We start from the raw sequence: 144,179 nt of genomic DNA, 5'->3' as shown, positions 1-144,179 counted from the left end.
ATTCCAAGAATGTCAACAGACTTGAACTTTTGAACTAACATTGCAACATATGTACTGGGCAGATGCCTTGCTCATTATCCGCAGATGACCCGCGGATATCCACGCTGGTCGCGATTTTATCCGCCAAGTAACAAATACGGCGGATATCCGCATCCGCGCAGACCTCTACCTATAAGCTTTACCAGCCTCCCCTTCCCATACCTGTTGAGGTGCAGGCCGTGCCTTGCAAAACCCGATCTATTGATTGACCCAACCCTGCACTAGGCTTCACAATGCTGGTGATTTGGTGCTCATTTCACAAAAATTACTTTCAACTGTTGGTTCACACCTCTACAGCAGAACCTTCTTCTTTCTGTTAGATTTTACAACTGACCTAGGCCTCCTAACTGCTGAGGACTGCTGCATGTTCCCTACATCTACAGCTACAAGAGGCTCCTCTCCACTCAACTTCGACAGTTGGTCAAATCTACTGGTTATACGCAAAGTACAACTGTCTGAATATCTCATCGTCCTAGCTCCTTTCACCAATTGCCAGTTTCCATCCCCCAGCACTCTTCATCCTCCTCAACCTATCTAGTTCCTCCTTTGTTTCGTTTAACTGCTCCTGAAGGGCACAGATATTATGCTTCTGCTCTTCTATCAACTTCTTTCTTATTTTACGAACATCAACTTTAATTTTCTTTAATCCGTTACGAAATGGGTCCACAAGGTTTTCTGTCGATACCCATTTTGTCAACATGAAGAGATGACTCGCATTACAAAAATTTCAGACGGTTGTTGTGAATGATGTTGCAAAAAGATGTGCCAAACTCATACAGGACTACAATAACATTCTTACAAAAGACAAAACTGAGTAGCAGTTTGTTTGAGAAACAATTGTAGTTGGATACCATAAAAATACCAAATTGTGACTAAATCTTCTTAGAAATAAATAATATTCAATATTCATTCAAATTATCTTTTGATTCTACTGAAATGAATGTTGTAAAATGATTACTGCTAAGTACAAAAGTTTCTCAAATAGTAAACTCGATATTCTTATTTATTTATTTATTTATTTATTTATTTTTTTTTTTTTTGCATTTCGCAAATGACCTTTTCAATAGTAAGTCAAAATGATTTTAAATAATTGCTGGGCTTGCTTGAATGTGTCCCATATACTAATCACACGAAAGATAAGTATTCATTGGTGATAAGGAAGTATATCGTGTTTTAACGGAAGTAGGTTTTGGGGATGCTATGTCCCAGCTTCAAGGTGCTTGAGTGTCACCTGGAATTTCTTGGATTGAGATGAAATTTTCCAATTTTTTAAAACTAAAGGGGGGGGGGGAGGACACAAAATTTGAACTTTCAAAAATTACATATAGCTACGGGCCCCCCTAGTGTCCTTAATAGTGCTCATTAAAGGTTTAAGCACACAACTGTAAAAGTATCTGACTCCCTCCCTGTCAGGTTCTGGACATTTTAAAAATAAATTGAAATCCTTGACAACTCTTCATGGGTGACAATGAGTATAGTATTTTTGAATGTGAGCTATAAAACAGGCAAAAGGACTGAAGGGAAATACTTGGAATCAGTCTGGTTCAGGTGGTCCATATGCTACCACTTACATTGTTGCATGTACTCATCACCTGCATATACATTTCCAAACTTTTAGCCCATGGAAAAAGTTGACTAAGCCAATTACTGTTGCGAGGTTAAGTTCCCACCTAGGTCAATGGCAGCCTTTTAATTCTGGTCACATTATGGTGGCTCAACTTGCTGTGGAGATCTTTTAAAATATTATCTAATTTGTAAATAAAAGTTACGTAATAGTTCAGTAACTCGGAAGCATAGTTGTGTTTGTTTTATTTGAAACTTCAAGAAAATTACAGTTACATACTGGATAAGTGCCACATACTGTGGTGCTATGGTTATCTTAATAAAACTGATGGGAAGAACTGTATATACTCCAAACAGCAGCTGTTTTTCTTGAAAGATGTTAGACCAGTCTTAGCATGTTTTACACAAGTGACTTAATCAGCTGCTCGTGGAAAATGCCTGCTGCAATGTTCATGGTATATTGATCCTGAACTGAAACTTATCATGATCGGTCATTTGTGTTTACATGTTGGTGCCAAAATTGTGTTCATTTTTCTGCATAGTTTGGAGCCTGAACAGTTGAAGTTAGGTTGTTATGGACCATTTGTTAGTTGAAATATAGTGACAGCATTAAGGAACTGACAGTGATATTTCTTAATGGTCAGATGAAAATTCATAGTGGATGTTCTTGAAAAAGTCATCATAAAGTCACACTGCTGAGGACTGAAATAACAGTAAAAGTGTTGTTAAAACACCCCAGATCATCAGTCTTTATTTGATAATGATAATGTATACAATTCTACATAAAAAATATTTAGAAGGAAATAAACAGTGCTTTTTATACTCTATCCATACAAGGGGAAGTCCCCAGGTATGGAATTGACTTCTCGAAATTGCCTGTACGGTATTGTAGGTGGAGGTCTCAGTATGGCCCAGCAACCATTCACCCGGGCAGTTTGTCATTTGCAAGTAATTGACAACAATCAATTTCTTGTGATCCTGTAGAACCTGAATACAGCAATGATTTTCATACTGACACCATAGTTTAATGTTTATATGACTGGAATGTTAAAGGTGGTAGGGTTAGTCCTGAATGTTGTCATTTTTTTACATATTTATCAAAACGCAATTATATTTACTCATTTAATCAGATAAAATATAATTTTTTATTCCTAATTCTTCACCTTGTCATTTGAATCAGATTAATTTAATTTACTCATTTTTTCTTCCCTTTATTTTGTTTTCATGATTTAAAAGATTTCATGAAAAGGTCAGCTTTTATAAAATAAAAATAGAAATTATAGCAAAATGCATGGTAGAAGTAATGATTGCAATAATGTGGATGAAAATGTAAAACAGTAAAAATTAATGGAAGTAAATGATTAAAGTCATGGACAAGGATTCGAAATGAAATAATGAGCAAATAAAACTGTTAACATGATCTATGAATGCATGGCCTCCCAGTAATATGAATTAATAAAATCTTCTCAGCCAGGTCAGGTCATTAAAATCCCATGAGCTTTTGACTGGGGTCTTCTGGGTCATTGTCAAGTGGTAAATGGCTGCTGTGTCACCATGGCCTCATTGTTATATAGCCACACTGCTGCTTGTGATGTCACTGGTGCTGTCTTCCTTGGCAAATGTGGTAGTATTTTTGCCCCATGTCTGTTGTGGCCACTTCAACCTCATGATGGCCGAGTCTCAGCTGTGCTGAGCTGCAAACCATTTTTCCTGTTGATGCTGTTTTCTGATATTCTTAATACTATAGCTCCTTTTGTAACACTGTCCCAAAACCCCTTCATCCTCATAATGACAGATGAACCGAGTGAGGTGGCGCAGTGGTTAGCACACTAGTCTCGCATTCGGGATGAACATGGTTCAATCCTCGTGCTGCCATCCAGATTTAGGTTTTCTGTGATTTCGCTAAATTGCTCCAGGAAAATGCCATGATGATTCCTTTGAAAAGACACAGCCAATTTCCTTCCCCACCTTCACACAATCTGAGCTTGTGCTCCATCCCTTATGACCTCAATGTTAATGAGATGTTAAACCCAATATTCCTTACTTCCTTTTCCAATGACAACTGTTTTGTTGAATAGAATTCAGTGTCAAGATAACAGCTGCTGTATAGGGAATATGATGGTGTCAATGTGTGCGTAAACAATCCCACAACTATACTATCAAATAACTGGAAGAGGAGATTGATGCAGACTGACAATACAGTTGTGGGGCTGTTAAAACCCACATTGACATCATAAATTTCCCTATTTCAACCAATTGGATGGCGTGGCAATGGAAAGTCCGTTAGTTCTGTCCATAGCCAACCTTTTTATAGACAAATTTGAAGACGTCGCCTTGGACACAGCTCCAGCTAACTCAAGTTGCTTATATCATTACGTCAACAACATTTTTATCAACTTGCCCCATGGATGTGAATAACAGGGAGAATTATTAGAACAGCATTTGCTACCATGTTAAGTTTACTGGAAAACCAATGAATACCTCAGCTACAGTGTCTGCAGGAAACATACACACACAGATCAATATCTGTATTCTCTCAGCCATCACCATCTGGCACAAGAACATGACATTCTGAACTCACTTGTCCATCTTGCTAAAGTTCTCTCAGATGCTGAAAATCTGCCGCTAGAAGAACTAAACCATATCCGAAAAGTCTTCCATATATCACACACGAAGCTCCACTAAACATTATAACTTTTTGTCTTGTTTGTTTATGTCTTTTTAGCTTTTGTTGGCATTGTGTCATGTTTATATGAACTGTTAGTCTCTGTGCCTTTTTTTTGGTAGTAACTTCCTGAACCAAAGCAGGCCCTCCCTGTTGAGTGGCATGTATTTCTGTAGTATACCATACAATACTTTCAAGTTTATGCAGCAGAACATCCCCAAACATTTGTTGAACTTTTCTCCATTATGAAGAACATGTAGTTCTGGGAGGTGGGAGTGTTGTATAATTTTTTCGAAATATACTGAATGAGTTCAAATCGAGTCTCTCTCTCTTTCTCTCTCTATCTCTCTCTCTCTCTCTCTCTCTCTCTCTCTCTCTCTCTGCCACTAAAGTTACCATAAATATGGCATGCAACAAATGCGACAATTTCTTCGTTGGATATGCAAATAATTACAGGTCGGCAGCTCTTCTGGAAAACCTGGACTTCATAGAGAATTACATTTTATTTCGAAAAATGAGCGAATTTCATAAAATCTCAGGTAATTCTGTTTTTTTTTGTTTTTAACTAGCATTGAAATTTAATTTTATTAAGTTTCATAAATCACAAATTTTAAAACACTTAATATTTCAAAGTGTGTCAATTATATGAATATTATTCCATGTAAATTATTGATGTTTAGAAACTACAGTTAAACTACTGCTTACGGCTGGTACAGCTCAGCTGACTGGATAGAAAAGTCATTATTGTGGTATGATACATCTCCCCCTCCTCTGCTCAACAGTAATTTATCAAGAGATTCTTGACTTCATCTTCCTCCTTACACCAGGGATTTTTCCCCCAATTTTGAATAATCACACTGAATTAGCATTTCAGTATAACAGCACAATATAGGTAAGAGTAATGCTGTTTTCATTTCTTTTCTGAGAACTTATTATGCCTTGTGTGTAAGGAGGAAATACGTTTTCAAGTATGTGCCTTAGTTTGGCAGTGATCGTGACCTGTCAAGACAGCAGTTTACCCTTCAGTGATTTTGCTGTTCAGATTGTTTGGTACTCCACAACACGTGAATATGGAATCAATGGATTCAGGTGGACCATGCAGGATCTCTGTACAGGTATCGACTGAGAGGACAGACAAGTAGCTTTTTCAACTATGCAGGATCATGCATCCAGATGCATCACATACCTTGTCAAGAAATGGGCTTGTCTGTTGCAAAACAAGAACCAGTATGGAGAGTGTGACATCTGGAGCCTTACGGACTGTCAGCAGAGTAACCGCTTTTACAGCTGATTGTAATGTGGCAGCAGAGAGAGGTGTGCTTAATGACAACACTGGGCACAGAAGTGAGGACAAATCTTTTCAGATGGGTCCTCATTCTGGCTGCAACATTACAGTGGACTTAGCTGTGTGTAGAGGCCCCAGGGAGAACAAACATTGCCAGACCGCATTTGTCATACTGGCTCAGCACCTATTGTGATGGTATGTGCTGCCATTGGGTACACAACACTATCACATTCATGTTTCATAACTGGTTATTAGGACAACAGCCACTACCTTTATGATGTGTTAATGTGCCTGTTCCCTCTCTTCAAGATTTCTGTGATGTCTTTCAACAAGGTAACTCAAAACTAAGTGTTGCCTGCGCTGTCCTGATCTACCTCAATGCAGAGGTTATTTGACTGTTGCCCTAGCCAGCATGTTGTCATACATTATAATTGTGTGGCCACGTGTTGCAAATAGAGTAGTACCCTATCACTCAACTCACCAATCACTGCAGCTGATCTGAGCCTCAGAGTTGAACCAGCATGAAATGACATTAAAATATCAGTCATCCAAGAACATTTACACTCCATGCCCAACCACATTAGAGCCTTCATTGCTGCTGGAGGTGGCAGCTCTGTGTACTAAATTTCACACCCTATGGGCGCTCAATTCACCAACAAATATAATACTGTATTCTTTGTACTGTACTTTATACAAACAATCAGTAAAATTACATTATTTGCTTCCTATTGCAACGACAGTCAGTTCATTTGAGATTTTATTGCCAGAGATTGCTGGTTTCACCTGTAACTACTACTGATAAAGTGAAAGAAGATTTTTGAGCCTACAGACTGAATGCCCTTGCAATTTGCTGACACTTAGTTAACATCCAAATATGTATGACTTTCCACCAATGTTTATAGAGACAAAACATCAAAATCCGTGACTTTGTAATCGATTGCCCCCCGCCCTGCCCCCCCCCCCCCCCCTCATCTTCCCATGAATCATAGACTTCACCATTGGTGGTGAGACTTGCATGCCTCAGCAGTATCATAGACGCAACAACAGTGGAGGAGTATCTATTGAGAGGCTAAATGTGCAGCTCCAAGAAGAGTGGCAGCAGCCTCCCTAGTAGCTGCAGGGCAACAGTTGGGATGATTGATAAGTCCTTGTAACATCAACCAAAACAGCCTTGCTGTGCCAGTCCTGTGAATTCTGAAAGCAAGGTGAAACTGCACCTGTAATTTTTCCTGATGGCATGCAGCTCTACTGTATGGTCCATCGATGGCATCCTCTTGGGTAAAATATTATGGAAGAAAATAGACCCTATTCAGATCTCTGGTCGGGGACTACTTAGGAGGATGTCATCATCAGGAGAAGCAAAACTGGTGTTCTATGGACTGGAGCCTGGAATATTACGATTCCTTAATTAGGCAGATGGTTAGAATAAAAAGAGAAATGGATAGGATAAAGTTACATATAGTTGGAATTAGTGGAGTTCAGTGGCAGGGGGAACAGGACTCTGGTCAGGTGAACACAGGCTTATAAATACAAAACCAAATAGAGGTAATGCAGGAGTAGATTTAATAATGAATAAGAACATAGGAATGTGGGTAAGCTACTATTCACAGCATTGGGAATGCGTTATCTTAGTCAAGATAGGCACGAAGCCCACAACTGCCAGAGTAATACAAGTTTATATTCCCTCTAGCTCCATAGACGATGAACAGATTGAAGACATGTACAATTACATAAAATAAATTATTCAGATAGTTAACAGACATGAAAGTTTAATAATTTTGGTGGGACTGGACTCTGACAGTAGGAGTGGGAAAGGAAGGAAATATAGTAGGTGAATATAGAGTGGGGAAAGGAATGAAAGAGGAAGTCACCCGGCAGAAATTTGCACAGAGCATAATTTAATCATCACTAACACTTGGTTTAAGAATCATGAAAAAAGGCTGCATACTTGGAAGAGACATACATGGAGACACCAGGTTTGAGATTGAGTATATAATGGTAAGGCAAAGATTTCAGAACCAGATTTTGTAAGACATTTCCAGGGCAGATGTGGACTGTGACCACAACTTATTGTTTACAGACTGTAAATTAAAAGTGAAGAATTTTTTTTAAAAAATGGAAGAAGTTAAGGAGATGGGACAGGATAAGTTGAAAAAGAAAAAGCCAGAGTTTCAGAGGGAGCATTAGGCAACAATTGACAAGAACAGGGGAAAGCAATACAGTAGAAGATGAATGGGAAGCCTTGAAAGAAGAAAGCACAGGCTCAATTAGGTAAAAAGACAAGGCCTAACAGAAATCCTTGGATAACACAGGAGATATTGAATTTAATTGATGAAAAGAGAAAATACAAAAATGCAGCAAATAAAGCAGATGAGAGGGAACACTAAAGCTAAAAATTGAGATTGACAGGAAGTGCACAATGGCTTAGCAGGAATGGCTAGAGGACAAATGTAAAGATTTAGAAGCATGTACCACTAGGGGAAAGATAGATACCAACTACAGGAAAATTAAAGAGACCTTTGGAGAAAAGAAAAGCAGCCTTGTGAATATCAACAGCTCAGATGAAAAACCTAGTTTTTTAATCCTGTCTGTTAATACGTCTTTTATAGTGTAGTCCCTTATAGTCGCTGTTTTAACCTTGTGCCTTGCGGTACATTCCTAAATTAGTCAGGGCGCTAATGACCATTGTAGTTGTGCGCCCTAAAACCACAAAAAATACGATGAAAAACATGTCCTAAGCAAAAAAGGGAAAGCTGAAAGGTGGAAGTAGCATATAGTGGGTGTATACAAGGGAGACGAACTTGAAAGCAATATTATAGAAATGGAAGAGGACATATATGAAGATGAGTTGGGAGATATGTTACTGTGAGTTGAATTTGACAGATCACCTGAAGACCTAAGTTGAAACAAGGCCTAGGATTAGATGATATTCTGACAGGAGAACTGATGGTCTTAGGGGAGCAAGCCATGCCAAAACTCTTCCATCTGGTGTGTAAGACATATGAGCCAGACAAATACCTTCAGACTTCAAGAAGAATACAATAATTCCAATTCCAAAGACAGCAGGCTCTGGCAAGTCAGAATATTACTGAACTATCTGTTTAGTAAGTCATAGCTGCAAAATAGTAACATGAATTCTTTACAGAAGAATGCAAAGACTGATAGAGGCTGACCTCAGGGAAGATCTATTTGGCTTCCGGAGAAATGTAGGAATGCACAAGGCAATACTGATGCTACCATTTCTCTTTCAAATTCTGAAGGTGGCAGGAGTAAAATACAGGGAGCGAAAGGCTATTTACAATTTGTACAGAAACCAGATGGCAATTATAAGAGTGGAGGGGCATGAAAGGGAATCATTGGTTGGGAAGGGAGTGAGACAGGGTTGTAGTCTCTCCCCGATGTTATTCAATCTGTATATTGAGCAAGCAGTGAAGGAAACAAAAGAAAAATTCGGAGTTGGTATTAAAATCCATGGAGAAGTAATAAAAACTTTGAAGTTCGCCGATGACATTGTAGTTCTGTCAGAGACAGCAAAGGACTTGGAAGAGCAGTTGAGTGGAATGGATAGTGTCTTGAAAGGAGGGTATAAGAAGAACATCAACAAAAGCAAAACGAGGATAATGGAATGTAATCGAATTAAGTTGGGTGATGCTGAGGGAATTAGATTAGGAAATGAGGCACTTAAAGTAGTAAAGGAATTTTGCTATTTGGGGAGCAAAATAAGATATGATGGTTGAAGTAGAGAGGATATAAAATGTAGACTGGCAATTGCAAGGAAAGTGTTTCTGAAGAAGAGAAATTTGTTAACATAGAGTATAGATTTAAGTGTCAGGAAGTATTTGTATGGAGTGTAGCCATGTATGGAAGTGAAACATGGGCGATAAATAGTTTGGACAAGAAGAGAATAGAAGCTTTTGAAATGTGGTGCTACAGAAGAATGCTGAAGATTAGATGGGTAGATCACATAACTAATGAGGAAGTATTGAGTAGGATTGGGGAGAAGAGAAGTTTGTGGCACATCTTGACTAGAAGAAGGGATCGGTTGGTATGACATGTGTTGAGGCATCAAGGGATCACCAATTTAGTATTGGAGGGCAGCGTGGAGGGTAAAAATTGTAGAGGGAGACCAAGAGATGAATACACTAAACAGATTCAGAATGATGTAGGTTGCAGTAGGTACTGGGAGATGAAGAAGCTTGCACATGATAGAGTAGCATGGAGAGCTGCATCAAACCAGTCTCAGGACTGAAGACCACAACAGCAACAACCACTTCTCATGGAAGATAGGTTAAGGAAAGGCAAACCTACATTTATAGCATATGTAGATGTATAGAAAAATTTTGACAATGTAGAGTGCAACAGTCTTTGAAATTCTGAAGGTAGCAAGGTAAAATACAGGGAGAGGAAGGCTATTTACAACTAGTAGGGACACAACATGGCAGTTATAAGAATGGGAGGGCATAAAACGGAAAGGAGGTTGAGAAGGGAGTGAGACAGTGTTGTAGCCTATCTGCGATGTTATTCAATCTATGCATTGAGCAAACGGTAAAAGAAACCAAAGAAAAATTTGGAATGGTAATTAAAATCCAGGGAGAAGATATAAAAACTTTTGAGGTTTGCTAATGACATTGTAATTCTTGCAGGAACAGCAAAGGGCTTAGAAGAGCAGTTGTATGTACTGGGCAGTGTCCTGAAAGGAGCATATAAGATGAACAAGGATAATGGAATATTGTTGAATTAAATCAGGTGATGCTGAAGGAATTAGATTAGGAAACAAGACACTAAAAGTAGTGCATGAGTTTGCTACTTGGGCAGCAAAATAACTGATGATGTCCAGAGTAGAGAGGATATAAAATGCAGACTGGCAATGGAAAGAAAAGCTTTTCCTTAGAAGGGAAATTTGTTAACGTTGAATATAGATTTAAGAATCAGAAAGTCTTTTCCGAAAGTATTTGTGTGGAGTGTAGCCATTTTTGGAAGTGAAACATTCATGATAAACAGTTTAGACAAGAAGAGAATACAAACTTTTGAAATGTGGTTCCATAGGAGAATGCTGAAGATTAGATGGATAGATCACATAAATAATGAGGAGGTACTGAATAGAAATGGGGAGTAGAGAAATTCGTGGGTAAACCTGATCAGAAGAAGTGGTCAGTTGATGAAACATATTCTGCAACATCAGGGGATCATCAGTTTAGTACTGGAGGGAAGTGTGGAGGGTAAAAATCATGGGGGGAGGGGGGGGGGGGGGGGACAAAGAGATGAGTGCAGTAGGCAGATTTAGAAAGGAGAAGGCTGCAGTAGATATCTGGGGATGAAGAGGCTTGCACATGATAGAATAGCATGGAGAGCTGTGTCAGACCAGCCTTTTGACTGAAGACCACAACAACAGCTGTGGTGCCTGACATGAAAGAATGGAGGAAGAAATGAAAGACATATTTTATTGTAAAAATACTGAATTAACTCCATAGTTTTGGTTTAGAAGCATCTGTGTTTTGGAAGGTCACTTAAATAGTCCTCAAAACTGTCTCTGATATTGTTTGGATTTGCTTATGCAGCATCACTGTGAGTTTTGTTGTGATGGCACATCCTGTCACCAAAGGAAATGGAGACATAACCTTTTGTAAACTGAACCATGGTGAGACATTGTTGTAAGTCACTTGTGGACCATGCTGTGTAAGAAACTGAAAGTTCTGAGTGTAATTGTAAAGTTTGTGTTCATTTTATATACACTCAGTGAAAATGTCAATCCAGATACCAGACTGGAAACAGGATGGGTACTACTAAATTGCTAATAATATTGCTGTTCTTTGTTTTCCTATTACTACAATAGTTTGTGGTTTTTGTCTATAAATATCATCAGTATTATATCGTCTTACATTATGAACTACTCTACGGTGAGTTGGCACTTAATTCTGAAATGCGTATTGTACTCATCCACTTAAAACTTAGCAGCTGTATTAAAAGATTAAAAACATGTAACTAACATTGCCTTGGACTTAGACGGTGTGTGACAAGAGACCACACTGGCCCCCCACCCATCCCATGAACCACGGATCTTACCAAGGTGGGTGGTTTTGTGTTTCTAAGATACATATACCTGAACTGTAAGTGCAGCCATCTAGGAAAGAGTCTCTGTGGAGAAGCTGAACAAACGTAAGGTTCCTGAAGGGGGCAGGCAGCCTTTTTCAGCTGCAGATGCACCACTCCAGATGACTGAGGTGACTGACTTGTCTGGCTTCGTGACATTAGCCAACATGGCCTTGCTGCGCTGGTACTGGGAATGGCTGAAAGTAAGGGCAAATTACAGCTGTAATATTTCCATGAGGACATACAGCTCTACTGTATGGATCTACGGCTTACTGATGATGGAAACCCGTTATCAGGAGAAGCAACACTGACATTTTATGGATCGGAGTGTGGAATGTTAGTTTAGAGAATAAAGAGAAATGGATAGACTTAAGTGAGATATTTTGGAAGTTAATGAACTATGGAGGCAGGGAAAATACAAACTAAAACAGGGGTCATGCAAGAACTGATCAACTGATGAATAAGAAAATGGAAATGCTGATAAGATAATGTGAAAAGCATAGTGAATGTATTATTGTAGCCAAGATAGACACAGACAAACACCCACTACAGTAGTACAAGTTTATATGCTGATTAACTCTGCAGATGATGAAGAGATTGTAAGACTATATGATGAGCTAAAGGAAATCATTAGATAGTTAAGGCAGATGAAAATTTAATTATGATCAAAGACGCAGTTTCAGTAATAGGCAAAGGAAGAGAAGGAAAATAGTAGAACATGGACAGGGGGAGAGAAATGAGAGGGGAAACTGGCTGATAGAATCTAGCACAAAGCTCAGTTTCATCATACCTACTACTTGGTCTGTGAAAGATTTTGCATGTGGAAGGGTCATGGAGACACAAGGTTTTGGATAGATTACATAACAGTAAGACAAGTTTTGAAACCACAATTTAAACTGAAACACATTTCCAGGAACAGATGTAGACTCTGAGCATAGTTTACTAATTATGACCACAGACTGGAATCAAAGAAATTGCAGAAAAAAAGAAATTAATGAGGTGAGACTTTGATAAACTAAAAGAATCACAGGTTATAGAGAGTTTCGAAGGGAGTGATAGGTGAAGACTTACTGTAACAGAGAAAGCAATACAGCAGAAAACAAATAGGTAGCTTTGAAAAATGAAATACTGAAGGCAGCTGAAGATCATATCAAATACGCGAAAGGACAAGAGTCATTAGAAATCTGTGGATAACATGTGAAATATTAAATTTAATTGATGAAAGGAGAAAATATAAAAATATGGAGGCAAAAGGGAATACAGTCGTCTAAAAAATGGGATTGATCAGAAGTGTAAAATGGCAAAGCGGGAATGAAGAGAAGTGCAAGGCTGTAGAAGCATGTATGCCTAGGGGAAAAAATAGATGTTACCTTCAGAAAAATTAAAGAAACCTGTGGAGAAAAAAAAAAACAAGATGTCACAGGTGTGAATATTACCAAACTGTTAGTTCAAAAAGTAACAGTTGTAAAATGGTGATGCAGATTATTTAGAGACTTATAGAAAAACCATTAGAAGCTGACCTCGGGGAAAATGAGTTTGGGTTCTGAAGAAATGCAGGGACAGGCAATGCTATACTGACCATATGAATTGTCTCAGAAGACAAACTGAAGAATTTATAGTATTTTTATTTAGAAAAGCTTTTGACAGTGTTGACTGGTATACACTATTTTAAATTCTGAAAGTAGCAATGATAAAATACAGGCAGCAAAAGGTTAACCACAACCTCTACAGAAACCAGAGTGCAGTTATAAGAGTCAAAGGACATAACAAAGCAGCAGTAATTGAAAAGGAAATCAGACTGAGTTGCAGCCTGCCCCCTGTGTTATTGAATCTGTACAGTGAGAAAGCTTCAAAGGAAACTAAGGACAAATTTGGGAAGGGAACTGAAGTTGAGGGAGAAGAATTAAACCTTCAAGGTTTGCTGTTGACATTGTTATTCTATCAGCAACAGCAAAGAACAGAATGTTTTGAAAAAAGGTTATAAGATGAACATCAACAAAAATAAAATATGGTTAATCAAAAACAGTCAAATTAAATCAGGCAATGTTAAGGAATTAGATCAGGAAAAAACAACTAAAAGTAATAAACGAGGTCTGCTATTTGGATAGCATAAAGTAAGTTGGGTGAAGTACAGAGGATATGAAATCTAGACTGGCAATGGGAGGAAAAATCACTTCTGAAGAAGATAAATTGTTAACATCAAATGTAGATTTAAGTGTTAGGAAGTCTTTTCTGAAGATAATTGAAGTTTAGCCTCATCAGAAGCGAAATGTGGTTGATAAGCAGTTCAGGGAAGAAATGTTACTGGAAAAATAAATTTTTTAACATTGAATATAACATAATGTTAAATGTTAGGGAGGCTATTCTGAAAAAAAAAAAAAAAAAAAAAAAAAAATCTCAAGTGTAGCCTAGTACAGGTGTGAAATGTGTATAATGAATAATTCAAACCAGAAGAGAACTGAGGCCTTTGAAATTTACTGCTGAAGATCATATGGGTAGGATGGATAACTAATGATGAGGTTCTGAATCAAGTTGGGGAAAAAAGAAATTTTTGACACAACTTGACTTAAGGAAGTGTAGTGTTGATATAAACATCGACCCAAAAATGAGGACTCTCTCTCTGCTCGCAAGTTCTTTGGATGGAAAGTTTTAGATGATTCAGCCTGTTTATGTGACTTGTTTTATATATACATGTAGATTGATTTTGGGTCAGTAACCCATCACATTCCCACAGTGGTGACCCCGTTATGAATTTCAAGTACATTTCCTGTCTCCCGTGCCAGTTCATTGTGGTACAAGTGATTGTCATCACCATGACTTCTCCACACAATGCTTTCCTCATGGACTTGTAAGCTCAAACCAACTCTCTAGATGTACTCATCATGTCTGCTTGGACTGGATTTTTTCTTGCTATTACAGTCCACGTACTGCACCCACGTCACATGAGATGTTCGTCTCGTCACAATGGCTGTTTGCTACACCTCCGGCCAGAACAATGGACTCAGGATTTCTATCACTGGATTGTGTTCATCACCATATGCAATGCAACTGAGATGGTATCCAGAACAGTGTTTCTTGTGATCATTATATGAATGTACAGGTTTGGTTGCCTCTGCAGCTGAACATTTATTCACAGCATGCTCTCGTTACCATTACTGCGGTGCCGTGTGCAATGCTGCCATTACCACAACATGCAACATGTTTGGATCATCCATCCTCCACACCTGTTATTACTCCCATTATTACTCCCATGAATACTAGCCAAGGACGTATCATGACTAATAATGCTCCACGGGGATTTCCCAGGACTTCTTTGCAAGTGGTTGACCATAATAGTGAGAGTTCAGTTTACAGGCCAGCACCTGCTGCTAGTGTTGTGCAACCAATGGACGCATACCCCCACCCCCGTCTGGTGACGTACATCACCACACAACAAACTTTTCTGCCGCCTCACAGAGGGTTCTGGTTCCTGCTGTAAACCGTCTCACTGTTTCCACAGCATTGGCTTGGCTGTGCCTGCCATGATGGCCCTCTGCATTTTCTCCAAAGCTGGACATTTCAATGTGAAGCCCCTGGCAGGTGTATCAGTTTTGGGGATCCCAGCTTGTGCCACCCTTCCATCTGTTCATTCCATGGTATCGACCATGCCTGTCGTGGTGGCCTTCCACGAAGCAACAGGTATACTCAGTGATCAGACACATGGCAATTGTGTCAAACATGTTTTTGGACCTAATCCCCCTCTGCCGTTGTGCCCATTTTCTCCGTGGGACCACCTGTGCCTGCTGCACCAGACTGCCGTGCTACCATTCCCTGGCTGGAAAGGGATTTAGTGGCTCACAAAGACAATTCGGTGTTCCTGGAGGTTCCTAATTCTCCTCCAACTCATCCCCCTGGATGCCTACTGAAGTTACCACTGCTGTCAAAAGATAACCCTGTGTTGTGGTCCACTTTGTTAGAGCATATTTTTGAGCTACACCACGTTTCTGATGACAACTCCAGGTTCCTGTGCTGCATGACACACCTTCATGACAACTCGGACCTGATATGTGACCTGCTCCTCTCTCCACAACTGACTCCAAACTGTAACTTTGCCAAGAAGACAATTATCAAGCGCCTAGCCTGTCCCTCCCAGGAGCTCATCCTAAAAATTTTATACAAAGAACACCTTGGGGACCAAACACCATTGCAAATCTGGCATCACCTAAGGTTGCTGGTCAAAGAGCAAACTATGCTGGGTATAATGCTCTGGGTGGTGTGATCTGCTAAGTTACCCACCGATCTCCAGATACACCTGCTACCACATTCCTTCATGTCAATAAGATCGAATGCTGAATATCAACGACTTCACCCACATGTTATCGAGTGCTTCCATCTTCAGTGTAATTGACGGTAAATGTGCCTACCACCAGATACCCATGGCACCGGAGGATATCCCCAAGACTGCAATTATCATGCTGCTAGGTTTGTTACAGTACCGTCACACACTGTTCTGCCTCGAAAATGCTGCCAAGATATGGCGATGATTTATTGATTCCATCCTACGAAAGCTTGAGTTTTGTTTTGTGTACCTGGATGACATCCTCGTATTCAGTAAGACAGGCAAGGAGCACGAGTGTCACTTATCCACAGTACTGAAGACCTTGGAGTCGAATGGTGTTAAAGTCAACAAAGATAAGTTATAATTATGGCAGACACCTGTAACCTCCTTCAGTTACACAGCATCTGTTGGTGGCATACAACATCCAAAAGCTCATATATAGGCCATCTCATCAATGTTACCCCCTTTGACTTACAAAGAACTGCACCAATTCCTCAGCACCATCAACTGCTACCACCATCACCTACCCTCATTGGCTACACTACAAGCTCCTCTCACAGATGAACTGTCAGGCAAGCAAACCTCAAGACTCTGACCTGTCCATTGGACCGACCCCATGCTCAAGGTCTTCGAGGCACTAAAGGTTTCCCTGGCCTGTGCTGTGACACTCGCCCACTCAGACTCCTTGGCCGAACTATTCATTACCTTGGACACTAGTGACACAGCAGATGGGGGCTGTCCTTCAACAATGCTCTGGTCACATCATCTCACCCATGCACTTCTCTAAAAAACTGTCTGCCACATAGGGAGGTCCTGGCCGTCTACGAGGCTGTTAAACATTTTCGCCCCAATGTCAAAGGACGCATGTTCTGTATCCTCACGGACCACAAACCACTCGCAGATGCCTTCTGAAACAAGCACCTGTCACAAAACAAATGGTGGAAATGTACACTGCATAGTATTTAAAATGTGAAACTGTGTCTACTAGAAACATAAATGTTCAAGAAATTTAAGATTTTAGACTAAAATGAACACTAAATAAAACTATAAGTCACTTTTTATTATTAGAAGCTCGTTGCAACTCACAAATGAAACGCTCTGCTCTGAAGTGCTTCTGTCTGGACCAGGTGTCTCCTATGGATTCTAATACCAAGGAATTCTCTTGAAAATGCATCTGCAGAAGGAATAATTCAGGTGAAACTGTTGAAGTCTCTATGCAAACTCCAATGGGAAGCACCACTTCAGACCCTGATGTAGATCCCATACTGGGAGAGCAATTTCTGAAAACTAGTTTGCCTCAGCCTGAATCAGTGCCATAAAATCTAAAGGAGAAGACCAAGGCAAAGCATACAATCAAGAATTCAGAAACCAAAGAAAATGGAGCATCAGATACAGAAACACTTGAAGGATGATGATTTGACCATGGACTTTGAAGCAGTTTCCCCTACAGGCAGAAGGGCAATGGGAAAATGTAAACCTTTCCAGATAAATGCCTCCTATATTTCACTGAAAGATGAACAGGTACAGAACACATGTAGAGGCTCTGAAACTGCTGGCACAGGGCAGACCCCTGTGTCTCTACATAGAGGAAACACATTTTAATGTTAGTGACATCACCGTGCTAAGAGAATACAGTCTCCATAGAAAAAATTACCTCAATGGAGATGGAGCATGAGGTGCTGTGTCTATCTTCATTATGAGCCTTATCACTCCACTACTACCCCTCTCAGAACAGCTACTCAGGCAGTTGCTGTCACAGTTCACATTCCGTTCAACATTTCAATTTATAATGTGTATTTGCCACCCAAAAAAATTCAGGAAAGAGCAGCTCTTTCTGACCTAATCTCACAACACCACCAACTTTCCTAATTGTAGGAGATTTTAATGAACATAATGTGTTATAGAGATCTACATCAACCTGCCCGAGGGTTCAACTTGTTGAAGCCTCACTGTATCAGAAGAATTAAGCCCCCTTAACTCTGGTGGTAGCAACATTTCAGCACTGCCATGGATTCATTCTTAACCATAGACCTTGCTTTCTGTTCTACCCTTGTAGAGAATGCAGACTGGAAAGTGGTCAAAGACTTGCATTCAACTAACCACTTCCCTACCTGGATCCACCTCTCAAATGGAGCTGCTCTTGAAAGGAAGTCACCATGGTGGAAGTTTATCAGAGCAAACTGGAGGCTATAAATCCTTACCAGGTGGGATTGACGGAGGACATCGAGAGGGTGCAAAGAAGGGCAGCTCGTTTTGTATTATCGCGTTATAGGGGAGAGAGTGTGGCAGATATGATACACGAGTTGGGATGGAAGTCATTACAGCATAGACGTTTTTCGTCGCGGCGAGACCTTTTTACGAAATTTCAGTCACCAACTTTCTCTTCCGAATGCGAAAATATTTTGTTGAGCCCAACCTACATAGGTAGGAATGATCATCAAAATAAAATAAGAGAAATCAGAGCTCGAACAGAGTCATGTAGATGTAGATAGCTGCTTTTTAACACAGAGATGTGTCCAGAACTGACTGATTGCTTTACTAGCTGATGCATCTATCCCAAAGTCCTCAGTTCAACTTCAGACATAATATGTCCCACGTGGACTGATGAGTGTCTCTCTGTGGTCAGGGAAAGATGCCTGGTCTTGTGACATTTCAAATGCCAACCATCTGCTATAAGCCTCACAGCCTTTTGGATCACGAGGGCAAAGACAGGAGGACAATCAAAGAGAATACGAAGAGGTCATGGCATGTATTCCTGGATTCAGTAAATCATTCCACTAACTCTTTGAAAGTATGGGAAACCATAAGGAGGATATATGGGAAATGTGTACTGAGACAGGGGAGCGTCCAATGTGTACCTGAGGACATTGCAAAGCCAATGGCAGAGTACTTCAGTTCATCACTGCCATTGAAAACTAGAATCGAGCTTTCCACCACCATCAGCATTAATGGAGAGAAGTGGTTGAAATTCCCATTCCACCAACACCAAGGACTACAAGTGCCTCTTTCTGTGTAGGAGCTTGAGTGTGCATTGTCTCAGGCCAACAAGATGCACCAGGCAAGGATTGAATCCTATACAGCACGTTGCAGTACTTCAAACAGGATGGGAAGGAAAATCTCCTATCCCTTTTTTAATGCAATTTGATCGACCAGAGACTTTCCCAACTCATGGCAGTAGGCGATTTTAGCACCTCTTCTGAAAGCAGAGAAGGAACACACATTGTCCAATAGTGCACAGTATGACCTCACTAGGAAAGATGCTAGAATGCATGGTCACCTGGCATCTGACTAGGATCCTAGAATTATTAGACCTACTTAGTCTGTCCCAGTGTGAGTTTCAGAGGTATTGTCCAACTCTCACATGCTGGAGCTGGGAATACAAGAACCTTTCTTAGACAGACTGCACCTCATAGATAGCTTTTTCAATCATGAGAGAGCCTATGACGCTGCTAGGAAGCATCACATCTTGTGACAGCTTCACAAAATGGGCTTCCAAGGGTGACTACCACTATTCATGCAGTATTTTCATCCCAGATGATATTTTTGAAATTGTGTTGGTGATGCTCTTTCAGAGCGATTCAAGCAAGAGAATGGTGTCCCTCAGGTATCTGTTTCAAGTGTGACTCTACTATTGTCATCAATGGTATTACAACCATGGTTGAGTCTCCTATCTGTTGTTCATCATTTGTGGACAACTTTGCTGGGTTCTGTTCTTCCTCCACCTTTGCAATGACCACTTGTCAGTTGTAACTAATGATATGATGTTCAGAGGAGTGAGCAAATAGTGCATATTTTAATTTCCCCAGAGAAATATATTTGCATTAATTTCAATTGTTTTTGTCACCCTTTAACGTTTGTATTCTTGGAATGAGAGATTCTGTTCTCAATTTTACAAGTTCAGTGGGCTTTTTGTGTATCACATTTAATGAGCAGCTGACATGGTTATCACATCTGAAGAATATTAAGGTCCAGGTTTAAGGGCATTGAGTACTTTAAAATATACACGGTTTGCAAAATTCTGATTCAATCTCTAAGGAAAAAGTCACTGATTGGATGTAAGCTGAGTGACAAAAGCTACATATTTTCTCTGTGTGTAATACGATGTTCCAGGATATCTGATGATGGCAATGTCTGAAACTTGTAATAAATGTAGCTTGCATCCAGTCAATGACTTTTTCCTCTGTAACCTGTTTGCCATGTTGCACACTGCACATATCTTTTTAATATAGTCACATATCTCCTTCATGACTTTATGTTACAGCTATGATACTTTAAAATCTCTCAGCCACAGGTCATGGGGGAGAAGATCAAACATGTCTGTTCCAGTTCCACAAGGCATCTGTGTGATCCTGCCTTGACTATGGATGTATGGTTTATAGCACAGATAGATCTTAAGATCATCTGTGCTGTTCGCCATCAGACGGATTCAGTTGGCAGCAGGAGCACATATGGTAAGCCCGATTCCCAGCCTCTGTGTTGATGCTGGTGAACTATTGCTTGTCATCCAGTGACAGACCTGCATCATGTATCAGTATCCAGCCTATTCTCCAACCCACAGTCCTCAGCATTCTATACCATTTGTTGCCCTCCAGTAAAGCAATTCAGGATTTGATTGTGGCAGGACTTAGTAGCTCTTAATGCAGACCATAATTCTGTGTTTCATAATGGTTGGAGCAATTCGCTCCCCTGGTTAATGAGGAGACCAAGAATTATTTTATATTTATCCATGTACAAAAAGAATTTTACTACAGGCTATGTTTTCAAATTGATGTCCTCAGAAGTTTATCTGAGCAATGTGACTGTATGATTGTTTACACTGATGGGTCAAAACAAGGTAAATCCATCAGTTGCCCTGTGTTATGAATATGATCTTAAGATTTGCTTACCTGGTACATTTTCAATAAATGATGCTGAATTATATGTGATCTTGGGGGTGCTGGAGTGGATGTGGTGTCTTGCTGTTGCCAAATTCCTCATCTGCATCGATTTCCTTCAAGCTATCCATCATATGTATACAGCAGAAAAGTATCTTCAGCTGATCCACAACACTCTTTTCCACTTACAGGAGTAGGGCAAAGAGGAGTCATTCTGCTGGGGCATTCAGGGTAATGAAGCAGCAGATGAAGGAGTTACGAATGCCTGCTTAAAAAATGCATTTTCTGAGTGTGCAGACTCAGTACATACATTTACCATGCTGTTAAGGCACAGGGTCAGGCATCTATGGGAGGAGTGGTTAGGCTTGAGAAACAATAAACTGCAGTAGATGAAGCCGATTACATAGCTGTGGTGTCCCTCCTTTTGGCTGCTACATTGAGAGGAAGTACTTTTAATATGCCATTAGATAGGACACTGCTCTCTGATGCACAGATTCCTTATCCCACAGGAGGAACCACAAACATGGAGTACTTGTGGTGTAGAGGTATCTGTGCACCACATTTTAGTAGAATGTGTTTTGTACCATGCCATTTGGGCTGCTTCCATTTTACCAGCTGACCTGCCTTCTATTTTAGGAGGCAATGGACTAAATGTGGTCCATGTTTTAAGACTATATGATGCCTGATCTTCTCAGCAGTATCTTAGGCAAAAGATTTTAATGTATTTCCAGGGTGATTGCTTCATCTATTATTATCCCACTTATCAATAATGCAGAGTTCCCTGGTCCACAATTTTAGATGCTGTGTGTAGTCTGTGTATTTCAGACACAAATTGTTTTGAACTATGTATTCTGTGTGTGTGTGTGTGTGTGTGTGTGTGTGTGTGTGTGTGTGTGTGTGTGTGAGAGAGAGAGAGAGAGAGAGAGAGAGACCCAACTTGACTGAGGATTACATTTTATACAGGGTGACACAGAATAACAGGAATATCTTAAATGAGTAGAGCAGCCATAGGCAGGTACCAGCACTGTGGGTTTGTGACAGTTAGTGAGTAAACAGTCCGCCACTTCAGTAATCATGGATCAGTGGAAAGGAAAACAGCGTGCGTTAGCCATAAAAATGTTTTATAAAAAGAATGATAGTTTGGTAGTGGCGCAGAGGGAGTTTTGACATTTTTATAATTTAGGATGTCATGATGCCGATCTGTTGAAACATGCAATAAAATGTTGGATTAATAACTTTGAAGAGATTGGATGTGCCCTCAAGAAGAAACCAACAGGATGACTAAGAAGTGTGTGTTCTCCAGTGAACATTGATGTTGTACTCATACCTGAGTACAACATTGAACAATTCATGGACATAGTTGACTCCATGGATCTGTTAATTGAGGATATGAAAAGTGAAAATAAGTGGAATCATGCAGGTTTTAACCAGCAGAAAGCTGATTACAGCTGCAGTAATAATAACCCAATATCAAATGGTAATGGGAACAGACAATAATACAGACAACCAAATCAGGGACCAAACAATAAACACTAATCAAAACAGAAAAAGGCATCATGACAGGTGCATGAGTAATGGTTACAATGGTAATGGTAATCTGCAGTGGCAGAATAACTGGAACCAGTGGTGCGGATGTAACTAACCACCAGCACAGTGGCAACAAAATGAAGTGCCACAGTGGAATTCAAATTCAGGTCCACAACAAACAAGGCTGGAGGCTATAACTGCCCACCACATAATCAGAACAATGCAACACATCAAACAGCACAATCAGGAGGAAGGACGGCCAATCCAACCATAGTACCAACAACCAAAATCATAGTGTGATGATAGTGGAGGTGACAGATAACTGTCAACCTAGTGTCTGTTACCCGCCAGACTAAAGACAGCTGCAATCCGCTCACCATTGTTGGCTGTGAGATGGTGTAGTGATGGCACATTCTATAATTACAATAACAATCTCTATATGCTGAGGTATAATGACGGGGTGAAAATAGAGGAGGAATTAGTAAGTGTACCTCAAAAAAGTAAACAAACAGATCAAGATGTTGTGCAAGTGGTATTACAAGCCGAAATATACAGTGCACCAATTCAAATAATAGTAGACACAGGTGTGTCAACTAACGTCCTGAGTTTAGAACTTTACAAGTACATAAGCCAAAACAATCATATACCTGTATTGCCTGTAAAAAATTGTCGAGTGACAGGTGCTATTCGTGCACAATCCCAAATAATAAAGCACCAGGTGCAAGCTGAATTTGTTACAGGAAATGGAGCAATAAGAAGCTCGTTCCTTCTTGTTAAAGGATTGATGGTCACTTGCATTCTGGGAATAGAATTTTACACCAGAGGGATGCAAAAATCAACCTCTTGTACAGTGGATTGGGCATTATGAACAAGGGTGAATGTGTGACATTACCAATGTTAAAAACACGAGAAATGCACGGAAAATATTGCCATATCTTTCAGGTTAGATTTGAGTGCGTACATGTTATGAACTTGTACTCATACTTGTGTGGAAGGAAAGAATATTATAATGAATCTATTATCGAAGACAGTGAAGAGAAAAGAAATCTGATAAACATGAAGGTCATGGAATCAGAATATTTGTAAGTGGCGCAACAGAATGAATTAACTCAGCTGCTCATACGTTATGAGAATGTGTTCTCAGAGAAACCAGTACTATAAAAGACTCTACACTCATAACATTGAGGTAGTGCCTCATGATACATTTTGCCATGCCAACTACACAGTCCCATGGTCCAAAAAGGAGACAGTGACTAAAGAGATAAGAAAGATGCTCAAATGGGAGATAATCGAACCATCTTTATCTCCTTATAGTAGTCCGCTAGTTGTAGTAGCAAAGGCGGATGGTAGTATGCATCTTGTACTCGGCGCACAGGATATCTATAAAATCAAAGATTTGCTGAATAGAGCAGTGTTAAAATTTGTAAATAGTAGATTAAGTTTGTAGTATATTTGTCATATTTAGATGTTGTATATTTAAATTTAGTATGTAAGAAAAGTTATGCACAAAGAGTTGTGTCATATGATTCATTTCTGTAGAGGTTAAAAATACCATTACCATGACAATAATTTCAGTTTTGAAGGAATAGTAAAAGTAGGTTAAAGAATGTTTTAAAATCGTATTCAAGGATATGCAACAACATACAAAGCTGAATGAATTTCTATTAGTGTGTATAAAATGTTTTAATTGTAATAGTAATGAGGCTTGTAGAAGCAAATATTGTGTATTGTGTTCTCAGTATGAGACACCAATTGATCCTAATTTGCTGCAGAACATGAGTGTAAGGTGTGTATAACACCAAGGATACCTCATATGTTGCGGGCAAAGAATGACTTATAATTAGTAAATGTGAGTAATGCTAGGCCCTGTTAAGGTGTAATTTTCATGCGAAGGCAGAGATATTTTCATGAGTTTATCGAGTAATTTCAATTCCTAATCAACTGACAGCCTAGGAACTTGCACACTAGGCCTAGGTTGCAAAATGAATAAATAATATTTCAGGCAAAGTTTTTGTAAACTCAAGCCTGGCTCTCCAAGGCAAGTAGGCACTCTATAAGCAGACATGACATGCGACTTACCTCAGATCAGACACAAGTACAATGTATGTAATTGATTTTCTAATTTATATTGACTATTCCTAGATAATACTTTCATTGTAGGGCAAAATCAGTAATTGTCTCATAAATTTGGGAACATTATATAAGTGTTTATTTGGCTCTATTCAAAAACATGTTAGCAAAGCTGGCTCTTAATTACATCCAAATTAATTGACAGTTTTGCTCAAAGTATTGGTGGCGTGCTTCTATTTGTTAATTTCATGATTTAAACAAATGATTCAGCTTAACCATTGTAATGGAAGAAACTGTTAAGAAGAACCAATTTTTCGATGTATTCAGTTAATTTAATGAGTTAAGTTTCAATTGTAATTTCTGTAAAATAAACTTTGAACAATGTATAGTTTCAGCACCTATTATTGTGAAGATATGTAAGGACCCAATCTTTGGTGACGAGACAGTTAGTCCACAGCTCAGTTTCAGACAAGAAACCTGTGTTGGTTAGAACAGTAACAATGCTTCAACTTAACTGTGAAGTAAGTGTTACACAATTAGGCCATGTATTTGTAGATGTTCAATAGTAAACTATTGCACCAATATGTGGAGGTTTGCCTGCAAATGATTAATCAGGCTTTTGAAAAGTTTAAACAATAGTGCACTGGCCATATACATATACCTGTGTATTACGGGGGGGGTTGTGGACAGTGAAAGTAAAAGACTGTGAAATGCAACTGTGCATCTGTTGGCTAAATCGATTTCAGTAGACTGTAGTTGCACTTCCACCCCCTATTTTTTCAGCTAGTACATTGAGACCAAGGACAATCAACAAGGAAATAAAAGAAAGCAGGGAACGCCATCACAAGTTCCATCAGGATACAAAGTTTCAACAATGCATGTTTTATGTGTGATCTGAAGGAGTAAAATATGGTCAAGTAAAGCCTGCAGATCAATCTTCACACATATTAATTGCTTTATTTCCAATCTTAAGTTGATGTTTTGTTCTTTAAAAAGAACCTCAATTGTACCCTCAATTTGTAGAGTTTGTGAGGTATTAAAAGAAGAGTACTCAACTAACAGGCAACCAAAATCTTTAACATGCCCTAGCACTTTTTCCTGACAATGTTCATGAGAAAATTAGAAGAGAAGTATTTTGAGGAAGCAGCACGCAGGACCCATTTGACAGATGTGAAGGATGTGCTGAAAGGCACTGAAAAATTGAAGCTTAAGGAGAGCTTAGCCAAAAAACACCATGCGGAACAAGCAGTAGCAAACAAGAGATATGGTTTTGCAACAAAATATGCAGCTCTTGTGTCCATTGGCATAGAACATTCCATTTCTGTTTGCAAATATTTGCAGAATGCTCACAGGTACAGCTTCATTTATATGGAAATGCTTAACATTGTTTGTTTCAACAGTTTTAGGAGTGAGTGACTGTAGAGCAGTGGACTTTGAATGGCGAATAAAAACTATTTTGACATCGATACACTTTTATATTGTTTGCAAAACTTAACTTTCACTAAAAATACGGGGAAAAAGCTCAATATTCACAGATGCTGGAAATATGTAATCCAGATGTTTCAGGCTCTCATTAAAAGTTAGTACCGTATTTAAATCTTGGGTAGTGTTCCTAAAAAATTTTGAAAAGCCATAAAAATAGCCAGCATTTTAAAAAATGGCAAGGTTTACATGGTACAATAATAACAAAGAATCATGTAGGAAATAAATAAAAAATCCTGAAATTGTTTTCAAGAAGGAAAATCGAACTCTACTAAAATTAAATGTAATGTTTACAATCTCTGAATAATCTGAACATTTCATCTGTGCCTGTCATAATGAAGATAATTAACATATTCTTCAACAGTATTATAAAAGCTTGTATGTGTGCTTTCTACTTCAAAAGAAGTCCCTTTGGATGAGAGCTAAAATGTATAGCAGTCTGTTTGTTGTGCCTGTCTGTGACTCATCTCCTCTATATGGTGAGTAGCAATCTAACCTTATAATAATATTGTTGTTATTTCATCCTGGACTTTCCACCGTTTAACATATTCTTCAACTTAACAGCTGTGACATGGAGTAACTCATTTAAAAGCAAAATCAGGTGTAGTCTCTGTAACTACTCAGTGGTTCATTCTTGCAAGGTGCTGGCTTTTGTTGCTGGTTATTACCAATTTATTTGTTCTTCTTAGTCATGACTAGAAATGATCCCAGAGGTATAGAAAAGTAAATCACCAGACTTTAATAATTGGTAAGTTACTGGTAAACTTCAGTTTGTCAACAAAAGAGACTGCTTACAAAACACCTATATTGCCCACACTGGAATACTGAACAAGTGGATAGGAACCATATAAGGTTGGATCAGCTCACATGTTTAGCATATCTGAAGTAGGATTGACACAAATGGTTCAAGGCTTGTTTTTTTAATGTACTTTACTATACTGACATTTTATATGTACACAATACTGCTTGCACCATATCGCATTAGCAGTACATCTGATCATTACACATTTTAACAACACATCATGGTAATGGGAAACTGTCTTTTTAATTTGTTTAGTCTCTTTTGTACAGTTAGTTGCTCACAAAAAAATGAAGATGTGAGTTAAACCACCTGGTGTTGAATGACATATACAATTTGGGGAGTCTTTGCTGCACATCTTGTGGAGTTGATTGGTTCTTTCTGTAATGAAAATGCATCGTTATCATCATCTGAGATATCATCTGTGTCATATCTGGTCTATAAACCAATATTTTCTGTGAAGGTGGAGGTTGCACATTATAGTTCTACCAGCCTTTCTGTTATAGCATTTGTTCTCACTCTGTGTTTCCCTGCATGCTATTCTCTTGCTCTAAGTTCAGGAGTGTGGCTGACTTAATTGAAATCAGTGATAAGCAAATGCTCGTTATGTATTTGCTGCTCTGTGAGTGCATTCAAGCACTTGTTTTAGTTGAACCTTTATATGATGGAATTCAGAGAAATGTAATAACATTCCATACTGCTGCAGCTCATCCACCTTCAGTATTACGTGGCTACGTAAATGCTGTTTTCCCCCGTGTATTGCCAAACTGTTGAGATTTTTATAAGTAAACTTAATGAATTTGTAGTTAATTTCTCAAAGTTAGTGATTTATTTCTACCTATCACATTAATACTCTCACAGAATATCACAACACATAGAATTGTACATGTTACAGAATATTTATGTACATTGTTACTGTGCTTGTCATCATGGTGTGATGCTCTACATGACACCTCCTCCCCTCCCCCAGTGCAATGGTATCAGTGGTACCCACTTCTCATGGGGGAAACTACACTCGATGTCACTTTGTTCGTTACAGCACCCACTGGTTGTATCTTGTCAGTGTCATGTTGGCCATGTGTAATTTCAGGTACTGCATCTCTATTTTAGATGGTCATAGGGCCAGCTATCTATGTTGCATGTTGTATGTTGTAGAAGGTAGGTTTCAATTTTTCAAATGCATACCTGTGATGCCTGTCTGTGTTGTTGCTTCTACGAAGCACTTTATATCACCCTTCATATGGCCGCTGCAGTGGCTTGCACACAATGTCATTCCATATGAATACATGGTTTCATGGTGAAAATTATCAAACTATCAGTTTAATAAGTCACAGCTGCAAAATACTAACATGAATTCTTTACAGATGAATGGAAAAACTGGTAGTAGGTGACCTCAGGGAGGATCAGTTTGGATTCCGTACAAATATTGGAACATGTGAGACAATACTGACACTAAGACTTATCTTAGAAGATAGATGAAGGAAAGACAAACCTACATTTCTAGCATTAGTAGGATTAGATAAAGCTTTTGACAATGTTGTCTGGAATACGCTCTTTCAAATTCTGAAGGTGGCAGGGGTAAAATACAGGGAGCGAAAGGCTATTTACAGTTTGTACAGAAACCAGATGGCAGTTATGAGAGTCAAGGGGTGTGAAAGGGAAGCAGTGGATGGGAAGGGAGTGGGACAGGGTTGTAGCCTATCCCTGATGTTATTCAATTTGTATATTGAGCAAGCAGTAAAGGAAACAAAAGAAAAATTCGGAGTAGGTATTAAAATCCACGGAGGAGAAATAAAAAACTTTAAGGTTCGCCGATGACATTATGATTCTGTCAGAGACAGCAAAGGACCTGGAAGAGCAGTTGAACGGAATGGACAGTGTCTTGAAAGGATGATATAAGATGAACATCAACAAAAGCAAAACAAGGATAATGGAATGTAATCGAATTAAGTCGGTGATGCTGAGGGAATTAGATTAGGAAATGAAACACGTAAAGTAGTAAATGAGTTTTGCTATTTGGGGAGCAAAATAAGATATGGTGGTTGAAGTAGAGAGGATATAAAATGTAGACTGGCAATGGCAAGGAAAGCGTTTCTGAAGTAGAGAAATTTGTTAACATCAACAGTAGGTTTAAGTATCAGGAAGTCATTTCTGAAAGTATTTTTATTGAGTGTTGCCATGTATGGAAGTGAAACATGGACGATAAATAGTTTGGACAAGAAGAGAATAGAAACTTTCAAAATGTGTTGCTACAGAAGAATGCTGAAGATTAGATGAGTAGATCACATAATTAATGAGGAAGTATTGAATAGGACTGGTGAGAAGAGAAGTTTGTGGCACAACTTGACTAGAAAAACAGATCGGTTGGTAGAACATGTTCTGAGGCATCAAGGGATCACCAATTTAGTATTGGAGGGCAGTGTGGAGTGTAAAAATTTTAGAGGGAGACCCAGAGATGAATACACTAAGCAGATTCAGAATGATGTAGGTTGCAGTAGGTACTGGGAGATGAAGAAGCTTGCACAGGATAGAGTAGCATGGAGAGCTGTGTCAAACCAGTCTCAGGACTGAAGACCACAACAACAACAACAACAACAACAACAACATGGTTGTAGCTGGAGAGGTCTTTGGATATGAGTAGGTGTCATCCACATTGCTCTCTAGGTGTCAATGGCCAAAGTTGTTGGATGTGTGATTGCAATTTGCTGACAAACTTTGATGCATCAACCGCATCATCCTTCACATTATATATTATGCATGAACTCCCCTGGTAGGTGCAGTATTTGTTTGTACACTAATTCAGCTGCTGTAGTCTTCAGGTTGCTCTTAAATGATGAATGGAGACCAAGGAGCACAGCGGGTAATGTCTTCATCCAATTTTGTGTTGCATGACGATGAAGAGCTGATGTGGATTGGTGATGCAGATGTCCTACTATTCCCTTCACTGCCAGATGAAAGCAGTAGTATGAATACACTCATTGTCCAACTAACTGGCTAATGTTTTGAATAGGTTTGCCTCAAATTGGTATCCTTGAGTTGTTGTAATGCATGATGGTGTGCCATACCAGGCAATCCATCCATGGAAAAAGCAATGTGCTACCATCTTGACTGTAATGTCCATCATAAAGAAAGCTTCAGGTGCTCTTGAAAATTGATCCATGATCATGAGACAGTAGCTATAGCCTTCTGATACTGGAACGGGGCCCACAATGTCTGTATGAATATGTTAAAAAGCACTGACTTGGCAGCAGAAATGTGCCTAATGGTGCCTTGACATGCCGAATGATCTGATTTTTCTGGCACTCCATCTCTTACAATTTACATCCATTTCTGGCCAGACAAAACTCTGACTAATTCACAGTGTCCCATGCACTGGGATGAGTCAGGGTGCGCATTTATGCAACTGCTTGTGATCAAAACTGGTGAGTTAAGAATGGTTGTATTTCTATGCCAGACACATCACAGTACATTATGATTTTTGTTTCCGGGACAGTCATGCATTGTAATGTTAATCCCACTGGGTTATCCAATAACTTTTATAGCTCATCATCATGCTGCTGCAGTTGAGCTAGGACCTTGTAATCAATTGCAATGATTATAGCTTCAACACCTGTGTGAACATCTGCTGGCATTTTGACTTTCCTTACACATAGAATATGTGAGTCATAAACTGGCTAATATAGTCCAAATGTTGAAGTTGTTTTGGTGATGCTTTCTCTTGGTTCATACTGGAAGTGTATGTCAGTGGCTTATGATCCATGTATGGGGTAAAGTGTCAGCCTTCTAACAAATGCCGGAACTTCCTAACTGTGGCATATATTTCTTGATCATAATTTGCCCAGCACTGCTATGCCAGTGACAACTTGCAACTGAAGAATACAAGTGGCTGCCAATTATATTCCACTTGCTGCTGAAGTACGATGCCAATAACGGTAGCTGATTGCATCAACCCTGAGCACAAGTGGGGCTTGTGATACTGGGTGAGCTAATTGTGTAGCCTCTGCTATTGCCGTTTTTACAGCTCAGAAAGTAGTATGTGTTTTTTTTTTGCCCATTGCTCTCTATGATTTGGCTTTGGTGCACCCTTCAGAAGTTCATTCAAGGGGCTGTTATTAGTGCATAATTTCATATAAATCGATGATAGAAATTAGTGATGTCAAGAAAATGATGTAGCTCCTTAATTGTAACAGGACAGAAGTATTTAAATGTGGATTCCCACTTATCTTTAGGAGGTTGGATGGCATGGATGTTGATTGTATATACCAGAAACTGAACCTCTGTTGCCCTAAAGGTACATTTTGCAGGGTCAATAACCAGACCTTGCATACATAAATGATCAAATATCTTCTTTAAATGTACTAGATGTTCCACTTTTGACACACCCCATCACTAAAGTGTCATCTATGTAGACATAACAGAAATCCAGATGTCTTTTGATTTTGTCCATAATGTGTTGAAATGTCTGCACCACATAACAGAATCCAAAAAGCATTCTCAAAAACTCAAAAATACCAAAGGGCATTGTTACAGCCATCTTGTGTATGTCTTCTGGTGCAACAGGAATTTGATAGTACACTCACACTAAGTTGAGAATATTGTCTTACCATGTGTGTTGAAAATGAAATCTTGGATCTGCAGCACCAGGCAGGAATGGTCCTTGCATTGATTTGGCAGTAATCAACATGCGAGCACACTCCATAATTCTTCCTTGACGCCGTGAGTTATGGGGCAACCCAAGTGCTACTGGAACCTTGACAGATGCCATGTGTCAGGATGCTACAGAATTCCTGCTCCATGGCTTTTAATTTTTCTGATATTAGACGCCAAGGATGTGCACTGACAGGTGGTCCTGGTGTGGTAAGGATATGATGTCCTGTGGTACCACAGTGTGCCATCATTTTCTGATCTCTAGGCACTTCCATAACAGGTTTATGTATGGGGTATCCCCTCAAATCATGAGTACTGTTGTCTGAGTGACACAGCATACCTTTTCTCAGCTATCCCGTTTAGTAGAATCTATCAGTGGTTGCTGATGTCATGGGTTGGCAACAAGGCCATAAAATGATAAGAAAGGAGCTCTCAGAATAGACTGTGACACCTCTGCAACTGTAAACCGCCATTCAAATCTGTGATATAATCAAAGATTGAGTACCAGTATCATGCACCCATTTGTCCTGATCTTGGAGATGTTGGTGGCGAGTAGGCAGTAATCGTTGCAGTATGGTGGCTGGGATACTGGATGGTAGTTTTGTGAATCACTTCTACCTTGTAGCAGCTTTTGCCCACAATTTCTCCTTGACGTAACTGAACAAACTTTGCTTTTGATATTTCTGTTTGTTTTCCACCCCTTTCTCTAACATATGATGTCTTAAAAAGACCACATGTGGCCAAATCAGTAATAAATTCTGATCACTTTCATATTATACTCCTAGTTCCACTCCAGATGTTTAGGGCAAGCAAATACAACTGTAATAAAACCATTTGAGAACATTATTCTACAAGGGTTAAAGAGGAGCTGATCAATTTCTGTTCTCACTTTCCAGGATGCATGGCACATGGCTCATTAATGGACAGTTTGGAGGGAACAAATTTCATAACCTTTCCATGGAAAACTGTTCCCCACCCCTGCATAAAGCAGCCCACAATACAGTGGAAATAATCTGAGTCAAAAAGCTAATCCTCCTGCATGTCAACATTGATTGGCAGGAAATGGCAAAAGAATAATCATGGACTTTCGAGAAGAGTGTCAGACCTGGGTTTCCAGGAAATGAAATAGACAGTCACTGAACAGGATGCTGATGCCAAGCCGTGAGTACTGAATGGTTTTCCAACAGTCTTGTGGTTATGAAGGGCTGCTAGCTGTTTCCAGAGGGTTGGTGGTCTTGGTAGTCAAGCGAATAGACGTATTGTGGGAACAGGCAAATGGAAAAAAAGTGGTCAAGGAATTGAGAAAATACTATTTTTTTTGTATGACAGAAGTGGTATTGAGAACAAGACTGTCTGCATGTATACATCATAGATATTTGAAACTTAAAAATGTCTTGGGAACCATATAGTTTCATTTGATTCTTAAAAAGACTGAATATCCACTGAACAGAACTGTGATGATGTCTTAACACCTACAATACATCCCATAATGAATAGCACTGAATTAATGTTTCCTACAATTAAAATTATCCATAAATATATGCAAAATTAAGACATAATACCTGCCTCAGTTACAGTCAGTGGTATTCCCCTCTATCTTTGTATTAATGTCATGCACTCAAAGCCATCTTTCTTCATACTGTTTTATTGTTCTAGCCTGAGAAAGTGTTCTTTCCCACCTCATTTCTCCGAAAAATGTGCATCATCTGCCACAATGACATTCACCCAACACTTGGGGATTAAATGTGTTTTGTGTTCAGACACTTTGACTATCTAGTGGCTCAGATGGAAATCATTAAGGCCAGCCACTTTCAGCGTCATTGTCCACATGACCGAACATTGCAGCTACCCACCATGAACTGTGCTGCAGTGACGGGTCATGTTCTGTCTGGCCAAGCCTTTAGAAAGCAAACGTGTCAACAACAGAGTGAAAATATTTTTGGAAGTTGTTTTGTGTATTGATGCGTGGTGCTAATGTGACTGACATTTGGTGAAAAGTCAAGAGGTTCAAGACAGAAGATTTGCTCACACTGGTCTTATGGGCCAGTTTTCACCATCAAAAATCTGGAACAGGTTGTCAAAACACTACTCGAATGGTGTCTGGAACACAATTTCTTACTGCCTAACACTAAAAATTATTTAATAAAGAAAAAAAGGCTTTTGATTATTATGTAATAGAAACAACTGGCATCTGGGTTGCATTTTTCCAGCACAGCTTCCTCATCACAGTCCTCTTTGATCTCTCATATATGTATGTTAATCCACGGATTCCTGTACTGATACATGAAATTGATGCTCCTAGGATTTCAGATACCTTCATCACAGGCATCAATGGCTGCTTTACCCTTGATGCACATTCCATACAGAACAATACAAGCTCTTTGTCAAGGAATGGTCTTCAGTCCAGTACTGTGTATTATATACAGGGTGGTCAGAAACAGTCTGGAAAGCTCGTAAGGATGTTGCAGGATAGTTTATGCTGAGACATAACTGTCAAGAAAAAAAATTTGTGAATTGCCCCATTTCAAAGTTGACTAGCATTGAAGTGAATCAATAAAACCTTTGAATGTGCAAATTCAAATAAGTTAGTTCTTCTCATAGTGTAGATGATAGTGCATGAGACTGCTCGGCCTTTGGTTCAGTTTTGACCTTACTGCTGTCCTGTGTCTAATTTTTGTACTGCTCTAATCAAACAAAGGAAAATCCAAAATGGTAACAATATTATGAAAAGGAAAGTTGCTAAAAGTTGCTACTCATTGTATAGCGGAGATGCTCAGTTGCAGATAGGTGCAACAAAAAGACTGTCACAAATAAAACTTCCAGGCATTAAGGCCTTTTTCAACAATAGATCACACACACACACACACACACACACACACACACACACACACACAACACAACACAGTGAGGTTTCAGTTGCCTAAGACTGCAGTCATGTATGTGAGTTCTATTTGCATGACTGTGTGTGAGTCTTTTTATCGTGCCTGTCTGTGACTCTGCATCTCCTCTTTTATATTGCTCTCTTTTTCAGTTCCAGGAAAAAAATGAAAAGAACACATTTGGTGACACTGTCACTGGCAGGCAGTTTGAATTTGAGCCACATTGGCTAATTTCAATAATAATTAGCTCAGAAATGCCACAATGTATGATTTTTTCTTAACAATTATTTTTCAGTACAACCTACTCCACAACACAATTACAAGCTTTTCAGGCTATTTCTGATCACCCCATATATGGCAGATATTGAAATTTCTATAGCATCACCTGTTAAATTACAGGATGCTTAAAAAAGAATGACCTGACTTTAAAACTCCATGTTTATTGATAAAAACATAGCACTAACATGGGATGGATTACAAAAACAAAATATTAAAGTTTTAGCTATACTAATACAAATGCTCTGTGTGTCCACCAGCAGCAGCACAAACAATGTCTAGATGATACCTAAATTCCTCATAAACTTTACACATAAAGGGCAAATGAACACATTATCCTTCATGTATCCCAACAAGCAAAAATCACATGTGGTCATGTCTGGTGATCAAGGTGGCCAAGAATGCAGGACAATGTCTTGGGGTCCTGTGCACCCTATCCAGCATTGTAGCAGTGTGTCATTGAGAAAATGATGTATATTGTTGTACCAGCATGGTGGAGCTAATATAAAGTCATCAGAGTCCTCTTGAAGTCGTCGAAAAAGCCAATTCTGGAGCATTTGAAGGTAGCTCATTCAAGTCACTGTGTTTCCTCAAAAGAGAATTGCGACGTTGACCTGGATTCTTACCTTTTCATAAGCATCCTGTCTCCTCTCTACCAACAATGAATTTTTTTGGGTGCAGATGGATCAGTGTCAAAATGCTGACAAAAAGCACGCTGAACTGAAATCGCTGACTTACTCTTTGCATACTGCAGCACGCAAGACACCTTCTCTTGAGTGGATGGTATCATACTGTAAACTGACTGCAAACTGAAAAGATGCATTGACTGACATGAAATGGTGATTTTATGAAACTCTAGGTCATGCCTATTCAAATAACACGTATATTCAGGGATGCTGCGACGGCCTTATGATCACTGATTCCCTGTTCTGCACTTACTGATTCGAAAAGTTCAGGTCTTTTTGTTATCAGTAGGTCTAAGATGTTATCTACACGAGTTGGTTCTCTGTTTAATTGCTCGAGGTAATTTTCGGATAGTACACTCAGTACAATGACACTCGATGCTCTGTCCCTACCACCCGTCCTAAACATCCGAGTGTCCCAGTCTATATCAGGTAAACTGAAATCTCCACCTAAGACTATAATATGCTGAGAAAATTTATGTGGAATGTATTCCAAATTTTCTCTCAGTTGTTCTGCCACTAATGCTGCTGAGTCGGGAGGTCGGTAAAAGGAGCCAATTATTAACCTAGCTCAGTTGTTGAGTGTAACCTCCACCCATAATATTTCACAGGAACTATCCACTTCAACTTCACTACAGGAACTACTACTAACAGTGACAAACACGCCACCACCGGTTGCATGCAGTCTATCCTTTCTAAACATCGTCTGTGCCTTTGTAAAAATTTTGGCTGAATTTATCTCTGGCTTCAGCCAGCTTTCTGTACCTATAACGATTTCAGCTTTGGTGCTTTCTATCGGCGCTTGAAGTTCTGGTACTTTACCAATGCAGCTTCGACAGTTTACAATTACAATACCAATTGCTGCTTGGTCCCCACATGTCCTGACTTTGCCCCGCACCCTTTGAGGCCGTTGCCCTTTATGTACTTGCCCGACGCCATCTAACCTACAAAACTGCCCAGTCCACGCCACACAACCCCTGCTACCCGTGTAGCCGCTTGCTGCGTGTAGTGGACTCCTGACCTATCCAGTGGAACCCGAAACCCCACCACCCTATGGCGCAAGTTGAGGAATCTGCAGCCCACACAGTCGCAGAACCGTCTCAGCCTCTGATTCAGACCCTCCACTCGGCTCTGTACCAAAGGTCCGCAGTCAGTCCTGTAGACAATGCTGCAGATGGTGAGCTCTGCTTTCATCCTACTAGTGAGACTGGCAGTCTTCACCAAATCAGATAGACGTCGGAAGCCAGAGAGTATTTCCTCAGATCCATAGCGACACACATCATTGGTGCCTACATGAGTGACCACCTGCAGATGAGTGCACCCTGTACCCTTCATGGCATCCGGAAGGACCCTTTCCACATCTGGAATGACTCCCCCCAGTATGCACACGGAGTGCACATTGGTTTTCTTCCCCTCTCTTGCTGCCATATCTCTAAGGGGCCCCATTACGCGCCTGACGTTGGAGCTCCCAACTACCAGTAAGCCCACCCTCTGCGACTGCCCAGATCTTGCAGACTGAGGGGCAACCTCTGGAACAGGACAAGCAGCCATCTCCGGCCGAAGATCAGTATCAGCCGGAGACAGAGCCTGAAACCGGTTCGTCAAACAAACTGGAGAGGCCTTCCGTTCAGCCCTCCAGAATGTCTTTCGCCCCCTGCCACACCTCGAGACGACCTCCCACTCTACCACAGGTGAGGGATCAGCCTCAATGTGGGCAGTATCCCGGGCAGCCACAGTCATAGTTCGATCGGGAGATGCGTGGGACGAGCTGGCCGTCCCCGACAAACCCCCATCCGGACCTCCACAGTGATGCCCATTGGCAACAGCCTCAAGCTGCGTGACTGAAGCCAACACTGCCTGAAGCTGGGAGTGAAGGGATGCCAACTCAGCCTGCATCCGAACACAGCAGTTGCAGTCCCTATCCATGCTAAAAACTGTTGTGCAAAGAACACCTGAATTAATCTACAGAGAGCACAAACAAATCAACACAAAATTTAAACGGTTGTTAAAATACAAGATTGCTTAGTAAATGCAGTAATGCTGCTACTTGTGCACTTCTGACACACTGCTTGGCGGCGGAAGGAGACTACGCGATTTTACACTATTCAGGTTCTAAAACGCGATGCTACAACTCTCAAATACTATAATACGCTCAAAATTTATGAATTAAACAATGCAAGTACCAAAAACATGCAGAGAAATTAAGAATTAAACTATGTAACAAATGAGTGAGCTAGGAGTATACGACTTTCTGCTGGCAGCTGCTTATCCAACGGCGGCAGGCCTGCCTGTACATAGTAGATAAATTTATATAGTTGAGAAACCTACCTCTAGGGCTCCCAACTGTTCAGAAACTAGCTAATATACATAAAATTTCCTGGAAAAGCTATGGTTTCTCCATGAAAACACAGAGCTCCTTACTGAATAGAAATTACTACTCAAAAGGAACACATCCTGGACAAACCAGCGTTTCAAAATATTTTTTCTAAGTTACTTTTGTTGTACAAAATTCATCTGCTCAACAAACATGAAACAACAAATATCAACAAGTAATGCATGACAGCTACATAAATCCAGTGGGGAAATATGATTAAAATGTTTGTCAAGTGCTCGATCATATGAGAGTACTGTTTTCTCTTGTTCTGGTCTCCAAGCGGAATAATCATACTCCCTCCCTCAAAATACATCAGTGTTAGAACAGAGAGTGTGGCTGCAAACCTCCCATCTCATAGGCCATTTGTATTAGCAAACACCAGTCCCAGTAGCTGAGTGATCAGAGTGACAGAATGTCAATCCTAAGGACCCAGTTCGATTCCCGGCTGGGTCAGAGATTTTCACCATTCAGGGACTGGGTGTTGTGTTGTGTTGTGCTAATCATTGTCATTTCATTGCCATCAATGAACAAGTCACCAAAGTGGTGTCAAATTGAAAGACTTGCATCCGCCGAACGGTTTAACCAACGGGAGGCCCTAGTCACATTAGCAAACAGCTGTTGAAACCTGGTCCCAGTTGCAGGGTGTCTAGTTAACAACTTCCAAGGGGAAAAAATTGTTTTTACTATTTCATATAATGACTGAAAAAAATTAAAAATTTCAAATGCTGTCATAATCTACTCATGAAGAGGCATAATCTTACGTTAAAAGTTTAACACAATAAGTCAATTTACCATCAGAAGATCATTACTTATGAGTTGGATGTGCAGCAGACAACATCTAATATCCATCATAATGGTGGATTTCGATCACCGTAAATGCTGAGGTCATCTCCACAAGTGGGAACTGGAGATTCTTCAATTTTTTCATTTTAGTCAATTTCAAAAGCTTCTTTACCTCACTTATTATTTTTGTGTGTCTACTATCGTGACCAGAAAGTCACTTTTGTGCAGGAAACTAAGTGAGTTAAAACACCAATTTCTCACAAGTATCACTACTATGCTCGCATCAGAAAATATATTTTCTTACAGTATCATCATGGAATTTTTAAAGGACATACATGGAAGCGCCAAAGAAACTGGTATAAGGCATGTGTATTCAAATACAGAGATATGTAAACAGGCAGAATATGATGCTGCAGTTGGCAACACCTATATAAGACAAAAAGTGAGTGGTGCAGGTGTTAGATTGGTTACTGCTGCTACAATGGCAGGTTATCAAGATTTAATTGAGTTTGGAGATGGTGTAACAGTCGGTGCATGAATGATGGGACACAGCATCTACAAGGTAGCAAAGAAGTGAGAATTTTCCCGTACGACAATTTCATGAGTGTACTGTGAATATCAGGAATCTGACAAAACATCAAATCACTGACATTGCTGTGACCAGAAAAAGATCCTGCAAGAACGGGACCAATGACAACTGAAGAGAACCATTCAACATGACAAAAGTGCAATCCTTCCACAAATTGCTGCAGATTTCACTGATGAGCCATAAACAAGTGTCAGCGAGAGTGAACCATTCAACAAAACACCACCGATATGGGCTTTTGGAGCCAAAGGCCCATTCATGTAGCCTTGATGACTGCACGACACAAAGCTTTATGCCTCGCCTGGACGAGTCAAGACCAACATTGGACTGCTGATGACTGGAAACAAGTTGCCTTTCCTGATTAGTCTCATTTCAAATTGTATCGAGTGGATGGATATGTACAGGTATGGAGACAACTTCTGAATCCATGGACCCTGCATGTCAGCAGGGGACTGTTCAAGCTGGTGGAGACTGTAAAGGTGTGGGGCATGTGTAGTTGGAGTGATATGGAACTCCTGATACATCTAGATACATGTCTGACAGGTGACACATATGTAAGCATTGTGTCTGATCACCTGCACCCATTCGTGTCCTTTGTGCCTTCTGACAGACTTGGAAAATTCCAGCAGGACAGTGCAACACCCCACACATCCAGAATTGCTACAGAGTGGCTCCAGGAACACTCTTCAGAGTTTAAACACTTCTGCTGATCACCAAACTTCCAGACGTGAACATTATTAAGCATATCTGGGATGCCTTGCAAAGTGCTGTTCAGAAGAGATCTCCACCCCTTGTACTCTTGCACATTTATGGACAGGCCTGTAGGATTCAGGATGTTATTTCCCTCCAGCATTACTTCAGATCTTAGTCAACTCCATACAATGTCATGTTGTGGCCCTTCTGCATGTTCTTGGGGGCCCTACACGGTATTAGGTATGTGTACCAGTTTCTTTGGCTCTTCAATGTAGTTCAGCATCTGTTCCCAGAGGGAGCTTTTGTAAAATCCCAGTTCAACTGATACTGCTATATGTACATGTTGCTTAATCATAATTTACAGAAGTCATCAAAGGGCCAGAAACTGTATAAAAATTTCATGCCAAACAAATTAGTGTATTTGTGCTATTTCTTTTACCTTTTTTGCCACTCAATAATCTAAAAGAATTGTATTTGCAATTTTCATGGCGTATTACTATGATCTGTTATCATCTATCATATGCTGTGGAAGTACTTAAAAATAAGTCTGATGTATTACCTATGTAGTTAGATGTTGACTGTGCATATTTTTAAAGAACTGGGAGTACTAGCACCTGTGAGTGATTTATGTACCTTACAATATACTCTAAGAGTCATCAAAATGCAGACAATATACCACATGGCTTTTGACCATTCCTGTAATGCCTAGTTTTTTCTCAAAAAATTATCTCTACTTTTGACAACAGGTTTCCATTACCATTTTTCAATACTCATTAGCTTTGCTCACCATGAGATAACTGACTGATTTTTAATTGATAAGATGATAAATTTTGTGTTAGTAAATATCTGCAATCAGATGTTAAGATCAGTGAAAGCAACAAAAAGTGGCTTTTAAAGAAAGTAGGAATTTGTCATATTTACATATAAAAAACACGTGTAAAGGAAAGTTGTTTAACTAATACAAAATCAGAAAACAATTGTAAAAATGTGAAATCTGTCTTCTCTAATATGATTCTTCTCTGATATGAGACACTAACAGGTTCTCCATTATTAAGTGGTGCATTAACATTCGGCAACAGAAATGTATAATGTTCCTGATGGTCTCCCAATCAGCCTCCTGAGAACACTGATTTGTTTATAAATGAAATGTTTCCTGTTGTTTTACTAGACACCAATTCCAATATTCAGCTCTCAATGACACTGATGTTTCATAATATAACTAATAAGTTTTCATGACGAACTGTCAAAGAACTACAGTTAACTGCCAAAATTTGTAACTTTCAATTTTTACCACTGCTTTCAAGGAAATAGTTGCTCATTAAACATGCCTGACTGATGCAGGCCAAGTCTTACTGATTAAATCTTAAAGTAGTTTTATGAGTTATTTTATGAAAAAAATAACCAAATAAATAATATCACTCTTGGTGGTTGTAAATGTCAAGAAATCAGTTTATTTTTTTACTGAGAGGGTTGGTTATTTTACCCAAAATCAGTGTTACATGAGTCTCCTTATCAAGTACAAAATATAAAAATGGATGTGTTGCATAAAATCTCTCGATTGGTCCATAAGCAGTTAGCTCACCTGTGAAAACAAGCAAATCATTTTTATATTTTCATGCTTAAACTGTATTGCAAAATAAACATTCCTATAGTATGAAATTTTTGTAAAGAGAGAAATGTTCATTTTATTTAAAAAGAAAAGCATCCAGGAAACAGTTATATGTTACTGTATTTACTTTAATGAAGTTTCTAAATTGAGAAAGAAGTGTTCCTTTCTTTTTGATATTTTGAAACATGCAGAAATCAAGGTTTATTGTAAATTTTATTGTCAGATTATTATTAACAGAGGTATTGTAATGTACATCTTCCAAAAGCTCATAATACATGAAATTCTTACTGCACAAGAGTAACTACAATGAAAACCCTCTTAATTGTCCAGATGGGCAATACAGTAATATTATTTTTTCAAATGTGTTTAAATTATGTATGGTTTACATAATCTGTGGCTGCTGTGAATTGTTAAGTGACTGTGTAAGTGTGACAGGCAGCCACAAAAACTGGTTGATGACAGCGCAGGTCAAAGTATGGTACAAATGACCACAATAAACAAATAAGGATGGAAAAAAAGTGAAGAAGTTTGTTAGCAAGTAAATGATTTTTAACGGACACCTGGTTAATGATTATATTTTGAAGCTGAAAAGTTACAGAAAAATCCTAAGATAAAATTTGCAGAGGTTCATATGATTTGAGCATTAGGACATTGATTTAGCATTTATTGTGTTTTGAACAAGATTTATTGATATTCCAATCATAAAAAGAAAAAAAGATTCATGGAATATTTCTTGTAGCAAGTCATCTTTTCCATTGTGTGTCTAATTAGCAATTACTGTATCAACATCACCACTACTGTTGTTCACAAGCATGGAGTAGAAACAATTAGAGAAAATTACTTCCTCATGGTGAAAGATATACCAATTTATTGGTAGAAATATTTAATAACTATGAGATATCAGTAATGAAATGTGGACAGAACTGCAAAAGTCAGTCAGAAAAAATATAACTTGTCAAACTGGGCTGAATGATCCAGCTAATCACTGAATTGCCAACAGTGAAGATGGGTGTTGATCTTTCAACTTTACTATTGTATCTGTTGATGTTATTTGCAACTAAGTACATGTCTAGTAAAGGTCAACCATAAAAAGTAATATTTATTTATGAATCAAATACTGATATTATTACATTCTCTTCCAAGTTCAGATAAATAATTTGGACCTACATGGTTTTGAGTTGAGCTGTTGTCCATAGAGTTGTTAGTATGTTTTTGAGGTGAAATATTATTAAGAATCCCTAATGTTTTTGTTTCTCCATTAGCTAGTTTTCACAAAGAACAATGACCTTTTCCAGTCTTCAGGTTACCTAGAAGTAACAATTATTTTCAGCTGAGTGTTAGTATAACAATACAGACAGAGTATGCTCTTGTGGCGTCGATAGGTCACATCGACTACATAAAGCATGATCTTTGATCTCTAACTGCTCTGGCGAGCCATCATGTTAATGGTCCAGTCAGCCTTTGTACCTTGTACAGTGTACACGTGCAGCTTTCTTTGTGCAGAAATATATGTATGTATAGACATTTATGGGAACAGTTTGTTGCATGTACAGTTATCCGTATTCCCATTTCCCATATTGGTGACCCCGAAGTTTCTACGTCTTCCGTGCTGGCTGTGTGGAATCAATAGGTTTTACATTTGACGCCATGGCTGCCTCACCCAAGATTTTATATGAGGATTTGGAGGCTCAGCTACTACTACCAGGCCACTCTAATCTCCTGCCAATGGTTGTTGCATCACTAACGGACAGTGATTCGCAATCTCCAACAAAGTTAACCTCAAACTTTGCAGCTCTACAATGGCCAAGTGTTATGCAGTTACCTCAAACAATGGACTCAGATTTCATGTCACTGGACTGTGCATGCCAACGTGTGAAAGATGAAGTGGACGATTTCCAGAATTGTGTAACGATCAATCACTTGTGTAGTGTTCAAAGGGACACAAATTCGCACACGTGCTTTGATCCTCTATGCGCCGCAACATTGGTTACAGTAGTGCCGTGTGCAATGCCATTTGTGCAAAACGTCCACGCAGTCAACTGCTATCAAGCTGTGCCAGTTTCGCCTTCCTCACAATTTAATAACAGACATTTTTATCAAGTTCGCCAGGCTCAACCACCAGATCTGTGGCCCAGTTTCTCAACCACATGGGTTCAAGCACACCCGACAGTGCTTCGCCATCCAGGAATGTTGTACCATGACAATGTGACTGCCAGCAGATTTCACCAGTGATTTATAGTTCTACCGCACCAGGTGTGTTTCCGATGTGTACAGGAAACTCTTACTGTTGCTACACCAAGTACCAAACCATCCCCCCGCCAGCCTCCCCTCACTCACGGGGGGCCCCAATTCTGACCATAAAGCCACTCGCTCCTTCTGCAGTGCCATCTGCACCTGCCCTGCTGGCCTTTCGCATCATTACCGAGGTGGACAAATTGAGTACTGTGCCTTTAACGAGTTTACAGGCCTACCTCACACACCACTCATCCATTTGTTCCCATGGTACTGACCGTGCCTGCCACATCATGCTTCCGTGACTCATCAGGGACATTTCAACCGGCCATTGCTCGGGACATGTTTGCCAGTAACATGCCCACACCAGTAATGCTGGGTTACAGGACAGCCTATCCTATCATGGGACAGCAGGCCTTCCAAGATACGCTGAAGCTAACCCCAAGCTAACCCCCCCCCCCCCCCCCCTCCGCCCGTGCTTGTGGAGCACCTTAGCAAGTTACATCAGGTGACTGACAACAACTCTAAATTTCTATGTCTCGTCACGCACCTCCATGACCACTCAGATTTAACTTGAGACGTCCTCCTTTCGCCGCCGCTGCCACTAAAATATGAGTTTGCCAAGAAGATAATATTGAACCGACTCACCTGCTCGCCACATGAATTAATAATAAAGATCCTGTGCAAGGAACACCTGGGGGACTCCACTTCGTCACAACTCTGGTGCCGCCTTCGGCTACTTGTGAGTGAACACATGATGCCAGATGTTACCCTGTGGGCGGTATGATCTTCCAAGTTACCTACTGACCTACAGATACACCTGCTATCACACTCCTTCAAGTCTATCGGCTCTCGCCTTCCCATCGCAGATCAGCTGTGTGCACTACTGCAACAAAAACAACCAGCACACCTCTCACCACTGGTTGGCACTACGCCTCCTGTTTACCGGCCATCTGCAGGCAGAGGCAGGGCTCGTTCCACCTCCATGCCATCTACATCATGGGCTGTACTCGTTGGCTCTCTCTTCTTTCTGAGCACTCAAGAATCGCACATGCATCATACGTCCTAATTTAGATTCTGGAAGAGATCAACGAGGACAAACCTCCTCTGCTGTCACAATCACTGCCACTGCCACATCTGGCTCATCCTTACTGTTGGTACCACAAGATTTTTGGGGATGAGGTCAAGAAGTGCAGATTACCTTGCCAGCATCCAAACGCCGACCGCATGATCTAAAAGACGCCGAGTCCTGCGTTGAACTTCACAGGCGTCCTCAAACACTGCACTCCGTCCACTCGTCCTCTCAGCCGAGAAGTCATTTATACGTGACCGACATTTTGTCACGACTTGTTTTCCTAGTCGAACCAGCCACTGAAATGTCCATCATACCTACATTGTTGCCTGCTCCCATTTTTTCACTGACGAAGTTGCTTCTACGCGCTGTCAATGCATGAATATTACAAACTGTCTGCTCTGCTAAAGTTATGGTGCATCTATCTCCTTCCCTACATTTCCCGTGGACTTTATACATCCCTGACCTTGACTAACCAATTCTTGGTATGGATATCTTGTCCCATTACAAACTCTCCGCGAACATAGTCCAAGGTTCAGAGCTACACCACTCTTCTGACACTCAGATACCGTACTCAGGCACTTGTGCACGTCATTCCGTTTCTGCTGCGACACATGATTTGGTTCACAAGTGCTCCACCCTTGCGGACAACATTGTGACTTGCATCACTAATCTACTGTCAGAGTACGATACAGCGGTGCAACTTCGTTGGCAAAACGACGAGTTGAAACAACGCATTGCTCACACTTTTGACGAGCTCACCGCAGCTCGTACCTCACTGCTGCAACTGCAATCCAAGTTCCTTCACCTGATCAACCTTCATTAGCAAGCACCAGCACCGACACTTACCAGGTTAGTTCAAAAACATTGCATGTGACGATTCATGCTCAGTGATCTCAGCACCTACCACACAAGCGCTATGTGCAGTGCCATGTGTTTCAAACAGTGCTTCTAATGACAGTCGCACAAGTGATGCCAACACAGTCCACCATGCAGGCAGCCGCCCCGCGTGTTGGTAAACATTCCCCGTCTCTCATGTGCCAACCACGTGATTTGGTGGCCATCGCCATTCCCTGCGTGACGCCACTGCTTCTCTCGCTCCCGCCAGTTACTCAAGGAGTTACTCAAGGCAAAGCTAACAACAGATAGTCGCTGTGCATTCTGATCCGCACCTTGCTGTGTGTGCAGCCAACCTCTCTAAACAAGCGCATGCCATGCTCATGTAATAGGCATGTGACTTTCGTGCTGCCTTTTCCCACTCGCGCTAACGGATATGCCTCATCGCGCCCCACTCATCCCAAAACTTCACATCAGGATGTTACTCAGCCTCGTGTACAGTTCTCAGTCTCTTCTGTCACTGACATAATGACACATAAGATAATTACTACTGCCAGCACTCCTATTAGGCACAAGGTTAGACGCCTCAACCCCATTAAGTTGCGTGCGGCCCGGAAGCAAATTAATGAACTTCTGGAGGCAGGTATTCTACAGCCATCAGCCAGCAATTGGTCTTCACCGATTCATCTCGTCACCAAACACGATGGTTCTTTTCAAATTTGTGGTGATTACAGACACTTAAACGCTCGTACCATCATGGACAATTACCCAGTGCTAAACATAAACAATTTCACGCATATGTTATTGGGCGCCGCAATTTTCAGTGTGATTGACTGTATATGTGCCTATCACCAGATTCCAGTAGTGCCAAAAGACATTCCAAAGACTGCTGTCATCACGCTGCTCGGTTTGTTCCAATACAACTTCACGCCATTTGGTTTAAAGCATGTGGCAACGTTTCATTGACTCAATCTTATGATGGTTCGAGTTCTGCTCTGCAAACCTGGATGACATCTCATTTTCAGCAAGTCAACGGAGGACCAAGAAGACCATTTATCCCATGTCCTCCAGATCTTGAACTACAACAGTGTCGAGGTCAACAAAGATAAATTCCAATTGCGCCAGCATCCTGTGATATTTTTGGGTTACACGGTCTCAGCAGACAGAATACAGCCTCCCAAATCCTGCATGTGCAGGCTATCACATCATTGCTACCCCCAGCTATGTACACAGAACTCCGATATTTCTTGGGTACTATAAATTACTACCGCTGACATCTACCTTCTGCCTCTGCCGTGCAGGACCCGCTGATGGACTTGCTGCCCGGCAAACATTCTTCGGGCCTTAAGTCAGTCCATTGGAGGCCTTCAGGGCTCTAAAGACAGCGTTAACTCTTGCTGTTGTGCTCATCCACCCCAATCTGTCTGCCAAGTTGTTCTTCACTACGGACGCTAGCGACATCACAGTTGGGGCAGTATTACAGCAACGCAAAGGTGACATGGTTTCACTCCTTCATTTCTTCTCTAAAAAACTGTCTACACCACAGAAGAAATATTCTGCTTTTGATAGAGAACTTCTGGTGGTCTATGAAGCCATCAAACACTTTCGTCTCTGACATCGAGGGCCTTTCTTTCTTCATCTTTCAACATGGTCTCTCAGTTTACTAATGATGTACACTACATTACAGGCATGGAAAATATCCCCCCGATTCTTTTTGCGGATCAATACTGTCTCACGCATCGTCGATTTATCTGACCTTGCCTCTCTCCAGGCCTCTGACGAGGAATCTCAAGCTCTCTTCATGGATCCTCAGACATCGCTTGTGTTTACCAAAGCCAAGTTCCCCAGTGTTTTGGACGAAGTGTGGTGCGACTCTTCTACTGGCACTTTGCGACCATTACTCCCTCCCACATTGCACCGACAAGTCTTCGATGCCTTGCATAACCTCACCCAACCTGTCGTCCACACCACCACATGCTTCGTCACCGAGCATTTTGCTTGGAAAAATGTTAAGCAGGGCTGTCAAACCTGGGCACGCAGCTGCATTTCCTGCCAACACAACGAAATCGGACACCACACCTCTCCCCCCCTTGGCAAGTTTGACATTCCTCAAGAACGTTTTTGTCATGTACATATCGACCTTATTAGCCCTCTGCCACTGTCATAGGGCCACAGATATATCCTCTCCACAATCAACCACATGTCTCATTGGGTGGAAGCTGTTACTTTACCCAAGGTCACAGCAGAAACCATGGTCAAGGGATTCGACTCATCATGGATCGCTAGGTTCGGTTGCCCGTCCATCATCACCACTGACCAGGGTTGATAGATCAAGTCTGCACTTTTCAAGATTCTATGTAACCTTTGCAGTACCAAAAAAATTCATACAACAGCCTACCACCCACAAAGCAATGGTTTAGTGAAATGATGGCACTGCACCCTTAAAACAGCACTCAGGTGCCATGAATGCCTCAGGTCTGAGGTGCTTCCTTGGGTGTTACTCGATCTCTGTTCGACCTTTAAACCTGACTTACATGGAACCATCTCCAAATTCATTTTTGGTGAGAACCCAGTTCTACATGGGGAACTTATCCTGCCTCAAGCACTCGTGGATTTCCCCACCTCCCCAGATTTTATTAGTAGAATGCACACCTACTTTAAACATGCACGGCTACACCTGCCTGTCAGCTATTCACCGCCGGACACTTAATGTGCCAACCGCATCCAACATATGCTCCCACATTATGCTCAGGAACGATTCCATTAGACAACCCCTGCAACCCCCATACCTCAGCCCCTTTGAAGTACTCCAGAGGGGCAAGATGACATTCGATATTATGGTTAAACATCACCCACAGACTGTTTCACTACACAGGCTCAAGCCTGCTTTCATGGACTCCGACACCTCTCTGCCATCCCAGTCGGACCATCTGGACGAATTTTCCATTGCCGAGCCTGATAATGAATTAGCTAATTCCCTGGTAGGGTCTTCTCCTTCCAACGATTCATTACCGCAGTTCGCGGGTTTCCCAAGCAAGTTGTCATCAACCCTATGCGCAGTGTTTGATTATGTTTCATCTACTGGAGATATTTCCTCCCCAACTTTCAAACTTTCAATTTGCACTGCAATGTACCACCTAACTGTGTCGACAATGTGTCGATTGTCGCTTTCAACGACCACGTTCTCGTGCTCCTTACAGACACTGCAGACTTGACACTCAACGAGGAACTAGATGTAAAGATAGTGCACAGCCTGTCCCTCCCCCAAGAGTGTGATCCATCAAGATTTTGTGCATTCATCTCCTCGGATGGCTCAATCTGCATTAGGGGCAGGCATGCTCGCATGCCACACCCCTCCCCACATCTCTACTGGGCCGGCCGACGCATTGCCTGCCCCCGCTGGCTGTCTGTTTACAATGTGGATCTGCAGCCCATCACCGCGCCTTCACATGCTGCCCTGACTGAGCTGGAGCTTTCAGTCATTTGCCTGCCGCCTCGCACTACTCACTTCAACACCAATGCCCACACGACCTCCCCTCAGGCTTCACAGGCCGTACTCTGTACTGGGGGGGGGGGGGGGGGGGCTGTGTTGTGTTGATAGGTCACATCGATCACGTAAAGCATGATCTTTGAACTGTAACTGCTCTGACGAACCGCCATGTTATTAGTCCAGTCAGCTTTTGTACCTTGTATAGTGTACACGTGTACTTCTCTTTGTGCTGAAATATATGTATGTATAGACATTTATGGGAACAGTTTGTTGCATATACAATTATCCGTATTCCCATTTCCCATACTCTAAAAAAAAGGAAAAGGACCTTAGGGTCAAACTAAATATAATTCTACATGAGAGGTTGTCCTCAGCTGTGGGCATATTTATGTACTCTTTGACACATTCTTGTTTTACAAAAGGAGGTCTACTGGAATGAGGTGGAAGTCTAGAAGAACTAGAGGATGGAGAATGGTTAAAGTAATAATGGTTTTGTGATGTATCACGCTCACAGGAACACAAAACTGCACTGCAAAAGTTACAAGAGGTAATGCTAAGAGAAGAAATAATGGCAGATGTGATACCAGCATCAAAAGCAAAGTTGACAGTTTACAAAATAAATAAATAAATAAAAGTGTTTCTCAAAAATCAACTACACAAAGAAAAGATAACTATAAACAGTTGAGATGCTTAAGAGAAGAAGAAGACTTTCAAAGTTCAAGCAAAAGAGATGTCAAGGAACGGTAAGCCTAAAAGTTGGTCATGCAAATAAGGAAGCCTGTTGAAATTCATATTATGACTCATAGAAAACCAATTACATATGAACTCGCTGGAAGAGTCAGAGTACACATGTAAAGTAAACTGTAAACACAAGAACTGCTCAGAATAGTGTGACATAATACTTACCATTTTGTGAATCCATATAATTTCTGATGTTAACTTTGATGGTTTGTTCGATGTTTCGTACATAGAGCTCTGGATCGTCACTCATACCAGTCAGATTTGCTCTTTTGGGATCAAAAATGTCCCAGATGCCTAACTGAAATAATTAATTGAAAACAAATTTTATATACTGTGTTGTATAATGCACAATAAACACATTTATAACCCAACCAAATGAAAAGGCAATTGGTGCATTTTGCTACTGTCAGAAGAACAGCCACCACATATATATAATTAGGCAATGACGGCCAATGATAGCTTCAGCGCAGATGCACACCAAGCCCGAACTCTACAGAAATTGGCAAAATGCCATGAGTAATGAGGGTAATGGACAAGAGGCACTACGTTAGTAGTGTGTGGATAGATTGAGAATTTGAGTCTGACAGGGGGCATGCTAGCTTAGTGCATGCAGGTGGGATGACCACTGTGTTCTCAGCACATCTGCCTAGTAAGCATGAGACCTGGGTTCAAATCCCAGTCTGGCACAAATTTTCAACTGCCTAACTGATTTAAATCAATACCCACTCACAGCCAATGTCTGTAACTCCTTTGTGGCGTACTTCTTAGTGATCGCAGGATCAAGATTGTGTCTGTTCTTTCAGACATGTCAAAAATAACAGACACCCTGAAAACTATTCCTAGCTTATGGGACTATTATTTCCTTTCTCATGGAGAGGTTGGGGGCAGGTCACTTATACCCCAGAATTAGACAACCCATCTGTTATGAGAACAAAGGGGAAATACAGATGACAGTGTCATCTTTAAAAACTACATATGTCCATACACTACTGTAAATAACATGTGCAATGTCATATACAACAGTGACAGGAGAAATTTTAAGCATGACAATTTGTAGGGAATGTTACATTTAATCTTTTAGAACAAGGTTGCACATCTAGAACGTACACTGCCACAGTGTATCATACTCGGATATCCAATCAAATCAGATCAATATAATGTAGAGGGCACAAAAAGTATAATTTTGTAACTAAACAGTGTAAAGTCACATACTATTCATCTAACAACTGAGATCACCTATAATCTGTGTTTTGAGCATTTTTCTAATCAGGAATCAGGATAAGGAACAAACAGTCCCTCAAAATTGAGATAGCTTACCTACCAGGAGGGGATGAATGATTGTGTACACAAATACAAGAATTTTTTATGGAGGCATTCACACATTTTAACAAGGGATACTGTCTTGAATGAAATAGACGCTATGCACAATAAACCCTATTTCAATAAAACAAAGATCATTTAAAGTGATTCATAATGGGGAACTTAATTATTGTCAGCTATTTGATCTTAATGTTGATACATTAATATACCTTTTTTAGGGATGTCGACAGAGAAATATCACCATCTGCCATAAATGTTGGTATGACAGCATTCACTCTTGTGAGAACCAAAGCTTCATACACCAGCCGCAATGGATATAAACTTAGAGAGTATATGAGACTTTTTAATCCACATTTGTCCACTGGCAAAATTAAGAGAAGCTTATACTTATCATTCTGAAATACAGAGTACAAGACATATTTTCATTAAAATAAAGTGTAATTTTTGTAAGATCATTCAGTCCTAAAAGTAAAATTCAGAAGTAACATTACACAATATTACACAAAAGATGGAAACACCTGCACACTACTGAACAATACAAGAACAGGCTCCTCAAAACCATAAAATAATTGCGGAAACTTTTGAACTTTGTGTGTCATTACAAAAACTGATATGTTTAGCTTCTTGTTGGATCTGTTACAACTGCTACTGTATTTGTTATAAAAGGAGTTACACAATATAGAAACTTCACTGCAGTCAATGCACAGCTCTCTTTTTGCGCACAATACAGACCAACTGTTTTCTTTTATGTACAACAAATGATATACTGTGATATGTGATAAGTTTGATCAGTTATCTGCTGATCAAAATGCACTCAACTTCAAACAGTGCTTCACATTCCATGCCTCCCATTAGTTTCCTGTCTCACAAACCTTCCTGAGTTTTTCTCTCATTCTGGTGCTATAAACTCATTTCACATTATTTTCTTGGTGCTATAAACTCATTTCACATTATTTTCTTAACTGTCACGCTCTGTCTTACCCTCTTGCTTGCTTGCCTCTACAGAACCCACTCAGTCTTTTTATTCTTATCTTCCTCCATTGCCACCTTTTCATCACCTTAACTCTATCTCCAACTATGCAATGTTTGGAAAGTATTCTCTTAAGTTTTCCCAATGAATCAATTGTCTGTTTTGATCTCAGTTTTCCAACAGGGTGCAGTCATTTATGTAACATGACATTTCAACAGCATAACTTGCCATCATCTTAAGGTGGCACCTGCAGAATAGGTGCCATTGTTTTATCGCACCTCCTTTACACTCTTATCACTCTCCTCATATACCCTCACTACCTGGTCACACGCCTCATCAGCTGGATTGGTGTGTGTTGGTGTGGATGGGAGTGGGGGAGTGGGAGGAGGGGGGGGGGGGGGTAGCCACAGTCACCAAATTCTGCGTGCAAACTCTGGCCCCTCAGTGCTTCTACTGCCCATGTCAATCACAAAAGTCTCTCTTGGGTGACGCTGTGACGTTATTTGGCTGAGGATTGGGTCCCACACCTTCCAGAGCCAAGCCACTGGCTTTATTGTCCAGGCTGTTGGCCTGTCATATTTCAATGGCCTCTTTAGAACAAAATAATGAATTCTATTGTAGCACTTCCATTTGTTCATATTTCATTGAGTCCACTGTAGCCATGCAATGTTCCAAAACCACAGTTATTGTTGGCTGCTTGAGTTTGGTATGTCTCCTGTACCCCTGGCAACTTTCCTTGACAGTCCACATAGTCTGCCCAATGTAGGCTTTACCACATTGAAGTTGAGAAGGAAGAAAGAGAATGTTAAAAAACAAATGACAAAAGATGGAATGTAACTGAGAAAGATGTACAATAGGAGAATTGATAATTATAACATGAAATAGTTGATTTGAGGCAAAACAAATTGAAGTTAGAAATGAAGCAGTTGCTGTCTAGTATCATTGACATCCATTGGGTGTAGAATCTTAGAATATATTCTGAGTACAAACATAATGGGGTAGGTCGAACAGAACAACCTCCTCCTTGCCAAAATACAGATCACGTGAAACCCACCTCGCACCACTTTTCTCTTAACGTACCCTAGATCAAGGCAGTCATGTATATGCAGAATTTCTCGATTCCCAAAGAGCATTTGACTCCGCATCACACCTATGCTTATTATCAAAACTACAATCATTTTGGATAACAGGCAAAATACGTGAGCAGATTGAGGATTTCTTAGCAGGGAGTACACAGCATGTTATTTTGGATGGAGAGTCATTGGTAGCATAGAAGTAACTTCAGGTGTACCCCAGGAAAGTTTATTAGGACCCCTGCTGTTCATACTGTATATTAATGATCTCGCAGACACATCCTGGAATATTGCTCAGTTGTATGGGACCTGTACTAGATAGAACAAGCAGTGGATATTCAACGTATACAGAGAAGGGTATCACAAATGGTCACAGCTTTGTTTCACCTGCAGAGCAGAGGGGTGTCACTGAGATGTTTAAATAACTTTAAATAACTGAACTGGCAGACTCTTGAAGGTATACAAAAATTATCCCAAGAAAGTCTACTAACAAAGTTTCGCGTACTGCCTTTAAATGATGACCCTAGGAATACACTACAACCCCATACATATCACTCCCTTAAGTACTGTGAGGATAAGGTTTAGTTAATTACAGCACACACAAAGGCAGGTAAAGAATAATTTTTCCTGCACTCCACATACGAACGGTATGTAGAAATACCCTAATAACTGGTGCACTGGGATTTATACTCTAGCATGCACTTCACAGTGGTTTGCAGAGTATGGATCTAGATGTAAATAAAGAAATGGTGAAATAAAAGCTATATGCTGTGAGTGAGGTGTTGAATATAAATAAAGAGGAACATGCATATTTTATGAGGCTAGAAAGATGCCCAGTGATGAGACTGTGTCATGAATAGAGCTGAAACAAAATAGCAGAAACAGTTAGTGGGATTTCATATCTTTGCTACTGAATTTATAACAAAACTGATAATATATGAGACTGCAGGCTTTCTCAGCATATTCCATGATGAAGTCTTCTCAGGTGACCAGCTGAGCGATGGCTTCATCTTGTTGCAATGTTTCAATGAGTTTTGTGCTCATCATCTTCAAGCAAAACATTGTGATAAGATAATATTACAACTTGGTTGCTCACTGAAAAAAATTTCATCAAAACTGATAATGTTTCTACTTTTGTTTTGTCTGTTTAGAGGCCTATATTTCAAGGATACTGTACTTTGTACATACAGCATAGTGACATGAGATTAGGATGTATTTGGAATCCATATACCTAGTTTAAGCTCAGATTACAATTAACTGACTCATCACCATTTCAGTTTTACATGTCATTTTTTTATCATGTTGCCAGTTCTCTCTACATAAGTATTTGCAATGAGTGCTATATTCTGTATATTTTCTTGTGGAACACCTACCTTTTTAGCACTCATGTCTATTTTTTCTTTCTCTCTGTATCTTTAATTATCTCAGTTTTTGAGTAGTAAACCATCTACAGATGACAGCCATCTTCCTGCTGGAACAAATTTCTTAATAGGCTGCCTAACTATGAACAGCAACCCCATGGGAACTTTTTAAGGACAATGTAAACATTTACACTGAATTAAAGATTTCTGAGATCCAGTATATATATATGTATATACACTGGCTATTTGTTGAATATCCTCTCAGTCCAAGAGCTCCTGCAGTGGTGCAGTCTGATGTGGTGGCTCATTGTCGTCCAGAAATATGAAGTCAGGGCTGAAGGGACCCCTGAAAAGACACACATCAGAAGGAGTACAGTTTCATAATAATATTGCCTAGTGAGTGTACTGTGTTCAATGGTTTGGAATTCAGTACCCCATGCAACATTATGCCAACCTGCACCAAACACATGGACAATCAAAACAATCCTTTTAAACAATGTTTATGGGTACATTAAGTCCCTCATACGGTGAGAGGTTGGAACACATAATGCAGCTAGGAACATTACCAGGTACAAGTATGATCATTTTGGTGGTCCAGGTGTTACTGTGTGTGTGTGGGGGGGGGGGGGGGGCATAATGTTGCATAGGAGTACTGACCTCCAAATCTTTGAACACGCTATACTCACCAGTCAACATTATTGTGATCTATACTCCTTCCTCACATGCATCTTTTATGGAGTGCATTCAGGATTGACTTCATGTTTACAGAAGACAGTGAGTGATGGCACTGAAATGTTCAGTTGGAGGAGATCTTGGAACGAGAGAATATTCAGTGAATGCACTGGTCTGTCATTCCTCTGACTCAAAATTTCATCATGTACATGTGGAATGTATTGGGGAAATGTATTGCTGCACATCCAAATACGCCAATAGCCAGCAGTTGTCAACTATGCTGGTGAAGGAATTAAATGCCGTATGACACGAACTCCTTATCAACCTTGCAGCCACCTTGTGAGTGTGTTGCAAAAGCATGTATTGCCATCCATGGTAATCACACACCCTATTAAGAACCATGTCCTGCTTTTTGTAATGTCTAGGGAACCATCACAAATTTCACTGACTTCAGTGTCATTATTGTCTTTCTGTTTGTCTCATTGTGCATTTCTTCCATTTACCTGTGGTACCATACTTAAGCAGTTTTTTTTTATGTATGGTCCAAGTTTCATCAAGCTGTCTTACTTGGCAGTGATACTTGAAGCAAAAGTTAGTTTTGCCCTTAAGTTTTGGGCACCAGTGTATTTAGTTCCAGTATACTAGTCGTGGATAATATAAAACAATGGAAAACCCAGGATGGAATGTAACAATATTATTAAAGGGAAAGTTGTCTGTCAACCATTTTTGATGAAGGCCTTACTGGCCGAAAGCTTTATTTGTGACAGTCTGTTTGTTGTTCCTATCTGCGACTTAGCATCTCTGCTATATGGTGAGTTGTGGTTAATATTCATTTTAAAATACTGATAGTAATCTATAGTATCTAATGTGTTGGTTTCTAAGTTTCTATATATCCATTTTATTTTATGTAAGGTTGTTAAAGTAAATGTATAAAAATTACAAATCAAGATGCTATGAGCAAAAAAGATAATCATTATTATTATTATTATTATTACTACTAATATTATGTAGTATTATTCACAGGAATCAGCGTTCAGCACCATCTGGTCAAAAGTATCCAGACACCTTATGTAATGCCAAAGTGACCACTAAAGATCAAGACAGGTGGACCTGGCAGTATAAAAGTCAAGCATTGCAGAGGTTGGTTGCAAAAAAATGTGTGAAATCAGAAGAAGGGATTCCTCATGAGTTCCAAAATGCTACCAGAAGTCCTGCTAGCACAATGACTGTGCACAGGGAATTAAAAATAATGGGGTACAGTGGTTGTGCACCTCCTAATAAGCCACACATTTCAGTAGTCAGTGATAAGTGATACTTGAGGTGGTGTAAAGAGTGATACCACTGGACGATGGATGACAGAAAATGGAAAATGAGTGATTTGGAGTGATAAATAATGCTGGACCCTGTGGCAGTCTGGTGGAAGGGTTAGTGTTTTTGCAAATGCGTGGAGAACATAACCTGCCATCACTTGTAGTGCCTACAGTCAAGTACAGAGGAGGTAGAGCTATGGTATAGGGGTGTTTTTGTGGTTAGGATGTGGTCTCCTTATTGTTCTTAACAAAGTGTTACATGCTGATGGGTATGAAAGCATTTTACAGCATCATGTGCTGCGTGTAGCAGAAGAACAATCTGGAGACAGTAATTATTTGTATAAATAATTATGCAAAGAATAGACTGCTACTCACCCTAAATATGATATGTTGAGTTGCAGACAGGCACAAGGAAAAGACTGTACACAGAACTTTTGGCCAAAGCATTCATCAGAAAAAAATGCACAGAAGCAAGCACACCTTACATACACCTGAACACTATCTCTGGCTGCCCAGTCGTGTTTGTGTGTGGTGTGCTTGCTTGTGTGAAAGCATGTGTGTTTTTCTTTTCTGATGAAGGCTTTGGCCAAAAGCTTAATGTGTAACAGTCATTTCATTGCAGCCGTCTGCAACTCATTGTGTCATCTTTACTGTGAGTAGCAGTCTATTCTTTCCATAATTATTGATATTCCAATCTGGACTTTTCATTGTTTGTTTATCTTCACCAGTAAGACAATGCACCCTGTCAAAATGCAGCGTCTGTGAGACCATGGTCTATGATGAATAAAATCTCTGAAATGGCCTGGTCTGTCCAGAGTCACAACCTCAATCCAATGGTACACTTTTGGAGTGTATTAGAATATCAGTTTGGCTCGAGACTCGAAGGTCCAGTGCCACTACTTTCTCTTGTTTTGGCTTTTGAGGAAAAATGGGCTGCCAATCTTCCACAGGCATTCACACATCTCACTGAAAGGATCCCCAGCAGAATTCAAGCTATCATAAAGGCAGATGGTGGACTCAGCCTACATCAATGTCTACTAATAGGTGTCCAGATACTATTGATCAGTTAGTGTGTATGCTATATTCCTGTATGATTATCTCAGAGAACAAACAGTGGATGTCTTACCTAAGAGAATTACAGGAGCTCATTTTGTTTACATTCAATGATAACATTTTTATTCATAATTTATAACAAATAAGAACTATTTAATATCTTTATCCATTACCTATAAAAATTGCCATTTCCTTGGCCCACTACAAAATTCTGCAGCTGGATCTATAAGAGAAACAGTATTTTTGTGTAAAGAGAGGTGCTCCATTTTCCTTATAGCACTCTTCAAACAAATAACTGTTAGATCTCAATTTAAGTGGATATGACATCTTTTGCTGTAGTAAAATTAATCTACACTGACTTAACAGTGCAGAATTTGTAAATTAGGAGCACTGTATTCCTGCTATTGACACAAACCTGTGCGTATATTCATTATGTTCCCTTCCACATATTGCTAATGAACTGCTTCCATTTAATTTCCCAAAACTATCTATATTGCTGATTTTTATTTTACTAAGTTCAAATAACATAGCCATGTACATAATGAAGTCATTAATGAACAATATTGAATTCCATGCCAAATGTCACTCACTGTAATCAGACTTTTAATGACAGGGATATCTGTTGAGGTACAAAATTTTAAGCAATTGCACTACCATCTCAACAGGGACTTCATATTTCATTTTCTTAAATGTCACAACAGTCACTGATCACAAATATTTGTTTATTCAACTTAATAAACAGATATTTGCAATCAGAGAAAGTTGCCATATTTACAAAAATTTCATAACACTGGATCATTGTCACCTTCACAGTGACTATGTCATCCCGCATTGTATCCCTTTGTTACACCAAGACAGATGTCACAGAAAAAAAAGGAAGCTAAACAGTGAAATCAAAAATCTTGTTACTGACTACTAGTAACTGCACGCAGTTTACATATTACTTGAACAAGTTAGCATTACTCACATCAAGTGGGAATTCTAAAGCAGTAGCATGGAGTTTTCTGAGATAAGCAAATCGAAATGTAGCAGTAAGAGACATGACAGGAACATATTCCTCTTGTATCCCATCAATCAAAAATGGATAACAAGGATTCATGTGACATGTCTGTCTTCTTGCAATATCTCCTATTTTCACCAAAGTGCTCTGCCAAGCTGATCTATACCCTGTAAAAAGTGATTAATTTTTATACATTAAAAATGTGTTTAATTGACTAAGAATGAATATATTAAGGTATTTGATAATTATTTACTATTAAATCTGATTGAACCAAGTTTTATGTTTCTGTTCTGCATATGCGACTGTAGCAAATGATATAATTATATCATCACAATGGTGCATTGGTCCCAGAGCAAATACACCCAGTGGATTAACGATGAGGGCTGGTGCACTTGTCAGTTTGGATATGGTTTTTAGGTAGCTTCTCACATTCGACTAGGTGAATATTGGGCTGGTACCCAAGTCCAACCTCAGTTACATAATTAACACACATTTAGAAAATGTCTGTGCTCTTTCACATGGGTAACACTACATGCAGACAGTTGAAAAACACTTCCCTTCTGGGAGGTAATGGGGTGGTGACAGGAACGGCATCCAGATACTCCTTAAAATTAACCATGCCAAATCCAATAGCAACCATGCCGACTATGCATAGGTATGGGACAAAGGCATAAGAAAAATAAGAATCCCACAATATGTAACATTATACGCCTACACAAATCAAGAATTTGTTACTACTTTAATGAGTATACTGTCTCCATATTGTTGGTTTCCTGCACAATAATGAAGACGGAGAAAGAAAGTACAGTTAGAGTAAGGACAGAAATTTATGGCATCCATGACACATGCTGGCATATATTTGTTTCCAGTGTACCACCCCATCTTCTGACATTTGAGTGTTGCCTCAACCCTTTCTAAGATTTTTGAGATATCAATGAAAATAATTGATTTTTGAAAAAATAATGTAATTGGATAGATAAAAAATATACTCATCAAGTGGCAGCAGGGGAACACACATACATTGACATTTGCAAGCTTTCGGAGCCTGTGGCTCCTTCTTCTGGCAGAAGGATTGAAGGGGGAAGGAAGAGGACTGAAGGAAAAGGACTGGTGAGGTGTAGGAAATGGGGAGAGTTCAAAAAAGTTGCCCATAACACCGGGTCAGGACAGACTTACTGGATGGGCTGAGAAGAAAAGACTGATTGTTGGAGAATGAACCAGACAAGATTTGAAAACCTGAAAGCTTAAAGGTGGAAAGTTGGGTAGTATGCAAGACACAGATTACTGACAAAATATCATGCATGAATTAATAAAAGCAGCTTTCTGCTCTTATTACTCATGCACAATGTTTTGTTAGTAATCTCTGCCTTGTGTGTTATGCTATCTTCCATCTTTAAGCTCTCAGATTTTCAAATCTTCTCCAGTGTAGTCATCAACAACCGGTCTTTTCTTATCCCATCCAGTAAGTCTCCCCTGACCCAGGGTTCTTGGTGACTTCTGTGAACTCTCCCCATTTCTCAGGCCTCACCAGTCCTTTTTCTTCACCTCTCTTCCTTCTCCGTCAACCCTTCTGCCAGAAGAAGGAGCCACTGGCTCCAAAAGCTTGCAAATTTCAATATCCTTTAGATGTGTTCTCCTGCCACCACTTAGTGAGTGGATTTTATACCTATTCACTTACATTATAAGATTTCTGCTAGCATCATGATTTCTGAAAGGTGGTACAGCAAGTGAACACTGCCATTCATTCTGGAATACCTGATTCTAGTCCTTATGTGAAGATTCTGATTTAGCTTGTACAATTAAGAGTTTCATGCTCTTCCATCATTGAGGCTACTAGAGATGGAACACAAGCTAGGTTTGAACCACAGTGTGAATGGAACTTAAAGGTATCTGCATTTAAAAAATCATCTCAGCAATCACCCAGAGTGATTGTAGGCAATCACAGAAAACCCAAATCTGCATTGTCAACTAGGTACTTTAACCATTGTCATCTGAAATATGAGTCCAATGTCTTATCTATCTTGCTCATTTCCTTCTGGTCTACATTTGCATAACTTAGGTATTTGAAGTGACTACTGGGATGTTTTCTTCAAAAAGATTTTGTTCAGTGTTTCCTCAGCCTTGTTTTCAAATTGAAATTGAATTCAGCCCTCAATGACTTTGCAAAAAACAGACAATAAAGCATAATAATCAGAAAAGGACAGTTCTTGAACCATAATACTAGAAGTAAAAATAATTTCCACAGAGACTATGCTCAACAACAACAACTCTAATGTTTAACAAATAGATGTCAACATTTCCAGTATACAGAGTTTTTCAGGAGGAATGGTCAATATTCAGAGATATGACAGCAATGTTCATTTTAAGCCAAAAATTCTAGTAAACATTGGCTCTAAAATTTGAACCTAAAGAGCTATTAGCAATTTTTCATCTTTGACACTGTGGAATAAATTTCTTCTACTGTAAGCTCTTTGTTTTCCATATTTTGAGATGTGATAGCATGGATCAAAACAAGAAAAAAAGTCCAGTAAATATGGGCTCTAAAGTGCATATGTTAAGAGCTACAAGCACTTGCTACTGTGAAACACAGCTCTTCTACTGAACCCGTGCTCACAGCTTTAAATGTGTGCATTTCAAAGTGCATGTTTATTGCACAATTTTTTCTTGTTTTGTTCAATACTACTTCTTCCTAAAATATGGAAATCAAAGAGCTTGCAGTGCAAGAGATTTGTTTCACAGTATCAAAGATGAAGAAGTGCTCATAGCTCTTATGGTACCCATTTAAAGACCATGCTCACATGATCTTTTTTTTGCTTTGAATGATCATTATTGTCACATTCCTTAGTATTGACCATTACTTCTACCAAATCCTGTACAGTCATCTCCAAGAGCATGGTTGTTACATGTGGTTTTATATCTGAGCAAATTCATGTATACAGCTTTTTATTTTACATGTTTTCTTTACTTATTACCATTTCTGGGAATCTGGCCCATCTAATGATTTAATTGTGGTAGATTGAAATCAAAACTGAATCTCCTGCTTATTGTGAGCAACCATCATACAATGGTTTAGATAACTGTGGTGTTTGAAGTAATAAGAAGTCAACATCAATGTTACTGAAAATTTCAGTTGATCCTGGAGGTATCCTCAGATGGCTTATAAGATTAACACAACCACTTGTGAAAAGCATAAGATCTGAGTTCAAATCTAATTCTGGTACATATTTTCATTGATCATGAAATATTCTTCTCTAAGCTACATTTGCATTTGTTTTATAGTATACTTTTTTATTGCATCAGCTCTCTCACTCTCTATATAGTCTATGTCATTATGTGTCTGCCTACATTTTTATCCTTGCTGATACACTTTCTCTCTTTCTTTTTTTCACAAATTTCTCTTTTCACTGCTGAATACATATATACACAAGTTCTTCCACCTTCTTGAACATTTGACTTTCCATTCAAAAAAATTCATCACTGATTCACACTCACCACATTTGATCCTTACATTATACAGCACACATTTCATGCTGAATATCAACAACTTAGAGACTTTTGCCACTTACAGATTTCACATTAGATGGGAGTTTCAGTTGCAGTCACATTTTGAATCGCTACCACAGGTGAATGAGATATTACATGGCTTTGTTACTATCTCACCTCTAAGTAAACTTACCCACTGTGTGAGTCAGATTAGTAATTTTTAGCTCTCTCCACTACTTTCCACACTACACAGAAATAGAGATTTTATTTGGTTTACTTAATGAAAGATACCAGACAAGTTTCTACAGAGAAACCAAAGCAACAATTTCACTGTTGTTCCATTAACAGGAAACTCACAACATACAGAAATACTCACTTTAAAATTTATGATGGAAGGTGCAGTAATTCTTAAGTCATAGTATGAATATTACTAACATTAATAGGATCTATTAGTTTAAACACAAATAACAAAAGTGTAAATTATATGAAATACAAACAAAAAACAAAATTACCTTCAACTTCCCTTCTTTCTCTGTCAGTCTTCTCAACTTTGGGAGTTGTTTCTGTAGCTGTTTCTCTGGTAAAATGCAAATCATCATTCATTTCTAAACTTGTAAATATTGTGGAAGTTATCTCAGTATTATCATTGCTCATTTTTGCTTCTGTTACTTCATTAGTTGCAAAAGAAGTAACTGTTGTGCTTGGTATTTCAGACAGCATTTCTGTAGTAGCTAGTCCAAGTTCAGTTATGATTGCCTCAGTGGTGGTTGTATCTCCTTCAGAAGTTAATGTATAGTCAGTTGACTCAGTATTCGCAAGTGTCATAGTGGAAACACTGCTATAGGTGCTCTGATTTTCAGGGGAAACTGATTCTTCTCTTGGAGGTACCATTTCTGTAGTACTTCCTGGTTTTGGATTTGATGTTGTCTGTGGTTCTGTCACCTGTGGAAAACGTGTGGATCCAACCTCATTTGTTGTTGTTGCTTCTACTGAGATACCATTACTCTGTGTAACTGAGCTTTGTGTGGTTATAGGTGTGGGATTAGTGACCATTTCTGTTTCTTCCTTGTTCACAAATATTGTTGGTATCTCTGTTACCACACTAGACTGTTGTGTTATAGTTGTTTGAAATTCTTCAGGAGCTATTGTAGTAATATTGTTTGCAATGTTGTCAGAACTGAAATCAGTAGATTCATAAAATTTTGTCGGTGTTATAGTTTGCAAATTTGGGCTGGTGGTCACTGAAGGAGGCACAACATTTACAGAAGTAGTCAAATCAGACAGGTCTGTTGTTCCTTTAGTATCTATAGTTTGTTCTTCTGTTGTGATAGTAACTGTTGCAGGAGATGATGTATTTAATGAAACTTCTGTACTTGTTTGTGACTGAGTGGTCATTTCTGATTCAAGGCTATAACCATAAAACCTAAGTACATCTTGAAATTCTGGCAGCAGATGAACATTCTCCTTGCTCATTGACACGCCACTCAAATAGCCTTCATGTAAAAAGTAGCTCTGTAACAGATAAATAATCTTTCATAATTTCAGGTTTTGAGGATAAAATGATTATAAAACTGACTCCAGTATTTATATTTGTATATAGAATGACTTCTTAACCATTGCTGGCAATCATTATGAGTTGAAAAAGCAGTTAATATAACATTTAATTATCTGAATAAGTCACCAATTAACCTTCTAAAATTAAGAACTGTATAACCTCTCTTACAAATAAAAGCACCCATTTTATCCACAACAGCTTTAGAAATGCACAACTGTTTCTAGGATAATCAATGAAGAAGAAAACTGGAATTGGACATGCTGTTTAGAATGAATAGTTTATTTACTTGAAACTAGGTTTGGGTTTAGACTGATCATCAAATGGCAGCATAGCTTTCATGTACAAATTTCAAATTTTTATCTTGAGGACAAATTTCTCTTTTGTTATTACAGTGTAAAGTATTGTTTCATTGATGTGTGAGGTGCTGAACTACATTCTGGCTCATGGTTTAGCATGATATGGATCAATGACACAGATCTTTATTTTGTAATACATAAATCAAAACTGTTCCTACTTTTAAATTTGTATGAAGAAACCTTCCTGTCATCTGATGATTGGGGAAGACCTAAAACTAGTTCCAGAGAAATAAATTATTCATTCAAAAATGGTGTGGCTAGTTGCAATTTCCTTCCTCACTGATCTTTTGTATGAAATTTATTATATCAGTGATGTAAACACTGAACTGTATCATTCATGTAATGTGCTGTTCTTTCTGAAATCAAGACATATTCACAGAGATATCACAGTTAAACAACCTATAAGAGAGCCGGTAGGAAATATTCCATGAGTTACTGTCCACTTTCATTGCTGATATCAATTAGTAATATTTTTGAGATGATGGTAGAGTAGTGTCCAACTTCTCTGATTATAATATTCTTAACAAATCACAGTTTACTTTTTAGAATGGTTCCTTGAACAAAACTTGTTGTTTATATATGAGGTGCATCACAAAAATAAGTTACCCGATGTTGTTTTCTTTAAAGTAGGCACATCTAGCTGGGAAAATCATGCATGAACAATAGATCTATGATGTGACAATCAAACAGCAGCTGGACAGCCCTGCCTGGCGGCAGTACCATGGCAGCAGTACCCTGAAATGGTGTCTCCTATCTCTTCTCCTGTCGTCTACAAGGTTTGGTCAGTGATAAAGTTCCTTCATGCACAAATCATAGCACCCACCAAAATATCAACAGCTCTTTCAGGCCTATGGGCACAAGATCAAGAGCAAACAGACGATGTGTCACTGGTGTAGGTCTTTTTCTGAAGGTCATCAAAGTGTCCATGATGAAGAGCACAGTGGGTGATCATCCCTCATCAATGATTACCTGGGTGAGCTGGTGAGCAGCACGTCTTGAAGAATTGTTGCTTCACAATTACAGTGCTCAGCAGCCATTTTCCACAGATATTGCAATCCTTGTTACATGAAATTGTCACTAAGCACCTGCTATTAAAGAAACTGCATGCCAGGTGGGTGCCAAAAAGCCTGACACTGAACAGCACTGACATTTCCGCAGTGATGTCATGATAACAGTGATGAGTTCCTTAACAGGATTGTCATGGGTGACAAGACTTGGATTTCTCACTTGACCCCAGAAAAAAAGCGGCATTCAATGCACTGGCATCACAGTGGATCTCTAGTCAAGAGGTAACTCAAACATACTGTATCAGTGCACAAAGTGATGTGCACAGTAACCTGGGACAGGATGGGTATTCTGTTCATTGATTTCCTGCCCAGATGTGAAACAGTGAATGCTGACCAGTACTGTGAAACAGTGCGGACACTGTGACGTACCATTCAGAACAAGAGGCGTGGAATGCGTAATGCACATGCTACTCCATGACAATGCTCGTCCCCAGGCAGCTTGGTGCCCAGCAAATGTTTTGCAGATGTTCTGCTGGAAGCTGTTTGATCATTCAGCATGCAGTACTGATCTTGCTCCCAGCAATTTCCATCTTTTCTTGCACCTCAAGAAATTCCTGTCCTCTGGCCAGCATTTGACAATGATGAAGAATTGAAGTGACTGTCACACACTGATTCCATTCACAGATGGCAGGCTTCTATGACACAGAAATATGAAAGTTGATCCCACGATATGACAAGTGTCTCAATTCTTTTGCTCACTGCATTGAAAAATAGCTCAAACGTTGCTGTACCTGTTGCCTATAAAGTTTTTCATGTAACTATGTTGTCTTTGTTTAAAAAATAGGAAAACTTACTTTCTGGATGTGGCTCATATTTATTCATCAAGTTAAGTAACCAGTAAATAATAAAACTGTAAAATGCAACAATGGAAAATCTGGGATGCAATAACATGTGGTCACAGCATCTGGAGATGACAGCAGCCATGGACTTTCTCTGATACCTAGATAATATCCAACAGGTGACTTTTAAATGTGTTGATCTGCCTCTCAATGGCTCCTCTATTGCTGTTGGTAAATATGTTACGTGTTCAAGCCATTCAAGCCACATGATTGTGTCTATTGCAACATTTAGATTAGAAAAAGTAGTGTTTTGTGCACTTAACAATGTAGCTGAAAGAAGTCTCATGTCACACCAAGCAAAAATGATGTAGATTAATGTACATAAATTCAAACATACAGACAAGAAAATTTTTCTGATTGGAGGGGAACAATTGATGGAGTTCCACATAGTTCTACTTTAGGCTCATTATGGTTTGCCTTACATGTAACTAATGCTCTACTGAACAGAGAAGCAAATTTAATTCTTTCAGCAAGTTATTATCAACCTTAGCTGATTTACATCAACCAAAGAAACTGTTAATTGTATTAAAAACAATCATTCACGAAATTTGTACAAATGTACATTCTCTCTCTTAACTGAATATAAGTTGTAAAAGAAGTCAAAATAAAACACCTTATTCAGTTCTGCAAATCAAATGGTACAACACTGATTACAGTTTCATAATATGGACTAAAAATAATAACAGAGAATTGGAATTTAAGTTGGGGAATGTCCTGGAGTATGTTAGACAATAGGATTCTGTTTCTTTTGCTGTTTATCTCATTTGAAAACTTGGAGAGAACTATTTAACTGTTTCAGTAGCTAATGTATTTAATTTGTTATTAGTATCACATATATTCTCTCATAGTATTTACTGTTAATAACCCATTATAGTTCAGAAGATGTGATGCTCCCCTTGTACTTCAATAAAATAACCTTGTGATTAATGTTTCAGTGACTTGAATGTTAGTATCCTATGACAAGCAAGTCATAGCTCTTTCTTTGTCAGCTTATACTTATTGTAGTACCCATTTTGCACTTACATGCAAAGCCTTGCTGAGTGTGGCTGACAACACTTATGTCTATGTAAGCAATCTTTCAGTACAGCAATGGTGCCACCTGACATCATTATGGAAAGTGAATAGCTGGTGCAATGTAACTGTTGACCACAGTGGCACCAATGAGCAGATGGCACTTGTCACCAGAATGGCTCCTGCATACAAGCTGGCTCAGAGCTAGTCTGAATGAGATGCAATTTGATCAGTTGAAATGTGTGCTGATCGATCTAGGTAATTTGGATTTCACTATGGATTTTTTTTACAGGTGTTTACCCTTCAAATTCTGTTAGTTACTAGCAGAACTCTGAACTATGGACTGGACTTTGATTAGAATGCCTACTTAAAACAGCTTGCTCTGTTCCAATAAGCGCCCTGTAACATATCTCAGTGTGATGAAAAAACTATGGCAAGTCTCAGTTAGCTTTGAATGTAAACCACCTTTACAAAAATGGTGACAGGGGGACCTGTGACGTGCACAAATCAGACTTTGAACATTTTTTGATTAGGCAAGATTGTGGGTTTTTAGTCATGGAGCAACTACAACAACAACAAATTTATATTGAAAATTTATATTGAAAATTTATATTGAAAATTTCTTGGTAAAATTTTTTTCTGTATGTTTCACATGAAGAGCTAATGGCAGCAATGTTACAGGCAGTGCAAGCATTCGTAAATGCAACAGGTGCACCTTCTAAAGCACCCATGCTAACAGCTTTCCCACCCTTTAACAAACAAGGTGATAAGTGGGATGCTTACTCTCATAGATTTGTAGTTACATTTTATGACTTGCCAAACTCCTGACATGAAAAGACTAAAGGTCATGTTCTTGTTACGAAAACCTGAACTGTATCACCTAAGACAGAAACTAGAGCTGCTAAAACATCTAGTGCATTTTGAATCGAGCAGAATATTTTTTATGAGATCATTTTTTGACAATGAAACACATTATTGAATCCAGATTAGAATTCTGGCAATGAAAAAAAGGGCTACAGACCTACAGTCAATCTTATACAGACCGGGCAATCAACCTAGAGAAATACAATTAATTGAGGACCACATTTATATTGAAAATTTCTTGGTAAAATTTTTTTCTGTATGTTTCACATGAAGATAAAGACCAATGTTTTTGAAATTTAGTGGCCTGACATGGAAAGAGGGAATAAACAACAGTGGTCAGCAGTAGTGAAATTTTATTTTGCTAGCAATTACTCAGTTATTGTTGCTCAAAGAAAGCGATGTGCTACATTTGGTGGTAGTGTATGTCTTCAAAACAGTTCAGTGACATGTTGAATCCCACAGAACTGATGGCAGTACAGTTGATGCTAAGGGTATGACTAAGCATAGATCTGTATACAGTCAAGAAACCATTTAAAGAGTGAGAGCTGCAATCAGAAACAGCCTATAAAATTCTGTAAGAAGGCTATCAAAAGAAATTGGTGTCAACATACAAAAGTGTGCAAAGATCCAGATAAGCTACTCTAGTTTGAAACAAGGAAATTATTGCAACAGACATTTACCAATTATACAGTATTACATCTTCTGTTATTATAAGTGCTTTGTCAGATCACCATGCAGCAGAACTAAGTGTGCACATAAAAAAAGGTTCCTACACATAGTTGCTATAGATATATTAGGATGAACACAGACCAATATACAGCTCATTTGAATAATATGTGGATTGGAACAGTATTCTAATGACACATTATAGTTATGGAAAATGCTCAAGTGAACTATACTACATTCTCAATCAAGCCTGCCCATTAAAAAAAATAGAGAATTCAGTCACATGCTGTGACCCAAAACTGGATATCAGGTTCAGTCACTGAGGCTAGAGAAAAACTAAGATGGCATGAGTATGCTATGTTAAATGACTTGAGCAATAAAAAATTAAAAGAAGAGTTCAAAAAGTATCAGAAGTACTATGTAGACTTCCTAATTTCGGAAAAACAGAAACATTTTGAAAGTATCATTCAAAACTCAAATAATATTTCCAAAACTTCATGGTCACTAGTAAATAGAGAAATAGGTAAATTTGGGAAACATACAACTGAAAATCACTTGGTGATAAACGGCATGATAGAAACTGATCAGAATAAGACAGCAGATCTATTTAACAATTACTTTGCTTCTGTTGGCTCCAGCATAAACAATCAGCTCAAAAATCATAAATACAAATTCAAAGGAACACCAGTGTCAGGAAGTATATTTTTGACGCCAACAAGTAAAGAAGAAATAATTAAAATAGTGAGTAGCTTAAAGAATTCCCATGCAGCAGGATATGATAGTCTTAGTCTGGACACTCTTAAGAAATGTACACATAAAATTGCATCACCTTTATCAACAGTTATCAACTTTCATATGGAAGATGGTCTATTTCCAGATGAGTTAAAAATTGCTCGAGTTGTGTCTATTTTTAAAAAAGGAAACAGAAATCTAGTAGAAAACTTTTGACCATTTCTTTTCTTCCAATAATATAAAAAAAATCTTTGAGAAAGTAATATACATAACAATCTGGAACTTCCTGCAATGCAAAAAAGTGATTTCTAAGGGGCAGTATGGGTTTGTCAAGGGGTCATCCACCATTACAGCAGCATCCAACTTAATTGAAGGTGTCACTCAAGCAATAGATAATAAAGAACATGTATGTGGCATATTTCTACATTTACAAAAATGATATTTGCAAAAAGGTATGTACTACCATATATATCCTAAGAAAACTGACACCTTTTGTAACATCACCACTCTGAGACAAACACATTTTGCACTATTTGAATCCCATCTAAGCTATGGGATAGATGTATGGGGATCCAGCAGTAAAGGTAATATGAAAAGTGTACTTATATTACAAAAGAAGGCGCTTAGAATTATGGGAAAGAAATATGCCAGGGAGCCCTGCAGATTTTTTTTTTTTTTAATTTAAAATACTAACTGTTCATAATCTGTATGTACTGAAGATAATCATTAGGGCAGTAAACAGTAACAAAATACTTAATAAAGAAATACATGACACAACACTAGAGGTAGAGAGAGACCCCACATCATCTCTCATTAAACAACACTTTATGAGAAAAGCCCTTGCTATGCAGGCATTAAACTACTGAATTGCTTCCATCCTAATATCTCCAAATTGCCCATTATAAAACTAAAAATGAAATTAAAATTATGGCTCCTAAACAGTCCTGTATATTCAATAGATGAGTTTCTAGATTTAGTACACTCATATGATGGAAGACTGTCTATCTAAAAATATATGTAATCTCAGGTGTGTGTCACAAACTGTAAATATTTGGCTCTCAGATCTGATACTGTGTCACAAACCCTAGATTCCTTAATCTAAGTATTGCAATAACAAATTGTTTTTATGTATAGTCCATATATGTAATGTTGTTCTCTCAACTAAATTTAGAAAAAAAAGTTGTATAGATAAAAATGCCAAGCAACAACATGTAACTCTAGTAAGTAAGACTCTGACTTATCTAGAAGACTGGAAAACACACACACACACACACACACACACACACACACACACACACACACAACAAGTTTTTTTGTAATCAGTTGATGTTGGATCAAAATAAATAAATAAAAATATATGATTTTGAGGTTTTGTAACACTGAATAGCCTCCCTGTTCCTCAGACTTAACTTCTCCATATATTTTTATCGTGTTATTTGAAGTCTACAGTCTACATCAATAAACCAAATAAATTAAAAGCTCTGAAAGCAGAAGAATTGAAATTCATTTGATATAAAATGTAGGGGTGGCTGGGGATGAGGGGATGTTTGGGACATCCGTTTTTTAAACTTTGTGGTTGGTGTCACTGGTTTACACTTCTATAATCTTTGACTTTCAACTGTTTATAGCCACCATATTAAAATTTCATCAACTGACTTGAATTTAGACACTACAGGTAAGTTAACATGGATTTCACTATCTAAAGTAAAAAAAGGACAACTTTTGGAGTCAATTCACAGTGAAGTAACTAAATTTACTGAAGTGCCTGTATTGTTATAAGTTCTTCATTAGTTTATCTTTGTAATGTAAAAAAGGTTTCTGTCATTACATGAAAGAAATCCAGTATTTTAGTATCAAATAGAAAAAATGATATGCAAGGGAGGACTGGGCCACTACTGTCCTAGCCCTCCCTTATTAAAATTTGATATTCCTTTACTGTTTACAGTTTGTTATGAGAGCTGTGTAGGTACATGGTGAAAGATGCCCCCAGATATGGTAAAGTTAAAATTTATTAAAAATTTATTAAAGCAGAGATAACGACAGAATAAAGGCCAACTATAAGGGTCAGTAAAGACATTAGTTACAAATGCGCAGTGTAGACAAATGACCATAAAATATCATTCACTTTTTTTACATGATTTTGTTTCACTCTCTTGTATGTATAAGTTTAGTTATGCTGATGGGCTACGAGTCTTTTGTATCACATGTGTTTCTGAGTAAGAGAAGAACTAGTAACAGAATTAAGTATTTTTATTAAAGTGAAATAGAACCAAGTTAAGAAGAATTCCTTCACGTTTTATATCATCTTGAGAGGCACTGGTGTTCCCTGCAGTCGGCTGCCTGCATTTAAAACTGAAATGGGGGAAAGGAAGTCCACAGTCATATTTTCATAAAATGAAAAGAAGGAGAAGCTTTCAGATGACATCAAACATAATTAAAAAGGATGCTTGCAAAAAGGATGTTTCAGCAGCTCTGCCATGAATGTGCCCCAACCTGTGGAAGTAAACCAAGTGAATGATAAATCTAAGAATGTGCCGACTTCTCAGTGTGCAGCCCAGAAAATGTAGATGTGTTCATAAGCAAACACTCAGTAAAGATACTCCTTGAGACAGATCCTTTGGTGTCCTTGCTAAACCAACCCACTTACTTAAGTTTTGTGTCACAGCCCTTGCAGGTAGCTGAAAGAAACATCTGGGCCTATGGACACCTACATGTGCCTTTGCTAGGAACACTTACATGTGCCTTTGCTAGGAACACTTCCAGTTTTTCTCACGTGCTACTGAGTCACTCACCCAGTAAATTATCTTGTGGTAGTTGACACCAAAATGGACAGTGTTTTCAGGATAGACATCTTGTTTACAGGTGCAACTCCTGAGAACCATCTTCACAATTCAAACTCTTGTTCCAGAGGCTAGGTGCAGAAGTACCCAGGTGCAACCATCCTTGACATATGTGGGGTTCAAACTCTTGGTCAATGTACTAAAACGAAAGGAAAATTATATCGTGGGCATCAGTAACATGCAGTCACCCATGAATGAAAAAGACCTACGAGTGTTTCTGCATAAGGTCAGTCATCACGATTATTTAATTACAAACCTAACTGAACTCTCTTACATGTCGAACCAGATACATCAGCAGGGCACACATTTCAAACTGTCACCTAGCTGTCTAGGATTTGGAAGATTGCCTTAAGTGTGAGCTGTATTTACAATATATACCCCTAGTCTGTTGCTGGTAGTAGTGATTAATGAATCCCCCCATGGCATAGGTGAAATTCTGTCCCATAAATATCTTTATGGCACAGAGCACCCTGCTGCATTGCTCCTAAGACCTTATCCACATCCCAGCAATGCTTCTCTCAAACAGAAAGGGAAGCTCGTATTATCTACCCAGCCCTGAAATTTAAATTATTATTTTATTGACAGAAATCTACCTCAAGATGAACTTTCATGGTCCATCAATCATTGCTCACTATCTTTGGACAGAAGCATTGCTTTCCAGACTGGGCCTCCAGCACTATGCAATGTTCTTGTTGAATTTTCACTATTCTATCCACTATCAGGAAGAGACATTGCATGCTAACATGGATGTGCTCTTGCAATTCACCATGAGACTCTATTCAGCTTTTGACCAACTTGAATAATTGCATTTTCAACTTGATTCAGATCTGGATTTGGCAATTTTGGTTTTTTCCTTAACATCACACAATGCCACAGTTGCTGCATGCAAGGAACCAACATTATGCTGCCTTTCTCACTTTGTGCCACATGAAGGGTTGGACTTACCTCCTGGCTCCAAATGTTGTCCCTATTGGCCATGGTGAAATTAACTACAACTGGGTCTTATATAAGGACTACTGCCACATCTGGATTCTTCACTTTCAGTTGTGGGTGCTGTGCATGCTGCACAATGCACATCTGGACACGTCCCGGATGAAAAGTTTGGTGTGGTAAAGCATTCTAGCACAATATAGACTCTGACATTCTGATTTTGTCTGATAATGCTTTGAGTGTGAGGCCCATCAAGTTGCACATCTCCAGCAGTTCTCCCCCCAGTGTGACATAATGGAGCCATCGGAGAATATCCACTTACATTTTACTGGCCAGTTTTGCGGCTCTAGTGTAGTTGGTTGTGATTTATTCCTCTTCTCACTTCCCTTTAGTGATCCATTTGCCCCAGGTCACTTATACTGCTACAGTCATATCCTTGGAAAAAATCTTTGCCACTGAAGGCATCTAATGCTCTTTGGGTTTAGATAACAGGATGGTGTTCACCTCTCATGACTTTGAACTGTTTAGTGCTTATAACAGAATTCAGCACCTCCGTACCATGCCCTTTCATTCAGCCTCCAACAATCGCATGGAACACTTAATCCACATATTCAAGACCCAGCTCTACAAGAATATTGCACCTAACACCATCTGCAATATTCTGGCAACTTATAGGGCCACCCTGATTGAAAGCTGCAGTCTGGAGGAGCTGATTTATGGTTGCCCTCATCACCCTCTTGGACTTGCTGTGGCTGGCCCTGGCACATGTCACTAATGAGACCTTCCCCTTCAGGGTGAACACTTCAGTGTGGCCCATGAACTTGGATGCCACCCAACCTGGATCTGTGGACAGCTTCCTTCCAACATAGATCCATCATGTGTATTGTGGTCTCTGCCCACAGGCTTCTGTGGTGCCATCAAAATTAATTTCATCTCCACCATCCATTCAGCAGCTCCTGGCTTCACCAGTCCCAGTGAATCCTCCAGTCCGAAGGTGGCTCATGCAACTTCCATTGAGCCTCAACCTGCAACAGACTTCCACAGTGGTGCTCCTGAGGGAGGGCTTGTAGTGGTTCCGTCTGATGTCACTGTGGAAACCAGTTAGCTGGTGCAACATTATTGTTGTTTGTTGTGGTACCACTACTCAGATGACACTTGTTACCAGGAGCATTCTCTGATGAATTCTGCATATAAGACAACACATGGCCATTTGTAATTTGATCGGTGAAACTGCACACCACTCAGTCTGTTGGTTTGGTTCTTTCTATGGACTTTGTTTACATGTGTCTATTCTTCAGACTCTGTTAGTTACTGATGGAGCTCTGACACTGCACAACCTGGACTTTGATTAGGTTCTACATGAAGGAAAGGTCATTTTATTAGATTATTTACTTAAAACAGCTTGCACTGCACAGAGGAGAATTCTGCAACATGGCTCAATTTGTTAAATAAACTGGAGCAAGTCACTGTTACTTTTTAGTGTAAATAATATTTTAAAAAATCACAAATTTATTTTATTCAAGCTATAATTACAACAAACAAGAAGAATGATATTCATCATACTTTGTTAAAATGACTTAAGGATAGAAAAAGATGAACAATGATGCTTCCAAAATATTTTTTTACTTACCTAATGATGTAAAACATCTGACAGCCAACTACACTAAATTTGAAAGCAAACTATAAAGTTATTTCTCAGCCATTACGTAATTTACACAGAAGAGTGTTTATTTAGAAAAATGTTTACCTAGATGCTTTAAGGATATGTATTCCAAAATTTACATACTTATTTTCATCAAAACTGTCCAGTACACAGTTTTAATCTGCCATGAAGTTTTACTGGCCTGACACTGCAGCACAACTGAGGTGGGGGCCTGTGTTGTTTGGAATTGAAAGGAATGTGACACAGGATAGGAGGGAAAAGGAGCAAAAGAATAGGGTAAGAATGTGGCACTGGAGTGCTTGACCTGGTGCAGGGATGGCAAGTTGTGTGTGCCACACAATGTATTTGTATGCTATATGCAACTCCCTGTACCTGTACTAATGTGAGCTCACCAGTGACACACACCTACCCTGTTCTCATGTAGCCTCTCCCTCTCAGTCATGAGCCACCCTCCTCTCCACCCTTCTCTTTCCTTCCACTCTTCCTTCCTCCTTCTCACCCATTCCAACCAATACACCCCCTGACCACAGAAAAGCTGCAATGACTGGATGAAGTAGTCAGATGGGACATTGTAGCTGAACAACACTTGCAGTAGTGTCTATATTCTTACTGACTGCACAGTACCTCAGTTACATACTGAGTATTTATTTTTACTTCCTGCATTATTTGTATCCCTTTCAAGACTTTCATTTACCATATTTATTATATGTCTTATTGTTTTATTTCTGTGCTGCTGAGTGTCATATGTTTTGTATTACTTGTAGGACACTATACATTTATGCTTCTACACAACTATGCTGCAACACCATCAGTCCTGATTCTTTCACTCACACATTTTATATTGTGATGAAAGTTTGTTTCAAAAGTGAAAAATTTCAAACATGAGGCACTGATGACAACAATTTCTTCTATAAAGCTGGTGAAAGTGAAATAACTTGTTCATACACTTTGTTCTTTGTAACACAAACGATAAATATCTGATATTAGGTAACTACCTCCAATGGCTATGTTTTCATCTAGTACCTGTCAATCTCACAGGAATCCATCTATTTGGCTTACCAGTCTTCAAGAAATGTCTGATTTTCCTGTATCTCCCATTGTCTGAAAACTCTCTTTCATAAAATCTTCACTGTTGTACCCTTCTTTGAGCCAATTTTTACACACTTCCATATAAAAGTCTCCTCTAAACTTCTCCACAAATTGTCAATTTTGGCTTTATGCTTACAGATATATTCAATTTATTTCCTAATTTTGTACACCTGTCTTCCATTAGGTCATTTATTGTTGTGAAGAATGCAAAGATGTATTTTTTTAATTTATCTTCTGTCAGTGTATCTGAACATTCCATCAATTCATCTGCATTGCAATTCTATAATGGCCAGACTCACATTCTCAACCTCTTCTTTAATTTATTCATTCATTTGCAACCCATTATTATGTCATCTGTGCCTTCTCATTGCACCTGAAATGCTGTTTTCTGTTTGGCATACCAGATACGTATTTTCAGGTATGACCTACAGTCCTGAAATCAATTCAAATCCAGTTGCACTCTACTGTTTATTACTGTCACTGTCTATTTTAATTTCATTTTCAATTGTTCTAAACATACAAATTTTCATTAACTTACCCAATAACATCACTGCTAACCTAGACTGTCTTCCTTTCAGTGGACTGGTTATACATTTTCATCTTGCTGTAAATAATATTTACCCCTACTCTCATGCTTCCTTTATCGAGCTCATTAATTTTTTGCTAACACATTTCATTTCTCCCAATCTTTTCATGTAGTCAAAATAGAGTTGTAGCCTCATTACAGATAATAACTGAGAAACTGATAATGTAGGCTTGATTTCTCAAGGCAGTCAGCACAGCTTTTATTAAAACGAAGTCAAATTTTCATATAATTTAATAAATCCTAGACAAAGTGGTAACCTGTAGTCACTGCTTTTCTTGTTTAGTTGTATTTGAAACTTGAAAATTTTCATCATACTACACTCAGTTGTAAAATCAAGATTTTCCTTCCTAACTAAATTTTAATGTTTTCTTTATCTTCTAAACAATTAATGAGAATTTTGGTAAAAGTCTTCCATACCACTAACTAAAGACAATCAACCTGTGACCTTCTTCTCTGTTTCTTTTCTTGTGAATTGAAACTACTGTTCCCAATAATGAGTACTGCCTTTTTATCAAGATATTTGCTGAACAATTCAGCAACTTGCAGACAGGCACAATTAAAAGACACGCACATATGGCTTTCGGCCATAGCCTTCGTCAGTAAAAGACACACACACACACACACACACACACACACACACACACACACACACACACACACACACACACACACACAGAGACAGATATATCACACAAGCAAGCACCCCTCACGCACACACAACCATCAGCTCTAGCATCTTGGGCCAGAATGCAACATCACGTGGGGTGCAAGCAGTAATCTGGAGGGGCTGGGGATTCCAAGCAGCAATATGGGATGCAAGCAGCAATCGGGAGATTGTGTGTGGATGAGGTTTCTCTCTCTCTCTCTCTCTCTCTCTCTCTCTCTCTCTCTCTCTCTCTCTCTCTGTGTGTGTGTGTGTGTGTGTGTGTGTGTGTGTGTGTGTGTGTGTGTGGGCGCGCGCGCGCGCATGTGGGTGTGTCTTTTACTGATGAAGGCTATGGCCAAAAACTATATATGATTGTCTTCCAATTGTACCTGCCTGCAACTTGTCATGCCTTCTTTTACTGTAAGTAGCAGATGTTGAGATTAGAGCCCACACAGAAGCATACCGACAATCCTTCTTTCCACGTACAATACGAGACTGGAATAGAAGGGAGAACCGATAGAGGTACTCAGGGTACCCTCCGCCACACACCGTCAGGTGGCTTGCGGAGTACGGATGTAGATGTAGAAATCTGCCTTTTCCTACATTGCTGTATCGAAGAGGTAGTGCAACAGCCACTGACAATTTTTTTAGATCCAATGACCTGCTGTTATTTAGTTGTGAAACTAACAGGCAATGGTTTATCTGTCTATAGAGATAAAATGTTAACATATTATGATAAAATATATTGATCAGTTAAGTACATATCATAGAAAAAGGTGCTGCACATCAGAATCATAAACAATGACTCTATTCTGATGTTTAGTGAGGTATTACTGGTTCACCTTTATAACCTCAACAATTTGTGATTTTCAGTGATATAATGAATTCTGTTAATTCTTTGATAGTTGAGCCGCTAAACAGGTATCCATTGTGGATCATATAGTGCCTACTTAAATAAACACACCTGTTTCTGATGGTTTATTTTAGTTACTGCGCTTTCTGTTGCTGTTAAGAATAATTTAGTAAATATCATGACAAAAGAATTGAATCAATAGTCAAGTGTCACATCTAGTCCTAAGAAGTCACAGAAATAATGATTTAGTTCGTGTCATGTGCTACTCTTTTCCTGTTAGCTTAACTATTGTGGATTTTACTACATAACTTATATGATGAATGACATAGCCTCTGATTTGTTTACAGGGCAGTTACAGTTCTTGTCTATGACTAATCTACGAAATTAAATTAAATTGTCACTGTTTTAAATAAAGACATTTTCAGCAAGAGTAAAAATCTAAATAATGAATAACTAATAAAATATATATTCGTTTATATAGTAACTCACCCTTAAGTGGCGATGGATGTCTCTGAAACCAATTCTTGTAATTACACAGTCCCATGGCAGCTGTAAAGCGTGTTGTATTTGGCTGGCTGATTTGCCCCTGGAACCTTCATAGAGTACGACCAGCACAGATGCAGCTCCATAAGGGGAGAATGCAAAATTCCCCCTTGTGTATGCATAGTCCTGTAGCCATTACCACAGGTTTCTTAAACCGAAGACTTAGAGGAAATTCACGATCCATATTTGATACTGAAATATTATAACATCACATTTGCTAAGCATATGTGACATTAACCACATATCTATATTAAAATTTAATACACAAAGCAGAAAGTGGTTATGCTTATAGCAGATAATGAAATTAAATATTGCATAATTACCTGCACATAGAGTCAAGATGTTAACACACACAAGACATACAAGAAACAGTAGAATTAATACTGGGAGTTTTTATGATGAAATAACAGATATGCTTGCTCATTTTGTGCTTTGTCACAGGGACGACATAATATTCACCATAAAGTCTGGCATTCTTGATGCCTTTTGTTGTCTACTTCAGTAAAATTATTAGTTGGTCCTGGTTCTGAAAGCTTAAGATTCATTGGTTTTGTGTATAGCAGTTAGTCTGGTGCCAGTGTCACATCAGTTTTTGGAAACATTACTTTGGGCAAACCTATACTTTGACTAATTCATGTCAAAGAGGTGGAAGATGTCAAGGTTAATTAGAGCTGGGGAATATTCATATAAATGCAAGAAACCCTTATCAAAAGACAGAATCCTAAGAAATCACCACTCAGCATTATGAAAAACAACTAATTGTTCATAAAATTTGCATAATTTTTAAAAAATATCAAATGTAGTGAGGTGCAAGGTCACTTAATCAAATGGGCCAATGATGAATAATTGCCTTTATTGATGTGTGTTGCTACGACATAACATTGTGGCTGAACCACACCTGTATACATTAGATTATAGATTAGATTAGTACTTGTTCCATAGATCATGAATACGACACTTCACAATGATGTGGAACATGTCACATTCATAAAAGGTGTCTATACAAGATATTACATTACGCAAAATATTACATGACACTTAATATCTTTAATTTTTTTCTGTGGGTTGGGGAAATTACCCACTTACTGTATCCAAAAATTCATATAATGAGAAGGAGTGTTATATGGCTATCTGTCAGACTTTTGATGCCATTAGGTAAGTGACCAAAGACTTTTGTGGCAGCATAATTTACCCCCTTCTAAGCCAAAGTTAGATTTAACCTTGAGTAGTGAAGATCATCCTTTATCCTAGTGTTGTAGCCATGTACACTGCTATTACTTTTGAATTGGTTCAGATTGTTAATAACAAATTTCGTAAGTGAATATATAGGCTATATTGTGAGGCTACAGTGAAGATCTCTAACTCTTTAAATAAGTGTCTGCAGGATGATATTGGATGAGCTCCAGCAAGTATTCTAATTACACACTTTCATGCAATGAACACTCTTTTACTCAATTATGAGTTACCCCAGAATATGATGCCATATACAAAAGAAGAGAATGAAAATAGGCACGGTAAGCTAATTTACTCAGATGTATATCACCAAAATTTGCAATCACCCTAATAGCATAAGTAGCTGAACTCAAACGTTTCAGCAGATCCTCAGTGTGTTTTTTCTAGTTCAACCCCTCATCAGTGCATACACCTAGAAATATTAAATATTCTACCTTAGCTACCGATTTCTGATTGAAGTCTATATTTATTAATGGGTCATTCCATTTACAGTGTGGAACGGTATATACTGTGTTTTGTCAAAATTTAATGAGAGCCCATTTGCAGACAACCACTTAATGATTTTCTGAAAAACATTGTTTACAATTTCACCAGTTAATTCTTGTCTGTTGGGTGTGATAGTTATACTTGTATCATCGGCAAGAAGTACCAGCTTTGGATATTCGTGAAAATAGAATGGCAAGTCATTAATATTCATTAAGAACAGCAGAGCACCCAAGACCAAACCTTGCGGCACCCCATTCTTGATTGTTCCCCTGTAGAGAAATCACCAGATTTTTGCATATTATGTGAGCTGCTTATTTCAACTTTCTGCACTCTTCCAGTTAGGTATGATTTAAACCATTTGAGCACTGTCCCATTCATACCACAGTACTTGAGCTTATCTAGAAGTATTCCATGAGTTTCACAATCAAAAGCTTCTGAAAGATCACAAAAAATCCCGACAGGTGACTTCCAGTTACTCAGAGCATTTAATATTTCAGTAGTGAAAGTATATATAGCATTTTCCATTGATAAACCCTTCTGGAAACCAAACTGACATTCTGTTAAGACTTTATTTTTTCAAGGGTGTGAAGCTACTCTACAATACATTACTTTTTCAAGAATTTTGGATAAGGCAGTCAGAAGGGAGATTGGGCGGTAGTTGTTGACATCAGACGTATCCCCTTTTTTATGCAGTGGTTTAACAATGGCATACTTCAGTCTATCTGAGAAAATACTCTGCTTCAGAGAGCTATCACAGATGTGGCTGAGAATCCCACTTGTTTCTTGTAACAAGCTTTTATTATCCTGCTGGAAATGCCATCAATTCCATGTGAGCTTTTATTCTTGAGAGAGTTTATTATCTTCCTAATTTCAGAAGGAGAGGTGGGTGGAATTTCAATTGTATCAAATGGTGTGGGTAAGGCCTCTTCCATTAACTGCCTTGCTTCTTCTAATGAACATTTAGATCTTATTTTCTCTACAACATTTATAAAATGATTGTTCAAAATGTTTTCGACTTCCGGCTTGTTGTTTATCAAGTATCCATTTGCTTTGAAGGTATTGAAGTGCTGTTATTAGATCAACAGAAGACAGTACGTGGAGCTTTTCTACATTTATTGAAGGTGAGTGATGCCATTAACCATTTGGTTAAAACTGGAGTTTATTGTCCTCTGAGGGGATGCAGCAGATTAATGATCATTCCTTTCAGTTGTGATAAAACTTATGTACTGATAAACATCACAGCCTTGAGACAGAGTAGTTGATGTCCACGCCTCAGCACGACTTTAGAAAGCATCACTCGTGTGAAATGCAACTCGCCCTTTTTTCAGATATCTTGCGAACCATGGATGAAGGGTATCAGACGGATACCATATTTCTTGACTTCCGGAAAGCATTTGACTCGGTGCCCCACTGCAGACTCCTAACTAAGGTATGAGCATATGGGATTGGTTCCCAAATATGTGAGTGGCTCAAAGACTTCTTAAATAATACAACCCAGTACGTTGTCCTCGATGGTGAGTGTTCATCGGAGGTGAGGGTATCATCTGGAGTGCCCCAAGGAAGTGTGGTAGGTCTGCTGTTGTTTTCTTTCTACATAAATGATCGTTTGGATAGGGCGGATAGCAATGTGTGACAGTTTGCTGATGATGCTGTGGTGTACGGGAAGGTGTCGTCATTGAGTGACTGTAGGAAGATACAAGATGACTTCAAGATAACTTAGGCAGGATTTGTGACTGGTGTATAGAATGGGAGCTAACTCTAAATATAGATAAATGTAAATTAATGCAGATGAATAGGAAAAAGAATCTCGTAATGTTTGAATACTCCATTAGTAGTGTAGCGCTTGACACAGTCACGTCGATTAAATATTTGAGCGTAACATTGCAGGGCAATATGAAGTGGGACAAGCATGTAATGGCAGTTGTGGGGAAGGCGGATAGTCGTCTTCAGTTCGTTGGTAGAATTTTGGGAAGATGTGGTTCATCTGTAAAGTAGACCACTTATAAAACACTAATACAACCTATTCTTGAGAACTGCTAAAGCGTTTGGGATCCCTATCAGGTCGGATTGAGGGAGGACATAGAAGCAATCAGAGGCGGGCTGCTAGATTTGTTACTGGTAGGTTTGATCATCACGCGAGTGTTACGGAAATGCTTCAGGAACTCAGGTGGGAGTCTCTGGAGGAAATGAGGTATTCTTTTCGTGAATCGCTACTGAGGAAATTTAGAGAACCAGCATTTGAGGCTGACTGCAGTACAATTTTACTGCCGTCAACTGATATTTCATGGAAAGACCACAAAGATAAGATACGAGAGATTAGGGCCCATACAGAGGCATATAGGCAGTCATTTTTCCCTCGTTCTGTTTGGGAGTGGAACAGGGAGAGAAGATGCTAGTTGTGGTATGAGGTACCCTCCGCCACACACCATATGGTAGATTGTGGAGTTTGTATGTAGATGTAGATGTACCAGAACCAGAAATAACTCCTGATAGAATGCAAGTTCCCAGCACTGCTTGTAATGGATTCCCATTCGTACTAAAGCGATTGCTGCTAGAGTGCAGCAGTAGTCTACCACTAACCAGGACACAACTCTACATTGTTGTCAGAATTCTTTGGATTTAATATAGATGCTGATTGTCTTAATAAGAATACAAAGTGTGGTTCTCTAAGAGATCTGTAGGGTGAGTATATTTTATTAAAATTGCTTGTAAATGAAGGAAGGACAGCATAAGTGGTCGTGCTAAAACTATTTTCAGTGTAAGGTAATTGGATGTGGAGTGCAAGATAGGACTGGACATGTACAGGTTCAGTCATGACCTCGACTGAGGGACCACTGTGGCATTTTTCTAAAGTGATTTACAGAAGCAGTAGGCATCCTAAATCTCAACAGTCAAATGGTATTATGAACCCTGCTGATCCTGAGTACTAGTCCACTCTCTTAATCTCTGTGCTACAAATTCAGTTTGAATCAATGGTATAAAGTTTAATGACATAATAACAGTGTTCAGATACACTAGTATTCACCAACTTGGAGCTCTCTCTCTCTCTCTCTCTCTCTCTCTCTCTCTCTCTCTCTCTCTCTCTCTCTCTCTCTCTCTCTCTCTCTCATTCACCCACTCTCTCTGCAGATTAATCTATCTGCTTTTTAAAAAAATATTTTCTAGTCCTCTGTTGTAGAGTATGTCATCAGTGTATGTTCATGTTCTAGTGTACAGGTTGATATACTTGGATCACAAATACTGAAAAGATTTCTTAAATGCAGAACTTTCTTTTAGTCTGAGCTTGTAGTTAAAGATTTATTTGAAACAATTGAGCTCTTTGAAACACACTGCACAATTTTTATTGAAGACAGTCTCAGTGAGATCTTTACCCAGTAATATGACAATAAGCAGGTAGCCTTTAATGACCTTATTGTTGACGGAGTGATAAACCCTAAGCTTCCTTCCTTCCTTAAGTGGGTAGTTGTGTAGTTTCTGTTTCACAAGTATGTGTCAGAAATACAGCATGTTTACACATGAAAAACAAAAGCTTATGTTCTCTAACTTGTTTCTTGAAAGATAATTCTTCCATTTGTTATAATAACCCTTTTTATATCATGAAAAATAAATTATATTTTTTACACACAGTCAAAGCAGACTACAAAATCAGTATCATATTTCTTAATCACGATAAAAAACACTATTGCTAAAAAATCCTATCTTACAAGACAGAAGAAGATAGCTCTGAACTTTCAAAAAGTAAATAAATTTACTAGCACAATGTGAAATGATGTGTGGGTGTCGTTGATGGGCATTCAGTAGCACTGTGCTACATGATTTTTTAACTGTAAGTGATTGAAACAAGTGGCAAGTGACAGTGTTTGTGCATAATACATATCTGAATATACCTCTCAATCTAGTTACTATCTGGCAAGTAGATAATAGGTGCACATTTAAGATATAATAGGTAAGTGATACCTAAATATTACAATTATTTTTCTTTGCATTTTTCCAATCCTGCATGTTTAAAGATCTCTCTTACACCACTAGGAATTTTTTTTCAAAGTTGTAATTATTTTACAAGGTTTTTAGCTCACCCGTCATGGTGTATGGCATACTGATTTGTTAGAGCCTTACATGCATATGATGTGACCAGCACAATCTGTAATTTGCCTGGTTCTAGAACCAGTTAATATTTCATAATTCTATTTTCACTCAGATTACTTATAAGAAAGTCCTCATTAAATAGCATACAGTCTCATGTCATAGCTATCATAATTACAGATAAATCCATATCAACATAGCTTGTCCAAATGTAGCTATAGTAACTTCCACTGCAATTACAATAGATACTAGATAGAGAGGAATGTACCTACTTCCACCAATGTACATTTCACATAAGAACCATGGATATAAGAGAAATTAGAGCTCTTATGGAGGCATATAAACAGCTATTTTTTCCTCACTCTATTCATGAGTTAAACAGAAAAGGAAATGACTAGCAGTGGTAAAGTGTTACCTCTGCCTTGCACCACATGTGGCGTGTGGAGTATGTATATAGATGTAGATAAGATCTCAAATAAATTAATTCAACCAAATTTCACTCTTCAAAATCATGAAAATAGTTCGGGAGAGCACTTGCCGATGAAAGGCAAAGGTCCTGAGTTCGAGTCTCAGTCCGGCACACAATTTTAATCTGCCAGGAAGTTTCAGTTCGGGACAAAGTTAGAACAAAATTAGAATTTAAGATTTATCTGTTTTGAAAGCCAAACTAAATGCTGTCTTATTGGAACATTTGTGATTACATACCTAAATACAGGGATTAAGTTGAAATTGCAATTTTAAATGTTTCTTGGGCAGAACTATGTGGACACTCTAATGGGAGACATTACTGTATGGCTTATGCCTGATTCAGAAGTGAGAAATGTCATGTTAAACAAACTTGTTCCTCCTGTGATAGAAGTAATGCGAATAGCTGAATTATGTTTATAGTGGAAGAAGACAGCACTGCAGTCGGCTCTTTGGCACTGGTCATGCAGGCTGTCATGCCTCCTCTGGTGGGACCTTCACCTGCCCTGTGACCAGGGCAGCACCATAAATCTATACCACCAGCAATGAGCCACACCAGTGGTGGCACCATTGCCTGGCTGTGAATGTTATTTACTTCACCACACAACTCTGTGTATGCCCCCGATGGTACGAAAGTTGCCACGGGTGCAACAAAAAGGGACACTTGTAAGAGGTAAATATTAGCAGTAATGTTGCTAACCTGCCCCAGCCTGCAGAAGTGAATTAGGTGAGTCAGCAATCTACAGGAGTGCCAAAATCACGAAATACATCCCAAAAACTGTAATTTGATGTGCTATTGGTGATGACCCTGTGAGATTACTTTTGGGAGTCAGTGCTTCTGTGTTTTTGTTAAAACAAATCTTTGAGTCTATGAACATCAACACATGCCTTTGTTAAAAAATTTCCATTTTACTTATTTATAACCAACTCATATATAAAGTAATTTTTTTTTCGTGGTAGCCGAACCCAGGGTGGGCATTGTTTTTAGAATTGACTCTTTGCATGCTTTTGGATTTCCAAATTTTTGCGCCTGGACATGGGAAGATAAACAGCTTTGAAGCTCACACTACTCTTCAAATGACAGCAATCCCACATTTCTTCAAAGGCCATCTGGTGCCCTTTGCTCTTAAGAATGACCTCAAAACAGAGCTCGATAGGTTCACTCATGGTGATGTGTTAACACCTACTCCTCATAGTCAGTGAGCCACTGCCCTGATAGCAGTATCCAAATCCAGTGGTACGTAGGGACTTCATGGTGATTTCCAAGTCATGATCAATACACAAGCTGAAGTGGAAATTTATTCTCTAATGACTCACAGAATCTTATTTTCAAATCCCCTTGGATGCTGAATCAAAAGCTTACTAGGGCTAAACATGTCATATAGCCTTGCCATTAAAATCAGTTACCTTTCAGAATCTGTTCAGTCACTGCCATATTTCAGCATTTTATGAATCAACTACTGCAGGGAATCCCAACTGTGCTGCATATGACGACAATAATTTGGTCACATGTGCAACTCCTCAAGATCACCTTCACCACCTTGAGCTTTTGTTCCAGAGGCTAGCAGTGGGACGACTCTTAATGCAACATGTACAAGTGTTCTTTCTTGCAATCTCCCTTGTCATATTTAAGGTTTAAACTCACAGCAAACAGATTGGAACCATTGAGAGATTATGTATCAATAAAATGCAGACCCCACCTCTTCTTAGAACATCAAAGAATTTCAAGTCTTTCTGGGAAACGTCAATTATCATGGCTGAATCTGCAAACCTAGCAGAACTCTATCACCTACTGAAATAGTTACAATGCCAAGACACACACTTTCAGTGTTCACATACTTGTCAGCAGGCTTTAAAAGATTGCCTTAAGTGAACACCGTGGTTAACAAGTTATACTCCTGGTCTACCTCCGGTAGTAGCAACTGATGCATCCCTGATGCGTCAGTGCAGTCTTATTCCATAAATACCCTGACAGCACCAAGTGCCATGTAGTTTATGCTTCAAAAACCTTTTCAAATTCTCAGCAATGCTGCTCTCAAACAGTGTGAGAGGCTCTTGCCATTACTTATGCTGTTCAAAAATTTAAATTATTCCTTTATATAAAGAAACTTTATTGCTCACCACCTTTGATCCCAAGCATCTCTTACCAAACTGGACTGCCCATTGCTTGTAATTCTGAGCATTATACTTGTCTAATTTTCATTGTCCTATCCACTACTGACCAGTGGCATTACACACCAACTTGATGTGCTGCTCTGATTCCTAATGGGAACTGACCTAGCCTTCAACTTAAATGAAATAGTGTGTTTACAATTCAATTCAAATTTGGGTTTGCCAGTTCCATCCTTTCCCTTAACATCACAAGATGTTGCAGCCACCATCCACAAGAAACTGATGTTACATTATCTCACTAAGTTTGTGCAACATGAGTGGCCAGACATACTTGACAAATTTCATTCCTATCACCCTTAGTGGCATCAACTACACCTTAATCAAAGAGTTCAGTAGTGGGTTTCAGACAAGGACCACTGCCTCGTCCTAATTCCACCTCTTCTGCCACAAGTGTTGTGTCTCCTGCACACTACCCACTGGAGCACATGACCTGGATGAAAAGTTTGATGGGATAACATGTATTCTGGTCACATATTGATTCCACCATCATGGTCCTGATCTAACAACATTCTGCCTGTCAGTCACATCGAGTTGCACCTCCCAAGCATTTCTCTTCCTGGGCAGTGCTGCAGAATAATGCAAGTGTAGCCATTTACATTTTGCCATCCCATTTTGCGGCTCATGATTGTTCTTCTAATTCCCCATTTTCATTATGTATGTCTCAGATCACTACTGCCACTACTATTGCAGCCTTAGAAGGACACAGAATACTTCAGCTGCTCCTTTAAAATCAGTCCCACAAGGCAGTTATGTCAAACACGATATATAATACTCTCTGTGGCTTTGTAGCAGCTTACAGGGCCACCTTAACTGAGGGGTGCAGCTGTTCTACCTCTGCCTTTTGCAGCAATCTCCACTCTGGAATACACAACAGCAGCACGTCATCTCCTCTGGTGGTTATTGCTTGGAGGGTGGGTAGTGGTGGGTGTAATGGCACCATCTGATGTTGCCATGGACAATGAGTAGCTAGGACAACATCACTATTGACCCTAATCAGATGTGCTGATCCTCAGGTGTGCCCTATGAAAAGATCATGCCAGACTCTAGCATACAAGCCAGTGCATGGCTGGCCTAAGCCAGTGTTGGTGCAAGCAGTGGACTGTGGATGATGAGTGTCAGTATACTGGCTGCAAAATTATTCTGGTGGACTCCATTTGTAATAGATGGAACTTTGATAGGGACTGGTCTGTTCTTTATGTAGGCAAACAGTGTAGGTACACTAACTGAATGAAGATAGCTGATCCATATTGAAAGACTACCAATTAAGACTACATTGCCCAAAGTATACTGGATATTTAACAATTTTTATTGCCGAATATGCACTTGTTTATGGTTCATTGAGGGACCAAGAACCTCAGCAGAAGTTGAATCTTAAGAATTATTTTTGTGTTTGTAGTTTGCTTATGGATTAAATTACAACATTATCCTAATTTTGACTATTTAGGCTTAGTCTGCTTAATACTGACCTGAATAATTGCTATTCCAAATCCATTAGTTACATCTACCATAGCATCTCGGGGTCTCCAGTGTCTGATAAGGGTTTCCCATTGTCTCTGACAGTTAGTTATTTGAGCCAGCAAAACACATAATATTATATCTGAAAAGCATGACAAGATGTTATTAAAAACCATAAATACATTATGTTAAATGCAAACAGCAAATATAACACTGCAACACACTAAGGCATTGGAGAGCCTGAACTTTAAAAAAAGAAAAATATTGATTTATTCTATAGCCAGAACATAAGAAATGTATCTTGGGAAGATAACACCCACAATAAACATTGGGAGTAGTGAAAACTATGAGGTTTAGTCATAAAGGTCTAAATATCATTTCAAAAAAATAAAGTTATGTGATTATTTTTTGTGTGTCTGCAGGTACTCATCTGCAGTCTTGCTAAAAATTGAAATCCCACTGCCACAGTACCACAAAATGACTCTATGGGCACAAAAACACAGTGGCAGCTGACTGACAAAGTGGAGTATCATACAACTGGTCTTTTCTGCATTTAAAGTGGAAAAATGCTCTATAACCTATGCTGAGATGATGGATGTGTATGGAAACAATGACACAGCCTGTGATGTAGTGGTTGAGTGGCACAGACACTTCCAGTGTGGTCAGACATGGTGAATGATAAAGAACAAAGTGGCAGACCATCTCCCTGAGAAGAATTGGGAAGCATAATAGAAGTCACTGCCCACAGTGTTCACAACTACTTACACCCATTCAAAAAGCTTATTGATCTGAAGCAGCAGCAGAAAAGTTGACACTATATCAGACTAATCTAGATGACTTTCTTAGCCACCTAATCACCATGGACAAGTGCTGGGTGTATCTTTATGTCCCAACACAAAGCAAACAGTGGAAGAACGTTGGTTCACTGAAAAAGGCAAAGACCCAGTCATCATCAGGCCAGGTGACGCTGAGTGGTTTTTGGGACTGACATGGTATGGTACTGACAGATTATGCCCATAAGGGGCATCAGTTACAGAAACTTACTACCAAAATCTCTTGATCAGGTTACAGGAGGATGTCAAGATGACTTGTAAGAAGCGGTACAAGGGGCTGTTTCTGCTCCTTAACAATGTCCCTGCTCATTATGAACAGGAGACAGTTACACAGGCTGCTTCTTTGAACTGTCAAATTTTGTCTTGTCCCTGTAATCTCCTGACATGGTACGCAATGATTTCTTTCTGCTTCCTTGGGTGACAAAACCATTTTGTGACGCATTTTCAAAATGGCAATGAGTTGATATCTGAACAGCTGAAATGCGGACCTCCACAACCAAGCTTTCCACCAAGTCATTGTCAAAAATGTGTCACACTGTAGTAGAAATGTGCAGAGGAGTAACACCATCACCAAGTTTCATGGTCAAAGCTTGATTTTTTATTATTATTTTTTTTAGGTGATAAGTAAAACTTTATGATATGTATTCAGTTGTATAGGATGTGAGGATCACTAAACCCATATTCACTAAAATAACGTCCGCCCCAAGTAGCTGAGTGGTCAGTGTGACAGAATGTCAATCCTAAGGGCCAGGTTCGATTCCCAGCTGGGTTGGAGATTTTCTCCACTCAGGGACTGGTTGCTGTGTTGTCCTAATCTTCATCATTTCATCCCCATCGACGCACAAGTCACCGAAGTGGCGTCAACTCAAAAGACTTGCACCTGGCGAAAGATCTACCCGATGGGAGGCCCTAGCCACACATTTGTTTACTCTAAAATAAGCAACAGGATGTAACAGACTGTAAATATGTTACAAATAACTGTAAAAGGAGCCTAACACTTTCTTTGCAGTGACCTATCTTGTGGATAATCTGCATACTAATGCTAGATTGGTAACTTATCATTTCATTTGAGGAAGAAACACTAATGAGTGATTTCTTCTATACACATTTAATAACTGCAGCCAACTCTAATCCTATGCACTAGACCAGGTGGTGCAATATGAATGTTGCTACACAATGCTGTTGTACATATATGTAAGGAAAAGACAGACTGCTACTCAACATAAAGGAGACACATTTATTTGCAGACTGTCACAGTGAAAAGACATACACACATTAGATTTCAGCCAAAGCCTTTGTCAGAAAAGGAAACACACACACACACACACACACACACACACACACACACACACATATATATATATATATATATATATATATATATATATATATATATATATATATATAGAAAGTAACTTCCACATGGGAAAAATATATTAAAAACAAAGATACCAAGACTTACCAAGCGGGAAAGCGCCGGCAGACAGGCACAATGAACAAAACACACACAGTGAATTACTAGCTTTCGCAACCGATGGTTGCTTCTTCAGGAAGGAGAGGGAAAGACGAAAGGATGTGGGTTTTAAGGGAGAGGGTAAGGAGTCATTCCAATCCCAGGAGCGGAAAGACTTCCCTTAGGGGGGAAAAAGGACAGGTGTACACTCACACACACACACACACACACACACACACACACACACACACACACACACACACACACACATATCCATCCGCACATACACAGACACAAGCAGACATATTTAAAGGCAAAGAGTAAGGGCAGAGATGTCAGTCGAGGCGGAAGTACAGAGGCAAAGAAGTTGTTGAAAGACAGGTGAGGTACGAGCGGCGGCAACTTGAAATTAGCGGAGGTTGAGGCCTGGCGGATATTGAGAAGAGAGGATATACTGAAGGGCGAGTTCCCATCTCCGGAGTTCGGATAGGTTGGTGTTGGTGGGAAGTATCCAGATAACTCGGACAGTGTAACACTGTGCAAAGATGTGCTGGCCGTGCACCAAGGCATGTTTAGCCACAGGGTGATCCTCATTACCAACAAACACTGTCTGCCTATGTCCATTCATGCGAATGGACTGTTTGTTGCTGGTCATTCCCACATAGAAAGCGTCACAGTGCAGGCAGGTCAGTTGGTAAATCACGTGGGTGCTTTCACATGTGGCTCTCCCTTTGATCGTGTACACCTCCCGGGTTACAGGACTGGAGTAGGTGGTGGTGGGAGGGTGCATAGGACACCTGCCACCCTACCTAAAACCTCTTTCCTCGTCACCTTAGCCAGCTTCATCCTGACCCACAACTTCTTCACTTTTGAAGGCCAGACATACCAACAATTAAAGGGAACAGCCATGGGTACCAGGATGGCCCCCTCGTATGCCAACCTATTTATGGGTCACTTAGAGGAAGCCTTCTTGGTTACCCAAGCCTGCCAACCCAAAGTTTGGTACAGATTTATTGATGACATCTTCATGATCTGGACTCACAGTGAAGAACAACTCCAGAATTTCCTCTCCAACCTCAACTCCTTTGGTTCCATCAGATTCACCTGGTCCTACTCCAAATCCCATGCCACTTTCCTAGACGTTGACCTCCATCTGTCCCATGGCCAGCTTCACACATCCGTCCACATCAAACCCACCAACAAGCAACAGTACCTCCATTATGACAGCTGCCACCCATTCCATATCAAACGGTCCCTTCCCTACAGCCTAGGCCTTCGTGGCAAACGAATCTGCTCCAGTCCTGAATCCCTCGACCATTACACCAACAACCTGAAAACAGCTTTCGCATCCCGCAACTACCCTCCCGACCTGGTACAGAAGCAGATAACCAGAGCCACTTCCTCATCCCCTCAAACCCAGAACCTCTCATAGAAGAACCCCAAAAGTGCCCCACTCGTGACAGAATACTTCCCGGGACTGGATCAGACCTTGAATGTGGCTCTCCAGCAGGGATACGACTTCCTAAAATCCTGCCCCAAAATGAGATCCATCCTTCATGAAATCCTCCCCACTCCACCAAGAGTGTCTTTCCGCCGTCCACCTAACCTTCGTAACCTCTTGGTTCATCCCTATGAAATCCCCAAACCACCTTCCCTACCCTCTGGCTACTACCCTTGCAACCGCCCCCGGTGTAAAACCTGTCCTATGCACCCTCCCACCACCACCTACTCCAGTCCTGTAACCCGGAAGGTGTATACGATCAAAGGGAGAGCCACGTGTGAAAGCACCCAGGTGATTTACCAACTGACCTGCCTGCACTGTGACGCTTTCTATGTGGGAATGACCAGCAACAAACTGTCCATTCACATGAATGGACACAGGCAGACAGTGTTTGTTGGTAATGAGGATCACCCTGTGGCTAAACATGCCTTGGTGCACGGCCAGCACATCTTGGCACAGTGTTACACCGTCCGAGTTATCTGGATACTTCCCACCAACACCAACCTATCCGAACTCCGGAGATGGGAACTCGCCCTTCAGTATATCCTCTCTTCTCGATATCCGCCAGGCCTCAACCTCCGCTAATTTCAAGTTGCCGCCGCTCATACCTCACCTGCCTTTCAACAACTTCTTCTGTACTTCCGCCTCGACTGACATCTCTGCCCTTACTCTTTGCCTTTAAATATGTCTGCTTGTGTCTGTGTATGTGCGGATGGATATGTGTGTGTGTGTGTGTGTGTGTGTGTGTGTGTGTGTGTGTGTGTGTGTGTGTGTGTGCGAGTGTACACCTGTCCTTTTTTTCCCCCTAAGGGAAGTCTTTCCGCTCCCGGGATTGGAATGACTCCTTACCCTCTCCCTTAAAACCCACATCCTTTCGTCTTTCCCTCTCCTTCCTGAAGAAGCAACCATCGGTTGCGAAAGCTAGTAATTCTGTGTGTGTGTTTTGTTCATTGTGCCTGTCTGCCGGCGCTTTCCCGCTTGGTAAGTAAATAAAATAGAAAGAAACTTCCACATGGGAAAAATATATTAAAAACAAAGATAACAAGACTTACCAAGCGGGAAAGCGCCGGCAGACAGGCACAATGAACAAAACACACAAACACACACACAGAGTTACTAGCTTTAGCAACTGATGGTTGCTTCTTCAGGAAAGAGGGAAGGGGAGGGAAAGACGAAAGGATGTGGGTTTTAAGGGAAAGGGTAAGGAGTCATTCCAATCCCGGGAGCGGAAAGACTTCCCTTAGGGGGAAAAAAGGACAGGTGTACACTCGCGCACACACACACACACACACACACACACACACACACACACATACACATATCCATCCGCACATACACAGACACAAGTAGACATATTTCTTATATATAGAAAGAAACATTCCACATGGGAAAAATATATTAAAAACAAAGATTCCATAACTTACCAAGTGGGAAATAGGCACAATTAAAAAAAACACACACACACACACACACACACACACACACACAAACACACACACAAAATTTCGAGCTTTCGCAACCCACGGTTGCTTCATCAGGAAAGAGGGAAGAAGAGGGAAAGATGAAAGGATGTGGGTTTTAAGGGCGAGGATATATGTGTCTGTATATGTGTGGATGGATATGTGTGTGTGTGTGCGAGTGTATACCTATCGTTTTTTCCCCGTAAGGTAAGTCTTTCCCCTCCCGGGATTGGAATGACTCCTTACCCTCTCCCTTAACACCCACATCCTTTCATCTTTCCCTCTCCTTCCCTCTTTCCCGACGAAGCAACCACTGGTTGCGAAAGCTTGAAAACTTTCCATGGTACAATGTGTTATTTTTTTATAATTTACATCTAAAACTTATGGAAAACGGGAGTATGAACTGAGCACTCATACAGTAGCCATCACACGTCTATTGACTCTCCATGAAGGCTTCACAAGTCTTTATTATGGCAGATGTCATTACCCAGTAATCTTCAGACAAGGGGATCCATGTGAAACTTTTAAGCTTTCATATCTCTAAAAAATGACAGTATTTGGAATGAGTGGTGCCAATGGAAAAAGAATAGTTGCAGGAAAGATGAGAAAACATCTTTAATGATAAACTGAACAACTTGAAATGATAATTATTAATTTATGATGAGTCCTTGTATAAACATTTCCATGATCATAATTCTGATCAAAATTCTTTATAGAGCATTACAGTACTTCAGTGTAAATGATATCTGATGTGAGAATATAATTCTCATGTATTTTTTGTTTTTCATTTTCTTTAAGGGATACAAAAATGTTAGTTGATTTAGTTACCCTTGAAAAGGCTACATATATCTGTCCATGTGTAAAGATGGGATTTGGTAAATACAATCATACTCTACAAAGTGTTTGTTCCTGTGATTTATTTACAGTGAACAAAAATATACTTTTAATACGCAACTGTCTTCTTGTCAAATGAAACAGCATGTTTGGATCATATGATGTTAAGTTTATCCATTGTATTACAACAGTTTTCCCGGTGTCAGTCAGCTGAACATTACTTGTTAGTAGAGGATTATTGTGAAACTTTCACACTTTTAAGGTTGTAAATAAATGTAGTCATTGGGAAAGGGTTGTTGTGGGAATGACCAGAAAACATTTTCATATCAAGAATATTGAACAACATTCAGTTACAGTAAGCATGTTAGGCCATAGTAGCAAAGGGTAAATCATAGTTCAAGGTGACAATGACAAATATGTTAGTCATTTTGGAAAGTATATTCATATTTTCAATAATCATTTTTTAAATGTTGTGGAGAAAGTAGGATCTAGATCTTCACAAGAAGAGGCAAGGCTTCTAATAGAAGAGGCCATACCTGTGCAGTTTGAAACAACTGTATTTCCACCAACCTCTCCCTCTGAAATCAGTAAAATAATAAACTCACTGAAAAGTAAAAGCTCTTACGGAATTGATGGCATTTCCAGCAAGATACTTAAAGCTTGTTCCCCACAGATAAGTAGGATTCTCAGCCACGTATGTAATACCTCTTTGGAGCAGGGTGTTTTCCCCGATAGGCTGAAATATGCCATTGTAAAACCATTGCATAAAAAGGGGGATACGTCGGATGTCAACAACTATCGCCCAATCTCTCTTCTGACAGCTCTATCAAAAATTTTTGAGAAAGTAATGTATTCAAGAGTAGCCTCCCATATATGTAAAAATAAAGTACTAACAAAATGTCAGTTTGGTTTTCAGAAAGGCTTTTCAACAGAAAATGCTATATACACTTTCACTGATCAAATATTAAATGCTCTGAATAACCGGACATCACCCATTGGTATTTTTTGTGATCTCTCAAAGGCCTTTGACTGTGTAAATTATGGAATTCTTTTAGATAAGCTAAATCATTATGGTTTGAGGGGGGCAGTGCACAAATGGTTTAATTCATACTTAACTGGAAGAATGCAGAAAGTTGAAATAAGTGGTTCATGTAATGTTAATACAACAGCTGATTCCTCAAACTGGGGGGGGGGGGAGAGGGGGGGGGCTATCAAGCACGGGGTCCCACAGGGTTCGGTCTTAGGTCCTTTACTGTTCTTGATATACATTAATGACTTACCATTCCATATTGATGAAGATGCAAAGTTAGTTCTTTTTGCTGATGATACAAGTATAGTAATAACATCCAAAAACCAAGAACTAAGTGATGTAATTGTAAATGATGTTTTTCACAAAATTATTAAGTGGTTCTCAGCAAACGGACTCTCTTTAAATTTTGATAAAACACAGTATATACAGTTCCGTACAGTAAATGGCACAACTCCAGTAATAAATATAGACTTTGAACAGAAGTCTGTAGCTAAGGTAGAATTTTCAAAATATTTAGGTGTGTCCATTGATGAGAGGTTAAACTGGAAGCAACACATTGATGGTCTGCTGAAACGTCTGAATTCGGCTACGTATGCTATTAGGGTTATTGCAAATTTTGGTGATGCCTACTTTCATTCACTGCTTTCATATGGTATCATATTCTGGGGTAATTCATCGTTGAGTAGAAAAGTATTCATCACTCAAAAACGTGTAATCAGAATAATTGCTGGAGCCCACCCACGGTCATCTTGCAGACATCTATTTAAGGATCTAGGAGAAAGGATGATCTTCACTATGCAGGGTTAAATCTGACTTTGGCACAGAAGGGGGCAAATTATGCTGCCACAAAAGTCTTTGGTCACCTACAAAACAGCATCAAAAACCTGACAGATAGTCAACCAACATTTAAAAATAAATTAAAAGAATTTCTAGATGACAACTCCTTCTACTCATTGGCTGAATTTTTAGATATAAATTAAGGGAGGGAAAAAAACTAACTTAAGCATTAGTGTCATGCAATATTTTGTGTAATGTAATATCTTGTACAGACATCTTTCATTAACCTGACACGTTCCACATCATTACGAAGTGTCGTATTCATGATCTATGGAACAAGTATTAATCTAATCTAATCTAATCTCTAATCTAATCTTTAGAAAAGCCAATTTGTATGATGAGCAGAGATAATGGTCTACCACAGTGGTCACTGTTATCATCTATGACAATGCTGTATATAAATTACCCACTTAATAATTACTGTAAAATAAATAAAATGGTATTTGTAACAATACTATTTGAAATGGGAATCCCTTATTCATGATTAATAAAGTAGCTTCGTAAAATATGGGTATGAAGCTGGGCATCCATGATGCCCTTTTGCCTATGATAATTAAAAGTCTCTTTTATGTTAAAATTTCCCACAAGTAATAAATTCTAACGCAAAATTGGTACACAATGTCAGAAGCCAGTTAAAAGACTTGTTAACAATTAATAAGTTTTAACATGACATAGGTATGCAGTGTCAAAAGCCAGTTAAGAAACCTTTCTAACAGTACCTCATTATTCCCTGTTGGGTTAGTATATGTTGAGAAAAAGGGTTTTTGACTTTTGGAATAATACATATATTGGACCAGATAAGACACATTTAAAGTCATGTTTCCTTTTCCAGCATACTAAGTAGCATGATACAGAACACATACAAGGACATCTTTTTGTGAGGTACCTACTGTTTTTCTGGGTTATGCAGATTTGTAGTGGTACCTACAGTTGTTGGAAAGTAAACTTAGATAACTTATTTGTTTATTTATTTCAATATTCTTCATAGTTTCAGTGGACATGTCTCTTTTTTACATTTCTAATTTTATTTAAGCAGCAGCCTCAAAGGTTGCCTGCTAATAAGTGCAATTTATCTGTTACATCCTGTATACTGAATACATGTCATAGATAAAAAATTAGCTTTTAAACTCAGTCTTCTCCTAACTTAGTACATTATATTACATAAAATAACAACTAAAACAATTCTCAAGATACCTTGTTGCTATAATTATTTAAAAGGAATCTGCTGTGTTGGGGCCTTGAACCTACTCATCTAGCAGTCATTAACACAGAGAGCCTATACAGGCAATGGACCTCTTTGCAGATGACAGACATGAGAGGGCCATGCTCCATCCTGTCGCCATGCAGTTATCCGAGTGGTGCCAGAGGTCACTGGCCATGTGAAACTTTTCTTTTCCGAAGGCTGTGTATCCTAAATTAATACCAGCTGCATCATAGTGCACAGGCAGTACTTAGACCAACACTTGGGCCAAAATGTGAGATTCACTAAGAGCCAGCTTCCTGGGCCAGATGTCAATTGCAAAAAAAGCATTGCCACAATCAGAATCTCGATCTCGAGCCACTACCATGATGCTGTCGCCATCCACATGAACCTTGCCATCCAGAAGCTGCCACCTTGGCCTCTACACCAAAGAGAATTGGCCACCTGCACCATAACAGGTCTTTAATCATTAATTAGCACTACGCCAGACTTCAACTTTTGTATGCTCCTTCAGGACATTAACATTTGTTCATCTCCTCAAGACTTTAACTTGTGCATGTCTAATACGCTCTGATAATTGTGCGCTTAGTGATGCAAAAGTTCCACCATCCAATTTAATGTGACAGTTTCAGCCTGCAGCTATTATTTTTGTTTTCTCTATTCTTCAGAAGTGATTTGTGTTCAATTATTGTGTGACTTCAACTTAGGCTAGACTCATTTACTCACCTTCAGCCTTCTGTTATTTATCTTGTTCATTAAATATTCTAAAATCAACTTGTTTTAAGTTAATATGTTTGACTTTAACTCCCCTCAGAGAAGATCATTTAGTTGTGTGTAATACAGTTTGCAACATTTTTTGCCTGGGTGGTTTTCCTTGGGCCCACATCAGTGGACACACCAGAACCCAATAAAATTAATTCCTACACAAATGATGATTCCCTACATCTCTCTTCTCTGCTTCTTACTCAACATGTACAGGGTCTCCCTCTTTTCCTCTTTACTATTTCACTCTTTCAGTGTACCGAATATATAGGAGAATCTATTTCAACCTTGAAAAATAGTTACAAAAGACATAGGCCAATGAAACAGTGACAAGTTGTTTTTGTAACTTTGTTAATCAACAGAATAAAGACATCATTTTTTTCTCAGATCGATATATCATTTCTTTACATTATATTAATTATTGATAGGTGAAATACAGTAATTGCTATTTTGTAGGTCTGAGAAAAAATTACATTGTAAAGATATATTTATGATTGAGGTACTTAAATGACCTTCTACCCAGAAGCTTACAAGAGCAAGGTTCATTCCTTGCTCTGGCTTGATAATGAAAGACTCTTTGCCTATTGTTGTTTCTGTGAGAATATTTCACCAGTTTTGTGGCACAAATTTCTTTAGATGCAGGACTAGGTTCACATCAGAGGGCATAAATCTGGTGAACAGCATGAATATTCCAACAATACATAAGTACTTTAAGTTTCCCAGTGTTCCTATTACCAAAGAACATTTATTGGCAGGTATAGGTGCTGACAAAAAATTATTTCATTCTTTGACTATCTTGGCCTGTCCCCTTGCATTTTCATACCTAGATTGCTTAAAAAACTTTTGAGTTACTTGCAAATCTACAAACATATGCAGGCTTAGATAAAAAAGAGCAGGCAATGGAAGAATAAGCCTCATGAGAAAAAATATAACTTTACTGTAAAATAAAGAGAAAACAAAAAATAAATTTGAGACAGTCTGTTTGAAAGTGCACATCACTGAAAGCAAAATCTGCTGGAATCATCCTTGGCATGCTGTAATCAAGGTGCAAGAAATGTTACTGTCTTCCATGGCGACCCTCCCAAGTTAAAGAGTGTGTGAGGAGTGTTCTGGCAATGACTCACTTTAAGTTTCAACTCATCCTAAGGATGCTCAGTTGGAGTCATGTGAGCAGGTACCGCAGGCCATTTCAATCGGCTGATCCCTGTCTCCTACAAGAAGGTACTCATGAGATGGGTGCGCAATGTTCTTGAAATATTGTCTTGCAAGATGAGCATAGTGCCAAAATGTTGATTGTAGATGTGGACAATAGGTTGCAAGAGCCTACTATAATACTGCACAGCCATCAAATTACCTTTGAATGTGACAAAAGATGTCTGACATTAGTACACGATATGGTCCCAAAACATAACTGACCTATTATCCTACTGGGTCCATGAGACTCTATGCCTGAGATGTGCACTAGTATGTGGTTACCTCCACATTCTTCTTTGATGACGACTGTGTGTCAGAAAAATCCTGTACTAGTTGACAAATGGTGAAGCCAGGGATGTAAGTTGTCAAGAAGGCACTGTGCAAGCTGGAAGTGGCTCAATGATGGTGTGGGTCATGGAATGGACTGTGTTTATGTAGAATGGACTGGGTCCTCTGACTAGAAATGGTTATGTTTGGCTTCTTGGAGACCATTTGTAGTCATTTATGGACTTCATATTCGCAAAGAATGATGTCACGTCACCAGGCCACAACAATTTGTGATTTTTTTTTTTTTTTTTTAAGAACATTCTGGACCATTTGAATGAATGATTTGGCCACCCAGATCCCCTGACGTGAATCCCTTTGAACATCGGAACATAATCGAGAAGTTGGTTCATGCACAACATTCTGCACTGGCAATGCTTTGGCAAATATTGATGGCTAAATAGGCAGCAAAAACCTGTAGTTCTGCATGGGAATTCCAACAACTTATTGAGTCTACGCCACATTGAGCTGCTGCACAATGCCAGGCAAAAGGAAGTCTGACACAATATTAAGAGGTATCCCATGGCTTTTGCCACCTTAGCGCAGTTCTGTTGCTTTCTCCTAGGGGTAACAATCAATGCTTTGTAGATAGTTGTGATTAACTGATGTTGTTGACTGCAGGAGGTCATTAGGAGGCATAACTTCAATATTTTGTGCCCCTTGACAGTGAGTGAATGTTCAAATGGCTTCACTGTGGAGTATGTCAGTTCAGACAACAATTTCCTGTACTGACAAACCATCTGAACTAAGGTTGAAATGCGTCTGCAAGAAATACTGCTGGGCTCAAGAGTGTATGCAAGCATACTGTCCCATCCATGCACTGAGGAAGCAGGTCACACATATAGATGTATATAGCCATTTCCGATGCTCAAAAGTGTTTGGATAATGAGCAGACCAACAAAAACCAAGCAAGTCGGTTTTTTAGTAGTTTAATTGGCACAGAAGACTAGTGTGGTATTTTCCACATATTTACCGTTAGCAAAGCAATTAATAAGAAGAGGGCTGTAACCTTTCCAGCAGTTGAAATAACCCCTTGCTTTTTTTGGTGCTGGTGCACTGGCTTCCACTAACTATTGTAACTCACAGGGTGATCACAATGTTCTCCAGAGAAACATGTTACTGAATGAAATCAGTTGGATTCTATATAAAACAATCCTCACATAGCTGATACAATGGTTTTCGCATTTCTTTTTGGTCAGCATACAACAGATGTGCCACCTCTTTCACACTGAGTACAGATACATTTTGATAAAGTTATTAAATACAAGTAACTGAACCCAACAGAAGTGTTGAGCACCTGGTGAGACAACAATGACAAGATCTCTTTGTGCATCACAAGCTGATGGGTGCATTTTAATATCAGATGTAAAAACGTGTAATGATATAAACTTCTATAGTAATCATGTTAACAAATTTTTGAGATGTTGGGAAGAGCATACACTGGAAGTGTGCAGTGCCAACAAAACTACAAATGTTAGTAACAAATGTGCCTGATTCCACAGAATAATGTAAGCAACTAAGAACACTACAACATGACTTCTGGCCAAATTTTACAAGCAGATGATGGTTTGTATTGTTATAATTGTTGTGGTAGTGAAAAGTGCTTCTAATTTGTCCCAGTTACCAACAAGAGTCACGGGAAACAGGCAAATTATCATTTGAAATTTTCAGAGGCTGTATGTGTGTCATTTCTTTAAAAATTTATGATTAGGGAGACCAGAAGTGCTTTTCTACTGCCGAATGTATTACCGGTACATGATTTCTGCTGAGATGAGTATCAGGGCCTATGGTACTAATAAACATTAACAGAGACCAGTGGCAAAACAGCTGATGAAGCTTTATTTCATTTTTGTTTTAAACTTGCACTGCTGCTAAACACAGGGTGTGAGTCCTTAATCATTTTCCATGAGTAAGAAGCATAAATTCTCAGCAAGAAGGTTTGCTGCCACTCATGTAAATTCGCTGACAACATCCTGAACAAATTATCAAGGGGCTGTGGCGAGCAGAGAAAGCAAGCTCTACCCACTGACCCCCAGCACATTGTCAGATGAGGGGTGGGGCGGGGGAGGCTGAGTTGGGAGAATAAGACATGCTTTTGTCTCACAGATCTGGTACCATACATATGCTTCCTGTTTTGGCATAGCACTGCATGACAATGAGTTTGTAACAGCCACAGTAAACACAAGTACTGTATGATTAGATCGTCAATGTTGGCAGCGGCCAGGGACAAAACATGAGCATGGCAGACTTCTGCCAATCCAGAAAGAAATATGGAGCCCCGATTCAACCCGTTTTGAACATATAACAGTAGCAATAAATATTCAATTAATTTTCTAAGAGAGAAATAAGTGTTTTGCATAGCCCCTAATAATGAAATTGTTCTCTTACAGCCACTAAACAATAAGCCTAAATGCTTTGTCTCTCAGTATTTAAGCCTCTTGCTTAAATATCGAAATTAATCAATATTTTATAGCTTGCTTAAATATCCTGCCTTCAAGAAATCTACAGATATTAACTAAAAGTTTACTTCAAAAAATACAGTAGCATACATTAAATATACCACTACTTGATTTAACAGTGACCCATCTTAATTTTGTACCATACAGTAAATTTTGACACCAGAATCAGCAAAGTCACAAAAATTAAGAACGGGTTCAGTTCTGTAAGCTGCAGTTTCTTGGTTAAATGGTAAAAGCATTTGCTATTCAACCACCAGAGGGTAAGGTAGAAGCTGCCATTGTTCATGAACCAGAGTATTATGTTTTGAGGCATATCGTGGTGGCACCTGCTTAAAAGCAACGTAGAGCATTGTTAGAGTCATAGGGCAAGTGTACTCAATGGTTAGATCCCAGTATAAGTCTGTAGCACCGTCTCCCTTTATTGTACCTCCATGCAAAAATAAGAACAATTCAGACAATTTAAAAATAAAGATAAAATAATATTCATACCCTGACCTTGTTCCTTTGTTACCTCACCTACAAAAACACATAAATTAAATTTTTGTTGCAAGGTTGGCAGCTATCGCTTGTAACAAAATCTTCTATGTACCTTACAGCAATCTTTAACATCTTACTTCCAAGTGTGCCATGTTTGGCACATAACCATTTTATACAGTTATTTAATGTTAAATTTTAAAACAAAATTTACTGCCCCATTGTGCCATATCTGGTTCCATTTTCAACCATCTACCGTACTGTGCTGTTGCCTGGTGGCAGTTTAAAGAACTACAGTCAGTGAGCAGTTCCATCATCTGAGACAAACATGTGCTGCTCATAACCTCAGTTTTTATGGCTGTACAAACAAAAATTAAGGTAAGTACCTTTTTGTAAAATATGACCTTGTTCATGCAGTCTATTTAAAGTTCATTACAGTAGTTTCAATTTGCAAAATATGCTTAGTTTACATTTTATAAGGTTTTTTGGGTTTATGCCAAATTTGTCACAGTGAACATATACTGAAAAACTACTGCTTTTTAGTCTGTGTCAAAACTGGCACATTTGGCATTGAAGAATTACTTCATGCAATTTGGATAATGAAGTTTACTCTTTTCAGATGTCACTTTGTTGACTAAGAAGACATCACAACACAACACCATTTGTACCTCCTGATGAGTGAAGGTAGTTTGGTAGATAACTCGGATGGGAAACCAGATTACACCCTTGACCACAATAGAAGGAACAAAATATCCTTATTTGGTGATAACTGAATTCTGCTTTTTATTTCTACAATGTAATTTACCTAAATTAAACTATAATAGTTGGACATTTACAGAAAAGTTATAATAATTTGTTATCTAATATCATCTAAGATGAAATGACTGGGGCTATATTGCATATAACAGTCACTATAAATCTGTGATGTTTGAATAAAACAAGGTAGCAGAGAGTTTATTTTGTTTTGGAAAACAATGAAGCATGTTCCAATTATGGCACGGATGAAGGTGAAGAGAGTGGCCCTACAGCTTCTACAGCTTTAGCCACATAAAAGATCACCGAAGTAAAAGCACCTGTTTGCCTTGAAGGGGGTCCAGTAACAGTGAGAAACCTTCATCACCAATATTGGATTCAGGTAATCATCATATACTTCAGTCTCCAACTGACTACTTCAAAGGTTTTTTTTTTTTTTTTTTTTTTTTTTTTTTTTTTTTTTTTTTTTTTTTTTTTTTTTTTTTTTTTTGGTAAGGACCTCATAACTTTAATTGTCAATTAGTCATACTTGTACAGTGACTAATAAAATCTGAACAAGCCTCTAAATATCTCAGAGAAGGAAACAGAGCAGTTTATTGGCATATGTACCTATATGAGCAATTATGATCTACCTGGGAGTAGGACGTACTAGAGTGGAAACATCCAAGTTGAAAAGGGAGCAAATGTTATGGCATATAACAAATGGGAGGAATTGAAGTCGAATTTACACTTCAGTGACAACAATCACATGCCTCCACAGAATGACCCCAACAGAGGTAGGCTTTATAAGATCCACACAATAGTTAATGCTCTTCAAAGTGAGTTTACATAAATTCCCGTTGAGGAATCAATGCTCTGCATTGATGAACATATTGTGCTTTTCAAAGTTCCTCTTCTCTAAACCAGAACAATCCAATGAAACCCCCTCATTGGGAATATAAATTGTTTTCCTTTGTGACACCATGGGCCTACTTCAAAAACAAAATCTAAATTTACTTTGACAATTGGTACGTATCATCAGCTTTGTTAATGACTCTGTCAAATACTGGTTTATAGTCCCTAGGAACCATTCAACTACAATGGTTCCCAAGCTTACAGTCTTCATCTGATAAAGAGATGAAAAATTAAGGGTGTGGTTCTTAAGAAGAAGAGGAGGCAGAGCCATAGTCCATATCAATTCAGGAAGGCTAGGAAAAAATTCTACCTTCATAGCCTCAGACGTTATTGAATTTAGCATATGTTAAAATAAAAGACTAAATAAGTAACACATATCTTTTTGTTTTCGCCAAAAAAATTTCTGCTCCAAGATACAGCCCTCTATAGATGACACTGCACATACCATTTTGAAGATAAGAATTTTGGAAAAAATTTTAAAATGCTGTATCTCTGGAACAGTTCTAGATATTTTGCTGTTTTTTTTTTATTTGAAAGATAATTTCTTTATGACTACAAAGAAATCCCCCATTTGGACCTACCTGTCTAAGCTCTTTTACTAGAGTGTTCTGAACTTTTTTATAATTTATGGAAAAAAATTGTTTCTCAAAAATACCATTCGATAAAATTTTGATTTTTTTTCTGTAGATTAGTACCACATAGTTCTACATCCCCTGAAAAGGAGAGCTTCCACTTTTAGGTTGAACAACTGAAATTTTTGCCATAGGCCTACATAAAACCTGCTTTATTGCCGTATTACCACATAACAGGCTAATAAAAATCAAAACCTAGCCTTATTTAACATAATTTTAGTTTTGAAAGATGAGTAAGAGACTCATTTTTCACGCATTTTAAATGGTTACAAAGTGTATGTGAAAGATCCAAAGACTTAAAGGTTTCAATTTATGTAACTTCTATGCACTCTGTTTTGTACTGAAATTAGTCAGTCAATGAACTAAAAATGTGTTCCACTACTTCAGTGTCTCCCTTTGAAGAGTGATGCTTTCCCCTTGAACCAATAGGAACTGAAGCACTTGCAATCTTCCAAACATTGTGAACAATAAGTGATCACTGATGGCATTGTTGCAGTCCTTCAGCTGGAAACCTATATCCAGCAGCTGACCCATGTGGTTTCATAAAGTTCACTCCAATTTTGTTTAACTCATAAATGGTGTCTATAATCTCTGCAGTCTGCCACAAACATCCCCCTTCTCAGGTTGTGAATCTGAATATTATCCTGCTGTCTCTGAACTGATTTCCTTTCATAGGAGTAGTTTGTTTGGACAATTCTTCTTTTATCTGTTCATGGAATTCTTCAATTTCCTCTTTGGGCAAAAGAATGAAGGCTGTGGATGTGTTGTTGTTGTGGTCTTCAGTCCCTCATAAAATCCTCAGCATTCTGAATCACAACTGTATTTGGTCCGGAAAGATTATTCGTTGTAGCATGGTGCTTCAACAGACCTCCTTCATCATCACATGGCCCCTTCCCATGACCAATAGTGCTGTATACCCAGTCAGTTGGCACAACCAACTTATTCAATTCAAACAGCTGGTAATGTATTTTTAAAATGACTAAGAGCACCATCAGAAATAATTATGATCTTCTCTGCCCCTGTTTGCAGTAGAAGAATTTTGCGCATTGCTAGCAAAGCATGTGCTGAGTCATGTCCTGTGTCAGCACTTATAACTGCAACACTTGTGGTCTTGTTTTGAAAAAATGTCACTCCTGTAAAAAATTTAAACCTAATCATTACTCCAATGATACTCTTGTACTTATTGTGGGAGAATTACAGACCAGGTCTCAGCAAAATCAGAGTGAAGCGCTAAACATAGTTCTTCAGCCTCTACAAACACTTTCATTCCTGCAACAAATTTCTTAATTAGTTTATTTTCCTCCCATGTTGCACATTTCTGCAGGGTTACCTACCTAATATGTCTTCCAGGCCAAGTGTATGTAAAGACAGTTCTCCCTTTCCAGGGCAGTCACCACATTCTTGAAACAAACAAGTCTCTCACTTTACATCACAGACTACTAATGACTTCAAAGCCCAACCAATGTGTCATACGTCATGTCCTTCAGTAAGTTCTTCAAAGTTACCACACAAAGTTCAAAATTCAAGCATTACACACATAAACAGACATCTCTAGATGGGTGTAAACTGCCCACGTAGGTCATAGTGCATAAAATTTTGATCTTCCAATATGTGAAGTTGTATAGTTGCTCTTATAAATTGCAAAAGTTTATTTAATACTGTGAGTCATGTACCTCATCACTTTCACAACTTCTTGAACTTCAACTGTTATAGTTGTAGTGTCTTTTTTGTTAACACTCTGGTGAGAACAGTCCCATTTATCTTCCAGATAAAATGACTACACTATTTTAACTTGAGCTGCTTCTACAGGACGACCATAATAGGGATCTGGTCTTCCAAACACTTCTTTTACAGACCTCACATTTCTTGATTTGTCTACCATGTACTTTGATACTGATGGAACATGTTTCAGAATTGTTTATTTGAAAATGTCTCTGGAATAATAGTTAAAACTTGCACCTTTTCACCATAGGATGCACAATATTCAACAGTTGAATTGATTTTTAAAAAATTGCCGAATGAGGTGCAAGAGTGTTTTAGTTCATTTTCTTCTGAAGATGAAATTTCTAGAATGTCATCAGTTTTGCTGTAGTGTATTTATCCATTGCTTTAGTAATTTCTCAGCACTGTCCTGATACATAGAGCTTAAGGCTCGACTGCACTGACCACAGTTTCTTATCAGGACTAACACCAGCCTCTGCAGTTGACTGATTCAGGGTATTTAATTCTTCCCCTATTGACGCAAAATCTGCATCATCTGCACAATGGAAGGCTTCACCTTGTTCTGATATTATCATTGTTGTTATTCTGTCAAAACTATTTAGAACACAAAAAGTCGTCACTGGAAACATCTTCACTTTCAAACACAGTCTTCAAATAAGAACACTTATTCCCAACCTGAACAAAGGCTGTTTTTTTGTTTGTCTTATATATCACTCTTTTATGGATATGCAAATAGTGAGCACACTTCACTCTTCTGTGGCCTCCGTCAGAAGACATTTCAAACGTTCATTTCACAAAACACACTGCAGCTGTGTTAACTGGCAAATTCCTGACGAAAACACAGAACTCACTGGATGGTCTCAGATTTCTGAGAGGCCTCTTCAGTAAACAAATTAGCACTGAACAACTACAATACAGAAACCTGCAATGAACAACCATGACAAAGAAATTGACAAGAAACTACAACAAAGTGTAAGAAATATCTGCAACAATGAAAGTCAAAAGAAATAACTGCAACAAAGAAAGTAATAAGAAATAACAGCAACAAAGACAATAGAAATAAACATTGTATGAAGGAAAATAGTAAGAAACAACTTCAGTGAAGACATTCATTACCTTTGAAAGTTAAAAAAAAATAAATAAATAAAACCTGTCCGACTAAAAGTGGGAGCTCTCCTTTTGAGGGAATATAGTACTACATAGTATTAATCAACAGAAAAGAAATCTAACTTTCCTGTGTTGGCATTTTTGAAAAAAAAAAATCTGTAAATTATAAAAAGAATTCAAAATGCGACAGTACAAGAACTTTGACGGATATGTCCAAACAAAGGATACCATTGTATTCATAAAGCAATTATCTTTCAAATAAAAACCTCTAACAAAATATCTAGAACTGTTACAGAGATATAGCATCTAAAATAAATTCCGAAATTTGCATCTATGAAATGGTGTTAGCAGTGTCATATTTTGGAGGCCTGTGTCTTGGGGCAGGAATTTTTTTGGAGAAAACAAAAAATACAATTTCTTGCTTACTACTGAATTTTAATATGTGCTAAATTCAATAACATCCGAGACTATGAAGGTAACCCCCCTGCCTGAAGTGATACGGATTATGCCAGCAGTTGATGGGGTAAATATTAGGGCTGTAAAATGGATGGATAACAGAGGAGTATCTCTTGCGTGAACTTTTTAATCTGCTCTCCCTCTCACCATTGTACGATGTTTTGACCAACAAGATCAGCAGGGGACTGATGTCACTTGCCCTAGAACTCATAAAAAAAAAATCATGGAGTGAGTAGACTTTCTAGATGATCTCATCAGCTAAGGCCTAGGAAATTTTATTTGAGATTTTTCTTTCACTTCATCGATATACCTATTGTCAATGTTTGGCTTCTCGTCCAACAAGACAGTAAAAGTAATGACATTCCAATGCATTCCTATCGGAATCTAGTACTCAGAGGAATACATAGACCTATACGGCGCTTAATTTATACTGGTGGCTTGTTCATACGTTAGTGTTCACACATGGTAAAAATAACTCCACTAAACTGCACATTTAGCGTTGTTGATCAGGAAGGGAAATGCTGCATCTTTAGAAATTACGAGTTATCTCGGTTTTTCTTAGTTGTCTCACTGTCCGCAGGACATTATGCCAGTTCCTTGGCGCCGCTGCGTTTTCAGCGCTGATCTGCAGTTAAGATGGATACGAGCTTTTATACATCCTGTTCCGAAACAATATCTTCTGTCTTTTTCTGCCTCTTTCCCATACTGCCTTTATCACGTTGCAGAAAAGCCGATAAAAAGCCCCTGGGGCACAGATGCCACAGCTGATTCCTAACACAACAAACATAACTACACATGATGCCAGTCATACGTCTCTAATTACCGTTAGGACGCCCTCGCCATTTTACGAATGGAATCACAACAGGTTACCATCAGTTTACCATTTCTCTGTGGAAAAAGAGAATCCATGGCTTGCTGATTCTGCATTAGGTTTTACACTCCGAAGAACACAGCCATGCTATATTGTAGGTGAGTAGGCCTACATCTATACTTAAACCCAAACACATCAATCGAAAAAGAAAATTCGACTTTTCCGCTAGAAGAGAGGGAGAAAGTATCCAGAATTGGGATTGCCTATGTCTATGGGTGCAAATCAACACTACATGTAGACACAGAGCTGCGAATTTGCATTCCAGTTGGTATGCCTGCACAATAATATGACAAACTGGAGAGAGAAGGTTTAGCTTAGTGCAGTCGTAGCCTACTAAAAGTTGATTTTGCCGGCCAATCATAGAATGATTTTTTGAGGTTCCTCACTTTCATATAGTCATATATTGGCCCTGAGCCACACTAACTAACTACAAAAAATGTAGATTTCAAAATACATTTTATTCAATTTCAATTGTACCAGCCGACACTAAAGACATATAGATCTTGAAATCAATGCAAAAAATCCATTAATGTGAACAGGTGTGAAGTTTTATAAGAAAACAAAATGCTGCACTTGGCATCAGAGTTGAATAAACCTTTTTAAAGTTTGTGTACTACTTCTCCACTTCTAGAAATAATAATGCAGTGTTCTATTTGACTTCCAGCAGGATATCATTCTGACTTTTTTCCTATTTCAGTCCGCGAGGGGTAGCAGGGCGGTCAGGGGAGCCTTGTCATGGCCAGTGCGGCGGCCTCCTCCCCCCCCCCCCCCCCCCCCCCCCAGGCCGTCGGAGGTTCGAGTCCTCCCTCGGGGCCGACCTGGGTGGCCGAGCGGTTCTAGGCGCTACAGTCTGGAGCCGCGCAACCGCTACGGTCGCAGGTTCGAATCCTGCCTCGGGCATGGATGTATGTGATGTCCTTAGGTTAGTTAGGTTTAAGTAGCTCTAACTTCTAGAGGACTGATGACCTCAGAAGTTAAGTCCCATAGTGCTCAGAGCCATTTAAACCTCCCTCGGGTACGGGTGTGTGTGTTGTCCTCAGCGTAAGTTAGATTAAGTATTGCGTAAGCTTAGGGACCATTGACCTCAGCAGTTTGGTCCCATAAGACCTTACCACAGACTTCCAGAAATTTTTTTTACTATTTCAGTTTTTAATTTTCAGTTTCAACCTAAAATTATGGGAACATCCATAAATAATATTTTGTGAATCTTTTTCTAGTTTTATTTCATAGCTCGCTGGAAATCCTGAATTTAATCATATGAGGATATAAGTTCAGGTAGGCGAATCAAACAAGTGACATCCAAATTCATGTTAATAATAGGAAAAGATGAACTTTGCATATGCCACTGAAAAATGCTTAACATTTAGGTACCAAAGTAACCTACTTTAATAATTCTAAACAGTTAACCATTACTCTTTTGACATACCGTATGTTTTCTGTACTTCCTGTAAAATTTAGTTCTTGGTGCACGAGGCGTACCGGTATTCAGATTCATCGAATCAGTTACATCAAGACTAGCAAGTTTTGAATCTTGCCCCGCCTGGAAACATTTCCGCGGAGGTCCGTGTCTATGATATGAGTGATTTCCCACTAATTTACTGGCCGCTCATCCAATACAATATTACAGAGTATGATAATTAGCCCTTTGTGAGTGCCAACTCCTATGCACAGAATTACGGACGAATCTTTTTAGCGCCTAACTCGAAATAATAACTGACAAAATTTCCGTCCGTAAATGGCCGGCAACTTTTTTCTATACCGGGAGATATTTCGAAACTTATTTGTGTTGCAGCTACTGAATCTTCAACCGATTTAGAGAATATAGATTGCTGAGAGGTTACTACTCGTTTCAACGTCGGAATTTTATGTGTATGTAGTGATGGAAATTCTGAAAATGGAGACTTTCGTAGTGTCTCTTTGTGGGACGGTTGCAACAGTTTTGCAAATAAGGCGAACGATATTATTCAGTGACTGCGCAAAAAAGAAAGATTTTTCTTCCAGCTATCCTGAAACTGCCGCGCTTGCAGTGCGTGTAATGCACCTCTGACTCCACGACGCATTCTACTTGGAAGTATTTTGTGTTCTGCCACGAGCGTAGCCCTACAACTGCCTATGAACACGCCCTGTATTTTAAATGATTATTGGACGAGTGTAGTAGTGATTTTAAAATCCTGTGAGGTTACCATTCCTTCAGATATTAGAGGATAGATTTTACCCTTCATAAGGGTGACTGATTCTTTCCCAAGCATTTTCATCAAAAGGTTTCATTTCATCACTTCATTTTTTAATATCTTATGTTTTGGGTGACACAAAATCTTTAAACATTGAGCACAAAATCTTTAAACATTGAGGTTGCGTGTTTGAGTGTGTACTGTTTGTAAGCGTAACTCTTTATGTGCGTGTGTAATGAACCATACATGCATCCACAGATTTTAAAATTTTTCAGAAAAGCTAGTTCCTTCTCTTTTTCAGTAACTAGTTAACACAATTTTTGAGGTTTTATCTAATAACTGCGTCTTTCGTTCAAAATTATTTCATAGTGAGTGTCATACTTTTGTTTCAGCGAATGTGTAAGAAAGATATTCTTAGGATTTTTTTAAGCTCACGCGTCCAAATAAAATACTTGATGGTGTTTATGACCTAGATGTTGAACGCTCCAAACCACACCAACAATTAGAACAACGTTGTGATTCCTACTTTGTATGCCTTTATCCATTCTAGAATTAATTTTAGTTCTTCTTCAAGTACGGAGAATGAATCTTAGCAACAATGTCTAAGAAGAGGATAAAATGTTCGACAAAAAAAATGATTATAAAATTTTCTTACGTTAATTTGATCAATAATTGTAAGGCTCACAGAAATACATGAAGAAATTTTCGCTTATCTTGGTGACAAAAAGCTGAACGAACTATTTAGGAAGTCGACGAAAATTCCACTGACAACTAAATTATGGCGTTTACCTGCAGACCGGCGTGCCGCTCTTGTCGCTGCGACTGCGTTGTTGCACGACTGTGCAAGTTTAAAAGCATCTCATAGTGAGACTTGTTACAACAATCAACGCCGAGGCTGCCAGCTGATAATTGTTGGGCTGTATGTGGCCTGAAACAACCGGTTTTGGGTTACATCGCTTTTCTTCCTTGCCAGTTTAACCCGAAACCGCTCAAAATAGCCAGTTTCTAAAATAACCGATTTTCGCTTTTTTATCCTGTGATGAACCTCCAAATCGAACAAAAAATGAAAAATTTTGACTCTCTCAGTTTCAAGATAAATAGAATAAAAATATTAAATAGGCAAATAAAAGAAACCTTAGTCCGTCTCCCGTTCGCTGCGCATCTCGAAAAGCAATACTACAAAAACCACCAATATTGTCCTACTGATTCTAATTTTTTGAAACACTGTAAACAACGCCGAGGCAGCCAGCTGATAATTGTTGGGCTGTATGTGGCCTGAAACAACCGGTTTTGGGTTACATTTCTTTTCTTCCTTGCCAGTTTAACCCGAAACCGCTCAAAATAGCCAGTTTCTAAAATAACCGATTTTCGCTTTTTTATTCCTATTATTTCCTGTGATGAACCTCCAAATCGAACAAAAAATGAAAAATTTTGACTCTCTCAGTTTCAAGATACATAGAATAAAAATATTAAATAGGCAAATAAAAGAAACCTTAGTCCGTCCCCCGTTCGCTGCGCATCTCGAAAAGCAATAAGTGGTTGAATACTACAAAAACCACCAATATTGTCCTACTGATTCTAATTTTTTGAAACACTGCTCAAAAATCAGTTAGTAACTGGGGATCATACCATTGTTTGGACATTATGAATAGTCAGTGTTAAAGTGTGAAAACTAAGGCTGAACAACTCTTTTCTTCGTGTTAATCTGCCCGTTTTCAAGGACTACAAGCCCATAAAGGTGTATTACGTAAACGCGGCAGCAGTTCAACCACTTTCTATTCTTATTGTGTACTATGAATGAAATGCTGGGTTTTTAATTTATTACTGTTGTCACAATTTTGCAATACTACAGATGTCGGCGCGACGAAAGCGAGAAACTGCTGTACAGACCAGGTGCACTGCATGTACACGTGTACCTAAAACCACGACACGCGGCAACAGGGACATTGTTTCAGCAATGCACTACCAATTTTTATTATATGTGTTTGTCTGTCGTGATATTTCTGGTCTTTTATCGGTTATCAGTAAAGAAATGAATAAAACACCTGTTAGAGTCGAGACGAAACGTATATCGAAAAATACCCGTTACTGAGAGCTAAAATATCAGTTTCGGCTTTAACCGATTGGTTATTACCATTCGTAATCTGCGTGCCCTTGCTCCAATGTAAGTGTGACTTATCAGAGAAGCAGCGGCTAGTAGATACCGTCGAGTCTAGATCTCGTATTATCTTCTTCTATAGTTTCAGTTTTTATGCAAGACATCTGAAGTATACTAAATGGTAGGAAGGCAAAACTCTTTGAATTTCGTTCCCCCATCCAGTATTACAAGATGGATTGTGTGAGTGATTTTGCGTAACTCCATTTTTTCATTCGATGCTGGAGGGGGGGGTGTTGTTTTAAGGGTTTTTCTGAACTTTTCTCCGACCTTTTAATCAGTGCCTAGACGAGCATTTGTTCAGTGGTTGGCAGACAGTTCATCGACAGAATGTTCTAAAAAGTCCACCTTAGTTAACTGCCGCCTAATTTCTCTTTTTATCCATTACTTTATATGAAACAGTATACTATGTAATTTCCGAATGCTTCGTGATGATGGTTTCCTAATGTCTTGTAATGAACCTTCCGCGGTAGGAATGCCGTTCCTCGTCCACTCTTGAATGTAAATTTATTGACTATCTGCACGGTACTGTTGTATTGATTAAACAAACCGCTTACAGATAGGGCTGTTATCGTCGATATTACTGGATGAACCACAACAAAGTAGTAGTCAGAAAGCGATGTGAATAGTTCTCTGAATTCAGTGTGTTCCGTTAAGTTATAGTTTTCTAAAGCTCTAATGTGCGTTTCTCGTTAGACGTATTAACTTCCAAGTCATGTTGCCTTTCGGAGTTCACAGTTTTGTGGAGAGATCTTGTTTTTCTTCCGCCGTTTAGTTAGACACAACGGCATTTGTACATTTTTTCTTAATGACAGCGTTTAATCAGTCCTTCTGCTGTAACTATTATATTACAGTGTATCATGCCATCTGCATTTCTGTTTGTAGGGAATACAACTGGAATAATTTGCTGCAATTCTGCCTGTCGCGAAGCTCTCAGTCCAGTCGCAAGCCTGATTAACCGTCCCACACAAAAGTATTTTCTTCAACAGGTGTGGAGTTGATAGTAAATCAAAAGCTTGTCCGAAGTCTAAAGACGCTAATTGTTTCAGACTAAAAATCCATGGTACCTAGAATATGATGTATGACGAGCGCGAGCTATGTTCGCAAGGTCGATGTTTCGGAATCATGTTCGTTGCTTCGCAGAATGTCACTGTTTTAGTTAGGCCTTATGTTTGAATTCAGAACTTGTTATAGAACTCTACTGCAAATAGAGGTGTGTGATTTAGGACGGTAATTTTGTGTAAATCTATGCTGCGTTATTCCGCTAATGGGGGTAATCTGTGTTTTCTTTTTCAGTCAATGGAACATCTCCCCGTTGCAGGGATCTGCGGGAAATTGTGATAAAGTGTGCACATAACTCACTTGAAAATGCTGTCTATAACTTGAGTAATATTCCGTTGAAGCCTGGGACACAGTTGTTTAACGGCTACTTTATTTTCTTTTGAACATTCCCAACTACATTCTATTAACCACCAATGTTTGCTATGGTGCGGCAATTGAATACTGGCAACATTTCTTAATTTTTATTTGTGAAGTAACATTTCAAAACAGAATTCAGCACTTCGGGTTTCAATTTGTTATTGTCTGTTTAAGTCTCTGTCTTGTCAGCAATGTCTGACCTTCTTTTGCCACGCTGTACCTTAACATACGACCAGTACTTCTTAGAGAGTTTTGAGAGAGATCATGTGACACTGTTTTGTCACAGCAGGCTTCATGCACTGTCCTGATAGCCAAGCGTACTTTGATTGACTTCTTCCTATCTGCAGATTTATGTTTTGCTTCGAGAATGCACGTAGGAGTGGAATCTCTTTCCTCGAGAGTATCAGAGCCACCAGCAAACACGAGGGTGAGGCTGAAGGTGTTAAGGGCGCCTTGACTCTGTGTTTACATTCGCCAGCTACTTCTTAATGTTTTGCGAGTTGATTGCCTTGTAGTTTTCTCGAGTTATTCTAATAGTCTGTTAATGATCATTATTTAAAGATCTTTATGTGCACCGAAAAACATTTTCAGGTTATGGTTTTTTACGGTTCTAAATCGTCATTAATGCCAAACAGTGTCAAGATCGACTTGGAAAGCATTTTGTGAAGAAGCTCCTTGGCAAGCAACAATTTATATTTGATAGTGCGAATTCAAAAGAGAATGGGCGCAGAAGAATTGAAGTTGCTGATTAAATATTGCCGATGTTCGGGCAGTGCCCAAAAAAGATTGACAGATATCAAAGGAATTTATTCGGTAGAAACTTGACTTTGGTAGGAGTCAAATTCAAAACATTTTACATCAACACGACAGCTAGATGTGAGGAAATTTTCATTGATCCCGATGAGAAACAACAACGCACTGACTGGTGCTGAGGAACTGGAAACTTCTGATGTAGCTAATCCTGAGAAGAAAAGTCAATCGGCTCAGTGGGTCAGAATCTAAGCAGAAGTTCGACGAATTCGCAGTGACGGTAAGGAGATTGCCGTTAATTTCTTTAAGCGGGCCATGTTGCCGGGAAAAAAATGATACTCAAACGTCTGTTTGTTGCAAATTATTGAAAAAGTTAATGGAAAACAAATCTCATGACAATGTATCATTGCACTCAACAAAACCTAACAACTGGGTATCTGGATGCCCTAAAGCGCAGTACCATGGACTCTCCACCATACATCACTGACCGAGAACTTTTTTGTTTTCAAAAATTAAAGATAAAATTCATAGGATAACTTTTATGAGATGAAGCAGTGAAACATTACAAAAATGTGGTTTCTGAAGTACTTCAGGAACAGAGGCATCATTGCTTTCAGGATTGGTTTCATCGAATGCAAAAACGTTCTGGTGTTAGAGGGAAATATTTTTAAAAACAATAAAATCTTCCGAATTTTTTAAAAACTAATTCTTCTTTGATTTTGTAAAAATCTTCAGTGTTGCCCTCATATTCGGTTCTCATAGATGTCTGTCCATTCGCTTTATCGTATTCGGGTCGTCTGTGAGTTCTACATCTATACCGTTCAAATTACTGTGGAATGTGTAGCGGAGGGCACATCCTACAACTCCAGCTGTATGACCTGACCCTCGAGGAGGACCGTCGCATATAAATATCTTTGTCACTGGAGACAATGTCGCTCCAGTTTAGAAACTGATGTCGAAGACCGGTGTGTGTGCTATTACTGGACACATAAATCCATATGGCTGTCTCTACCTAAAGTTTACACGATTCCGGGAACTACATACACAAAAGGACTGGTATTCTTTGTGAGAAGAAGCAGTCAGTGGGAAGTAATAGAAGTCTTTGATACTGTAATCCAGAGTCGAAAGCGAACAGTTCGCCCTTTCATCATAAAAATTGGAATCAGTAAAAAAATTGTTTTTACAGAGATCATTAGCACTCTTCCTCTAGAGCTCATCTTGCTATGTCTAACACGGCTGCACTTCTGTAGGTGAAATCTTGATTCAAACGGATGCGACTTTGTACATAACTGTGTGGGACCAAGAATATGCACATGTGCTGATTTACCAGTATTTGCTGTCAGTATATCCCTGAGCGTCAATTGGTAGAGAGCATGGTCTTGAAACTTTGATAACATTAAAAGCATCAGTCGACGGAATCAAATGTTTCTCGACTCGCAGAAAGTGATAGATTCGCCACACACTGCCTTAAAGGGCAAAAGATATAAAAAGGAATCCAAAGTTTTGTACCTCATTAAATAGAAGACTAATGCAAGCATTTTATTCCATGACTGAACACAAATAAGATTCAGTGCAAATAATGCGTTGGAAGGTTCGAGCCTGTCTGAGCTACCGGGTGTATTTGAAGTACAAGAATGTTTACAAAACGATTGTGAGAATCTGCTTACAGTATTATTTAAGCTTTTGGCACTTACAGTTAGGTTTAAACGCAATCAACCTAACAGAAGTAATGTTGATCTTATAATGTGAAAATCTGTGAAAATTTAGTACCAAAAAGTCACGGACAAGTTACCAAAACGCTACTCAGAACATTTCTCGCTTCGTATGAGGTATTGTTTACGGGTTTCCAAGTTCTGGTTTAAATTTCCTCGACTGTATGTAACGTCAAACTGATTTAAAAAAATGTTTCAAATGGCTCTGAGCACTATGGGACTTAACTGCTGAGGTCATCAGTCCCCTAGAACTTGGAACTATTTAAACCTAACTAACCTAAGGACATCACACACATCCATGCCTGAGGCAGGATTCGAACCTGCGACCGTAGCAGTCGCGCGGTTCCGGACTGAGCGCCTAGAACCTCTAGACCGCCACGGCCGGTGGCCGTTGGTCGGTTTGTACACCAAATGACAGGCTATGCCATCACTCCAGGTGATGGGCGCGTATGACGATGACGAATGCCATATGGCAACGTTCGCTCCTCATGGAGCCTCTACGTGCGATTATTATCATCGTGTTGCTGTACAGAGAACGGGAAGCCGTCCGAGAAGACGACGTTTTGCCATTCCTGTGTCCGGTTGTGGGCACACCACTAACGGTCACCAGCTGCGTGCTGACAGTCCGTGGTACCCGAGATGTCAGACGTCGTCGGTCTGCCCGTGTGGGTATCTGACGTGACGGTACGAACTTGCACAGGTGAGCGAACAATGTGCCCGTCATCTCGGGCGCTAGTCGTATCGTTGAGATCCCTCTTCAGCCTATCGATATCATATTCGCTTGACAGCAGCGGGGTCACAACTGAAGCAAAAAGAAATTGGCGGAACGATAAACTGCAGGCTCGATACGTTAAAGTCCTGCTGCTGACGAATTCCGACGGCTGTTGGTAGACGTTTTTCGTTCTTACATAGAGGATAACACGATATTCTCACAAACAAACAACATTCAATGGCGATTTCGAAAGAGAAATCCGCTGCATAATTTTTCTTCATTTAAAAATGTACGATAGCGTGCTGAAAAATAATGCCTCCGAATTTTTTGATCTGTTCTCAATATCAGGTGGGGTATTACGTGTCATGCGTAGTACTTGGTCGACTTTTCCGCTTCGCTGACGGTGAAGTTGCAGCCCTCTGCCACTTGAGGACTCCTAATCGTAGCGTGTAATATCGTCATTTCTATTCTATCGCGTGCGCCTTGTCCCGCGGTTACGCAGGGTCGCCCATGGTTAACCGGATTTGGCATCTTAATTTTAAGGGGTGCAAATTGTGAAATACTGTGCATGTGTTTCAAATGTCTGTGTGTCGGGTAACTGAGGCGGGACGTGGGGACCAGCCCGGTATTCACCTAGTTAGATGTGGAAAACCGCCTAAAAACCACATCCAGGCTGGCCGGCACACTAGCCGTCGTCGTTAATCTGCTCGACCCGGGGCCGGCGCGCCTACCCGAGTCCAGGAAGCAGCGCGTTAGCGCTCTCGGCTATCCTGGCGGGTTAACGTCGTCGTGTCTAACGTGGCTATATCGGTGCGTGAGAAACAGAGGCTGTAACCGAGTTTCTGATAGCAGAAAACGTGCCTCCAACTGAAACGCATAGAAGAATGAAAACTACGTACGGTGATGACTGTATCCATGCCAGTGATGTGCGGCGTCGGGTTGTTCAAACTCATAATGTTGGAACAGACACAGCTCTCAGGTAAGTGTGGGATATCACGCGAATCTCATTGCGGAACTACGTTACAAGAAACTGTGTGTATGACGGGTGTCTCGAATGTTTACTTCCGATATGAAACAGAGGAGGTTGGACGTTTGTCAACTATTTCTTCTGCGGTTTGAGTGTGAGTGTGATTGGTCCCTTAACAACATTGTGACGGGCGATAAAAGCTAGGTTCACAATTTTGACCCTGAAAACAAGAGAGAGTTCCGCCATAATGGATCATCGACGCCAAAAACGTTCGAGACCACGGCATCAGCAAGCAAAGTCATGCTCACAGTATTCTGGGATATTCCAGGTGTTGAGCATTTGGAATTCGTGCCTAAAAGCCTCACTATAAATTCTGCAAGTTACTGCGAGAGCCTGAGAAAACCAAAGTCATGAATTCGAAGAGTACGTCCACACGTGGGGCACCCTCTCCTTCAGTATAACAATGCCACGGCACACACGAGCGCTGCGTCTGTAACAATGCGACGCCTTGGGATCACTGTCATCGACTATACAGCCCCCATTTGGCCTCATTGGGTTTTCATCCGGGGACTTCACTTTGATAATGATGAAGCAGTGCAATCAGGTGTGAGACTGTGGCTCCCTCAACAAATCAGATACGCTATAGAGATTGTATCAACAAACTGGTCTCTCCTTGGGAGAAATGTGTTCGTCGCCAGGGTGACAAATGTTGTGAAACAAATGTGCAGATATGAAGAAAATAGATGCAGAATGCTAACAGAGTTTTCTTTATTTACACTACTGGCCATTAAAATTGCTACACCACGAATATGACGTGCTACAGACGCGAAATTTAACCGTCAGGAAGAAGATGCTGTGATATGCAAATGATAGCTTTTCAGACCATTGACACATGGTTGGCGCCGGTGGCGACACTTACAATGTGCTGACATGAGGAAAGTCTCCAACCGATTTCTCATACACAAACAGCAGTCGACTGGCGTTGCCTAGTGAAACGTTATTGTGATGCCTCGTGTAAGGAAGAGAAATGCGTACCATCACGTTTCCGACTTTGATAGAGGTCCGATTGTAGCCTATCGCAATTGCGGTTTATCGTATAGCGACATTGCTGCTCGCGTTGGTCGAGATCGAATGACTGTCAGCATAATATGGAATCGGTGGGTTCAGGAGGGTAATACGGAACGCCGTGCTGGATCCCAACGGCCTCGTATCACTAGCAGTCGAGATGACAGGCATCTTATCCGCATGGCTGTAACGGATCGTGCAGCCACGTCTCGATCCCTGCGTCAACAGATGTGGAGGTTTGCAAGACAACAACCACCTGCACGAGCAGTTCGACGATGTTTACAGCATCATGATGGTTGCATCCGTGTTTGGCGGCATCGCGGTGAACGCACATTGGAAGCGTGTATTGGTCATCGCCATACTGGCGTATCACCCGGCCTAATGGTATGGGGTGTCATTTGTTACACGTCTCTGTCAGCTCTTGTTCGCGTTGACGGCACTTTGAACAGTGGACGTTAGATTTCAGATGTGTTACGACCCGTGGCTCTACCCTTCATTCGATCCCTGCGAAACCCTACATTTCAGCAGGATAATGCACGACCACATGTTGCAGGTCCTGAACGGGCCTTTCTGGATACAGAAAATGTTCGACTGCTGCCCTGGCCAGCACATTCTCCAGATCTCTCACCAATTGAAAACGTGTGGTCAATGGTGGCCGAGCAACTGGCTCGTCACAATATGCCAGTCACTACTCTTGATGAACTGTGGTATCGTGTTGAAGCTGCATCGGCAGCTGTACCTGTACACGCCATCCAAGCTCTGTTTGACTCAATGCCCAGGCCTATCAAGTCCGTTATTCCGGCCAGAGGTGGTTGTTATGGGCACTGATTTCTCAGGATCTATGCACCCAAATTGCGTGAAAATGTAATCATATGTCAGTTCTAGTATAATATATTTGTCCAATGAATACCCGTTTATCATCTGCATTTATTCTTGGTGTAGCAATTTTAATGGCCAGTAGTGTAATAAGCTTATAACAGTTCTCACAGAAAAATTCGAACGCAATACTTTTCAGCACGGCCTCGTAATAACATTACCACTAGCTACCTTGTTCGGTTGCGCAGTAATGCTGATCATTTGCTTATTGAAATGTGTAGTACATTTCATGTCAGTTTTACTTTGTAACATGCCATTTCATGGAGTTGTAATTGTAAAGGCCACCTGTGGGCTAAAACAACCTAATAATAGGAACAGAGAAGACTGCTACAGAATTGTACTGTCTTAGATGCCAGCCAGCAGAGCTTAACCGATCACAGCTTCTAATGTTGTCGTTACCAATGAGAAACTATCGCAGCGCTTCCGGAGTTCCGCACGAGGAAAACAAGAATCTGGACGTCATTCGACGATGACTGCTAGTCATGGCTCATACTATACGGGACAAGACACAAAAACAGATCCCACACTCCTCGCACCCTAGGAAGTGAATGTAATAAAGTTCCACACTTCTTCCACCCAATGAGATCAACCGTATCAATAGTATTTTTTTAAATTGTGATACTGTACAATGTGGAAGGACGATGTAAGTGGACTCTCTATGAAACAGTGCACCTGTAAACCATGACGAGAGTCATTACAACCGTGGTAGAAACTTTGGCTTTATTCAGTGACAGTTATTTTAAAATATAGGCGGCACCCTACCCAGAAAACTTTTATATTTATTTGTCATTGCAGTTGAGTAAGAGCGAAATATAGACCGAGTTGCAGGACGAAGAATACCTGTTATTTCCCCTTACTCTTAAAAAACAGGGAGAAGAATTTCATGCCCATTAATCTTGCGCCCTCCACATCTAGGGGAGAGAACCCAAAACGCAGCAGCGGTGCCAGATTACAATTCTTGCCTTTCTATGTTACTGTTTTATGTGTTTCATGTATATACGTGATATTTCTATTGCTAGTGACCAGCAGAGCAGTCCAAAGATGTAGTATTCGATAACCAGCGAATCTTCATTTCTTTTTTAAACGTAGTGTGATTTTCGCCTATGCTAGAATTTTCTGTACAGGCAGAATCATAAGTTGCATCGATGTTAAATACCCAGTTGAGTCCAAGGAAAGTTCAAGTATGTAAACATTATTGTCTACATTTACAGTTGGACTCTACGGAACAGCGTACATAAAAACTAACATTAAAATCTCCAGAAAATTAAAGTGTCAACGGGAATATATGCTTCTTTGCTACAAGTGGAACAAAGTAACATCAAGTACTTTCCCGCCCGGTTGGCCGTGCAGTCTAACGCGCGCCTTTTCGGTAGGGAAGGAGCGCGTGGTCCCCGCCACTAATCCGCTCGGCAGATTTGTGTCGAGGTCCGGTGAACCGGCCAGTCTGTGGATGATTTTTAGGCGGTTTTCCTTCTGCCTCGGCGAATGCGGGCTGGTTCCTCTTATTCCGCCTCAGTTACACTATGTCGGCGACTGCTGCGCAAACAAGTTCTATGGAGAACGCGTACACCACCATTACTCTACCACGCAAACATAGGGGTTACACTTGTCTGGTGTGAGACGTTCGCTGGGGATTCTACCGGGGGCCGTACCGCGCAATAACCCTGGGTTCGGTGTGGGGCGGTGGAGGGGTGAAGTGGGCTGCGGTAGTCGTTGTGGGGTTGTGAACCACTTCGGCTGCGACGGGCACAGAGCCTCTCCGTCGTTTCTAGGTCCCCGGTTAACATACAATACAATACAACATAAAGTACTTAAATCTTTCGTATCTATTGGGTTAATTGCTTGGTGAATCAAATTTTAGGACGAGTGAAAGAAATATTTTGTAGATCAAAATATTATGATGTGGCTGGAGAACGTAGAGGCGCATTATTACTATTCCGAGAACTTTCATTTCAAGGCGTTTTAATATAATCCATCATAAATTTGACGGTGAAATAGGTATTCGGATATACTGACGCGTTAGATGTTACATTCAGAACGCTACGAAATTATCGGGAAAGGGTTAAAGTTCGGATGCACAGAATCACAGACCACTACCGCCGCAGTCCGTAGGCTGCCTGATGCTAGACCATATTGTGAGCTCAAACATTGTGGAGTTCGTAGAGGACAACTACCAAAGAATTAGCACGGATTCGCGAAAGACCAGCAGTGTGAATCACAGCTTGCTTTATTCATACACGACATCTTGTAGATAATAGGAGTAGATGAGCAAGTGGATTCTGTCTTCGAGGTTTCCGAAAGGCGTTCGATATACTGCAGCACATCTTTTTCTACTGATCAGGGTACGACTATGCGGAGTGTCTTTGGAAATATGTGATTACTGATAGAACCCATTACCGTATTTTTCACAGCGAATGTTTCACAGGAACGAAAGCAACATCCGATGTATCCATGGAACGGTAACAGTATTTCTAATCTTCTTCGTATTATTCCTTGTCTTATCTCATGGCTTCACGAGGTCGGCATGATAATCAGAAACTGACAAAGTCAACAGCAGAGGGTGACTGGAAGCCCTTCCAGCCGCCACCCCTTTCCCTAGGAAAGAATTTGTGTACCCCATCTGTCTGCGTCTAGCGTTAACGCGCGTGAAGCTGTGTGATCGTTTACGAAATGTTTGCGGATGGTGTAACGGAGGCGGGACGTTGGTACCAGCCCGGTATACACCTAGAGGTATGAGGAAAGCCACCTAAAAACAACATCCAGGCTAGTAGGCACACGTGACCTCGTCGATAATCCGCAGGGCGGATTCGATTCGGGTCCGGCGCGCCTCCCTGGATCTCGGAAGCAGCTTTGTAACACGCGCGTCTATCCAGTTGTGTCAGTACCTCTAATGTTCTCAACGTACACAGACAATTTATCACATATGATCAGCAGCAGTATTAGATGCTCTTGTGTACAGGAAAGATTAGCTGTTGAGCGATAGTAAGAGACTGCACCAAATTTTTCATTCGGGTTAATGAATGCAGGTCTCTTTAAATGCAGATAATTGAATGATCTACATCTACATTTATACTCCGCAAGCCACCCAACGATGTGTGGCGGAGAGCAGTTTACGTGCCACCGTCATTACCTCCTTATCCTGTTCCAGTCGCGTATGGTTCGCGGGAAGAACGACTGCCGGAAAGCCTCCGTGCGCGCTCGAATCTCTCTAATTTTACATTCGTGATCTCCTCGGGAGGTAGAAGCAGGGGGAAGCAATATATTCCATACCTCATTCAGAAAGGGACCCTCTAGAAACCTGGACAGCAAGCTACACCGCGATGCAGAGAGCCTCTCTTGCAGAGTCTGCCACTTGAGTTTGCTAAACATCTCCGTAACGCTATCACGCTTACCAAATAACACTGTGACGAAACGCGCCGCTCTTCTTTGGATCTTCTCTATCTCCTCCGTCAACCCGATCTGGTACGGATCCCACACTGATGAGCAATACTCAAGTACAGGTCGAACGAGTGTTTTGTAAGCCACCTCCTTTGTTGATGGACTACATTTTCTAAGGACTCTCCCAATGAATCTCAACCTGGTCCCGCCATAACAGCAATTAATTTTATACGATCATTCCACTTCAAATCGTTCCGCACGCATACTCCCAGATATTTTACAGAAGTAATAATGTGTATAACAAAGAGAAAGAACCCAGAAGTATCTGACTGCAAGAGTAGAGGTGCACTCCTGAGCTGTCAAAACGTATAAGTATTTAAGGTTGTGAAATCAGACGATCAAGTGAAACCAGTATTAGGGAAGGCGAATGGAAGACTTAGATTTGTCGGAAGCGTTTTCGGAAAAGGCAGTGTGACTGTAATGGAAATCTACATCTACATCAACACTCTCCAAACCTCTGTGAAGTGCATGGCAGGGGGTACGTCTCATAGTACCATTACTACAGCTTTCTGCCGTTCCATTCACGTATGGATCGCGGGAAGAACGATTTCTCACAGGTAACGAGCTAGAGCGACCATTGCTAAGGTATTGTTGCAGTTTTTTGAGTCCTTATCAAAAAGGCATAAAAAAGATAAAAACGAGTTCAGATAGGCTTTGCTAGGAAAGTAAGAGATCGCTATAACCCGTACGAAAGTGTGGAAGTTCTCGGGGAACTGAAAGGCAAATCCTCGCAGGAAAGACGGCATAGTTCTCTCGAAGCCCTGTTGCTTAAATTTAGAGAGCCGGTTTTCGAAAAAGTGTCTGCGACCTTACACAGCCACTGTCGCATATTTCACATAAGAATCATGAGAATACGATAAGGGTACACAGACACGTAGACAATCATTTTTCTGTCGCTCATTACGCGGATGGAACCGTAAATGATAATATTGGTACGATGCATCCTCATCCGTGCGCTCTAAAGCGCCTTGCAGAGAATATTGTGTGGATGTATATGTACCGGACCCGACAGTCGTTTTTCCAACGTATTACCCAGCATAGGACGCATGTAAAATGCTGGTAGGCAGTACATATCCTCTTGGCATACGGTACGTTTGATTGCGGTGTACAGGTGCAGAAGTGCGGGCACTCACCTATGCGGTAAGCCGCCATGGCGCCGTGTCACGGTCAGCCGTCCGCTTCCCGCAGCGTCAGCGCCGGGACTGAGCGCGCAGACGCCGGCTCCGCGAGTAACTAAGCCCCCAGCCCGGTGACGGCACCGCCCCCACGACACCTCCCTCTTCCCGCCTCCCCACCCACAACTTCCAGCGCTGCACGTTATCATAAAACACCCCTGCCTAAATGTCAGGCACTCCGCACTTCCGCCTACATTTTCATCGTTAAGCAACAGAATAAGGAAAGGTTTGACAGCGGCAGCAAGCGAGTCCTTTATCTAGATTAGGGGGGGCGCTCGCAATACACGAGTGGATCGCGCAGCTCGTGAAACTTCAGACTGTGCTATAATTTCTTTGGCGTTATTTCTGTCTCATCTACGACAATTATCCGTATTAGTAGCTCTATTTACAGCCTTAGAAGATATAATTAACATTTAACGAAATTTAAACGTCACTACCAACTACAAAGAAAAATTAAACATTCGATTGCATCAAACAAAGGAACAACCTACGTTTAGGAGTGGTTATACCACAACTGACTACTTGCAAATCGTGAATGAAATTGCACTAATGAATGCAAATTACCATTTCGTCTGGGATTCATACATTTTGCCTCAGCTTTGGACTTAATTTCAATAAAATCTGTATTAGATATCTTTGAGAAACAGCGATTTGATTCAGTCAACGTAAATACACGGAAGGAGAAGGTTAGTGCTTAAAGTCCCGTCGACAACGAGGTCATTAGAGACGGTGCGCAAGCCCGTGTAAGGGAATGTAATCAGTCGTGCCCTTTCGAAGGAACCATCCCGGCATTTGCCTCAAGTGATTTAAGGAAAACACGGAAAATCTAAATCGGGAAGGCCGGACGTGGGTTGGAACCGTTGTCCTCCCGAAAGTGAGTCCAGTGTGCTAACCACTATGCCACCTCGCTCGGTACACTGTTAAAGAGTTCATGAGAAGAGTGAGAAATTCAGAATTTAAAGAGGAGTCACGCAGAAAGATTCCACATCACCAAAATGATTCTCATCGGCCCCAGAGTTGAGAACAAGAAGAAATAATACGAATTAATGCTGTATATATGAACCACCTACCTTTTATTGGCTACATTGTACTATTTGTCTCTAGTGCAAATAAACTTGTTATCTTAAGGGGGATGTAACGGAAAATGTAAACATTTATTTATAAAATCATTATTTATAATCATAATTTATAATTTTAATAATAATAATAATTTTAATAATAAATCATTATTTATAAAATCACTAATAAAATGTGGCCGAGCGGTTCTAGGCGCTTCAGTCTGGAACCGCATGACTGCTACGGTCGCAGGTCCGAATCCTGCCTCGGGCATGGATGTGTCTGATGTCCTTAGGTTAGTTAGGTTTAAGCAGTTCTAAGTTCTAGGGGACTGATGACCTCAGATGTTAAGTCCCATAGTGCTCAGAGCCATTTGAACCATTAAAGCCATATTTGTTAATGTACAAATCTAAAATTTTGTATGTGTGAAGCAAAAGAGCTTTGTTTTAACGGAAAAATATAATCAAATAAGCAAGATTAATATTTTGCCAGAAATTTGAATTTTTAATTTTTTTAATTGTCTTGTTCATAAAAAGCCATAACTAAAATTCTAATCATGCAATTAATCTGAAAATTTTATTGTAGTGTCCTGAGAAGGTTATAAAACCACTGAACTACAGTTATTAATTTACGGTACAAATTGTATCATTGACAGACTTTTTAAGTTTGCACAGCCAAAATTAACTTTTTTTATACATACAATCATCTAAATATAAGAATGAAATTGCAGGATCTCGTATTTTTTAGTTCCAGGGAGACATCAACATATTGCGAACAGTTCCTGAAAATTCCATAGCATTAGCGTGTATACTTTTTGAAAAAAGGCTTCTAATAATGTAAAAAAATGGGAAACTGAGAAAATGAGGTTCAAAGATTCTCTTCTCATGTAATAATCTTACCTCAATTTTAAAATCTTTCCTCTTCGAATCTGTCTGTCATGTATTTGCAGGTAAGACACTGATCTGTCAGCTTTCTTGACCCTGCTCTCGTCGATTGTGTAGAATGCTTTCGTCGTAAACACACTAGGATCTATACCAACTCTCTTCAGCACTTCAGTTCTCCCATTATTTCCGTTATTGTAACATAAAACTGCATCATAGACACCTATTTTGAGTACTTCAAGACCACAGAATATCCTTTTTGAGCATATAAACCAAGTTAAATTATTGAGGCTTTCATTTGCATTTTGTGTCTTTCCGTAAAGACACTTCCTTAATAAATCAGTTTGCAAGAAACCAGAGTGTGGGCTTAATTGCATTCATAACAGGTTCTGGTAACGAGTGTTGTTGAACTTACACCAGTTGTCTTTCGTATACAGATTGTGCACTGGCGTTTGGTCAGTGGATAGCTTGTGGAGAAAAATTGCCAACACAGCACGCCTCATTGCCTCCAAATTACGTGTGTTTTTCCTGATAGCTCTTCCATAAAGTAAATGAAGAGAGTCAGTTTCTTTCAGAGTAGGCCTGCCTTTTCCTCCTAGTGGTTTTCCTTCCTCAAGTACTGCACTTTTCTTCTCTTTCAGCAAGCGACGAAGCCTACCGCCAAGGCTCTTTTGGATGTGGCCAATACATCCAACTTTTCTATTGTTGTACTGTACGTATTTTTATCTGTTACAGCTTTGAACGAAGAGGAGTCCCCATCACTAAGGTATTTAGTATATCTAACACCATACTGGTCCTCAGGTCTGGAGAACATCCTCACAACTGCAGCAGACTCCACGCTCCCACTTGAGCCACTATAACTTTTACAGCATGCTACTGCATGCTTTTCTTGTCACAGTTTCTCACTGTCTTTTTCACCACCCATTCTGCACAAATCTTGATTTCCGCGTAAAAGTTTGCGAATTCAACCATTCACCTACTAAAATGTGTTAGTATTGGCAAAACGTAAATAAACCACATGCAAGAAAGTTTTCAGGCAAAGATATAGATGTCAGCCAGAGATAGATGTCAGCCAAAGATATCACACGGACAAAAATTCCACAGACGCAAGGAGTTTCCCAAATGTCGGAAAAGGTGGGAGTGGCCGCCATTGCAGAGTTAGTCAGTTTAATAATTTAAAGGCATTTTTAAGGCTGCTATCACGATAAAATTCACACACAGATTAAACTGTGTGGACCAAGAAAATAATATTTTTGAAAAATCGATTTTTTGAACCAAAATCCATTACATCCCCCCTTAATGGACGAACTTAATAGTGCAAGATTGTCTAAAAATCAACCATCATAAGATGCTGAAAAAAAGACAAACAAACGCTAGTGTGCAAAACTTAAGGACGAAAGTAACTTTCGCAAGAAGTGTTAGCATAACTCAGTGAAACTTAGACCGTATGTAGAAAGAAAGCGCGCGGTGTGTGTGTGTGGTTTGAGGTTTTCGGGCGCTAAACAGCGCCCAAACGCATAGAAACAGGAACACATGAGGTGAAGAGACGAAGACGGACAGTGAACAAGGAGAACTGCTAAAAGACACAGACCTGATGCAGTTCCAAATCCTCGAATACAGAGGCAAAACAAGAGGAGAAGAAACGCACTAAGAAAGGAACGGAAACACAAGGAAAAGAGAACAGAAATCGAAGTGAAACAAGTAGGTAATCGTGACTGGCGGACCTCTTACCTAAAACCGGGGTGAGCCAGTCACCCAGCAACACATTAAAATCCTCTCCCTAAAATCCGGGGCAACAGATTGGACAGGACACATTTCCGTAAGACCTTAACCACAGTCGTTGCGTCGTCTTGCAAAATAGAGGGCAAATCCAGTGGCAAGGAAACCACCGCCCTCTGGTCAGAGAATAAAGGACAGCCAAGTAAAATGTGGCGGACAGTAATCTGGACGCCACAAGCACTGCAGATTGGGAGGTCCTCCCTCCGGAGTAAAAAGCCGTGCGTTAAGGGACTGTGCCCGATGCGGAGGCGAGTGCATGACTGGTAGGACGTACGCCATGGCCGCGTGGTGGCCTTGACCAGACGCAGCTTATATCACCGACTGCCAGGGATTAGACGAACGGTCTCAGGCACTGCAGTCGACTGTGCGGCTGATGCCGGCGGAGGTTCGAGTCCTCCCTCGGGCATGGATGTGTGTGTTTGTACTTAGGTTAAGTAGTGTGTAAGCTGAGGGACTGATGACCTTAGCAGTTAAAAAAATGGTTCAAATGGCTCTGAGCACTATAGGACTCAACTGCTGTGGTCATCAGTCCCCTAGAACTTAGAACTACTTAAACGTAACTAATCTAAGGACATCACACACATCCATGCCCGAGGCAGGATTCGAACCTGCGACCGTAGCAGTCCCGCGGCTCTGGACTGAGCGCCTAGAACCGCGAGACCACCGCGGCCGGGCCTTAGCAGTTAAAAGTCCCATAAGATTTCACACACATTTGAACATTTTTTTGTAGAAAGAACTGCTGTAATGCAGTATAGTATAGCGCAGAAAATAACTGAAAGAAATACGATGGAGACGAATAGAAAACTCTTTTATTCAAATTAATTTCACTGCAGTCAGCGCGATTCGAAATGATTCCCTGGATATTATAAATGACATGACATGGTTCTTAATAGAGCCTGTGATCACCACGCACGGCAGAGCATGCTCCCCAACGTGCTCCTATTCTGGCCACAATGGTGGTAAGGAGTTCTTGTGATAGAGCGTTCCATCCCTTCACCAGTGCAGTTGACACCTGCTGAAGAATGGTGGTGAGTTCCTATGGGACCAAACTGCTAAGGTAATCTGTCCCTAGGGTAACACACTACGTAATCTAAGTCAAATTAACTTACGCTAAGGACAACACGCCCCCCCCTCCCCGTGCCCATACCCGAGGAAGGTTCGAACCTCCGATGGGAGCCGGCTGGAGTGGCCGAACTGTTCTAGGTGCTTCAGTCCGGAACCTCGCGCCTGCTACGGTTGCAGGTTCGAATCCTGCCTAGTGCATGGAAGTGTGTGATGTCGTTAGGTTAGTTAGGTTTAAGTAGTTCTAAGTTCTAGGGGACTGATGACCTCAGAATTAAGTCCCATAGTGCTCAGAGCCATACCCCCACCTCCGATGGGGGGGGGGGGGGGGCGCCCCGCGAACCGTGGCAAGGCGCCCAAGACCACGCGTCGCTAAATGTTCATTGGTGCTATACGGATGAGCTGAAATACGTCTCCCCAGTGCATCCCACATATGCTAGATGCGGTTTAAGCCGGGAAGAACGGCAGGCCAGCCCGTGCGCCGAATACTCTCTCGTTCCAAGAGCTCCTCCATCTATGCTGTTCGATGCCGTCGTGCATTGTCATCCATTCAAATGAAGTCAGTGCCGAATGCCTTCTCGAAAAGACGCTAGGTGAACGAGTACAATGTCACAATAATATTGAGTGGTGACAGTACCGTGTTCAAAGACAATGTGTTGCCTCCCCACACCGTAACACCTGGACCAAAAAATACGATTATGTTCGACAATATTGGACGTACCATCATGTGACGAGAGGAGGGAACAGGTAATGCACTCAGGAACACTGTCTAACATGATAGTTTTGATGGTCCAGGTTCAAAAATGTTCAAATGTGTGTGAAATCTTATGGGACTTAACTGCTAAGGTCATCAGTCCCTAAGCTTACACACTACTTAACCTAAATTATTCTAAGGACAAACACACACACCGATGCCCGAGGGAGGACTCGAACGTCTGGCGGGACCAGCCGCACAGGATGGTCCAGGTGTTACGGTGTAGGGAGGTATAATGTTGCACAACTGTACCGGTCAACGTTAAGGCGACACTGTACTCCTGCCCCATGTGCGTCTATTCAGAGCTGCATTCGGCCCGGAATTAATTTTTATGGATGACAGTGCTCGACTGCATCGCATCGAACAGTCCAGGTAGAGGAACTCCCGGATCTGGAGGAAAATCGGCGAATGGGCTGGCCTGCCGGTCTGCCCGACTAAAAACCCATTAGGCGTGCGTGGGGTCCATTGTGGAGAGGTACTGCGGCACGGCGACGTTCACCAGCAATCCAGCAGTTGTGAAACGCGCTACTGGCGGAATGATAGAAACATACACTACTGGCCATTAAAATTGCTACACCACGAAGATGACGTGCTACAGACGCGAAATTTAGCCGACAGGAAGAAGATGCTGTGATATGCATATGATTAGCTTTTCAGAGCATTCACACAAGGTTGGCGCCGGTGGTAAACCTACAACGTGCTGACACGAGGAAAGTTTCCAACCGATTTCTCATACACAAACAGCAGTTGACCGGCGTTGCCTGGTGAAACGTTGTTGTGATGCTTCGTGTAAGGAGGAGAAATGCGTACCATCACGTTTCCGACTTCGACAAAGGTCGGATTGTAGCCTATCGCGATTGCGGTTTATCGTATCGCAACATTGTTGCTCGCGTTGGTCGAGATCGAATGACTGTCAGCAGAATATGGAATCGGTGGGTTCAGGAGGGTAGTACGGAACGCCGTGCTGGGTCCCAACGGCCTCGTATCACTAGCAGTCGAGATGACAGGCATCTTATCCGCATGGCTGTAACGGATCGTGCAGCCACGTCTCGATCCCTGCGTCAACAGATGGGGACGTTTGCAAGACAAAAACCATCTGCACGAGCACTTCGACGACGTTTGCAGCAGCATGGACTATCAGCTTGGAGAGCATGGCTGCGGTTACCCTTCACGCTCCATCACAGACAGGAGCGCCTGCGATGGTGTACTCAACGACGAACCTGGGTGCACGAATGGCACAACGTCATTTTTTCGGATGAATCCAGGTTCTGTTTACAGCATCATGATGGTTGCATCCGTGTTTGGCGACATCGCGGTGAACGCACATTGGAAGCGTGTATTGGTCATCGCCATACTGGCGTATCACCCTGCGTGACAGTATGGGGTGCCATTGGTTACACGTCTCTGTCACTTCTTGTTCGCATTGACGGCACATTGAGCAGTGGACGTTAGATTTCAGATGTGTTACGACCCGTGGCTCTACCCTTCATTCGATCCCTGCGAAACCCTACATTTCAGCAGGATAATGCACGACCGCATGTTGCAGGTCCTGTACGTGCCTTTCTGTATACAGAAAATGTTCGACTGCTGCCCTGGCCAGCACATTCTCCAGATCTCTCAACAACTGAAAACGTCTGGTCAATGGTGGCTTTACGCCAGTCACTACTCTTGATGAACTGTGGTTTCGTGTTGAAGTTGCATGGGCAGCTGTACCTGTACACGCTATCCAAGCTCTGTTTCACTCAATGCACAGGCGTATCAAGACCGTTATTACGGCCAGAGGTGGTTGTTCTGGGTATTGATTTCTCAGGATCTATGCACCCAAATTGCGTGAAAATGTAATGACAAGTCAGTTCTAGTATAATATAATTGTCAAATGAATACCCTTTTATCATCTGAATTTCTTCTTGGTGTAGCAATTTTAATGGCCCGTGGTGTATAATCATGATTGTGTGAAATTGATGAGTACTAATTTACAGTCAAATGGCAGAAATTTCTTTCAAAGAGTTCTACATGACTGCGGTCACCTATGAACGAAAAACCATTAGTCAGAAGTTATTTCGGGAAACCAAGGCGAACGGATATCAGGATGGATGAGTGGATACTTCAACTCCGCTACTACAAAATACGAGTCGTACAGACGGCCTGCGGTTTTCCTCTAAGAGCACATCAAAAGATTTTAGCTATGTTTCGCACTGATTAACACAACGGATGTGTATTCGTAATGAGCATCGTTCAAATTCCGCTTTGGCAATGCTTTACTTCACTGTCACCTACAGCATTTTAACTGCATGAGAGATAATGCTACAATTTTGTTATGTTGGTGTAAGATGTATTAAGCGGAAATATCTCATTGAAAAAAATGAAACATAAATAGCAGTTATTATTCAATAAACTGAAACTACTTATATATTTTCTTCAAATGAAACTGTTTGGTTCCAGAGACCTTTTCAAGAATACCCCAGCATCAAACGAAACGAGGAACTGAGGTGGGAGGTGTGTTGGGGTAGTCTGTGCAGGTGTGCATAGCCATTTTATTTTAAAAAGTTCTTATTAACGGTCTTATGACCGCAAACACTTTCTACAGTGGCGGCGCTAGACAGGTAGGTAGCCCTTTCGAATTTTGACAAAGATCGGTGAGCCCCTAATTGCTATTAGGCCTTTGGTTTCGCTCTACCCCTTTCCTGTCGTCACCAGCACAAAACAATGCTTCATTCTACAAATGCATCTGCCGTAGCCACCTACCCGAAACTGTTGTAAAGAAGATGCACTATGCACTATGGTAAGGCATCATATGAATGAACTTTTCTGACTTAAGCTACTAAGCCCACACAAAAAATTTAATAGCCAACAGTACTACAGGACATCTAAACATCTGCTTCAAGTAAATACCGGAATATTCCTTAATGGCCGTACACACAAGCGACGGAGCGCGGCAATTCGTCGCATCCAGTATCGGTGGAATCGACCCCGCCACACACGAGCCATTTGCCAAGCAATTTCAACCAGTTATACGAACACCATTGTGTGGAAAAGTTCTGCTATGGAAAATGAACTGCTGTGTTTAGCAGCAGTCACAGCTCATCTTCGTATCCTCACGAATACTTGCAAAAATATATTAAAAAACGGGAATTGTAATTTATTAAATTTGTTTTGTAACGATTATCTGGAGCACTGTGGGTTACTTTACAGAATATGTCAAGTTTTTCATTGTTTGAGGGAGATTTAGCTTATATGAAATTACAAGGGACTTGAGTGTAGCAGTATAATATATTTGTCGCGAACATTTAAATAAAATTGTCCACTTAATATTACGGCGCGTCATTCTGTTTAGAAGCGAAAAGCTTGAATTATGGGTGTAATTGTTTCATGAATAGCTCAAAATTATCAGACGTGACTATTACTATGAACTTACGGTCACTTCTACACCTATAGCATAAGTTTCAAAATCCTAATCACTGCAAAATCGGAGGATGTGTTTTGTATTACTTCTGAATATAAACATCAGCTCTGGCTTCCAGTTCAGTAGTTCGTGGTCCCTGGATAACTATAACTTTTAATGTACTGTTCTCTCTCCACAGAGGCAAAGTGAAACGAAACAACACTGCACAAGCACACTTAACAACTGGAGAAACGCGTCGCAGCTATTTTATCACACGTTGTCGCTAGTCAGTCGGGTAGCCACACTGCAAGCACGAATCGCATGCGACCCAGCAGACTGCCTGGGATTTCCACGGGATCAGCGGACAATCGCTGCGATTCGCTCACACACGTGGCATCTACGAAGCGATCGGTCGACGACGCGATGAATCCCTTCGATGTGTCGCTCGTTTGTGAAGTCCTTGAAACTGGCCACGATCACTTTCTTTTTCTTCCTTCTCCAACCTGACTATACTCCATATATGGCTACCTCAAAGAAATTACGAAATGCTTATCTTCCCTCGTCATTTTCTTCCTTCTTGTACGAGTCACAACACATCAGCAGGCGTAGGTTTTTCTTTATTTGTACTTATTGGGCTTCAGGTTTCACCATACACCCGGTTCATACTTACAAAAAAATGTGTAGGTATTGATAAGAGTATACATAAGTATAGACAGACCAATACGGTATAATCAGTGTAAAACCAAAGGTTGTAGAGGACTCCCGTGCACTCCATTGCCGGTGATGATACATTGGTCTTAGATGTGGATACCAGTGGCAACAGTGAATCTGTACATCGTGAGGAAAAGTCTGTGATCCTGTGATGCCAACAGACTACGAGAAGGCAGAATGTGTCAGCTGGTACATAGAATCCAAATCTGTGACAAAGATACTGCGGAATTATCGACGCCAATGTGTTAGGGCACCATTGGCAAAAACAATGATCATGAGATGGCTATGTAGGAAAGGTAAGGAACTATTGACGTTAGTTGCATCGGGACACATGTCCGAAAGAACAGATACAACGCATTCATATAATGAGGCGGTATTTTTTGCAGAGAAAACCATGGAGGTAAATGTTGATCTTGTTACGTTCGAATAGATGGAAGAGATGCAGGCGTCCATCGTCTTCTAGCGTGCCAGCGTTCCTCCACATTTGAGTAAGAACGTGCGGGATGCGCTGAACTACACATTTCCTGCGAATGGGTGGGTCGTGGGATTAGATTAGATTAGACGCACTTTTCGTTCCAATAGATCCATAGTGAGGAGGTCCTTCAGGATGTAGAAAACGCCAGAGAAACAAGAACACACAATAAACATTTACAAAGAAAAACAAGTATGCTAAAGTACCTTCCGCAGGTACTAACTTGTAAGTGAAATGGTCCTCATAGGTGTGTAACATCTAAAAAAAAACGGTAATAAACAATTTCTGTCACAAAACATGTATATGTTCAATACACTGAGATGTACCTGATAATTTCTAGGATATATTTAGCCATCCATCATCGAGAAGAAAAATCATTTTACAACACTTATAAACAGTGATCACATTATTACACTGAAATTGTACCGAAGTCAGGTTGTACTAATACTCACATTATTTGATATTATTAGTAAAATATACAAATCTGTTCGTTATACTTAGAAACTCATCTATGGAGTAGAAGGAGTTGGCCACCAAAAAAACCTTTAGGCTCAAGTTAAGCGGTACTTTTTCTAGGTGCTGGCAAGCTATCGAAAATGCACGTTCCCGCATAATGGACACCATTCTGGACCAAAGTAAGAGATCTTAAATCTTTGTGAAGATTATTCTTATTTCTATGGTCCTATGGCATGGCACCGCACGCCCCCTATGTCACGCCAGCAGACTTCTTTTTGTGGGGTAACCTTAAGGGTCGCGTGGACACCGCACCAATCAACGACTCTGCTATGCTTACAGCACAAATGAATGACGCAGTCAGAAGTGTTGATGCTGCAATGCTCACATGTACATGCACAGAACTCGAATATCTCCTAGATGTTCCACGATCGACAAGTAGGGTGCTTGTTGGAATTGTGGCATAAGAGTAAAAAACTTTGAGAGATGTTAAACGTTTTGCAACAACCCACGGTACTCCACCTCTAATAGTTTCCAATTTATGATTTTTTGAAATGATAGTGGGACTTCGCACGGTGTTTAAATTAGTTATACAAAAGTAACCTTACATTTTACAAGGGTAAATAATTTACAGAATCGTTTGATACGGCACAGAATACAGTATTTCTTCAAGTTTTATTCCAGCCTCACAATTTTCGTTTCCAACTTTCCTCCTAAGTTGAATGCGCGAATGAGTTATTCCAACAACCACCGTTGAGTCGTATAATAGTGCAGAATCTGCACTGTGTTGTTTATGGTTTCATCAACCCAAGCCACCGCCTCAAACCTCAAACAGACACTGTTGTTAACTGGTAGCCCTACAATCGTTTCCCCGAAACGCTGCGAATCACATAGGACGCTAGGTCAGAGTCGGCCAGCATTCTCTGACGCAGCAATTGAACAAGCTCGCCAGTGTTACAGCTTGTCTTTGAGGTGGAAGCCCCTTAATTATCTCTGAACTGTAGCAGTGGATTTGGATTCATGAAACCATAAACAAACACTGCGCTGCACTGTTATACGATTCCATGATGACTGTTGGAATAAATCATTCGCGCGTGCCACCTAGCGGGAATGTAAGGAACTAACAGTGTTAGGAGTGAATAAAACTTGACGATATACTACATTCAGCAGTGCATCAAACATTTCTGTAAGTTATTTACGCGTATCACAATTAAAGGTACCGCTTTTACAGCTATTTTATAAACGCTCTGGGTATTATTTGCTCGGCACAAATTTGGCATACCAACCATTCGAAACGACTTAGTTTCCTTATAAATTAGTGTGTGGTTATCACGGGATTAGTCGAGAGATAACTCACTTCGATATGAAATACACGTTTATTGAACACTTGCACATACGACAATTATGGCTGTTACTCATATCGCGAGCAGAAAGTTCACGCCAGACTCGCTAGTCCAAAGAAAAAGGTTCCCAAAGATAGGGCGCTCTGCGCCAGAGACGCCACAAGTGCAATAACCATGATTAATACAGGAACACAGCAATGTTCCCACTACCAAACACAACTTACCAAATGTAATTATGACTGAAAACTTCTGATCCTTGATTACCGTGCTTTTGATGTTGTTGCGCGACAAACTCTGCTTTCGTAATACCTTCCGCTGCCTTCGCCATGCCGGGCTACACGCATGCGTCAAGTGACAACGGATAAAGAGGACGCAAGCAGCCGCCGTAGCTTGGCTCCCGGCGACCGCTGACCTTGGCCGACGGCGCGGGTTGAGTGGCCGCCGTTCAGCGCCTGGGGAGAGCCCGCTGTCCCAGTCTGGGTTTTACTGAACCGGCCGACTTCCGCGGCGCCGCAGACGTGAGGTCCTCCTGCAGGTCAGCGACCTTCATTAAGCGAGGGAGGTAGAGGACCTCAGTGAGGCTGCCACACGTTCCGTCTTGACCCTCTTAATCTCTTGCGGCTTCTTTCCTTAGGGATGTCATTCTCGTACGCTTGATTGAGTTTAAGCTGCATTGAACTTTTGCGACAGGTTAAAACTGTGTGCCGTAGCGGGATGACAAACTCCTAACTTTTGTAGATAGTACTCTTTCTAGGTGACGTACGTGACTTCACGCTTCAAGCAGTAACTCAAAGCAATAAACTCTTTCTGACAATTTTCCAGTTAATTTAAACTACAGAGTATCTATCGCAAAATTTTGTGAAATAGGGACGCGCAAGGACAACCCAATTTTAGTGATAACCATCTGCTCGTTGCATCAAACAGCTGTCGCTGTTTTCCTAGGTTCTCCAGAGCACATCACCGTAAAGGCCGTTTTGCACGAGCGGCTATCTGTTCAGATTCGACTTGTCTTGCGTGCGAGTCACGCACCTGCATGTAAATCAGCCGCCAACCAAGTCGCGAATGGATCAGTGACGTCAATTATCAGTTGACCGTGCCGGGTGTACAGTTCTAAAATCCTAAGTGTGCTGGACATTCCACATGCACAGAAATAATGGAAGAGAATAGAAGAAGAACACAAGTTAGCCAGCTCTCACAGCATCGCTCATTTTTATAGCAACATATTTAATGTTTTGGAAATCTTTATTTTACTGTTTACTTGTTTTCATGACACATTGGTCAGGTTGCGTGGAAAGATTTTTCCTACTAGTATTGTATCGCAAGAAATGAGAACAAAACAGAAGCCGGCCGGGGTGGCCTAATGGTTCTAGGCGCTACAGTCTGGAACCGCGCGACCGATACGGACGCAGGTTCGAATCCTGCCTTGGACATGGTTGTGTGTGATGTCCTTAGGTTAGTTAGGTTTAAGTAGTTCTAAGTACTAGGGGAATGATGACCTCAGAAGTTAAGTCCCATAGTGCTCAGAGCCATTTGAACCATTTGAACAAAACAGATATTTAGGTCCTAGAGCACCCGGTCATAGAAAAAGCCTGCTGTACACGAATTTGACAGTAAACAGATGAAAAATATTTTAATTATAATTTTTATAGTAGGGAAGCAATCAGAAACATTGAACGAGAAAAAAAACAGACGGCAAAAAAGTTTTGTATCACCCCAGTTCACTGGACTCCTGAAGATAGGCGTTGACTGTGGATATTGTATCACAGACACAGTCCCTTGGACTATTTAGAGGTGTTACTAAACCCGGCCAAAGATGTAAAAAACCATGCATGAGCAGCGCCTGTTAGATGGAGGGGCTCCGACAGCCGATTAGTTTCAGTCATTCAACCAGGAAAGAGGTACACGGCTCGTGTTGTCTGTAGTTCAACCATGCATTAACGGTCAATACCGGTGTTCAATCGCTTCCGCATTGTTATTTTGTGCCAGGAGGGGCTCTCAACAAGGGAAATGCCCAGGCGTGTCGGAGTGAACCAAAGCAATGTTGTTCGGACATGGAGGAAATATAGAGAGACAGGAACTGTCAATGACATGCCTCGCTCAGACCATCCAAGGGTATTGCAGTGGATGATCGCTACCTACGGATTATGGCTCAGAGGAGCCCTGACAGCAACGCCACCATGTTGAACAATGCTTTTAGTGCAGCCACAGGACGTCGTATTACGACTCAAACTATGAGTAAAGGCTGCATGATGCGCAGCTTCATTTCGGACGTCCACAGTGAGGTCCATCTTTGCAACCACGACAACATTCAGCGCGGTACAGATGGGCCCAACAACATGGCGATTGGACCGCACTGGATTGACATCACGTTCTCTTCACCGATGAGTATCGCATATGCCTTCAACCAGACAATCGTCGAAGACGTGTTTGGAGGTGACCCGGCCTTAGACACACTGTCCAGCGAGCGCAGCAAGGTGGCGGTTTCTTGATTTTTTGGGATGGCATTATGTGGGGCCGACTTACGCCGCTGTTGTTCGCAACGGCTGTACGATTCGTGAATTCCATCCTCTGGCCGATAGTGCAACCATATCGGCAGCATATTGGCGAGACATTCATCTTCATGGGCGACAATTTGCGCCCCCATCGTGCACATCTTGTAAATGACTTCCTTCAGGATAACGTCGTCGCTCGAGCACAGTGGCCAGCATGTGCTCCAGACTTGAACCCTATCGAACGTGCCTGGGATACATTGCAAAGGTCTGTTAATGGACGACGTGACCCACCAGTCACTCTTGGGGATCTACGCTGAATCGCCGTTGAGGAGTGGGGTAATTTGGACCAATAGTGCCTTGATGAACTGGTGGATAGTATGCCATGACGAATACAGGCATGTATCAGTGCAAGAGAACATGCTGTGGGTATTAGAGGTACCGGTGTGTACAGTAATCTGGACCACCACCTCTGAAGGTCTCGCTGTATGGTGGTACAACTTGCAGTGTGTGGTTTTCATGAGCAATGAAAAGGGCAGAAATGATGTTTATGTTGACCTCTAGACCAATTTTCTGTACACGTCTCGGAACTCTCGGAATCGAGGTGACTGGAAAACTTTTTTTTTTATGTGTAGTTTCCAACGTTACTTGGCCCTTAGAGGCAAAACAAGACACGAGGCATATACCTTATGCAGTATCTACAGGGTGTAAACAATAACGTTTTACCACGTACCACAGTGGTGTAGGCGAAGTGCAGAAGCAGAATTTGGTACGGGACACTTGCGGTCTACCACGCCGGGAAACAGCCTCAAATTGGCCTACAGAAGCCACCCAAGCTACGAGGGCTGCTATATATATTTCTGGCCTAGGCAACACTAAGTGTTGCCAGGTGCAATCTGACATTTCCATTGGAAAGTTTGACATTTTTTAGCATAAATGTACTCAGAACTTTTTGACTTACGACAATTTTTTTTCTTTTACAGGGACTTGAAGAAATCAATTTGGCACAAAAATGGAATTAACTCGTGAACATTTTCGTGAGATCATTTTTCACAACTTTCGACGTGGATTATCACGACAAGAGTGCATCGATGAACTTAAATCTTTGTATGGCGACGAAGCACCATCCTATAGCACTGTGAAAAACTGGTACAACGAATTCAATCGTGGCCGACGCTCGCTCAAAGACGAATTCCGTGAAGGTCGTCCAAAAACAGCCGTTGTGCCAGAAAACTTAGATGCCGTACGTGAACTGATAATGCAAGACCGTCATGTGACATACCGTGAGATAGAGGCATGCCTAGGCATTTCTCCCACCAGCATACATTCGATATTGCATGAACACCTGGCCGTAAAAAAGGTTTGTTCTCGTTGGATCCCGCACAATTTGACAATCGCTCAAAAGAAAGCTCGTGTGGATTGGTGTAAAGAAATGCTGAAAAAATACGATCGCGGTGCTTCAAAAGACGTTTATAAGATCGTTACAGGTGACGAATCATGGATCTATGCGTATGAGCCCGAAACAAAACAGCAATCGACCGTGTGGGTCTTCCAAGACGAGCCAAATCCAACGAAAGTTGTTCGTGGAAGAAGCACTTCGAAGCAAATGGTCGCCTGTTTCTTCGGCAAAACTGGTCATGTGGCGACTGTTCCGCTTGAGCAACGTAGGACGGTCAATTCTGAGTGGTACACCACCATTTGTTTGCCTGAAGTCTTCGGAGAAATTCGAAAAATGAACAAGAGAAGACGAATCATTGTGCACCATGACAATGCGAGCTGTCACACATCGGCTCAAACCAGCGCCTTTTTGACCGGCCAAAACGTCGAAGTGATGGGTCATCCGCCGTACAGCCCTGACTTAGCACCCAAGGACTTCTTTTTATTCCCACACATCAAGAAAAAAATGCGTGGTCAACGATTTTCGTCGCCAGAAGATGCTGTTGCAGCATTCAAAAACCATGTTTTGGAGGTGTCTCAATCGGAGTGGAAAAAGTGCTTCGAAAATTGGTTTGAGCGCATGCAAAAGTGTATAAATCTTGATGGAGAATATTTTGAAAAACAATAAACCATTTTCGTTGATAAATATTCGTAATTTCATTATTAGGCCAGAAATATATATATAGCAGCCCTCGTACAAGGCAAGCATACCACGCGAGATTTCCAAAACTCTGTCGCCCTCTTACGCCAATGGCTTAACATTACTAATTTAAACTTTTCATTGAGGGTAATGAAAGAAAAAAAGCCTTTTGTTAAAAGTTATGCAAAAACTGATTACGTTTATAATTCGATCTACAGGTTGGTTGTAATTGAACTTCCGTTACTTGATCCAGTGTAGACGGAAAACTATTCGCCGTGAGGGTACCCAATTTTATACGAATTATTTGCAGACTGTGCGCTGCACGGTTTTCGCTGTTAGCAGTCTTAGTGTCATGACATGCCGTTAGGCGCTGGTACTGGTACGGGGACGTAGTTTTGAAATGTATAAGCATCAGAATGCACTACAGTTCCAGTGAGACAACTTGGGTCTGTAGAAGGTGAGCGGGCTTTACTCGTAAAGCTCTATTAGCAAACGAAGAGCAGTAGTGTTGTTGCTCTTTGCGAGTAAACGACGTATTAAAGGAATACGGGAAGATCTTCCCTCTGCACCGAGGCTGAAGAACTTGATTCGGAAATTCGAATTTACTGATGATTTGGAAATTCTCCTGAGAGAGGCTGACGGCCAACAGCGCCACAAATTGATGAAGAAGTTATTGTTCCCAGAGCTGAGAATGCTGGGCACAATGGGTGATCAAGCAGTGTACCAGCTGCGTCACGAGAGCTAAACAAGCCATGGTCCACCGTACGAAAAGTTCTGCGAACAATAGTCGTCAAATGGTATCCGTACAAACACCAGGCTGTCCCAGTGAGCAACGTATGTAACCTGGAGCGTGAACGTGGTACGCAGTTCACAAATGTTACCCTCTCATGTGGAAATTAAAATGTTTTTCTGTCAATGGTTTATTTGTTGTCTCTCTTCCTCATCTCTTTACAAATATTTCCACAAACTAGCATTGTCCCACGATCACTCGTCCCTCATAGGTGCTCCCTCAAGTAGCGAAAGTTTAATTATAAGCCCTACAAGTGCGCTAGTTACATATTATCAGGCTAGACAAACAAATCGATTTCGTTGTTATTTTATGCTGTTAAAATTCACAATATTCTTAGGTAAAATTTACACAAACGTCACTTTTACATTCTGTAAGTTCAAGAATAAGTGGTTTCTAATATTCAAGAACGGTTTATCCAAAATCTTGTGCAGCGCGATTGTGCTGGAAGTTAGGCGGTTCTTGTAGGCCAATTTGAGATTTTTTCTCGCTTGACGGACTACAAATGCACGACATCAACGTGTTCGTTCGTCTTCACTTATACCACTGTGGTACGTTGTAAATAGTTATCCTACCTCTGGATCACAGGGTCCAGGGTTCGATTCCCGGGAGGGTTGGAGATTTTCCCTGCCCAGGGACTGGATGTTTGTGCTGTCCTCATCATTCCATCACCATTCGTGTAAGTGGCTTGATTGGACTGTCTACAGGTTGGGAATTTGTACAGGCGCTGATGACCGCGCAGTTCAGCCCACCACAAACCAAACATCATCATCATCGACATCATCATCATAAATAGTTGTCGTTTACACAATGTATATCGGTTCGTACACGACAGTGCACGATGCCAGTATGTTCCAAAAAGCCGCGCGTGAAAATGCGACTTTTCAGGAGTTCATACCTCGGGGCTGTTGATCGCGGAGGCAAGGGGCGAAGTGTTGCGGATTGCCCGAGCCATAGCGGCCACCTGTATATCTGCCGGAAGAACGGGATATGGTAGCCATTCTACGGCACAGGATCAAAATTTAAACATTATACACTTCCTCCAGCTCAGGCTAATTGAACAAATCGGTTGGATCTTTTGCATTAGGTGTGTTCTAGGGTGGGCGTTAGGGGCCTTATAAAACACCATTTGTTCATGGTTGGTTCCTGAGGAAACCCATAAAAATAATGATAATTCGCTGCGAAAAGGACCTATTCTTCAAGAATTCCTATTCATGGCAGGTCGTTGAAATTTTTACCGTATGTTATTGAGACGATATTCTCTGGGAAATTCTAAGCTCTTTTCGATATCGTTAACCCTTACTGAGATCCACAGGTCCAAAGTTACTGTATTTACACGCGTGAAATATGTACGTAATATCCGGTCTGACGCGTAAATGTAGTTTTAACTGACGTAATGACCACATAACAGAGTTTCTGGGATCATCGCAAGGGTTCTGAGGTCAACAAACATGTTTTTAGTCAAAACTTTATGACGCACTGTCTTTGCATAACGTACCTATAAAAATATACCCGTAATGATACTGTAGTGACAAAAGGGGCTAAAATGGTCTTAAAATGCCTGAAAAGAACATAAAATTACTGCTAAAAATTATGTAAAACTGGAAAGTTGGAAACTACGATAAAAGGTTTCTTATACCATATTTACTCTTTTGAGCTACAAATCATAAGAAGGGCGTCTGTGATGAACTGCGATCGACGAGCAA

General features: G+C 40.1%; 2 protein-coding genes and 1 long non-coding RNA gene across 5 annotated transcripts; 1 reads left to right on the top strand and 2 right to left on the bottom strand.

Annotated features, from left to right (window-relative positions):
* Positions 1 to 30,837: 30,837 nt before the first annotated feature.
* On the bottom strand, positions 30,838 to 31,246 carry LOC126335896 (uncharacterized). Its single transcript, XM_049999369.1, has 2 exons — positions 31,095 to 31,246; positions 30,838 to 30,997 (listed from the first exon to the last, which is right to left on the bottom strand). Exons 1-2 carry the CDS (start codon positions 31,244 to 31,246, stop codon positions 30,838 to 30,840), a joined length of 312 nt encoding a protein of 103 aa, XP_049855326.1.
* A 9,808-nt stretch (positions 31,247 to 41,054) lies between these two features.
* LOC126334582 (serpin B12) lies at positions 41,055 to 137,403 on the bottom strand. Of its 3 annotated transcripts, none has more exons than XM_049996969.1 (8): positions 137,385 to 137,403; positions 88,002 to 88,132; positions 78,043 to 78,222; positions 62,369 to 63,368; positions 58,341 to 58,540; positions 51,144 to 51,329; positions 49,780 to 49,912; positions 41,055 to 41,215 (listed from the first exon to the last, which is right to left on the bottom strand). In XM_049996969.1, the coding sequence occupies exons 2-8, from the start codon at positions 88,041 to 88,043 to the stop codon at positions 41,079 to 41,081; spliced, it is 1,878 nt and encodes a 625-aa protein (XP_049852926.1). In that variant the 5' UTR covers positions 88,044 to 88,132; positions 137,385 to 137,403; the 3' UTR covers positions 41,055 to 41,078. The 3 variants fall into 3 exon arrangements, with proteins under 3 accessions (XP_049852926.1, XP_049852925.1, XP_049852927.1); XM_049996968.1 differs by lacking the exon at positions 137,385 to 137,403 and adding an exon at positions 125,186 to 125,271; XM_049996970.1 differs by lacking the exon at positions 137,385 to 137,403 and adding an exon at positions 111,748 to 111,766.
* On the top strand, positions 102,648 to 103,304 carry LOC126334583 (uncharacterized). The gene is made up of 2 exons (XR_007564759.1): positions 102,648 to 102,730; positions 102,972 to 103,304. It is a non-coding gene; the product is annotated as an uncharacterized LOC126334583 (long non-coding RNA).
* Positions 137,404 to 144,179: the final 6,776 nt, after the last annotated feature.

This window comes from Schistocerca gregaria, chromosome 2 (assembly GCF_023897955.1).
Source record: "Schistocerca gregaria isolate iqSchGreg1 chromosome 2, iqSchGreg1.2, whole genome shotgun sequence".
Classification (NCBI taxonomy): Eukaryota; Metazoa; Arthropoda; class Insecta; order Orthoptera; family Acrididae; genus Schistocerca; species Schistocerca gregaria.
The sequence above is the reverse complement of the archived record's forward strand: the minus strand, read 5'-3'. Positions and strand labels throughout refer to the sequence as shown.

Coding starts and splice junctions, on each gene's coding strand:
- LOC126335896 (XM_049999369.1), bottom strand. CDS start 31,246: ATGGCTGTAACAATGCCCTTTGGTATTTTTGAGTTTTTGAGAATGCTT. Junction 30,998..31,094: donor GATGACACTTTAGTGATGGG/GTGTGTCAAAAG, acceptor ATGTACCTTTAG/GGCAACAGAGGTTCAGTTTC.
- LOC126334582 (XM_049996968.1), bottom strand. Junction 78,223..88,001: donor TTGGAATAGCAATTATTCAG/GTCAGTATTAAG, acceptor TAATGGCTACAG/GACTATGCATACACAAGGGG. Junction 51,330..58,340: donor CTTTAGAATTCCCACTTGAT/GTGAGTAATGCT, acceptor TCTGTATTTCAG/AATGATAAGTATAAGCTTCT.